At 43.5% G+C, this 139,069-nt stretch overlaps 12 protein-coding genes across 24 annotated transcripts in view; 9 read left to right on the top strand and 3 right to left on the bottom strand.

Annotated features, from left to right (window-relative positions):
- myo3b (myosin IIIB) overlaps window positions 1–14,510 on the top strand; it is a 53,496-nt gene extending 38,986 nt beyond the window's left edge. The window contains exons 34-37 of the mRNA XM_062564871.1: window positions 7,659–7,759; window positions 8,137–8,183; window positions 8,509–8,666; window positions 14,148–14,510. Of these exons, the coding sequence (XP_062420855.1) occupies window positions 7,659–7,759; window positions 8,137–8,183; window positions 8,509–8,620 (260 nt within the window). The 3' untranslated portion in view covers window positions 8,621–8,666; window positions 14,148–14,510. The remainder of the gene's footprint in view (window positions 1–7,658; window positions 7,760–8,136; window positions 8,184–8,508; window positions 8,667–14,147) is intronic.
- A 2,891-nt stretch (window positions 14,511–17,401) lies between these two features.
- On the top strand, window positions 17,402–19,482 carry sp5a (Sp5 transcription factor a). The gene is made up of 2 exons (XM_037489126.2): window positions 17,402–17,570; window positions 17,919–19,482. Exons 1-2 carry the CDS (start codon window positions 17,520–17,522, stop codon window positions 18,993–18,995), a joined length of 1,128 nt encoding a protein of 375 aa, XP_037345023.1. The 5' UTR covers window positions 17,402–17,519; the 3' UTR covers window positions 18,996–19,482.
- An 8,608-nt stretch (window positions 19,483–28,090) lies between these two features.
- LOC119228694 (glutamate decarboxylase 1) lies at window positions 28,091–39,638 on the top strand. 3 transcript variants are annotated; one of them, XM_037488555.2, is made up of 17 exons: window positions 28,091–28,577; window positions 29,289–29,481; window positions 30,952–31,014; window positions 31,912–32,067; window positions 32,437–32,679; window positions 32,861–32,951; window positions 34,685–34,797; window positions 35,103–35,218; window positions 35,478–35,557; window positions 35,640–35,694; window positions 35,947–36,063; window positions 36,149–36,213; window positions 36,388–36,466; window positions 36,556–36,705; window positions 36,810–36,917; window positions 37,260–37,349; window positions 37,549–39,638. In XM_037488555.2, exons 2-17 carry the CDS (start codon window positions 29,406–29,408, stop codon window positions 37,720–37,722), a joined length of 1,776 nt encoding a protein of 591 aa, XP_037344452.1. In that variant the 5' UTR covers window positions 28,091–28,577; window positions 29,289–29,405; the 3' UTR covers window positions 37,723–39,638. The 3 variants fall into 3 exon arrangements, with proteins under 3 accessions (XP_037344452.1, XP_037344451.1, XP_037344453.1); XM_037488554.2 differs by having other exon boundaries at window positions 29,285–29,481; XM_037488556.2 differs by lacking the exon at window positions 29,289–29,481.
- Window positions 39,639–43,875: 4,237 nt separating this feature from the next.
- Window positions 43,876–48,871, top strand: LOC119228659 (Golgi reassembly-stacking protein 2-like). Of its 2 annotated transcripts, XM_037488487.2 has the most exons (10): window positions 43,877–44,143; window positions 45,069–45,149; window positions 45,261–45,464; window positions 45,589–45,675; window positions 45,761–45,891; window positions 46,518–46,650; window positions 46,725–46,857; window positions 47,021–47,104; window positions 47,182–47,301; window positions 48,181–48,871. In XM_037488487.2, exons 1-10 carry the CDS (start codon window positions 44,081–44,083, stop codon window positions 48,390–48,392), a joined length of 1,248 nt encoding a protein of 415 aa, XP_037344384.2. In that variant the 5' UTR covers window positions 43,877–44,080; the 3' UTR covers window positions 48,393–48,871. The 2 variants fall into 2 exon arrangements, with proteins under 2 accessions (XP_037344385.2, XP_037344384.2); XM_037488488.2 differs by lacking the exon at window positions 45,589–45,675 and having other exon boundaries at window positions 43,876–44,143.
- Window positions 48,872–49,035: 164 nt separating this feature from the next.
- tlk1a (tousled-like kinase 1a) lies at window positions 49,036–59,334 on the bottom strand. Of its 4 annotated transcripts, none has more exons than XM_037488477.2 (22): window positions 59,201–59,334; window positions 56,460–56,581; window positions 56,297–56,368; window positions 55,443–55,481; window positions 55,045–55,120; window positions 54,912–54,955; window positions 54,031–54,126; window positions 53,829–53,915; window positions 53,623–53,715; window positions 53,391–53,501; window positions 53,163–53,299; window positions 52,743–52,931; window positions 52,560–52,626; window positions 52,316–52,413; window positions 52,016–52,097; window positions 51,823–51,914; window positions 51,558–51,647; window positions 51,293–51,462; window positions 51,031–51,166; window positions 50,386–50,497; window positions 50,192–50,299; window positions 49,036–50,083 (listed from the first exon to the last, which is right to left on the bottom strand). In XM_037488477.2, the coding sequence occupies exons 2-22, from the start codon at window positions 56,574–56,576 to the stop codon at window positions 49,913–49,915; spliced, it is 2,187 nt and encodes a 728-aa protein (XP_037344374.1). In that variant the 5' UTR covers window positions 56,577–56,581; window positions 59,201–59,334; the 3' UTR covers window positions 49,036–49,912. The 4 variants fall into 4 exon arrangements, with proteins under 4 accessions (XP_037344374.1, XP_037344373.1, XP_037344372.1 ...); XM_037488476.2 differs by lacking the exon at window positions 59,201–59,334 and adding an exon at window positions 58,916–59,194; XM_037488475.2 differs by lacking the exon at window positions 59,201–59,334 and adding an exon at window positions 58,268–58,531 and having other exon boundaries at window positions 54,031–54,120.
- Window positions 59,335–59,610: 276 nt separating this feature from the next.
- mettl8 (methyltransferase 8, methylcytidine) lies at window positions 59,611–64,098 on the bottom strand. Its single transcript, XM_037488492.2, has 10 exons — window positions 63,960–64,098; window positions 63,153–63,309; window positions 62,787–62,878; window positions 62,345–62,694; window positions 62,092–62,141; window positions 61,441–61,501; window positions 60,756–60,895; window positions 60,413–60,519; window positions 60,191–60,256; window positions 59,611–59,873 (listed from the first exon to the last, which is right to left on the bottom strand). Exons 2-10 carry the CDS (start codon window positions 63,302–63,304, stop codon window positions 59,737–59,739), a joined length of 1,155 nt encoding a protein of 384 aa, XP_037344389.1. The 5' UTR covers window positions 63,305–63,309; window positions 63,960–64,098; the 3' UTR covers window positions 59,611–59,736.
- A 60-nt stretch (window positions 64,099–64,158) lies between these two features.
- On the top strand, window positions 64,159–68,665 carry dcaf17 (ddb1 and cul4 associated factor 17). Its single transcript, XM_062565101.1, has 14 exons — window positions 64,159–64,291; window positions 64,374–64,477; window positions 64,644–64,734; window positions 64,832–64,968; window positions 65,090–65,172; window positions 65,483–65,568; window positions 65,685–65,792; window positions 65,914–66,016; window positions 66,136–66,278; window positions 67,228–67,337; window positions 67,523–67,610; window positions 67,728–67,811; window positions 67,965–68,120; window positions 68,203–68,665. The coding sequence occupies exons 1-14, from the start codon at window positions 64,163–64,165 to the stop codon at window positions 68,308–68,310; spliced, it is 1,530 nt and encodes a 509-aa protein (XP_062421085.1). The 5' UTR covers window positions 64,159–64,162; the 3' UTR covers window positions 68,311–68,665.
- Window positions 68,666–68,930: 265 nt separating this feature from the next.
- Window positions 68,931–71,211, top strand: LOC119228663 (plasma membrane ascorbate-dependent reductase CYBRD1-like). Its single transcript, XM_037488495.2, has 4 exons — window positions 68,931–69,224; window positions 69,683–69,891; window positions 70,185–70,339; window positions 70,447–71,211. Exons 1-4 carry the CDS (start codon window positions 69,038–69,040, stop codon window positions 70,724–70,726), a joined length of 831 nt encoding a protein of 276 aa, XP_037344392.2. The 5' UTR covers window positions 68,931–69,037; the 3' UTR covers window positions 70,727–71,211.
- A 4,940-nt stretch (window positions 71,212–76,151) lies between these two features.
- Window positions 76,152–79,160, top strand: LOC119228664 (plasma membrane ascorbate-dependent reductase CYBRD1-like). Its single transcript, XM_037488496.2, has 4 exons — window positions 76,152–76,880; window positions 77,334–77,542; window positions 78,356–78,510; window positions 78,610–79,160. The coding sequence occupies exons 1-4, from the start codon at window positions 76,694–76,696 to the stop codon at window positions 78,872–78,874; spliced, it is 816 nt and encodes a 271-aa protein (XP_037344393.2). The 5' UTR covers window positions 76,152–76,693; the 3' UTR covers window positions 78,875–79,160.
- A 1,741-nt stretch (window positions 79,161–80,901) lies between these two features.
- dync1i2a (dynein, cytoplasmic 1, intermediate chain 2a) lies at window positions 80,902–96,245 on the top strand. Of its 4 annotated transcripts, none has more exons than XM_037488482.2 (17): window positions 80,902–81,047; window positions 82,010–82,129; window positions 82,917–83,031; window positions 83,490–83,577; window positions 84,726–84,785; window positions 85,141–85,256; window positions 89,519–89,605; window positions 89,736–89,898; window positions 90,009–90,108; window positions 90,966–91,091; window positions 92,132–92,278; window positions 92,360–92,473; window positions 93,006–93,139; window positions 94,172–94,316; window positions 94,933–95,073; window positions 95,192–95,317; window positions 95,437–96,245. In XM_037488482.2, the coding sequence occupies exons 2-17, from the start codon at window positions 82,022–82,024 to the stop codon at window positions 95,548–95,550; spliced, it is 1,884 nt and encodes a 627-aa protein (XP_037344379.2). In that variant the 5' UTR covers window positions 80,902–81,047; window positions 82,010–82,021; the 3' UTR covers window positions 95,551–96,245. The 4 variants fall into 4 exon arrangements, with proteins under 4 accessions (XP_037344379.2, XP_037344378.2, XP_037344381.2 ...); XM_037488481.2 differs by having other exon boundaries at window positions 89,516–89,605; XM_037488484.2 differs by lacking the exon at window positions 84,726–84,785.
- On the bottom strand, window positions 96,194–113,767 carry LOC119228656 (electrogenic aspartate/glutamate antiporter SLC25A12, mitochondrial-like). Of its 2 annotated transcripts, none has more exons than XM_037488480.2 (19): window positions 113,749–113,767; window positions 112,013–112,093; window positions 111,539–111,592; window positions 109,678–109,820; window positions 109,205–109,320; window positions 108,376–108,515; window positions 106,815–106,961; window positions 106,210–106,348; window positions 105,214–105,307; window positions 104,563–104,647; window positions 103,210–103,291; window positions 101,959–102,117; window positions 100,842–100,894; window positions 100,544–100,624; window positions 98,739–98,879; window positions 97,473–97,611; window positions 97,076–97,234; window positions 96,833–96,923; window positions 96,194–96,753 (listed from the first exon to the last, which is right to left on the bottom strand). In XM_037488480.2, exons 2-19 carry the CDS (start codon window positions 112,022–112,024, stop codon window positions 96,546–96,548), a joined length of 2,043 nt encoding a protein of 680 aa, XP_037344377.2. In that variant the 5' UTR covers window positions 112,025–112,093; window positions 113,749–113,767; the 3' UTR covers window positions 96,194–96,545. The 2 variants fall into 2 exon arrangements, with proteins under 2 accessions (XP_037344377.2, XP_037344375.2); XM_037488478.2 differs by lacking the exon at window positions 113,749–113,767 and adding an exon at window positions 113,496–113,514.
- Window positions 113,768–113,901: 134 nt separating this feature from the next.
- hat1 (histone acetyltransferase 1) lies at window positions 113,902–124,706 on the top strand. 3 transcript variants are annotated; one of them, XM_037488489.2, is made up of 11 exons: window positions 113,902–114,015; window positions 114,695–114,766; window positions 114,866–114,941; window positions 115,982–116,102; window positions 119,649–119,825; window positions 119,974–120,095; window positions 120,745–120,849; window positions 121,218–121,324; window positions 121,761–121,912; window positions 122,475–122,591; window positions 124,072–124,706. In XM_037488489.2, the coding sequence occupies exons 1-11, from the start codon at window positions 114,009–114,011 to the stop codon at window positions 124,240–124,242; spliced, it is 1,227 nt and encodes a 408-aa protein (XP_037344386.2). In that variant the 5' UTR covers window positions 113,902–114,008; the 3' UTR covers window positions 124,243–124,706. The 3 variants fall into 3 exon arrangements, with proteins under 3 accessions (XP_037344386.2, XP_037344388.2, XP_037344387.2); XM_037488491.2 differs by lacking the exon at window positions 113,902–114,015 and adding an exon at window positions 114,023–114,040; XM_037488490.2 differs by lacking the exon at window positions 113,902–114,015 and adding an exon at window positions 114,043–114,142.
- Window positions 124,707–139,069: the final 14,363 nt, after the last annotated feature.

Below are 139,069 nucleotides of genomic sequence, written 5' to 3'. Positions count from 1 at the left end.
GCACAGCAACGGTGACAAGAAAATACACAAACCCTGATTTGTTGAACATATGTTTGGTCTGCTTTTTGCCCCGGGCGGTGAATTACATTAATTCCTGCTGCCTGGAAGGCTGAGTGGGTGGCTGCTCGGGGGGGGGGGGGTGGGGGAGGGGCCTCCGATTACGGCCGTCACCCAGCCCACCACTCGGGGGGGGGGGGGGGGGGGTAGCCCGGGTAAGGAGAGCCCGGCCCTTCATTAATGTTATTAGAGGGGTGCGAGGCAAGAGACGGAGGTGAAGCGGCGTTTAGCGGCGCGGCTGAGAGATTACGGGGATTAGACATGATAATGTAACACAGACAGGGCTCTCCAGCAGGCCCGGGATTAGTGTCAGCTCGCCACAGCGGGTCTGGGTTAGATAGCGGCTAATTCGGTAATGCCGCACACAGGTGACCCCGGCTCTCAGGCATCACCGGTGCTGAAGGGAGGCAGTGTTTGATGAATTTATAATGTCAGAGTAATTATGAAGGGGAATGTTGCAGTAAATGCCAGAGTGAGAGCACTTTGCTCAAAGGTATGTTTTGTCCTCACTGCAGCTTACAGAGTTTAGAACTAACAGTCACTTTTATTTTTAGTTAGACATCCATCTGCCTAAGAAGAGGAGGATGTTTCATTGAGTGTGTAAAAGTCACATTCCTTTGCACTACATGCAGTGTTTAGATGATTCCTTTGCTGTATAAAAATTAAAGTTTTAGCTTTTGAAACCATGAAATGTAGTGACTTTTGAAGACAAAGTGCTTGCCGCCTCTCTTTACCTGCTGGTGACTCGAGGACATCTTCTGAGTTGCTCGCTTGTTTAATTGTGTTTTTGGATTAGCAGAAATATGAGAAAAAAAACACTGAGGAATTTTCATGAAAGCAACATTACGTATTTATTGAAGAAAAATGAATGATTATTGCTGTTTAAGAATTACAAATTTAACTGAAATATTGAATTAATTTACTTCACAAATTAATATACATTGGAGAAATCGACCCAAAAAGAATTTCAGTGGTAACACTAGGAATTTAAGGACTCAGTTGGTAAGAAGGTTGATGTCTGGGGGAACCACCTCCTTTCAGTGAGTCAAAAACTCAGTTGTCGTTTTTTCTTTTTATTAAGTTAATTAAAGGGTCTCCGACATGAGTAAATTACCCTACAGCATATGAATAGCATTTCTTATGTGACAGGTGAGCTATATTCTATTTAAACGCCCTGACAAAAAGATAAAATCCTCCTCCTCTTCTGCCATGGGCATATTTTAAGTGGAGAGCACTGAGATTTTGAGGTATTCATAGTCGCCCCCTTTTTCCTGCCTCGTTTATGTTGCGAGGTCTGCTCGTGGCTCCGACTTCTTTCAGGAAACCCCATTTGAATATGTTGAGGGAGGCCACGGTGGCTCAGGCACCCAGGGCACACTTTGATCCCTGCAGATCTGAGAGTCTTTTTTTTTTCTCCCCGAGGTTCAGGGAGTCATGCAAGCCGTGCCCTGCCAGATGTTTGGAGACCAGGTTCCTTCCTGTGTCTCCTCCAGCTGTCACCTCTGGTGATCGCATCGGTTCTTTCGGGGCTGGTGCTCGACCCGGAGTGTTTCAGGAAAAGAGTGAAGAAAAACAGAAAATTAACCATGGAAATTGAATTACACCTCCGGACACACACACACACACACACTCTGCGCCCATTGATGCCAAAAAAACACCGGGGCGTGACCTGGAAACCGCTCAGTGTGTTTGGCGGACGTTGGGTCTTTCCTGAGTGATTTAACAAAGTGAGCGAGATGGTTTGGATATGTGTCTCTTTCAGTGTATAGCGGACATCTAGGCAAAGCAACCATTTAAAGCAAGATGCCTGCAGTTATTGCATTTTATGGTGGAACGAGAGCATTAAACAGCTTTGTACTCCGGGCGCATTCAGATGTCTGCAGCACCAACCTTTGATTTGCTGTGTTTTCCCAGAGAAAAAGTTAAACATACACGGGGAAGTCATGTAAGCTGCACGCCCGAGACGATGTCACCTCTTGTCACCTGTCTCCCCCGAACCTGAATATTAACACAACATGTTTGGGAATGAGTCGCCGAGGCGCGTGCAAAGAGAAAGCCTTTGCTAGCAAACAGCAGATATGATCAGAGTGCTGCTTATGCTCCTCAGCGTGGTAAACAGGATGGTGCCGAGGATCAGTCAGAGCTGACTTTATGGTTTATGAAAGCTGAGCTACTTATGCTAACAGGCTTTTTGAAGATTATAGTTGTGGTAAACATACATGTCAAGAGAGAGCCAGTGATAAAGTGGAGCCACAACACGGAGACCAATTACCTCTGAGTCTTGGAAGATAGTTAACCTGTTCGTTTGAAGGGATTGGAAGAGAGAAAAAGTGCGCAGATCGGTTGAAGTTCATGTTGACTTATTGGCTATATTTATCTCCCCTCAGTGCATAACATGGTACATTCAATAAGGATTGATTTTGCTTGTAGCCCTGAGCTCTCTGTGGGCTTCATAGCTGCAGCTCGGAGAGAGCTCGTTGGAAATGTGGACGCTTTTATAGCCACACTGAGGTCAAACCCGCACTCACCAATGCGGCTCACTTTCCTGCATCCTCGCTGCCGCCCTCAGCCCCTTAAACGTCTTTTCCCACATTTCCTCCCACAGGGTTTGCAGCCACCAGGTGCATGCTCCTCAGAAGGAGCACCAGCATCACCATATCAACATGCATCTGCTAGACAAATGATCCACCCTCTGCATGTTCTCCAGACAAATACGCTCCCACCCTCTCGCTGTCTCTCAGTCCTTTCGATTGATCCGTCTGTCTCCACATATCACAGCGTCTCAACCCGGATGCCTTCCGTTTTAGGCAAATTACAGGCTCGACATAGCGGCAGCAGAGATTTGGGAGGGATAGGAAAGACTCAACTTAACGGAAGGAGTTGCCTCTGTCTGACGCTACCTACGTAATCCTCTTAATGTCAGTGGGAGTAGTTAACAGGATGTACTTCCAAACTACTCATCATCACAATTCCAACAGAATAATCTTCTCAGACGTAAAATCTAGGTGGAGAATGATACTTTAAAAAACATTTGCACAAGGATTGACTCATTTGATGTAGTTTAAGAACAAACTTTTTCCAAACACAAAACTATACCAGTTTGTTATTATAGAAAAAATACAGTGTGAAATGTGAAATCAAATTACAAAGGATCATGCCGGTGATTTGCATATTAAACTATTTTGGGCTTGAATTTTTACTGTCTACCTCCCTGTTACTCACTCTTTGCTCCTTCTGTTAGGTATCGGTTATGGATAACATGTTTTATGCCTGTGACAAATAAATGGCCTTTAAAAAGTTAAAAAGAGACATTTCTCCTCCACAAAGACATTTCTTTCGGAGTCAAAGTTCCAAATGTTCTGTCAAGGGAGATGATTGATTTTAGTGTGAAAAATGGGTTATAAGTAACAAAATCCTCTGTTCATCAGTAAAAACACATGCAGGAACTACTCTTTTCCAACATTATCTGTAGCACTCCTAACTCCTAATTTAAAGCACATGACTTGCTTGATGTTCAAAATGACGAGAGCGGCAATAAATTTGAGGATTGAATTTCAGTCCTGAAAAGTTCACGAAATAATTTCTTACCTTCAAATATTGATTTGGAGTCATATGCAACTGAGGAATGACGTCTGCTTGCAGTGTGCATGCGTGCTTTTTTGTGTTTGTTGTGGGTGGGGGGTGGGGGGGGACGCGGTTGTGGTCTGTGTTGCACATGCCTCATTAAGACATCAAAGGCCCTCCTGATGATTTTTCCTTATAATCCATGCCTTTTGGTGCCTCTGCTCCCTCCATCTGTATAAACAAAGGCCATGTTCTCTGTGGTCTGGGAGAAGTCAGGTGATTGCAGCACGTGATTCGGAAAGAAAATCGATACGTCTCTAATTTATTCCACTAAAATCCCTTTTAGCGCCTCTTTTATGTTGTTTTTGAGGAGCATTCAGACTTTTTCAAGGGATTTCAAAGTGGTGTTTAGAGATTTAAAACGAGTCATCTGCTGCTCTTTGAAAATGAAAGACATACTTTTAAAAAGATGCACCCTCCTTTTATCTCAAAAAGGAAACCTGTACAATATGTATAAGTTTCTCACTATAAAGAGCAAACTCTGTTTGGATTTCTTTTGATATGGAGAAATCAATATCGTATGAACCGACTCTGTATTCCCAGTTGACCGTTATTCCTCCCCACCCAAAACAGCAGACATCACCCACGATCATTTAGCAAACCCGCCCGTGTGAGCCACTGACCGACCCCCATCCCAGCGCTGCCTGCCCAGGTCCGAGCCACGCTCCGCTGCTGGAGGCCAGTTTGGCAGCCTCCTCGCCTGTAATGTATCTGCAGGAGCAGCATTCCTCTGGGGCTGGCCTGGATCAAATGGCAGCGATTTCCCAAACAGAGGCACAGAGATGGGAGTTCTGACCCATCCTCTGATCTGCTGCGCCGCTCCTAATCGCTGCAGGTCAGAGTAGATAAATGGTGATGCTCAAACCCCCGTGTGTCATGTTTCGCGCTGCCTAGCAGTCTAGCAGCTGAGACATGTGAGGAAAACATTGAATTTGGAATATCTCAACCTAACTTGTTTTGTAAACGAAATTACAGCAATTCAATGTAAAAACCTAGAACTAACCTCAATCACAAATGAGGATAAAAATGTAAACGAAGGGTGTGGAGTTGAAACACTTGGCATGCTAAGTAGTATGAGTACTGTTCAGCAAAATTAACGCCTGCTAATTCATGCTAGTCCCTGCAGTGCGGCCGTGTCTGGATTCAAGTCCTGGACCTGAGAAACTCTTGTAAGACCTGCTGCCAGATGACCTTAATGCCAACCGGAAACCTCTCAGATCTTGGGTTACAGGTACCGCTGGTTGTCTTCTTGCTTCCTCACAGCTCGATGACCTCAGAAGCCTTTGTGCATGCGGGACATCTGTGAAGGCTTGTGCCATGGCACCACACGCAAGTCAGTGAAGCTTGACATATTACAAAAAACGTGTGGTGACGTGTTAATGTAAACGCATGACAGGGGGCACATTTTTACTTGTATTGGAATATTGTCCGCTGCGCAGCAGATTAATGAGTGTTTGTGCATGAAACGCCAAATTGCCTTTTCCATTTTCCATTGTTTATATTGCATTTCAATTTCCAAATATGATTTAACATTTGAATATTGTTCACTATGCACAGGGCAGCGACTCTTATTTGATATTTATAAATCATATCTTTGTTAAAATACGGCAATGCAGACTATTTTACAATCCGATTGAATTTTAAAACTTTGTTCAAGGACATTAGGATTCATGATTTGTGATTGAGTGCTTTGATGCAATGTCAGGGGAATAGAACATTTGCTTATCAAATCCATTATGGCATCATTAGCTAAACAACGTCCTACATACAAATAGTATTATAATCACAATTAAAATGTAAGGCCCCAAAATTGTAATTGTGTCTATTTTTGTTTCATAATGCATGTTATTTGGACACAAAAGCTCCTTTAGTTCTCACAAAGCTAAGCAGCAGAGTTTAACTAAATATCTAAATTTATTTTTGTATAAATATATATTTAATTTTATTAAATATTTGACCATGAGTGCTTTGGGTCCAGCCAAATTCAACTTCTTGATTCAAAAAAATACACACAGCCTTTTTTTCCACGGCTATTTACTTCAGCACATGAGATTTATCCAAATATCCTCTTAGACTCAGGGGTGACAAGGATTCACACGGTGCACGGTTAACACCTCTGAGGCACCGATAGATAAGATTCACCGTAAAAGTTAGCTAATATCTCAGATTTGACAGGAACTTTCTGGGCATTTACAAAGTGTGACTTTAGTAAACCTGCATCGGTTTGAATAACATCAAGAAAGCTGAGGAAATATGGGGGGTGCAGGGGGGGAGCTTGCTCTTTGATGTATAGGATTGAGATGTGATGAGGTCTGTTCAAAGTGAGTACAAAGTAGTGTTAAGATGGAAAAAGCAAATGCAGTTTTAGTCAAGGTAGAGGAGCAGAGGTAGCAAGACATGATGAAGAAATGTCCCGTCTCACCCGAAACGTAGGCAAAGAAGATGAAACGTAATCTGACATTAAATATAGATGCTTACTTGAAAAGGTGTCTCGGCTTTAAAACACACTTTTGTAACCTGTAAATGTTGAGAACCCTGGATGTGCTCCAGTAAGAGAATGTAATAAGCCTTTGTAATTGTGTTATAAGGTTTCCACGTTGTCTTTAGTTCAATATCCTTTCTGTGGTGCAATGAATAATTCATTTTTCACTACACTGTTTTGAACCATCAGGGAAACAAAGCTGTGCTGGCAGAGATTTAGTCATCTGCTGGAATAAAAGCAACAAAGAGAAAAGAAGTCCTTCACCGACTGGGAATCAAACACAACGTTGGTTTCAGGATGAAGTCCAGACTGTTGTATATCAGCTGAGTCAGTGTAGGATGGTTTTTTTTATTTATTTAAGTTTAATCCAAATCACCACAACAAAATTGTTGTCCTCCTTCAACCTCAACATTTGAAACCCAAACTGCCTTTGATGCTGAACACCACGGGGCCCATATAAAATAACATCATTGTGAATCCGGTGAACTGATGAATTGTTGGTACATACTCATTGGCTTTTTCTATCTAAGAGTTAGATAATAATAATATTAATGTCACTTTTATTTGTGTACTTACAGTATCACAGCATCAAACATTCGAGCACTGGTTCTATCGTCAGTTACTAACTAACTTCTACTTTTGTTAATCTATTACGTAAAACGATCTTCAGCAGAAAGACTGCAACTTTTAAATGAACAGACAATCCAAACAACTCCCTAAAGATTGTCACACCTATTTATTAAAATGGTAAATTCTCTCTGATAAAGATACGCAGCACTGTTTACACATCTACGCAAAATCACTATAGCTGGTACATTTTCAACGAAAATAAATTGTTTATTCGCGCTTTTTAACGTAATCAGTTAATCAGTCTGTAGGCGCACAGTTAACTTTTAGCAAATCGGTAGATCAACTTTCAAGATGGTCACAGCTGTCATATTAACTATTATCACTAAGAAATCCCCTTCGTTTTTAGGTGTCGCCATATTGATTTTTAGTAACCAGAAGTGATGGAAGGTGAGGCAAAGTGCGACTTTAGAGGCCTGTAGTTTTCCTCCTGTTTTTTTGTGTAAAGTGATACTAAGATCTGATCTGAGCTGAGTGCAAACACATTAAAGAATTATGTTTATCTCTTTCTGTGGGTTTTAGTCACAGCAAAGGGAAAAATCATTGAATTCTACACACCGCAGCCTCTCCTCAGACTCTGAATCTACTGTGCACCTGTGAGAATGTTGTTTATATGTGTGAATGTTTGTAATATTAAACCCTTATTGAGTCAGCCCATCAATGCAATTACATAATCTTAATCCTAAACCAATGGAAATTTTAAACACGTTTCCGCTACTTTGTCACACGCGCGGGTTCTGATTAAAGACGCGGAGGGCAGGAACGGGTTTACTGTTGCTGACATCACCATCAGCATCATGTCGGCGCTTGTTGTTGTTTTGCAGTTGTTGGATCACTGCCCTCGTTTTTTTTTTCTCCTCTGTTGCAGGTCCAGTGATGAAGCCGCAGCAGAGAACTCCTCGCCGGCGGGGCCAGCAGCCCAAGCTGCTCAACAGCCCCGAAGATAGCCTGTACTACAACCAGCTAAATGTGAGTTCAAAGTGCCGATAAAGGCCTTTGTCTGACTTTGGTTCCACATGATAATACAATTAAACCTACCTGTGCCAGACCCTGGAGCCCCACCCCCACGCTTCTCTGCCTCTTGTCTTGAACATGTGCTTATGCTCTTTATCTGTTGCTTTCATGTCAGGATGTCTGCCTTCACGGTGAATAATTGATGTGGTTTATCAAAGCTGAGCAAGATGCATGCTTCATCAGACTCACTTGAGCCCTTTGATCAGAAAAAATTATGCTGTGACTTCTGATATTATCAGCATCTGCTCGCATTCAACACAAAATCACTTTGAATTAAAAATTAATGACTCTCTGCTCATCTTTTGACTGTGTGCTCTCGGCCCTTTCCTCAGAGAACTCTGGATTACCAGGGGAGCAAGAGGAAGCCGAGAAAACTTGGGTAAATAACTGCTTTCCTACTTATAGCAGCTCTAAACAGAGCAGGCCCTTTGTGGAATAGGATAATCCAGAAATGGAGTTGTTTTCTTATAATGTAAATGCAGAGCCAAAAATACCAGCTCTGGCTCTGCGTCATTAGAAAGGGGGTTACATATTAAGGCTTTGTCAGCACGCTCATTTTAATTGTTGAAGGTCTGACTTGTATTTGTACTATAAATTACCTCCTGGTTCATGTTAGTATACTTAAGATGACGCATGCGTCTCAAGCACTGTTTTGCATTATCGCTGCTTCCTCACCCCTTTTTTCGTCTTCCTTCCCATCACAGTCAGATCAAACTGCTGGATGGAGAAGATGAGTACTACAAATTACTGTCAACTGTGGAGTCAATCCCCGAGGAAGAGCACGCGACGGACCGCCCCCCCTCCCGCCCTTTCTAGCGAGCCTCTCGTCAGTCAGAGTTGAGCCTTACAGCCGTGTCAACCGGTAAGACAGACGCAACCAGACATGTAGACAGACACTCCAAAGAACACGGGGTAGCGTTAGATGTGCTGTGGTATGTGGAGCAAGTAGCAGCAGGGCAGAATGAGCGACCTGTACAGGCGATGCCCTCAGCTCTTCATCCAAAATGGTATCGGAAAGTATTCGCTCGAACGACTTGATCGTGAAGGGAAATTTATTACAACAGCATTATGCTATTTTCCGTTGAGTAGGCCAACGTATTCTTTTACAACCATAATGCCGGAATGTATTAAGCGATATTAATTTAAAATGAGTGGATGAAGTCCAACGTGCTTACCTTGCTGCTGATGTGCCTCTCAATTGGGCAAAAACTTGTAACTATATCATGGTGGTGTGTCTTCAAGAGACTTGTTCGGTTCCTCAAAAATCACGCGCTTAATAAGAAATGATCATTCAGCTTACAAACTGCTGTGAAACGGTGCAGATGTTGCATCAATAATTGAATGAATGACAATACGCGTGACTCAAAGAATACATCATCATGTGAGGAAAAAAGTAATTGCTTCCGGAAAATGCTGCTTGCAGCTTAGTTGGAGCACGTGTCTGTTTGGAAGCTCGCGGTTGTTGAGAACTGGCCAATGCTTGAAGTGTATCATGTGACCAAATTACGACACTGCGTTTTCATTGGGTCAACAGTTCATAAGATATGCAAAGGACCATGAAGCACGCAATTATACGTCCTTTGATTTATAGTTAGAATGACATAAACTAAAGAACATTTCATTTTTAATTATTGTGTTTCATCTCAATGAATGACAATAGCTTAGAAATATAAGAGTTATTAATTATTTTAGTCTACCATTGTTTCACATTGACTCGAAGGAGCACCTCATTTCTCTTTAGGCGTCTCTTTTAATTTCAGCAGAGTTAACCTGACTCTGTAATTTCTACCTATTTCTGAGCATTATGTCCATTGTCTAACACGGATCCAGAGACAAATCCTTCTGAAATCCCAAATTCTCCCTATGAGTTCTCCCTCAGCGAGTCGGCTGTAGTTGGAGGGGCTTTGTGCTGTCTGAGTGTTGGAATCACCACGTACAGCCTCACAGAGGCAGAGCTAGACCCTCACTTTGAATTTCACCCTAAATACGGGAATTTTCTCTTGAGATGTGAAGGGTCGGAAATCCTGGGCTGGCGAGTTGATTTGTGGAGCTTTTTTTCTTTTCAATTTGCATATCATTTACTGCATCTCCCTTTGTTGACACCCGAGGGCCTGAGAGGAGATTTTGATCTTAATAGGAAGAGTAGGGTGGTATGACTGAGGATCTCATCCTCCTTCCACTCAGTGGGGAAAACATTAGAGCTCTGCCTCGATAGCGAGACAGAGATAGCGGCTTCACTTAGGTTCAGGTTCAGGCGAATCCTGGTGGGTTTAAAGAGACCCAAAGTGTTCATCAAGTCCCACTGCTCAGCACCGTGAGGGTCTGACTTGGGTTGAGATACGTAGGATGGACTCTGCTTGTAGTGGAACTATGGTCAATCCAAAAAAGAAGCAATTCAACAATTTTGAATATTCCATTGCAAGTACAAGTCTTGCATTCTTGTTAAAATTATGTTATGTATCAGAATGCCAGCACTATGTTTTGCAGTCAATCAAAGTAGAGCTAATTTTACCCTTTATTCTTTTTGGTATAGTTTAATGCATTTTATTCTATAAACTTTATAGAACTTGTATAATTAAATTCATTTGCAAACAAAACTAGTAACTACAGTGGTTCAATACATACGTAAAGCTGACATGTGGTGGTATAAAATGGAAATACTCAAGAGGTTTTATATCATTATCATTATCATTATATTATCAATAAGTTGGTCTGTGGGAAACTGTGACAAAAGACGATTTTGCCTTTTTTGAGAGACAATCACATAATTAAGCTGCATCACTAAAGAAAAGTCCAAGTGTTTTCAAATCATTGTCATGTATAATGAAAAGCAAATCTAAGAGGAATAGCCCAGACCACTTGCAGTGATATAATGCGGCGTCACAGTTCTTTCAGAACAATTTCACCTCCGGTTGTAGCCAAGGATCCTGCAATAATTAAAATGTTCGTTGTGCCTTACTCCCTTGCTGGGATAGTTGGTTCCTCTGAAGAGCAGTCTGAAATAGGTCACCCCAGCACCCTGTAGTGCATCTTAAAAGTACACTGAATCAATTAAGTGTGATCATGCTCCCTTGATTATTTTGGCCCTGTTTTACCACAGAGAGGAATTTCAAATAGGCTCACTAGTTTCAATAACAAGGTTGGACTGTGGTGACAAATGGTTCCAGAGTGGGTGTTTCTTCCCCTGTTTTTCTCTGCCAAATTAACTCCCTGGCTGATTGCCTGCTTTAGCATATGAGAGGAGGTGAGCGGAGGTGTGCATGTAATTACCCTTGGTTAGCTGATTATGTGTTGCAAAAGACATATGTCATGAAATACTGTCGTCAGCCTTGTGAAAGATGTTCTGGCCGCGTAAACCGAGGCTCCTGTGTTCCCTTGGACTCCGGGTCGTCTTGTTGTTGTGCAGGCGGGACGCTGAGGGACAGACGCAGTGTCAAGTCAGTGTTGGGAGGCCTGACACCTGTGTTTTCTTTAATATGTCTGCGTAAATCCAGCTCCCTCTTGTTTTTCCTCATTAAATCTTAGAACATCTGGTGTGCGAGAGAGGACTCCTTTAATGTGGCTAACGTTACTGCTGGTGTTATTCTTGCCATTTTAGCTCTTTGCTTCGTGCGCCGCACTTTCATTAAAGCAACAGCCATGGTAGCCTCAAACACTGTTATCCAAAGTTTTAAACCACCTTTATGAAAATCGCTCAAGCCGCAGCCTTAACAAATGATGAAAAGCTTTTATTTTCTAAAGAGGCATACTTACCTCTTCACCTAATAGTGATGTCTCACTTCAAAGAGAGAGCACGATTAGGCCAACAATGTCCTGTTTCTATATCCTTTCAGTTCAAAGGGAGAGTTTGAATACCAGTATTTCATGTGCAGCCTTTTCAAATACTGTTTTAATGCAGTTTACGTGCTTTTGATATCCAGATGTGTCTGATTTCCCCCCCAGTATAATACAACACACTATATTGTGATTGCATACCACAGTTTTTGAAGTAAAGATTGAATGCCAGGTCTTGTATTGTTGCAGTTTGGGTTCCCACCAACTGCACCGACAGGGAACAAATCTAGAATAGCTACAAAACTAGCATTGTGAAGCCCTTTATGACGGCTAATGATCGGTGCCAAAGAAAGCGACATGAGCGTCAACCAGATGTCAGATGTCTGTCGAGGGCTCTGAGCAAAAGAACATTCCCTAAAGACAGCATTAATAAAGAAACTGGTTGAGCCGGAGAGAGAGAGAGAGAGAGAGAGAGAGAGAGAGGGGCATAGAGGAAGAAGGAGATAAAAGAGTCTGTTGAGTAGGCTGCATACATCAAAGGTCTCTTAATGACAAGGGATGCCATTAGGGTTACAGTGGCTTTTGTTTCAGCTTCCCCACACCTGCAGTTTGTTGAGGGCACTTTATGCACTGTTTTGTTGTTAACATTTGCATGAGTATAAACTGCATGCATGAGGAGATAAGAGTTGGTTGCTGGCTGCTATTCTTGGTGGTGACCAAATGTTCTGGTCGGGAAGAGCTTCCTTTACATTTGCATACAAGAAATGTAACCTTTCAGATGCTTCCTTGCGTAAAAGCAAATGTAAAACAGCGAAAGGTTCATATGGAACAATAAAAACAGAATGGAAAAGCCCTTATCATTTATGCCGTGGAAGATACTGACTTTAAAGTTTTCTGGGTGCCTCCGGTGCTGGAATGGGATTTGACAAATCAGAGCGTGAAATTGTGATTAGCCTCTCTCAGTTTGTAGACCGAGTGGGGCACTCGCAAACTTGGCATGGCCAAAGGTGTAACCTGTTTTGTTTCGCCCTGGTGCTGCTTTCCCAGATGGTGGGACCAGCTGCCATTGAGTACACGCTGGACGGGTAACAGTGTGAGAATTACCAGGGCCTTGTTTCAGTTTGGGATGCATTACAAAAAGCTGGTGTTCAACCAAACAGCCCTTGGGTTGAGGTCAGAATAAAGTAATGTCCGGTACAACAGTAAATACAATTTAAAATCTATTTCTATTATTTGTGTGGTTGTCAATTAAGAGCGTCATACTGTCATGGAATATACATTTCATTTCATGCCTCTTCGAATCATCTTTTCCATGCTCTCATTTAAAGCTTCGTTTTGTTACTATTTTTAGGCTAAATGAGTAGGTTGACATGAGCAGCATCGCACTTGAAGAGAAACAGTTTGGTTCTTCGCTGACGCTGTAATCAGTTGATCTCAAATGCGCTTACAGGCATATGTCATAAGATTTGTGTGTAAATATATAAACATGCATATAATATTTCACCTTTCACTTCTGATATTGCCACCAAAATATGCTATGTTAAATTAAAATGAACCTGAACAAATGCTACCTACTGCTAAAGTGAAAGAACATTTAATAACATATAAAAGAAAACTAATCACTTGTTCTTAAATGCTGACTCTGAATATCTGAGGATCATTTGGTTCAGGATCACAGCATATACAGTGATCTTATTGTTATAATAATGATTTGGTGAGCTGGCTGTAACCTTGAACATCATCATAGAGGGGGAGAGTTTTGCTCTTTAGGGCTGGATTAACACATCCAGGGTGGGCCAAGAGGAGGTAAAATGACCTGTCCCGCCTTTCGTGACCTCGGGCCATTCCTGCACATTGCCAAAGCTTTGCTCTTTGCTCTTGAATATGCAGAGATCCCCAGCTTCATAGGCTTGGAGGAGAGGGTCCGGGTGAGGGGGGGGGGGTTGTATCGCATTGCAGGGAAAATTAGTGAGACCAAAGTTGGAGTTTCCGTGTGTTGGGGGCTGTGAACAATGGCAGCTTTCTGTCAGACAGCAACTTCAAAGGTCTGCAGAGTGACTGCTCTGAGTTATACATTGTTGTAGATCACTGAGGAAATTCACAGATGTTTTCTCATACGAGACACCATTATAGCGGCTCAAGTACCCAGTAGCCTCCAGCATTTCTCTCTCTCTCTCTCTCTCCCACATATTCAAACTCAGACTCACTCTCACTCATGCGCCCTCACCACCACACCGACCACAGCCGCCCCCAATCCTCTCTGATATCTCAAGTATGAGACAGATATGGAACCTGTTTTCTCTCCAGCTGTCCAAAGAATATGGAAAGGTTTTTTTTTTTTTTTAAATGTTCGCATTGTGGCATTGCCCCCTGACAACTGTCAGTTCGGTCACAATGTCAAGATCAGCTAACCCTAACCACGATGCTTTTGGGTTGGATGCAATTATCTCAAGTAGCATATCACTCCAAAAAATGCTTTAATTGAAAACAGAATAGTAAACAAGTAAGTTGATTTGTACTACTTATTCAGAATTGCCAATGTAGTTTTTTGTTTTTCTCTCTTATGCAGATTGCCTTTGTCAACTTTGAACGGGATCCAAACAAAGCTCTGCACACTGTTGATATATATTGTAAATGCATATTTATTACTAGTAAACTGAAATTTTCTATGAGTCAAATAAATGGGTTCAAATCACTGACTGAGTATTTTGTTGTCTTCTTCTTCCCCTGTTCACCTTTTGGTAAATTTGGTAAGATTATGAGCCAAACTTCCAGAACACCAGAAACTGACATATGGCCTTCATGTATGTATTAAAATACCGTATTCACTTTGCTGCTTTAACAACGGTGTGAGCTTTGTTTCCTGTAATCTCTCTGCTGAATCCTACTTTTAGATATTCGGCTAATCCCTAAATGCAGCTTCATATAAACGTCTACGCCGATCAACAGTATTTCTGTGGATCGACTGTGTTTTATGCTTTAGAGATCTGTATGAAATACATGGATGGTACGGACCGATTCAATGTCCAAACCTTTGAGACAGAAGCTATTTCAGTGGGGTTTCCTCCAAGTTAATTTTCCCATCAAATACCTCAGGAAACTTTTCTGTTAGCCAAACCGTCGCTGAGGTGACCTTGTAAAACGTGCGGCATGGCTATAGGACGGTAACTGGTGGGAAAAAGTAAATTACCTCAGGGACGTCGTCGCTTTCTTACAACCTTTATTTTTAATTCCTGCAGAGCCAAATCCATCTCTCAGCTGGTCTCATTGAGATGCATTTAATGTAAGGACTTGCATTTAGAGCTCAACAGAGTATCTCAAAGGAAGATATCAATAATTTGGTCATTCTGATGGTTTACAAAATTCATGCAGTTTGTCACGTATGTCTGAAATGTGCCTTTGCAGAGCTTGACAGCTCACATGTAAAGCTGATTTAAGTTTAAATCCACCCTAAATCAGAATGTATATATATTATTATACTGTCCTCATATCAGTGCAGCTGTTCTTCATCATAGTAAATTGTACTTCTGTTTTAGGGTGGATTTCCCCTTTACTTTAACGGTGGTCTTGTTTGACATTCGAGAGCAGATTACAACGATTGACATTTATCTGACATTTAAACCTGGAAGTAAAACCAACCGACAGCACTTTTCTTAAAAAAAACAACAACTTGGTAACACAGTAACACCTGATTAACTGAGTACACAGCATTTGGTAATTTTATAACCCTCTTATCAGCTCCACTGTGTCAAAATCAAGTATTTATTACAAATTTGTCAGATAAACACCAGTCAAAGGGATTTTTCCAATTTGGCAACCTAAAACTAAGAGTTACGGATCTAAAAAACATTTGGCCAATTTACTGCTTTGGTCTTATTTGTGTCAAATCCTTCAACCCTTAAATGCACAAAGTCAACAGTTGCCATGTAGACACCAAGGGCTATAAATGGTTAATAAATAATTTACAAAAGCTTTATAATTCTCCTTGCCCTTACGTGTTTGGTTGCCAGGTAGTGAAAATCTCATTGTTTGGTCATTTCATTGGAACACATAAGTGCTCTCAGGTTTGTCATCTTTTATTTCTTACAGGAGGATGATGAACATCAGTCATTTTTTCCATCAACTTTGGCCAATTGAAAATTGTTCTTAGTTGCTGACAGCTGATTTATAATGCATTGGGTAGTGTTTAATTAAGCATTAGTAAAGAAATAAGTCACAAACTGCATTATAGAAAGGTGGGACAAATAGTTGTTGATCATGAAAAACTTCCATTCAACATTCAGAGTGACTTTTGTAAAATGATTTAGCAACTTGTAAAAATATACACACGCTCTTGTAAAAGGCTGATTGAACACAACATTTCTAAGAATGCACATTAGTGACCCTCAGGTTTCCTGCATATGTTCTGCACAATAAACCACATCAACCACTGCTGCCATAAGTTAATGTAAACAAGGTCAATCTCCACTACTTCTTATTTTTAATCAGGCGACGGTGTGAGTACACCTTCCCTGTAGCCAGTTTTGTAGTTTAACATGGCTCCAGTGAAGCCCAGCAGGACTCCCCCTTTCCCTCATGACTGTGTGTAAAGCCGTGGGAGAGGACTGGGAACATTAATCCCTTCAAAGGAACAGATCTAATTCAAAATCTGCCGCTCCAAACTAGTTGAGAGGACAGTGATTGTTTCTTCGGGGAAACAAAGATCAGAGAGTTGATAAAGAAAACTACAACTTCCATTTAGACTGCTCTGATACAAACGTTTGAATATTAGCTGCATACGTTTAATGTTCCGCAACAAAAGCAGGACAAAATATGTTATTGCATTCCAGTTTAGACTTTGTGGTAAAGTTCCCTTACGTTATAAATACCTCCGTTTGGTTTGGATGCTTCAGTGCACAAGATCATTGTGCTCGACTTCCTCCCCAGACCCAACGAAATGTAAACTTTGTAAGGAGACATAATTGAGACATCCCCATTTCAAGTGTTGCTTTTGTCACCTGATTTAAAACAGGTTTCCCCTTTTGTGTCATGTTAAGTAACATATTATAATATGAATTAGCTGATGTGAATTCACCCTGAGGCAATAAGCTTACAACAGAGACAAAAAACTAAATTAGGAGTACGGTTTTGATAGAACAAATGATTGAAACGAGTGAAGGAGAATTAGGTTTTTAAATAATTCAGAGAGGGTATAATTATGCGTTTAATGCTGTGTTGTAGTTCAAAGGGACAACAAAGACAATTTAATTCAAATTAGAAATGTAAAAGAGACGCAGATTGTTGAGAGATGAGAACTTTGTGTTGAGTCACTTGATTTGGTCTCTTTCCTCCATCAAACAGTCAGGCAACGCTCTTAGAGATCTCCAGAGATAACAATGTCACATTGTCACATAGGGTTCTGCTACAAATCCTTAATTACAAAAAGAGGATCAGATGACTACAGCATCCAATACCGGGGTCTCCAGGCGGCGTGGGGGTCTTTGATCAAGAAAATCCAATTATTTGTGTATATACATTTCCCACATAGTGATTACTTCATTAATTGTCCCGCCTTTATCTCCTCCCTTCCCATCCCCCCCAATAATCAGCTCCTTTATCCAGACCAACAAACACACCATAGGAGCTTTGTGGATTCAAAGGATTTGCTTTCCCCTCTCAAAGAGCCGCTATTCTTTGATGATTGGGCAGCGGCAAACTTCAAAGTAATAAATCTTATTTCTGACTGGCTGGCGGCCCACCAAAGTCCTTATCAAATTCTAAGAAGTGATCCCTCGCTCTTCAGATACACCGAGGAGATCTCGGAGAGAGGAAGCACCGCGCAGTGGAGACCTGCTCGACGCGATATTTCACAGCGAATGCGCGTATTTATCTAAATTAGTGCTTTTATATATATTTTTTTGTATTTGTATTTCGACCCGAGAGGGAGGAGGACGTTTATACCATGGCAGCGGTGGCTGTACTGCGGAATGAGACACTCCAGGCTTTTCTCCAGGTTTGTGCGAGAGTTTCTGTTTACTTTAGACGACTTTAGAAGGACTCGTGAACTCACTCTCCTGAGTGGTTTTACGCACGGGGGACGAGTCTTATAAATGGTCTAACGTCTTGTCATTTTAATTGCGAACGCTTATTTAATTGCGTCCGATTGACTTCAGCTGCAACATAAAGTCAACTTTTAATGTCACATCACCACGACGCAGCCGACAGGGATCGATGGAGGGAAGAAGCCATTTAGAACTTAACGTTAGTTGGGGAAATCATTTCATCTCTCGGTCATTTTTGTTTGTTTTTCATAATACTCGAATATTGATTGTAATGTAGAAACATGTCTCGGTTTTTCCAGGATCGCACCCCGAACTCTTCTCCAGAGAACTGCAAGCACTCTCCGCTGGCTCTCCTGGCTGCCACTTGTAACCGGATCGGCCATCACCACGGGTCGAACCCCGCCGATTTCCTCCAGGTCCCTTACGACCCGACGCTGGGCTCCCCTTCGCGTTTATTTCACCCGTGGACTAACGAGGGGACGCCTCAGGGCAGCCTAGCCGGAAACTCCACTTTCGGACTATCGTCCAAGCCCCAGCTTTCCGCGCACATCCAGAGCTCCTTCAGCTCGCACCACGAACTGCCCCTCACCCCCCCGGCGGACCCCTCGTACCCCTATGACTTCTCCCCCGTGAAGATGTTGCCCTGCTCCATGCAGTCTCTGCAGTCCTCCTGTCCTCCCACGTACGTCCCCGCCGTCAGCTACGCGGCCCCAGCTCCCATCCCGTCCGCGATGCCAAGTTTCGTCACGGGACCCTCCGGCCTCGTGCACCAGCAGCAGAGACAGTTGTCCCCGAACCCCGCAGAGGACATCCCGTGGTGGAGCCTCCAGCAGGGGAACCACGTCACCCACTCGTCCTCCCTCGGTCCACACCGCTTCCAGCTGCAGAGGGGCTTGGTCCTCGGGCACACGGACTTCGCGCAGTACCAGACGCAGATCGCGGCGCTGCTGCACACCAAGTCCCCGCTCGCGACCGCGCGCCGGTGCCGGAGGTGCCGGTGCCCCAACTGCCAGTCGTCCACGTCCAGCGACGAGCCCGGCAAGAAGAAACAGCACATTTGTCACATACCGGGCTGCGGGAAAGTTTACGGGAAGACGTCTCACCTGAAGGCGCACCTGCGGTGGCACTCCGGGGAGCGTCCGTTCGTGTGCAACTGGCTCTTCTGTGGCAAGAGTTTCACCAGGTCGGACGAGCTGCAGAGACACCTGAGGACTCACACGGGGGAGAAGCGCTTTGTTTGCCCGGACTGCTGCAAGAGGTTCATGAGGAGTGACCACTTGGCGAAACACGTCAAAACTCACCAGAACAAAAAAACCAAGTGCCACGACAAGACACTGGACCACGTCAAGAGGGAGGACACGAGGAATATGTTGTAACACGCTCTGTAGTCACGTTAAAACAGTAGAAATCACGGGTGCAATACAGTCGGTCCCACGTTAGTTTAAGTACTCAGTGAGCTGCATTCTTAGAGGATACTTTTTAGTTTCGTCGGTATTCCTACATCTTGAGGATAGTCCCTAACATTGCTGGTCTGTGTAGCACATTTTTGTATATATATACATATATATATATATATAAAGTTCCATAAGTTAATTTGGGACCATGGAGAAGTTAAAGATCCCAAGTTTGAATTCACTGTCTATATCATGTCAAGGAAGACAAGTTTTCAACTTGTTTTTTTGGCCATTGTCTTCGGTGGAAGATCTCACTCCGCTGTAAAGTTTATTTAATAGCTTTTGTTGAATGAAAGTGTCAGTTTTTTGCTCCATAAGGGGTGTTTTTAAGCATGCTCTTGAAAAGATCTGCTATTGTTGATATGACCCAAATACTGTGTAAGAATAAAGATTATAACATTTTCCTGAACTCTAAACTTGAATAAGTCATTTTGATATCAAGTCATTTTATAACCCTTGAATGGACAATGAGGCGGTTAAGTGTAAGGAAACGGATTCAGCAGCACCTGGATTGGTGCCTTGTGTAGAACCCAGCCGTTCACCTACAGCTGTTTTGTTTTGTGCAATTTAAGTGATTTGAGGATAAGTGTGAAAATATTTACTTTACAGTTGTTGGCAATTGCTTAAAGAAAGGACGAATTTCATCTAAAATAAGATTATACTTATTGTTACGATTATACCCTGAAATAACAAACTCGACCTTCTGCTGCTCAATTGTTGTCGTTTTAACACAAGAAACACGATACAGTGACAGAAGTTGAGTTGGTCTTGATTGTATTTGAAAATCGTTACAGAAATCATTACAAATTCACGTTGAAAAACTGTACAGTGCAATGTTGAACCATGAATTATAATCTTGCAATTCGCCCGCCAACTCAGAAAAAACTGACATAAAGCATGAAAGAGATCCATCAACCGTAAACTTGAGCGCTTTAAGACGCGTACAGATGCTAATATCTTGAAACATAGTTCATTAAAGACCAATAACTACTTTATCACTAACTTCTGTGAATTATGAGGTGAGCATTGTCTCAAAATACGTACTTTCCAGAAATAAAAAGGCAAACAACCCTCATAATAAATCCAATTCTTGTTCTTTGGAGAATATCACACGTTTTCTTCACAGTTGCTGTTAATTGTCCTACCATTAAACTCGACTGCGGGACAGCTCTAATTTGTTGATGCACTCTTAATGGATGTGGCCTATTTGTTCTGCGCCTTTGTTTTTGTATTTTACGTTCACCTCTGAGAACTTAGCAGTGACACCGAAGGCTGAATGAGACCCATTAGCAGAGAAACACTTTAAGCTGGGAAATCACTGGATTCACGTGGCATCGTGCAGCATGTTTAATGTCTCCCCTGAGTCACTCGGCCTTAATGGACAGTTAAAGACAGTCCAGTTTTTTGACCAGACTAATTGTCAAGGAACACAACCTCTTTTAGTGGAGAAATAAGTGCACCTAACACCTACATTAACTTTCATAACGTTGACTTAAAGTGCCGTAAACTAACTACGACTTGAATATCTTATTGTGTATTCCTCCGCTGAGGTGTTGCCATGGCAACAAGGGATTCAAAGTAACTTGCAGGGGACAAACCGACTTAATTTTCTAACCTTGAAGCAACTACTTCCACATAACTAATCAACGCAGAAAAGTAGGGGAACTTTTCAGCTGCTAATGAATCAAAAACGATTAAATTATGTAGCTCAGTTCTTGGAGAGTAGCATCAGCAATGAACGATGGTTTCACGCTTCTGTCTTATGAGGAATCAGTGAAAATGTCACAAAGAAGAGAACTTTGATAATCATCGATATTTTGAGCTCTAAGTTGTCTGCCTCAACAGCGCCCCCTTTTGTACGAGGCCGCAGTGACTCATCGGTGCAGAGAAATATCGTGATGAACATGATCGACTCCAGTAGGTTCAGTTGTATTCAGAAAAATACAACTAAAATGTAACTAATTAATACATAGTAAACGAGTAACACCAGACAACAATTAAATGCAAGTTAGGTTTTCAGGTGTTGATAATGTTTGTTTAAATCATCTATTCCTTTTAATGACCGTTAAATAACAAAGACAATACACAGTTTGCATCCCTTTATGTCAATTATGTTTAATATACTGAATCCACTTGTAATTTGTGTTTTAAAGAATTACTAATTGGAGATTTAAAACAAACAAAACTTTGTCTGCTGCAGTTATAAACTATTTTTTGGACCAGCTTTTTTTAAAATATCAGATAACTACAGCTGCTATAATATATGTGACATTGAGATTTAAAGCCAGTTTAACTAAATCCTAAGAATGGAAAATATTAACATTTATTCATCACAAAACGAGGAGGAAAACCAGTAATACAGTAATATAATAAGATGTGACCATTTGAACTGTTGAGTCTTTATCTGCAAATATTATGATCCTATTATGAAAGGATGTGGATGGACACGTTGAATGCAGCAGACTGGCTCCACACAAAAGCTTTGTTCGTCTCTGATTTGGCTTCATTGTCCAAGAGGCAGTCGCTGTACTTAAACATCACCAGGAGGATATGACGCTTAATTAGGAATATAAAGCAGATCGTATGTTGTGGCTTATGGGTTTATGAAGGAAAAAAAAAAAACATTAGATGATTTTCCAACCATTTGAAGTAATCCCATTACAAATGGCTGGCCATGTCTGATTTGAAATTATTTTGTGTCTACTGTCAAACGGAAAGAAAAGCATCATTAATATTATTTAATTGTTAAATGATCATTCCTAATAATCTCATTCGGTTGAGCATTTCTTTTAGTTACACTCTTTAAAAGCTTTGGGTTGTATAAATAATCCATTTTAAAACCAATTGCTTTGTAGTTTTAAGAAGATACATACACAAGGATCAATTTAACGTGTTTTTACACACTAAACGTTTTCTTTCAAAACATCATAGACAAACAAATACACAGCATTTAACTCCGACAGCCATCCCTGCCCCAAGTGGACGAGCAAATAAAAAGACCACACATACAAACATACAAAAACAATAACATGACAACTATTGTGAAATGGGAAATTTGGTGGAGTGGTGAACTGTCATGTCTTCTCTAGCTCGTTTTAAACGTATAAAATCATTATTTGTGAGCGTTCACTATACACAGATCCCATTTTCAAATCTCCCATGCATGTCATTTAGAATGATTCATTTATAATAGATTTAGGGTAAAACTTGGGCTTTCTGTTGTGTTCACATGTCCAGTTTGGTGTCAAGTAATGAAACCTGTGCAATATTGACCCAAAGAGGGTCAAAGAGGGAAAATATCGTACAACAGCCTTAGACAATACAATAAATGTCTGCATATTTATTATTCATAATATTTTTCCTTTAATTGATTACTCATAATATCTATTGATTAAGTGTACTTTTCTCTCACCACTTCACAAACCCTGCGATGAAGACCATGGGATCCAACTTAAAGCACCTGGTATCAAATGAGTGAACCATGTACAAAGCACATCGCTGAAAGAGGAGTGCGGTTCGTAGTGTGTGTTAACTGCCGTCTTTTAGGAATCACAGCGACGACTTAGACCCTGAGATGTAAAATTGAACCATTCGTTGCAGTCGGCTGAGCTTTGGGGATCAGGTTCAGTCAGCGGAGGGACAAACTCTTTCATCAGACCTGATCCTTCCTCACTGTGTCATTGTCACTGCAGAGGCTGCTCAAATAAAATGACCGACAAGCACTGGCATGAATCAAATCCCTGATGTCAACAGCTGTGCAAGATGGCTGTGCAGGGCTGATGTTACTTTAGGTTAAAAAAAAAGCTTTGTCTGGACGTTTAGATATATCATCAACACATCTGTGAGGGAAGCTGGACTAAGATGGGGTTTTTTATCCCTGTAACTCTGTCAGTTTAAAGCCACTGGTGCATTTCAGTAATACATCTAGAGTATTTGAATGTATCACAGTTCATTTTAAAGTTCAGAAAGGTACAAAATAAACCAACCGTGTGTATGTTTGTTGGGATGTTAACGGTGCAACATCTCTGATTGGTGCACTGAAATAGTAATAATATAATAATGCCCTTTTTTTTAAAACAAACTTTTCACAAACCATCTGAGCCAAAATGTGGACTGTTGAGGTGTCATATAAGGGACCCTGCTGAAGTAGGAGTAAAAAAAAGCTATTCCTCAAGTTAACATATGTTCATTGTTCATATATTACATAATAAAGATAAAACCTTGACGCAAATATTTACACTTTTTTTCCCGTGATGGACGTGGTGAAGAACACAATGTCATGTGATATACAGTGCAGTCAAGGAGTTAATATAATACCAAGCTAATGTGGCTTCTAATCCAAGCCAATGGTTGATTGATGGTATATTATTACCTCTCACAAACCAGATACACTTTCTTAAACCTTTCTCCTGGGAGAACTTTGCTGTCTTCCTTTTAACCACCACACAAAGCACTTGCTCCTTTAGACGTCTCCAGGGCAACAATTTGCAATGATGACTCACAGAGACTAACTAGGTGACAACAGCACAAGCTGGTAATGATGTGATGTCATCGATTGACATTATTTCTGCAGAAAGTGCCCGACGGGTTGGGAGGATGGAGGGATTTTAACCAGCTTCACTTTCGTTTCCATGTCGATGAAGGTTACTTATTTTAACCATCACAACCCAGATGTGGCTGAATCCAACCAAACCCTTAACTATATCATAGTCACCTTGTTAAACGGATTCATTTTCAACAGTGGTTTGTAACAACGTCGGCAGTCAGTAAGGATGAATCTGAGTGATCACATTAGCTTTCTTCATAGACAACCTATACTCTTTAAAGGAGACTTTGTGTAAGAGATGCGAGCTCTGGCCTTTTTGTGAGTCCCCACGGGGGCTTTGAGAGTCTCTGCCTGTGAGGAGGTGATGCCACGTTTTCATGTCTGGCAGGAGACCCGTTGAATCTGCACCTAGTGGTTTGGACAACACAACGCACCCTCAGTCAAAGACAATATACCTTGTTTTGTAGCAAGACAACCTCATAGTGAATCCCATGTGCAAAGAACAGAACCAGTAGAAAACCCAGTAGCTCCTTAGTTCACAGAATGTATGCTACACGTGTTACTTTACTTTAGAGATGTCATTGCTTCAGAATTTTACAGAGACACAAAGATCTTTTTCCATTAAGTCATTCCTCTGATTGTAAGAAGCAATTTTGAGTCATTTACATTTTTATGAGAAAATTAAAGGATTGTACTTTTGCATATTTTAATTGGCCATTTAAACCATGAAAAATTGTTAAATTAGATTCTAACTTTGACTTGTTATACATCATTGTTGTGATAGAGGGCACATTTCATGCCACTTCAAATATCAAAGGGTGCAGTGATTGAAATGTAATTAAAACGATATTCTTTCTACAGAAATGTATCTATATATATATTGATATATTTACATCTCTTTATTGAATAGGTTAATATTTTTAGAGGCAGATACACATTTACATTGCCCAACAATAAACCCACTCAGTACAAGAAGCTCTCTCCAGACGAGTGTTTTTATCCCTGCAATCAGGACCCCCAGCTTGTTTACTGTCTGACCTTAAACCTCTTTGAGCTTAAACCTTTGTTAAATGAAGAGGTAACATCCCTGTTAAACCCAAAGGAAAGACGTGTAATGCTTTACAATAAACTATATATCCATGTCTAACTTTCTATCCCCAGTGGCTGTGGCTGAGGAGAGAAAGCCCTCTTAGGAGCACATCCAGAGATATATTTTGAGTCTTTAAAAGACTATATGTGCCTTATAAATATTGTCCGGTCAACGGCTGAACATTTTAAGTACAATTGTAATTGTAATTCTGTATTACACCACTATCACATTCTGTCACATTGTGTCACATTCACGTCACTTGTTATTTCAGTGGCCCCTAAAAATGGTGAATAAAACATCCCTCTACGAAACTTTCTTTTAAATCAGTCAAGTCGCAGTTTTTGTCATGTGACTTTTACAGGAAGCAAGTGTTCAGACTAAAAACTGCTTTTCAGCCACAACAATCGATCCGTTCCAGCTTGTATCCTCATTTCTGAGGTCACATGATCTGTATGTATTAGTTCATATTCATCATACCTATTTTACACAAGTTTTTTTTTGGTAAACTTAATCTCCATTGAAATTAGCTAATGTTTTTAATGTTTTTCTATCTCCTTTTGTGTTAGTGTTTGCAGTTTAAACCCTTTCCAAATTATTTTAAAAAAAAACACCCGTATGTAAAGTTCGTGAAAGATGGTCAAAGCAGATGTTTGTGTAGAGGACAGTATTCCTTGATTCATTTGAAGTAGTGAGTGTTTACCATCCAAGTGAAAAAGGGACTCCAATATTAAATTAAATGGGATTAACAATTAGTATACTGAAGGAGTGTTAAATAGAACACGTATTGTTGACCTCATAATACTTAAGGTGTTTCTAAAGCAACACAGCTCTACTCTGAGTAGCTTTAGTGCACTTGACTGGATTAAATTTGGACTACTTTCAGTATATCAGATACACTGCAAAACATCCTGCTGCATTATGTAACAGACTTGCAGTCCAATTAAAATCCACTTACATATTTTCATTATTGCACTTTGAGCATACTGGAACCGAATAGGAAAAGACAACTCATTTATTAATGTTAAATTAATAGCAAACTCGCACCAAAAATGAGTCATCGTTTCTGAGCATTTAGGGGACGATTCTGAACAAGCCAGTAAATTGCACTTTGTTAAAACCAGACCTCCACACAGAGTAACATTAGTGCTTCTGCTACTTCATCGCTGAAAATGTTCTAGAAACAAACAAAAAAAGGATCTCTGATAAACCCCTGTGTCACTTTTTTGTAAAAGAGTTAAAGAACAACAACAACAAATAACCAACGGGCTGTATTTTAGCAGATTATTATATGTGCACGAAGTGTAACCGTCAATTACGTGTAAAGTATTGAGTTTTATCAAATGTAAATACTCCTTTAAGTACTTGAGTAAATGTAACTTTTTTTTGGACCCAGTGGTTGAAACTGTCCCACATGATGACAGCCGATGTTATCACAGTTTCACCTGCCTTTAACGAGATCAACACACAGTGCAGCGTTTCCCATGTTTTCCTAGCAGTACTGAAATCATAGACTTACAGACAGAGCCTTGTCAGAAAGATCATTTTAGTGTTTTAGTGATCAATTTATTCTGACTATTTCTTCAAGGCAAACCCAATCGGTCAATGCGTGGGTGCTTCTTGAATAGAAGATGGAACTAAAACGATGTTCAGTTTACAAGATGCGAGGCCCAACAGTGAGACACCATGTGACAGGGAGGGGAAATACACCCGACGGCTCAGAAAGAAACAACAAGACGGGCGAATGTTAATCTTTTCAAAGAGGTTTCTTGTATCTTTTCTCTGCCTTATGATCAGCCACAACTCAGACACCTCTACTTCTTTAAGTCAGATTCTGCTCTCATCGGCAGTGAAATGAAGAACAAACACAAATAAAGAAGTACTCTGTTCTCCCTGGCACTCCTCCTCCCCACCTTCTCTTTCTCACACTCTACATTTTGATTATGCCCCATCTTGTGGGCAATTTCATACAGCCACGATAGGAAAAACAGCCCCACCCCTTTGGTTTTGACATCATTTATTGTTGGTTTTTTTTTACATCACTCCCTCAGTCGTTATCACTGCAGGGTGGCCTCTCTTCAAAGACCTTGTGAAAGATATTAGCGAGGGACAAGTGTGTAACACTATGTGACAAGGAAAAAGATAATTTGTTGCAAAAGAGCATCGATTGTACATCAAGCTGGAAAATGAAACAACAATTTATCTCAGACCTTTAGGCCCAAAAAAACAGGTCCTAAAGCCTAAAACGTTTGGTACCTTTTTTCAACTCTAATACAGACACTGACATGCATTATATTTATTTCTCCTGTTTCGGGTAAAAAGACAAAATCCAGGATCTTTATTATGTGCAGTCTTACGAGTTCAGTTGAGGCTGAATGAGTCCTCAGCAGTCGGTCTTAGATGCTGTGAAATGACAGTAATTTCATAATGAGATTCCCTCCTTGTTTCTCCACAGACAATGTTTATTTGCTGAGCTGCAGTATGGGGATAGAAGGGAACAGAAGATTTTGGAAAAGGACAATTTGTAGCAGATGGTACCTGTTTCAAAGCACACATTATGATAGAACCTATTAAGGCAGATCCTGCACTGGATCCAGCCTCTTCTCAAAATCTAGTCTTCGTTATGTTCTTATTCATTGAACATTTGTCGTCTCCAGGTCTGCCCCGTTGCTTTAGACAAGTCAGTGCTGGACAGCGGCCTTCAGAAGCAGGAGAACGACTGGAAAGCTGCCCACTGCTGGAAACACGCGTCACGGTCCGCAAACCGTGTCTCTTTGACAAACTGACCTCTGATCAGGTTCATGACACAAGAGATAACACATCTCACCACAGACGGATGGTGGCTTGTCATCGGCTCGTCTCTTGTGTGTCCACTCGTGTCCCCGCGTGCACGTACATGATGGTGGCGCGTTCCAGATTAATGGGTCGATTTATAATTAGCTGCATGAAGTGTATATCTGGAGTGGCCCATTTCTGCTCCTGCACGAGTCATTCTTGGTTTCTCACTGCCACCTCGTGGCTTCCATCCAATGTGTCACGTCGTGGGTTACATCTTCACCATAATTTTTTTTTTTTAAAAACCCTGAGTGTCCAAAAAGTGGGGAATCAAGATGTTTGTGGCAGATGCATATTATGGAGGTAATGACCACTCGCGGTGACATCATCTTCCGACGTTATTAAAAAAAAAATCTCAGTTCATAATGTCGCGACAGAGAGGCAGAGCAAAACATTTTCTGGTGCGGTTAATAAATAATAAAAGCCGTTAAATGCGTATTGAGGCACGTGATTGTGTCATTACGGTTGTCCTCTTGTTTTTTTCCACAAAGAACAAAACCCGCGACCCCCCCCCCCCTTCTCTCCCGTCTCCCACTCACACCCCCTCCTCTCCTCTCCGATCCCTCCTCACGTAATGTGTTGCTCATATCATCAAACTTCGAGTCCGCGTCCGTGACCAGGATTCCAGACCAGAACTAAACAGATCCGAAGGCAATCAACACTTCCACAAAAAAAAGAAAAAGACAGAAAAAAGAAGTCCCACTTAAGGGGCCGAAAGCGGCGCCATTCAGTGTGAAACCCTGCAGACTCGCCTGCAGACGCATCCGCTCCGCCAATGAGCGGCACCTTTGGAGGTCCATTCGTGCGCAACGGACGATGAACAGACGGGGCTCGGTCTAAATGTCACGCGAATCAAACCTACACGCACAGAACAAGAGCAAGGTCACCTTGTGTGGAACCCAACAGGGAGCTGAGGCTTTTTTTGTCTTCTTCTTCTTCTTCTCGGAGTGGTTCAAAGAGTCTCTCCTTCCGGACAGAGGAGTCACTTTTTAATAGTGAGGCACAGCACTTGTTCACCTGGACCCACATTATCACGGTAGGTGGCTTTATTTCACTCTTCTGCTCTAACAAGTCCAAAGCAGACCATCTTCTTAATTGTCATTGGAGATGCTCTAACAGGTGCTCAATGAGGTCTACACAGTCAGTCGGTGTATTTTTTGAATTATTGCATTATGTTGCACATGTTTAATTGTTTCAATTCTTTCAGCCTTAAAATAACCGGTACATGTCGTTCAGCAATACAATATTCACCTTGAGCTGATATTTGTGTGGCTCGGACCAAAGCTGACCACATAGGCCATATTATGAATTTGAATATTGCAGGAAATATTGTGCTCTTTTGTGGGATTCTATTTGTTTGGTTTTTGCATGCAGTCATTATATTATATAATAGCATGAGCTATGTAACAATTGATGCTGTGCTATTAATTATGTGGCGGACAAAGATGAAGCGGTGAGGCAGCTGTTAAGCATCAGCCACTTTGAGCAGGATCAAGATGTGGTGCTGATACAACAGGCTCCTGTTATTGGCTCAAGTGAGGATTTCTTCTGTCTTCTGTGAACTGAGGATTTATGATCATCCTCTTTGTTCGGTCATTTTTACCGACTGTTTAAACTTGTCAGGCAGACTGAGTACTTGTTGTCTACAGGTCTGTGTCCCCAACTTTAGCATCTCTTCATTGTGGAAAAAAAAGAGTGAATGAGGCAGCTATTTAAAATGTTCCCTCTTTTCCCCCCTGCAAGGCAGCTGGGGCTACTTGTCATGGTTGATTGGCTATAAAGATACATTTTTGGGGGAATTAAAAAAAAAAAAAAAACTAAAAACCGACCAGGCTTTCTGAAGTGAGGACATCGGGACAGGGTGATGGCGGCGGCTGCGCCCTCCTCCTCTGGCGGCGAGCCGGATCCCAACTCGACCAATTTACGACCACCGGGCTCAAGTAGGTCCATCACAGATCAAATGCTATTCCACGTGTGCTATTTACTTTGTGGGCATTGCCATTCATCACGTCGTTGTGGGAGAGAATAGGGGTGGGGGGGTGTTGGTCGCTGTCATTTGAAAAGGCTTTCTTTGTCACAAATCATCGCTGCATGTGGTGATGCTGGCGGCCGGAGCCCGGTCTCCTCCGCTGTGGTCCCACTGAAGGCAATGAGCCTGAGAGACAAGCCCCAGGCTGCACCACCACCACCGAAATGTAACAAAAAGTACTAATGATTATTATATGGTCTAATTATTTTTGGCCTAGGGTGGTGAATTAATTCATTCGTGTTCTTTGGCTAAATGTGTTCTGGCTGAATAAAGTGCCCGCATGGAAAAATTTAAATTGCCCCTAAATTGGCTAATAATCAGCCATATTCAATGGTACACTTAAGCATTGTATTCGTCGAGAAGGGGCACTGTAGAAACCTTCCTCCACCAGTCCTGTTTTTGTCAGCTGATTGAAAAAAAGAAGAGAAAAAAGGAGCCTGATCCTTTCAATGAATAGAGATCTAAAGCCATGTTGCAGGATGTGCCCCAGACACAGTCAATAGGGCTTTTTACAATATTGAATATAAAATATTACATTACATTTCTGTGCAGTGCAAACATAGAGCTATTTATTCCTACCAGTTTTTGAATTATTTGTTTTACAGCTGCAGATAAACAGCATCATGTTAGGCCCATGCATGTTGCCTTCATCCAGCAGCACCTCTGCGAAAAAGAATTGCCTGGTCTGAATGTTGTTTGTCGGTACATCTGGTTCTTGTTTATTTTCTTATCTTTTTGTTCTTTATACTTGTCCCTTTTGTTGTCCATCCCTTTCCCTCTGCAAAAAAATAAATAAAAAATAAATCATTGTGCGGTCTGAATTGAAGTGCCTCCGACAAGCTGAGCACGGCAATGATGTATCTAATGATCCAGAGCAAGGGGTTGAATTAGGATGTGGGAATGGGACTGCCCCCCCCCCCCTCCCCCCTCCCCCTTCCCCTCCTATCCTCCTCTAAATTGCTGCTTTTAAAGACTTGGTCGCTTCCCCTCTGAGGTGCCCCATCCCCTCTCTGGCTGGAGGCCCTTGATAACGCAGTAATTCTCTATCTGTCACCGACCAGCCGGCTCGTGTCCACCGACGCTCGCATTTTAGCCAGCGTGAATTAAAATGTTTAGCCTGGCAAGGTTCCAAACGGGTACCTAATTCATTTGAAGTCCTCGCTATAGGCTGAGAATGGTGACATGATAGGCTGGATCCAGATCCAGGGGGGGGGGCGGTGAGTGCTGGTTCAGTGCGGAAATGGTCGCATGACGCCCATGCTGGCTGTTTATGTTTCATCATGGGACATCACTCGACTTAATTTGTGTCTCTATATGCTTTTAACATTCACTTCTTCAAGAATGACTTTGAGGGCCTCTAATTTAAAAGTAATGCTTTCAGGCTACGACGCCTGGTGTGGAGTTGCCCATGGATGTACAAGGAAATTGGGCATGAAGATATGTGGTAAGTTAGAATTTATTTTTATACGCAAAGGGTGTGAATTGTCAGGAAGAGATAAGAAAAATGTTTGTTTTGTGTCCAAACGTGTTCATGGCCTCGCAACTTGTTACGATTTACCAATATTTTGGGAATGATTAAATGTGATATGTGAAGAGTGATATTTAATTGAAAATAAAATGCAATTTGTGCAACTGCAAAAAAAAAATCAATTAAGTTGAAGCTAATGAAAATGGATTTTCCAGCTTCTCTCCTACCAAACCAAGCAAGGGCGGGCCGACACCTACCCTCGTGGTGAATGTCACGCACTAGTGCGCAGTGCCACTTTCTGGTATTTCTGACCGACACGTTCCGCTGGTTTCATTAAGGACACGTAATTACCCAAGACCGTATAACGCTTCAAAATACAATGCGGGGGAGAAGCTGCCGTCTGCTAGGATACACATCAGGGGAAACTGGGTGAACGTCTTAAACGTGTGAGTGTTGCACGCTCTCCACGCGTGTGGACTCTCGTTCTCCTCACCAGGCTGTAGAGATGAACCTTATCGGACCGCGTAGACACTACATGATCATTTGTTTTGTCTTGATTGGAGTTAGATGTTGATGTCACACGCTCACCTATACGGCCACTCTCCCACAGAGCCCCCCCCCCCCCCCCCCCCCACCCTCACCACCCGCCCACTGGGATCCCCGAGCAGGATGAGACCCTTTTCTAATGGAGAGAGAGAGAGAGAGAGAGAGAGAGAGAGAGAGAGAGAGAGAGAGAGAGAGAGAGAGAGAGAGAGAGAGAGGATAATTATTAGCAGGCCCTTTAGTCACAACGCGTCTGTCCTCAGCATGCATGGGGTGGGGCGGTGGGGCGCAGTCACCCTGCGGACACCTCACCTTCTTGTGATCCTTTAGGGTTTCTGCAGAAGAACAACAATCTGGAGGAAAGGAGCCGGATTGTGAGTTCCTTCAAAGAGCGCGCAGCCAGGAACCTGATGTCCTGCGATAACGCGGGAGAAGATGCGCATTTCAGGCGCACGGAGAACGACTTCTCCAACATGTTCGCAAGCGGTAGGCCGACAGGAAGGATGCAGTGTGTTTTATTATTATGGAATGGCAAGGTTACACACTTACAACTTTGAAAAAGCCAACATTGTGTGGATGTATTTCTGCAAATATTTGAGAAGGTGCTAAATAATCTGCTGGTGAAACAGATGACTAATGCCAAAATGATCATCCAGTAATTAATTATGGAACTGTATTTACTGTACTAATTACTTAATCCTGCTTTTAACCCAGCTTTTGAACATATTTCACATAAAAAATAAAATTGATTGGAAAGTTATTTGCAACTGACAAAACTCAATCAAGGAAAGTGAAAGTGATTGAAACAGATGAAGGGGGTGGATTTGAGATAACCAGACTCTGGTCATATTGTAGACCTGTTGCCTGCCAAAAACGGAGAGGAGCCGACCATGCAGTTTTTGCTGGAGGTTGTGGAAATCCTCACCAACTACGTGCGGAAGACCTTTGACAGATCCACCAAGATTCTGGACTTCCACCACCCGCACCAGCTGCTGGAGGGCATGGAGGGCTTCAACCTGGAGCTCTCTGACCAGCCCGAGTCTCTGGAGCAGATCCTGGTGGACTGCAGGGACACCTTGAAGTATGGAGTGAGAACAGGTGAGAACAAAGAGGCCTAAAGGCGTGCAGCGAGGCCCGCAGCCATCAATAACTCCCATTAGCTTACGCGGCCAGTCTAATGATTACGGAGGAGCCATTTTCTCTCCCTCCTGTATTCTCCAATGATTACTTGTTCTCAGGGGCGTTATGTTGCTTCTATGTTCTCCTTTTTCAATCTCAGGTCACCCCCGGTTCTTTAACCAGCTGTCCACTGGATTAGATATCGTTGGGTTGGCAGGGGAGTGGCTTACCTCTACAGCCAACACCAACATGTGAGTATAGTGTGATAGTGTTATTTAACAGGATCAGGATTCCTCTCCATTGAAACTGGCATGCTATTTGAGATTCAAGCAATAACAATTAGATCCAGTTTGGAACTCATTAGATTCATTTTATTTCCGAGGCCTTTTGTCATTGTATTTAAACAGCCGAGGCAGAATAGGGTCCCTCAGTACGAGGAATCCGCGTAGTGACATACAGTAATTACTGTCGCACAGCACCGTGTTTGCTCTAATAGACTGTCCATCAAGCGGGGAAAACAAAAAAGACATTTGCGCAGCTACTGTAATTGTGAATGTTGGCCTGTGGGACCGTGGAGACATAATTCAGCCCTCGGGGGAAATTGCATTGCGTATTGATTTGCGTTCCCAGTTTACACGGGTCTTTGTTTTGACTTGTTCTTGCGACATGACGATGCCAGCAGGGCGGAGAGAGCCTCTCCCCATCGGACGCTGGGCCTCAGTGAAGAGCTTGGGACACTAAACGGTCTGGATTTTTCACGACTCTTGTGTCCGAGGCGTTTTTGATGCACGGTGGGGGAACTTAAATAGTGTTTCAATATCAGTTAGACGACTCAAAGTCTGTGCTCTCTCTCTCCCACGGGCACGTTGTGTTCTGGGTCAACTGATAATCAAGTTGTTTGGGCGTCAGTGTTTATATCGTCTACATCCAAGGTCGATTACCTCCCTTCCCCCGTTGGTCTATATTTATCTTCCAACTATACATTCCTGCTCCGAAGAAGAAAACCTTTGAGTAGCCTCCTGTCTCCTGCTTGCAAGTATTATTTGATAAATGTCCTGTTTAATGATTTCACACCGGTGTCGAGTAGGAATGTTTCTAACATCTCATGTGACGACACTGGCAGCATCGAGGGTGGAGGCTGCTTTGATACTTGCAATTTACCTTCATTAATTACTGCATCAACCTTAATTACCCCTGGCAGATATTGATTGACACTAATAGACTGACAATCACATCCAGGTCTCACATAATCACATAATAATACATGTGGTGAAATGAATGTGTGACATCTGCTAAGTGGCATCTGACTTGCTTATTTTCTTTTCCTCTTCATACTGAAGATGCTTTGGGCACAATTCAACATTCTGCATTGTTCTGCTGATTAATGTACTTTCTTTGCATGAATAGACAGTTACTTATGTAATTGTAAGAATATTGGTCGGGAGAAGATGGATGATCCTTCCCGCGCTGTAATTCCAAATGTACTGCGCTCTCCTCTGAGGCAGAGGGGTTTCCATTTAGTTTCAGAAAACCGGGACAAATTAAATACACGGGCGGCTAAAACATACAAAGACTTTCTCGGAAAGTCGAATTCAAAGACATCTGAAAAGTGTTGCTCTTGCGGTTGTAACTGCAGACCTTATTAGAGACCTGATGTGACTTCACTGTGGGCATTTGCTGTATTTCCAAGACAACAAGATGCTGATGTCTTTGTGTGAGCTGCATGCTCAGTAACCGTGCTGTGTACAAATGCATGTTGTTAAATATCAGTGTATTTCATATAGATCCCATCGGTCTCCACTACAGACTGGAGTTCATATAGAAACTTAATTGATTTGAACAGCTGAGAGAAAACTATAGTATTCATATTCTACCGTTTCATGAACACACAGCAAAACACGCTTTTAAAAATAATATTAAACTCTTTGTTCATTTATGCTTCCATTGCATATTAAAGTCTTCATTTATTTTGGGTTTGTTCAAGGTTTACCTATGAGATCGCCCCTGTCTTTGTGCTCATGGAGCAGCTGACTCTGAAAAAGATGAGGGAGATGGTGGGCTGGCCTGATGGAGAGGGCGATGGGATATTTTCTCCAGGTCAGAGTCAAACCAGTACCTCAATAACTCTGAGGCCTCACATTTTACATCGAGTGTCAATACCACACTGTAAATTGCCTCAATATTGTCATTAAAATTGAATTAAGTACTCATTAAGCAAAACATGCATTTAAAATCTCAATATTGTGGAGTTATAAAAGTTATAAAATAAATGTATAAAAAGTGGAGTAAAACTTATATTTTATCTTACAAATATTTGAAAAACAAAACATTTTTCTCAGGTGAAATAACTAAAATGTGCATTAGATAACGTACTGACTTTGTCCCACTTTTGGTCTCAACAGGAGGAGCAATCTCCAACATGTACAGTGTGATGATTGCCAGATACAAGTTCTTCCCTGAAGTTAAGACCAAAGGCATGGCAGCTGCACCCAGACTGGTCCTCTTCACCTCAGAGCACGTTAGTCCGCTCCGCCTTTGTGTTACTTCGCCATCATCACGTGACTGTGAACATTGTGTGCATACAGATGTTACAATCCTGACCTCACAAACCCATCACCATCCAAAACTCATGTAACAAAGCCCCCATCCATCCAGCAGAGTTATTCCATCAACAGTCAACTTAAAGACATTCGAGAGCTTCGTTGTCACGTTTACGTCTCGCAGGAGCATGAATGTGATTAATTCCCACCAAATTGATCCAACTTCTGTTCCTGCAGAGCCACTACTCCATCAAGAAAGCCAGCGCGGCTCTGGGCTTTGGGACTGAGAACCTGATCCTTTTGAACACAGATAAGAGGTTTGTTTCACATGCTGAACCCACATACTGATCAAAAAGGTAAAAATATATTGATATTCTATGTGTTTTTCATTTTTTCCAGGGGGAGGGTCATTCCTGCTGATTTGGAGGCAAAAGTAATACAGGCCAAGCAAAAGGTGAATTAACTCATCCGATGCCTGAGACTCGGTACGATCATTCCGCAGAGCAGGGTAGTTTACTTGTGTGCTTGTATCAGAGCAGCGTTTCTATTTCAGTGGGGTTATTGCTTCTCTCCAGAATGAATACAAAAAAATGTATATTTTAGTTCGTCTCTTTGTTCCCAGCAATCACAGGGCAGGATGAACATAACAACTTGAACACCGCTCAGAGTTTCAACAAATGTCTTTCTGGTGTTTTTGGTTCGCAAGGGGTACGTTCCAATGTTTGTGAACGCCACCGCTGGGACCACCGTCTATGGAGCCTTTGACCCCATCAATGAGATTGCAGACATCTGTGAAAAGTACAACATGTGGCTTCACGTGGACGTAAGGCGACCTTCACTGCAGAACAACTCAGCCATCGCAGACATTGTTGTCCTTACTGTTTGTGCATGTGTTGCGCCCTGTGCAGGGTGCCTGGGGAGGAGGCTTGCTGATGTCCAGGAAGCACAAACACAAGCTGAATGGAATAGAGAGGTAAAAAGGGCGCCGGACATGAGCTTTGTTCCTAAGGGTTAGAAACGCTGCATGGGGGACGGGGGGGAGGAATGTGCTTTTTAAACCGGGGGGGGCTGTCCACCAGTTTGGACGCACAAGCATTACAAACCCGCGCACACAAAACTATGTTTTACCGCTTCGTCGTCCGCGCAGGGCCAACTCGGTCACCTGGAACCCGCATAAAATGATGGGAGTGCCGCTGCAGTGCTCTGCCGTTCTGGTCAGAGAGTGGGTGAGACTGTGTTTTTCACTTCTGCGCCCGCGGGACAATGATAACTGCTCGGTGCCCCGTGGTCGATAACCACACTGTCTCCATCGCAGGGATTGCTACAGGGATGCAACTCCATGTGCGCCGGTTACCTCTTCCAGCCAGACAAACAGTACGACATCACGTACGATACGGGCGACAAGGCCATTCAGTGTGGGCGGCACGTCGACATCTTCAAGTTCTGGCTCATGTGGAAGGCGAAGGTGGGAATTTCATCACTGAGCCGCTGCCGATCCCGCGTTATCTTGGATGTGACGGTAACAGTTTCTTTTGCTTTCTGTTTGGTTCTTTTTCGTCGACCTAAAAGGGAACAATAGGATTTGAACAGCACATCGACAACTGCCTGGATCTGTCAGCGCACCTCTACAATAAAGTGAAAAACCGAGAGGGCTTCGAGATGGTGTTCGATGGAGAGGTGAGTGCATCGCGTCATCGTCCACAAAAAAATGTCTCAGTCAAACACTAAGTGCTAATTTGTCAGATTAATCAGAATCTTAATTCGTTGGATACTGATCAGCTGCGGCAACAAAGATACATTGTCTATATTACACTCATTATCTGAGCTGTTCTGCTTTACAGGACACCATCTTTCTTTCGTGATAAACAACTGCAGTGTATTTCATATCTTAACGTGCTTCTGGGATTGATTGGACCGCTTTGCATTGCTGACAAGTTGACAAGAGACGCCGAAATTACAGAAGGTGTTTTTCTTTTATCGCCGCTGCGCACAAACGTTGTTCCTATTTTCTCTTATCAGCCGCAGCACACTAATGTGTGTTTCTGGTACATCCCACCGAGTCTGCGCGGCTTACCCGATGGCGACGAGAGGCGGGAGGGTTTGCACAAGGTGACGACTCATCAATCTGTCTTTGTATGAAGATACACGTCCACTTCCCCTGCCCCTCTCAGACGGAGCCACACATCGTCTACTCAGATTTTCGGAAATCACACGGTGAAATTCCAGATCCCATCTGCTGGTGCTCGGTGGAATTTGGATGTTTGACGCGGTGCGTTTTTTTTTCTTCGTTTTCTCTTCCCCGCAACAGGTGGCCCCGAAGATCAAGGCAATGATGATGGAGTCCGGGAGCACGATGGTGGGTTACCAGCCGCAGGGAGACAAGGTCAACTTCTTCCGCATGGTCATCTCAAACCCCGCTGCCACCAGGTCAGACGTAGACTTCGTGATCGAAGAGATCGAGCGACTGGGCGGCGACTTGTAAGAGCCGCGCCCCAAAGCCGCTTTACCCCCAAAGGACGTTTCGCGACTCCGTAAAGCACCGAGCTCGGCGTCATTTTTTCCCCCTTTGGCCTCACGAGGACGTTGAATGTTACTCCCGGATCGTCTCTGGCGACGTGTCAAGAAATAACATGCAGTGTGTGTCTCTTCTCTGTCTCTTCTGTCTTCATCAGCGATGACGTATAGTCAAAACATCTGCACACAAGGTCATCTGAGTAATAAGGACGCATCTGTGAGAGAATCACAACAGCACACGGGTAGTCTTGCTAAACCCTGTTAACTGGAAATGAACCTGTATAAAATAATGGTAATTACATGAGATTTACACAGGTTACTTTCTTATGTAAACTTAGCAACAATATCCGAGCTTTTGAATGATTCTTTTTCTAGAGGAGCTATTCAAAATATACTTACTTTTACAATGGGATGGTCGGTAAAAACAGAATGAGATCAAAATATTTTTTACAAGTATCAGAGCACAATGTAGGGAACGTTATAGCATAATGTATGTACTGACTGTCGGTGCTTTATGTCGTCTGTGTCATTATCAAGCCAGACGGACCGCCACATTGTTCCCTATCTGTTATTTCCTTTTGATATTACACATATATATAAAACACAGTCATTGTACTTGGTCGCTGTGTTTCTAGAGATTTTTTTGTAGATTGTGTATAGTATTGTTAAATTGCCTTTGTGCCAAATGTGTCCTAGTTTTACGGTGAGAAAAATCCTATATCTGAATTGACCTTAGAGTATAGTATGTAATAGATGAATCACTTTGTTTATATTCAGAGGTCCTCATTGTGAATAGGTTACCTGCTGTTCGGTTCCAGTTGTAATGTATGCTTCGTTATGGGAAACCCTGCTGTACAATATCACAATGTTTGGAACAGCATTGAATCATTTTAGTGTACTTGTGAACCAAAGAAGGGTTGAGGTTCATTCAGGAACACGCCCCTTATTCTTCCTGACGGATGGATTCAGATGTTTGTGTGTTTGGGGGAAAAGCTGATCTTATTGCACACTGTGAGTTCTCCTTTTACCCGTAACTGAGGTGGGTGACAGGGGGCCTCGGAGTGTGCATTCCCACACACCTGTGAAGTGCTCCAGTTATTATGTGCAGGAGTGTCCTTCTGAGTGGACGACAGGGACCTCTCTGATGTTGTACTGAAGCTTCTCTTCTCACCAAGAAGCCGGGTCAGACCTCCCTGCTCCTCTAAGGGAGAGGGAACACTGCGCGCAGTCTGAACTCACGGCTCGTGTTTGATGATTTGTGTATTCTTTATGATTTGTGTTTAAGTTTGTAAGAACCCACTTAATCACGAAACGAGCTTGAGATACTTTCGATTTCTTACGTGGACAGAATTTCCACCACCGCTTAACTTACCGCCCTTAACTTTAGTGCAATCTGTGTAACTGTGCAATGTCGTTGTGATTCACTGACGGAATACCGTCCAGACACTTGGCCTCCTGTGGGGGGAAGCATGACTGGATTGGCGGCTGCTTCTGCCGGTGCCTTGTTCAGGATAGAAAGCACAACGCTGAGACCGCCATGACGGGGCAGCTTTTGTTTCTCTAGACCGAATGATTGTCTGTATCATAATGTGTTAAAGTGGAGTAAAAATACAATAAGCCACATTTTGTTTGTCGTAAAATGCTCAAATGATAGTAACATTGTAGTGTTGAGAATAACTATGTGATAAATTTAAGTTATTTATTACAAAGAATTTAGCTTAAACCATGAAATGCACAATGTTTGCTGCTGTAATACGTTTTGTTGAAATTTTGGCATTCCTTAATTAGCGGGATGTAACACCCCTTGTTAAATTCAATGTGGGCACTTTAACTTCATGCCATCATTTGCAGAGTAGTATTAATAAAGCACTAATAAAGACATGAGCTGTATGATTTCTGGGTTTTTTTTGTTGCAGTTTTTAAAAGGACAAATACATGTGTAGGCTGAACATTTTTACTCGTGAAGTCAATAAAATGTTATTACATAAATTCATGTTCTGTTATTCTCCTGGACTTTTAAAATACGCATCTATACAATTATTTAGCTGAAACCTCCACTTTGCCACAAAAAGGTCTTATTAGAAATGAGCATGAAGCATTGTTATTACTGTTTTATTACCCGTTTTACACATAATATGCACGAGCAAATAAATATTCCGTCGGATTGTTAAAATATCTGTCACAAAGAAAAGAAATCTACAATATCCTACATGTTGTTATTTTGTTCAATCCTTTCTGAACAAACTAAAATTCGGATCCATTATCTGCTATTCTTGGGGATCCCCCTTTGTTTGGGGAACCTGCCGACACTAAACAGTCACAGAAGATAAAAAACGTCACGTCACTTTTCCAAAATCATGATTAAAGGCCCTTGTCGTGAAAGAGAAGTCACGAAGTGTTATTGTGATAAAACAACGCTAAAGATGTTTGTTTTGTTTGACTTCATGAGGTGGTAAAAAAGGCCTTTGGTCTCCAGGACAACAATGACAACATTGGAGTTAAAATCCTAACCCTAACCCTGTGAGTTTAGGTAAATATGCACATATCCCTCTTTTTTCTCTCGTACATCTTCCAAACCAACCACTGGTCCGATTAATCACCCTGGAGGGATTTATTTTTATTTTTATTGGCTGATCATCTCACAGCTCAGATCTCTCCTCTCATCACTCACACCTTTAAGATGTTTATCACAAAACACATTAGACTGTGCTCTCCTAACATTTCTTTCGGCGGGGGGCCCATTTCCGAGGCTCCGCCTGGCTGCGTTTTATTTCGCCACAGCCGTAGAGGGACCGGCTGCTCCACCCGCTCTCCCCCCCCCCCCATCCTCCACCACGGACGCTGCTTCTTTGTTTCATGCTCGGGTGCAGCGATCGTTACAGCAGCCGGTGTCGCCGGCTGCTGTAACGATCTGTGTGAGGTTACAGGGAGTAGAGGATTAAAGGCCTGAGGTAATGGGGAAATAGAAATAATAACCCATGACTTCCTCCCGCATCCGAAGGGAGAGAATTTGTTGTTTTGTCATTGACAGTTAGACCTGCCGAAGGGTAATGTCTCGGCCAATTTGGAAGCAGGTGTTGGAGAATTTGATAATAGTTGAATGAAAATGGAACTTGGCATTCGACTCTGATTATTTGTCAAAATTTAGGTAATTGCTATAAATGCCTGATGTTAAAGGTTTCAGAAAATGTGCTACATCTGATCAAAATGATTGCATGTCTAGTTTAAAAAGAAGATGTTTGACTGACTATGAAATTGGTATATGGTAGTATTTTAAGAGGTACTTTAATCATCACACAGTATCTCCATCAATTGTAATTTCAAGCATAATTAAACTTTGATCAGGAGATCAAGCCGGTGAATTAATGAAGAGCTGGAGCCGCTGTGTTTTGCAGCAGCTTCTGTCTCTGAATGATGAGTGGACAAAGGCTCTGAACACCAGACTGTGAAACACTTAATGTCTGTCTCCGCACAGGCCAGTTCACCCTCCATTTCCCACTTGGCACCGGCGCAAATTAAACAAAGAGCATCACATCCGTCCGGCTTGTTGCGTTGCCTTTTTCTCCTGTATTTCCATTGCGGACATTAGTTTTGAGTATTTTTAGGTGGAGGCAAAGGTCACTCTCACACACTCAATGGGTCGTTCAGCCATCTTTCCTCTCTCAGTTGTGCTTCTCCTCTCTCATTAGTTCATGAATCTCGTCAGTGGTTTCCAGAAGTGCCAAATATATCAACCTCCCCACGGGAATCACTGGCACATTAGCTCCCTGACAGATACCGACGTCCCCATTGTGTAAGGCAAGTCTAATGAAATGATGATGATGATGATGATGATGATATTGACTGGGGGCTGCTCCCCAGCCCCTCCCCCTTCTCATCTCCACACACCATTCAAATACACAATTCAGCCTGAATGCAATCTTAAAAAACAATCCACAAGGGAACATGGGCAGAATTTTGGATGTTAAAGTTGCATTTAATGCTGAATGGTGTGAATTGTGTGAAAGGTGTGCCACTACAATGCTCATTTTATTCTTAAACTCAAACAGGAAGAGCAGCATGACATTAAAAAAACGAATCAATTGTAGCACATTAAGGCCTCTGGCTTCTAAAGTAATTATAATGGGTTACACTTATCTAAATAGCCTTGTCTTATTGACTGCGTGTCCGCGGCTTGATTCATCTTGGCAGAAAGTACATTTTAAGCAGGAGATTAATAGTCCAGACACTGTAACTCACCTGTCTCTTTGGCTTGCGGAGCGTCAACCTAATGTGGCGCTTGTTAAAGTTGAAAGGCTGCTACTAAATGTCTCTGTTGGACATTTTTCTAAAGGAATAAGCAGGAGCCCAGGAGCAATTACACCGGCCCTAACCATGTGTCTGTGTGCTGATTGCTATCGTGCATACTAAATGAACCAAACAACCTCTAAGCACATCACAGTCATTTAGTGCTATAAAGCTTTCCAGTGTGTCCTGCGGCCATTCTTTCTTTTCTGAATGGCACTACGGGGAAGAGCGGGACAGGAAAACACTTGTCTGATGCGGCTGAAATTGAGATGATGAACAACAACAATAATGAGGCGATAACTACTTGAACCGGTGTGTGATTCTGCTGCTTCGTCGTCTCAACGCAGGCTTTTCTAATTCGCTTAGCGTTTTATCTCTGCTCCCCAGCACAGACGGGTACATTATGTCAGCACGGTGGGGGCCTCTCACGCTGCAGAAAAGGACCTCGTGCAGACATTAAGCAAATGACCCCGGACAACAACGGCTTTGGATGCTTGCAGCTGCCTCGCTTCCTCTGTAGAAAAGTCGGTGAGTCGGTCCACTGCAAGCAGGAGGGGGGGGGGGGGGGGGGGTGGGGGGGACACACACTTAGACATTCATCTAATTGTAGACACTTTCATTTCTGGCCACTGCTTTGTTAATGTATTCTTTGCTCGAACGAAGGTGCATCACTTTTCAGCTTTGGTTGTGTTTTACTGAACGGACTGGAGTGTAAATCTGATCCAGAACAGCGATCACACAGTTCTAATGCGTCAGCAAGCTTCTGCTGAATTGCAGTTTATTTCTCATTGGTAGTAGATAAAATATGTGAAGATCGGTTTGGGAACAACAAAATATTTTATTCATGTTGGAAATTTGTATGGTATTATTTTCTGTCATTTTCAGAAGTCAAATATATTTGGTGATTTTCTCATTTTCAAGAGAATACAAAATGCGTTTATTTATCATTGTGGGTTCTTGCACATCTTTGTGCAATTAGTGTCAAATGATCATTATTCGAAAGGGAATATTGGTTCAGACCACAATATAATCTTCTCGTCAGAATATATATTGATCTCCTCGCTTTAATGAGGATGCACTCTAAGCTTAAAGTATCAGCCTGCAGAGAGAAGGTGAGCTCCAGCGGATTCATAGACTGACAGGATAACTGAAGATTGATGAGGAGAATCACAATGCTGTGCAAGTTTATTTCAAATTATTTGATAAGAGCTGCTGCACTACAGAGATATTCAACTAGTTGTCTCCTTGTTCTTTTTAGCACTGATGATATCCTTCATTATCAGACAATTTGATTCTCTCACATCTACCCGGGCTCCGCTTTTTGCTTTGACGTGATTGATCAATCAAATCAACAGCAGGTGGCATCTCAATAAATAAATACTTTTAAAAGTAAAGCTGACACTTGGCTTAATGGTTATCGGTGGTGGCAAGAAGTTACTGAACGAGAGGGCTCATTATTCATCTTGCAGATAATTTAAGGTCGGGGCTCTTTATTACTTCTCTAGTCCACAAATAATGCCAGTAACTAATACAGATCTTCATTCTATTGTTAGTAAGTAAGTAAGTAAGAGTAATATGTCATGAGCTTTTTCTATTCAATGCACACTATTTTATATCCACCATGTGATCACAATGCACAATGAGTTTTTCACAAACCCACAGCACAACTATTCTTGAATAAATATGTGTTCATGCGGATTCCATTGCAAATTTTGCAAATGCAGTTGCATCAAAAGAATGCAGCGAACCTGTTGGCCCCTGACGATGAGGGTCCCCTATGGCGGATCAATCCACAGGTCGCTGGTTACTAGCCGGATTTCTACAGCCTCGCAGTAGACGCGTCTGCCGTCATCACACGGCTTGGATTGGTTTGCGCCAAAGGCGGAAGTGCTGGAAACCAGGAAGGAAGCGCAGCAAACAACGCCGCGCCGTTACCACGGACCCGGTGGAGAGCCGTCTGCTGCACGGCGACACACACCCACACCCACGCACACAAACACACACACACCCACCCACACACACACACACACACACACAACATGGGGGGGACACAAAGCGGGGAGATACCCGGCGGAGGGAGCGAGGGGTACCACGTCCTCAGGGTAAGAGCGGGCTTATTTATTAATAAAGGGCAGGGGGGAGGGAGCGTGCGTGCGTGCGTGCGTGTGTGTGTGTGTGCCAACGTTAGTTCTACAAATATGAACATGTGTGTATGGATTCAGTGGCTGTTCTGTTGAGGGCTTTCACTATCAGCTCCTCACCTTTGCCAGTCAGCAAAGATACAACATGAATTATGTTGTATCTTTGTAAGTCGTGTTTTACTCGTTCCGGTGTATTTACTCACTCGTTGTATATAGTTTTCGCGACGTGGTAAATTCGTATTTGGACATGCGCAGTAAACAACATCACGTGGTTTCCTCGTCGTGACGCCACATGTTGCCAGAGAAACCGGTGTGGCTGCTGTATAATGAAACCGGGTAGAAAGGTTGGTGCCTTCATTCGGTAAAAAAAAAAAAAAATTGCCATCACAAAAAATATTTAAGGGATCAAATATTGTCAATGTTATTATTAAATTCAGTGTTTGCACCAGGAGTTCTATCCATTTTGTTAAAGCAGAACACGGAGGTTTAATTGCCACAACATATCCCTCATGATATGTTACATTAAATGAGTATGCATATCCTAAATGTAAAGTAGAGAGAGCAACAGTGATGTTTTTTAATAGTTTGATCTATTAACATAAAAAAACACAACATCAATATCTATAGGTATAAAATAGCGATGGTTCCCCACCAATAGAGTTTTGATAAGTCCCACCCAGTCAGTAGGCAAAAGAAGCAGGTCAATTCAAATGTTAAATTTGCTTTATTTTTAGAACACGGTTATTGTGAATTGGGTCACATTGATGTTGCAATTTTCTATGTCCCTATAATTCAAGTTTGGGAAACTGCTCCAGCTAAATCTCAGGGGGGACAATTTACACAGTTTGAAATGTTTCATTGGCTTAAAATGATGCTTTCTTCAAAGGTGCAAGAGAACTCCCCCGGTCACCGTGCAGGACTGGAGCCATTCTTTGATTTCATAATTTCCATTTGTGACAATAGAATGGTAAGTTTACAATAATTGCAATGAAAAAAAAAAAAAAAACGTACTGCAGCGAAATTGGACCCGCTTTAACACGTGCGGCTACAGACGACTGCATGTTTTGATCTTTGAAAGAACAAGGACAACGACACCCTGAAAGAGCTGCTGAAGGCGAACGTGGAGCGGCCCATCCAGATGCTGCTGTACAGCAGCAAGACGCGTGGCGTGAGGGGGACGACGGTCACACCCAGCAGCACGTGGGGCGGCCACGGCCTCCTGGGGGTCAGCATTCGCTTCTGCAGCTTTGAGGGAGCCAATGAAAACGTTTGGCACGTTTTGGTGAGTCTCAACTGGATGAGGTCATGGCAGACGTGTTTTTACATATCGTGCGTGATAAACATGAATGAGCTTATTTCTGAAGTCACCTTAACATGTTCATACCAGATGGTTTATGTGAGTTCAGGAAGTGGAGCCAAACTCCCCCGCGGCCCTGGCTGGTTTGAGGGCCCACGCTGACTACATCATAGGGACCGACGCCGTCATGAGCGAGGTACTCGCTTGGCAGGTCGGCACTAACGTCGACCTCGCGTTGGCAACCAGTCTGCCTGCCGCCAATCTCTCTTCTCTGTCGACAGAGCGAGGACCTGTTCTCCGTGGTTGAAAGCCACGAGGGGAAGGAGCTGAAGCTCTACGTCTACAGCACGGACACGGACAACTGCCGCGAGGTGGTCGTCACGCCAAACGGGGATTGGGGCGGAGACGGCAGGCACGTCAGATTGTTTTCTCTTTTTTTTTTTTTTTTTTTTGTCGCTATGTGGTTTCTTGTTTTCTTCCATCTAAGAAAATGAATGTGTAAATGTGAAACCCTTTAAGAATGCACTGTGCAGTCATGCAAAAACAGTACATTTGGATTATTTGGAACAATGTTGCAGGTACAACCTTTGCTTCTGGACATACACACAATACATCTTTAGTTTTCGCTGGTTCCCAGCTAGAATTCGAAGCATTGTTTTATTTTTATCGTTGGTATGCAATTATTTTTTTCTTCAGATTTAGGCCAGAATTTGTCTTCGGTTTGGTGATTTTGTAAACATTATTTTCAGTTTTGGTTTCTGGAATTTTATAAGCTAATAGTGGCAGGATATCACGGCTCTTATACTAGACGTGTTGATTGTTTTTTTTTTCAAAATCACATTTTGCATCTCCCAGACAGGACTTAAGGATTAACCCAAACACTTGAAAAGACACTTTTGCACTTGTTTTGTTGTTTTTGTCTTTTTGAACCTTTGGTTTCATAATGATATCTTATGTAGAGGTACAAAGAAAAAGTATGTTTTACATCTTGTACTACCATGTCATTTTGCCAATATAAAGTCTGTTCTGTCTCTCCAGTCTAGGGTGTGGGATTGGCTATGGCTACCTGCACAGGATACCTACGCTGCCATTCTCAGAGGGCACGAAGATCCGTCTCCCTGCACGGACTCCCTTGGGACCAGCTGCTTTACCCAAAGACGGCTTCGCGGAGGTAGCTCGGCGTCTCGCGCGAGCAAATAAATTCCCTCTTGACAACATCCACTGAGGTATCATTTTGGTTACCAGGTCCATCTCTCTGCCGTCGTTCCAACCGTCCCTGTGGCTGTGTCTTCTCCTGCTTTGACTGGATTAGAGCAGTCTCTCGCCAGCGTGTCGGTCAGCTCTCACCCGGCCGCCTCCGTTGGCGATCTGCAGACCGGTACACGATCACATTCTGCTCAAAATATCCTTTGTTTTTGGTGTGCGGTTGACCTGTTGCAGATTAGGTCAGGCGTATGAGTGGGCATCAATCAAGAATAACCCCCAAAAAAGGACAAACTGTGTAAGCACACGGGCAATAACGCTGTTAAACTCTGTTGCAGGAGCTGCTGCCGTCCCAGCGCTCAGACACGCCGCCGCCTCACGAAGCGCCCCTTTGTCTCCCGACCCTGCTGCCTCAATACCAGGTCTGTTCTAAGTACTTTTTAGGTCACAGCTCCACAGGCTCGTTGCGGATGCCAAATTTAAATGATTTTTGTCACAGGTTTACTTCCCTGGAGGCCTGGAGGTCTTCCACCATTTCCTGATTTACCAAATCTAAGTATCACGTTGCCAGATGTGGGCCCCGTGTTGCTGCCTGGAAATGGTGGATTTCAACATGCAGGTATTATTATGATCCACTAGATGTGCCGGGGTTGATCGTAAATACTCTTAAAGGATACTACTGGTGTTATTCCAACCGTCCACTTTATTAGGTACACCTTGCTTGTAAAAGGTTGGACCCCCTTTTGCACTCAAAAATGCCTTAATTCTGAGGAAACATTGCTCAGAGGTGTTGGTCTATTGACATCATGCAGTCGCGTTCAGAGATGATATTATGTATTCTTTGGTTGTAACGACTGGTTATTTGCGTTACTGTTGCTTTTGTATCATCTCAAACCAGTCTGCCCAGTCTCCTCTGGCCTCAACAAGACCTTTTAGTCCACTCGACTGCCGCTCACTTGAAATTTTCTATTTTTGGGATCATTCTCTGTAAATCCTTCAGATGGTTGTGCGTGAAAATCCCAGCAGCTCAGCAGTTTTTGACGCACTTGGACCAGCCCGTCTGGCACCAACAGCTCTGCCGCGTTCAGTCACTTAAATCCCCTTTCTTCTGCATTCTAATGCTCAGTTTGAACCCCAGCATGTTGTCATGACAACGTCTACATGCCTAAATGCATTGAGTCGTGGCCATGTAATTGGCTGATTAGCAATTTGTGTTAACAAGCAGCGGGTGTACCTGATAAAGTGCCTGGTGAGTGTGTGTCTTCGCCCCTTGCAAAAGGCATAACATGCAGATTATTTTTATTTTGCTGAGACGTATTCTAAGATGTGATTTCGACAGAGACCTGTTGGAAAAATAGCAAATCATAGTTAAAATAACCTACAGGGCGGTAGCCCCCTCTTCCCAGTCAAACACAATAACAAAAATAAATACTTGAACGTGCACATTTGGGACGATGTCAGTCTCTTCTAGGTAATGACTTTGTGTCGCGCTCCACAGGTCTTCCAGGTGTTCTCCCTGCTGGAACTCTGCCTGACTTTGTTCTTCCACCAATCGCTGCTAATGCATCTCCTGCTGGTACACGGCACAGCAGTGCCGCGTATCCCTCCTCCACCATACCAATGAACCGTTCCCTGACCAGAACCCCCGTCCCATCCTCAGGGGCCCCCTCCGAATCGATCAATATCACAATGACTGCAGACTCTTCTTAGCAGGAGCACAGACACAATGGTGTCGACACTCTTGGTTTTAAAAAGTGTCATTAATCTGGGTTAACATTTTACTATTAATGTGCAGGTTACTTTCCTTTTCTGTGGTCAAATAACAGCACTTAAAGGGTCACCATTTCATTTCCTGAACTACTTATGTGACCCCTCATCTAATTCACAGGAAATGTGTTGGTCCAGTCCATTTCTTAGTCATGATCAAAACCACAGATGTGCGTCTCAGTCAGTGGGTAAACTCCAATTACCAGCTACAATGATGGTATTGTGCCTGAGCCACACAAACAGCTGACTGATTCTAGATTGGGATTTCTTTAGAAAAGCAGGTTTGCTTGCTGTAGCCATTAAACAAAAGGACTTTGGATTTGTAAAATAACAAAAAAATGTTTTTAAATTGATAGTTAACTCTATTAAATGGATGATGTTTTTCAATCTGGTCTATTCCTTTAATTCTTCAGGATCACGTTGAGCGTCCTTGGTAGCCCCCGTAACTGCAGAACTAAACTCAGCCACAGAGTGTCAGTGTAATATCACACAATGGGGAAGAATTCTGCATCGCAATATTCATCATCATCATCATCATCATCAGGATGTTAATTTAGGACCAGACTGATTCCAGAGCAGCATTCACTGGGAGGGATTTACATTTCCTGGCATTTATTATTCACTATTAGCAGAACTGTACAATTTGTACTCAAAGTGGAAGATACGGCCCTTGAAAAAGTAAGAGCAATAAAGCAGCAAAATGAAATACTAGTTTGCTCGGGCAAATTGCAATTTTTTTGTACACAATTCTGTTACGGCTCAAAATTCTGAATTCACCTGTAGAGCATATACAGTTTCCAATTTATTCATTAATATTCCTGCATAGGATTTTATACATCGTCATTTTCTACATTTGGTTACTTTGTGCATTAAACGTAAGTACGCTGTCCCAACCTACGTGACACTAGATGCCACTTGTATGCTACACATTACATTGTCATGGCGAAGTAACTTAAATCAAAGCCCAAGATCTGTGGATAAATGAAACATTTAGCCAAATTATTCAGAGAAATCTTTGTAGTTCTACATAACGACGACTGTCCCCTCCTTCCCAGTACAATAACTTCTAGCAGCTGAATCATTTGCACTGTAGCAGGACCATGTTATTTAATCTAAAACGATGGCCAGTGTCCCTTCGGCCATTTCCATCGGCAGCATCTGAACAGAACAGCCAGTCACATTTTCTTCATGGTACGTCGCCAGTATCAGTGCTTTAGTCGGACCCTCAAAAAGATCCTTTCACCCATGTCCTTTTAAAACCGTCCCCTCACTGTCCCTCCACCGATCGAGCCCTGGTAAACAAGTAGAAGCCTGGCGCAGGTCCCAGGAGGCCGGGTGAAATCTCCCCACCAGTGTCCTGCTCCTTTTGTCGCCGGCTGTTCCTTCTCCCGCATGCCGGAGCCTCGGAGAAGCTCTGCGGGAGCTGAACTTAGTTGCCTTTTCGCCGCCACAGTACGACACGGTCAGTATGAAACGATGCTGGAGGAGGCCGGCCCCGAGCCCGCAGCGTTTATCTGCAGGTTTCCAGAGGAGCTTGACCTCCGCATATGAGGGAGCAGATACGGGTCGCTTCCCATCTGGTGAACGTCGATCCGGTCCTCCTTCCTGTATGCCAGACACCGCCTTATGAAGGCCTGGAGCGGGCAGGGGGTCAAAAATGTGCCGGTCAGTCGGATGTTTAAAATAAATATGTCGTTGACAGCACTCATTTTAAAGGGGCAGTGTCCTTTTTGTTCCCCTACCTTTGCTTCATTACTGGAAACAGGCTTGACAGGGAACTGAACATCCGTGGCTTTCAGTATGGTGTTCTCCTGCAGGATGTCCTGTTGGGACTGATTGTGGCCGAAAGGCTGAAGGAAAAGATGGGACAGCTGTTAAAGATCACGCAAGAATTCAAAAAACCCTCCGAGGGTCGAATGTGCATTGTTCTCCTTACCTTTCTTCCGTACAGACACTGAAAAAAGATGACACCCACGGACCACACGTCCACTTTATTGGAGATCTTTGGAGGTTCTTTGCCAACGACAAAACATTCAGGAGGCAGGTACCTGGACATAAGGATAAAAAAGGTTTAGTGGCAATTAAAGATATTGACTTTAATTAAGTAAAATTTGGGAGATAACTATTCTTGAGTATTCATGCATCTTTGGACATAGATTGTACTCCATTACATCTACTTTACAAATGTCAACATTTCACGAATAAAACATGACTGTTGATAAAGTTCATCCTTCAGTCAAACACGGCCCAACTAGAACTGTTTGAGCCCTAACTTAGTTTCATTTTCTCTTCCAGGGGAAAAACAAGGTGAATTTACCAAAGGGAGTTGTGACCGTGGACTGTTAGTGTAAAAGTGCACTGAGGTAACAGCCTGGTGATAAGAAACAGCTGCATGGACTGGAGGCTAACCGCTCCTTGTGTGGCGCCCTCTGACTCAGAATCATCGATACAAGCAAGACCGAACAAAGCTGACTTAGTGTTTAGTGACTGTATAAAACAGATTAAATGGATAAACAGATGGAAAAGGATAGGCAGCACTGGACAGGGATTTGTATGCGATATGTGGGAGGTTTGGTCTTACCAATAGGTCCCGGCGCCCTGCGAAGTCAGGTCCATCCCATCCACGCCGTAGTTGTCATCATCCATGATTTTTGACAGACCAAAGTCAGTGATTTTGATTTCCCCACAGGCGGTGCCATCCACTAACAAAATATTTCCTTGAAATCAAAGTAAAAGCAGTGAGCACAAAAGACGCCATCTGCTCAAACCAGCTCGACCAGCACAGTGGGATCGATGTAGTTACATCGACGTGATGCGTCAGTAGTCCAGAAGCATGCGTTTACCTGGCTTAAGGTCGTAATGGATGATGGGAGGTTTGATTTCATTCAGGTATCTTAATGCATTAACAATCTGCATGACGATAGACCGCGCCTCCTTCTCAGACATTAGCTTGTGCTGTTTCAAGTAGAAATCCAAGTCGTTGCCTTCGCAGTACTCCATGACAGTGCAAAACCTGGTGAACGCGGGGAAAGAAGGATTAACACGGTCCAAATACAACACAAACCTCCCAAAAGAAAGTGTCAAAAACAATGATTCGAGTGCACTAACGTGTCGGTGTCCAATGAGAAGTAGTCATAAAGTTTCACTATTCTGGGGTGGTCCAGCTCCTTGTGTATTCTGTACTCTCGGCACGCATGTCTGTGGAGAGGAAGACGGTTATGCTTCAATTAGCAACCAGAGTGAGGCGTCAGAGCTTATAAACAGGCATAACTAAGCTATGCAGGCAAATCACATAAGAAACGCTCGTTTGTCACATTTAAAACACTTCTAAACTGCAGGTGGGGGTCACACATTTCCACATTGGCCTACATACTTGTGATAGTTCTCCTTTTTCTCCTCCCTCCAGTTCTTGTTAAGTTGATGGATTTTCACAGCAGCATATCGTTGCTCAATCAAGTCAAAAGCCTGCAAAGCATAAAAAAAACAAAAACGTTGGGTTTATGCATGAAAAGCAGCACCTGCTAAGTATTATTTCAGTTTGACACCTGTAACAGTTAATGACTCACCTTGTAAACTTCACTAAAGCCCCCTCTTCCCAGAAGGTGTAGGAGCAGATATCGTTCATTTAATGTTGGATGATCTTTAAATCTTTGGATGGATAAAAGGAAAATCAAAGTTTAAGATGGATGGCTCAATGGCATTTTTTAACAAGTATAAGCTTGGCCAATTCATGACGTGAGGAAAACAGACTAGGAAGCTTCATCCATGTAGCAATAGGACCACTATGGATGAGGACACGGCCATTGTGTGAACATCATGTTCCAATGTCACTGCAGTAAGTGGGAGAGAGATTGACCCAGACTCACTGTGAACTGTCCTCATTATTTATTCTCTTCAGCTCCCGAATGTGAAGGTTGCGCACTCTCTCCAGACGCTCCAGCTCCGCCTGGATCTCAGCCTCTTCCTAGAAATGATTCAAGCACAAAGAAGGAAGTTTAGAACTCTTACTACGGGGGGCGCTTCTCAAAACCCTCTTGTACACAGCAGACTAGTAGTATTAAATATAAAGTAGTGTTTTAGTAGCGACATTTAAAAGCATTGTGGGCAAACCTTCTTAAGATGTCCTAGTCGCAGTTTGAAGATCTCTTCCTGTTCATGGTATTCTGCTAGTGTCAGCCTTTCCAACAAAGAGATAAAAAACTTTAGAAGTTACTTTGCAATACCCGAATATAACATAAAATCAAGTCAAAGTTACAACGAATTTGCCTGAAGATTGGCAGGTGATTTACTTACAGCTGAGGTAGGCTAGGTTTTAGAAAGGGGTCGCTCTCTGCTCCATTCACTGCCTTTGTTTTGCGTTGCTTTGGCTCCGAGTTTGTGGTTGGTGCTTGGGAGCTGGTAGAGGATGGAGGTTTCCTCTTGGCTAGGAGTTTCCTCTGCCTCTCAATGTCCTCTCTCTGTTGGTTTGTACACTCCTGCTGTCTGCAGATGTCAAGTTATTTTTGTGTAAGTACACTAGAAACATTTCAATACCCAGTCTCACGGTCCTCTCTAGAGATCAATTAATTTGATAGCATGATACAATAAAATCTGCAAATTCATTTTTGCTGCTATAACATTTTTTCCAAATTGAATCCAATACCCAGGTTTGGGCAAAAAAGTAAGTACAACAGCAGCAAGAAGATGATCAATAAGAGTAGAAAAGGGCCTTACTTGACAAGGTTCTGGAAGGCATATCCATCAGTCCACTGCTCTGTAAACGACGCTCCATGTCTCACTGTAGTGAAATGGCCTAAACGAAGTCTGTCTTGCATGCTTTTCTCCCGGCAGGCCTGCTTCTCCTGGGTGCTCTGAACAACACAAAATAAAAAGGTTTGCATAACAATCTGCAGAAATACGTATATTGGGTGTTAATAAAGGGTTAAGAAAAAAAATGTTTACCTTTTCTATGAGCAACTTCTTGCTCATAGTAATGCATTTATTCAAGCGTTCCTTGTACTTTTCAAGTAATTTTTGTTGTTCATCTATCTGTCTCCTGAGATCACAGTTTGCCTATAATGCAAAAAAAAAGGTGAATCATTAGCATGGACTGCTAAGTTTTGCATTTAAGTGGCACATGAACTCAGTCAAACCTTTCCGCAAAGCAGTTAACAGAGTAAAGCTTCCTCCTTACCCGAAGCAAGTCATCTATTCTCCCCTCCTTCTTTTCGAGGTCAAGGTTCTTCGTGCTTTCAAGGGCAGCCAGCTTCAACACTGTGAGGTCAGTCTGGAGCGGAATACAATGAAAGGAGTTTATTAAAAATCTGGCCAAAAGAGAAAAAAAACGAAGTGACTACAAAAGAGCTGCTGAAGTTCTGAATGGTCACAATCCCTCCTCACCTGAACAAATTTGACTGCTAGTTGCTTTGGCTGAGTCAGGTGGTCCCCAAAAGACAGACTAGTAGGAGATGAGCTATTTTGTCCAACCTGCAGCAGAGAGTGACCAATAGTCTTTCATTACAAAAGGGGGAGGGGGGGGGGGGGGGCAACACCAAAAATGAGAAGCAAAGACATTTCAAGTAAACGCTTCGGCGTTACTCACAGTGATACCCTGAGCTGAGAGGGAATGGGAGTTCTGGGGCGATCGAATCACTGGTGGGAGACCTCGCACAGGACTGGACCCATTTCCTGCCTGAAACTTGAAAGAGGTTTAAGATTTTTTTTAAAGGTGACATCACTGCCGAACATCTGATAGCAACAAACCCACTTTTATTTATATTTTAAAATCACAGTACTATCATTTTAGAGACGGGATCTAGAGTACACCACAGTGCTTGAAAGACTATTATAACACGGGTAGATGAAATCCAGCGCTCTGATTGGTTGAGAGTGAGTCACGAGGGGTACATTATTGTACGATAATGTACAGTTGCTGTTCACATTGACCTGAGCGTTCCATATCACTGCGCACTCAAAGTAACAAGTTAGCTTTTGTGGGCCGTTAGTTGACATTTTAGCCTTTAGCTTGGTGGCGCTCCCCCGGAAATCCTGCAAACCATCGATTTGAGCCAATGCGAGCTTTCGCAACCGGACCATTAACGTGGGCGTCATGAGCGATGTGAATGAATGAGATGGTGCTTGACCCAATGCTGTTTACATGCACGTACGGAGACTATTTTTACTCTACACTGATGAAATGTGATACAAAACCTTTGATGGCTACAATGATTTAGTGCTGAAAGGCAGCTATATACTTACCATTTATACATTTCGCTGGTAACCGTGTTATAAAAGCAGTAAGGTACTTGAGGCAGTACTTTATCTTCAATAATGTAACTGGTCGAGGTTCGAGGGTGTAGTGTAGTCAGTCTGACTACCACCCTCGAACTGTTACATTATTGAAGTACTGCCTCAAGTACCTTATTGCTTTAATACAGCACATATATCTTGCACAACACCTCCATAACATGTAGGAAAACTTACATCAAAATAATCACTTATTTTGGGTCCTCGTGCAATTGATTTTCCTGTAAAAAGAAAGGAAGGAATTTAATATTTTGAAGATTAAATACAAGAATGAGCTGAAATGTAACCAGTTTAACATAAAGACCATCACCTTGGCTGCTCTCTGATTGGATCTCAGGTTTCCTTTTTCTGCCTCTCTGTGTTTCTGACTGTTTCTTCTCAGGAGTCTGAAAGATTAATCATATGCTTCATGTTCAATGTTATTTTAATATTACAGAAAAGGGCTGTTATCATCTTTAAACTGCATATCTTAGTTTGGCAATAAGCTGAGCCTGCATCAAGCCTTTATTTTCATATATTTAATCAAATTACTCAATGTAAATCTAAAGTATTGCTTAAAATTCCCATGACAGATTTGAGCCATAACAATAGTAAGCTCTCATTGCAGATACATTTCTATATGGTTCAGTCTTTGTATTGAACACAGTTGATTGAAAATAACACCCGTAACAGAATAAACCTTTGTTCAAGATGTAATTTTATGCCTACCGAATAAGCAGGAGAACTGCCTCTTTTCACTTCGGACCCCTATCAAAATGAGAAAAGACTAGATTTTTAGACGATCATCAAAAAGAGTACCAAAACTGGATTCAACAAGATTATACCTCAGTGCTTATTCTCCAATAGACTGAAAATAAAAGCTCTAGTATTCTTAAAAATATGAAATATATAACAAACACATTTGGCACAAGCCTATATTTTCTTCATAGCCTTTTTTTTCCACATGGACTACCATTTCATAAACTTTCATAGACCTAGCACCAAGTCCAACCAGTGGGTACTGGTTAGATCGGTTTGTTCCTAATCAGACATGAGGAACAATGTCACAAAGGATTGCTGAGCAACAGCACTTTCTCAGTTTTTGTATGAATAGCAGTTTGTAAAAGGTCAATTCAGCTGGTCAAAATATGGACTAAAAAGGTACGTAAGAAAGGGATTTTTATCTTTTCAAATTCTGATTAGAATCACAACTGGCAAGGGTTTATTTTTGAAAAACATTTTACAAAAGAACATTTAGCTATTGACAATGGATACGTTAAAACTATCAATGGCCTTGGCGTCCTCCGCCTGTCTCATGAGATGCATTTATCAGCAGTTTTTGATTCATACTTTTTTTTGCTATCACTTTTGTTTATGTCGTGAATGACCTCTTGAAAGAATGGTTCCATATGCTGACCACAACATCTCCGAACGTTGTCCGGGGGATCGGCCCTCAACACATCTTGGGTGCATTTACACCTCTGCTTGCATGTTAATGCCAGATCTGAACACCGTGTTCTCACTAATTCATTTTAAAATACATTTTTTATAAAAAAACGTTGTGTGCGAATGGTTCGGTTTACCTCTGACTCCTTGTCGCTTGAGGATCCAAGGCTTCCAAAACTTTGATTTGAACATTCATTATTGGTCAATCCCTGAAAATAGAATTTGGGATAAGACGCAGACAATTAAAAATACTACTTTTGATTAACTATGGAGCACAAAAGAGCAGAAATATTCACTCACTTTGGTTCCTGCACTTGTGCTGCCAGTGCTGCCTCCTGTGCTGCCGCCGACCCCGCCCATAAAGCGTGCCTCCAGCAGCTCCTGTCTCCGGGGGTCCAGGCTGTTCAGCTCCTCCATGGTGCCTGGGAGGATTAGCAAACATTCACAGTAAGTCTCAGTTTTTCAAAGGCTTAATGAAACCTCAGAACGCACCCACTCAAGAGCAGATGACACAGTCGCAAGGACAGTGGGGGCAGAGTTAAAATAAAGGTGACTTTTTTAGTCACACATGCAGCCTCAAACCCTCACAGGTGATGGTGTACTAGTCTAAACCAGACTATTGGCTAGACCAACTGGCCATTCCATAAGGTATTACAAAGACCAGTATTAGCTAAATGCTTTAAAAAGTATTGGGACACATTCATTTCTTACGATCTTAAAATGAGTGGAAGCCCAGAGGGAAAGACACCTCTTCCCCACAAACACCGTTATCCTGAGCGTCCAGGAGAAATGTTTCAAATGCTCGGCACTGATGAGCAACGTGCTCCTGTGGGACCGTTACGTGAGCTCCTTGGGCTCCAGTGTTGCTGCTGACACAGAGAGGTCTGCCCACCAAAGCTGTGCTTTAATGAGACAACCATTTTGAATCTACAAAAAACCATCAATGAAGGTGAACCCAATACACGGAATAACAAATCTAAATAACTTAAATCACAACAGCTGGGAATAGAGCAAACTTCTGGTCAAACAAAGGCTAAGTAATACATGTTAACCACATGACGAAAACATGCCAACCGTAAAGCCACCATGAACCATAAGAGCAGAATATGGACCTACATCTACACCATACATGACCAGATGCACCGCATGTGGCTTCAAATTAAATTTAGTCCATTTTGCTCATCACCGACACACAAGTTTTCTCACTATTCAAATGAATAGCACATTTTTCCACTCTCTCAATACAGTTTGGCTAGTGAGTTTAACTGATGTGTTACGATAGCGTCGCAATTCGCAGGAAGCAATTTTGAGTCAAACAATTCTATGAATTTTTACGACTGTGCCTATAAAAACAACAATCTTTAGGAGGTGTAGTTCCTGGTTTTAAAAGGGACAGTCTGGTTCTAGCTGGCGTGAGATGGCTCCATAAAATGATCTCACAAATTGTTCATGCCCCATCTTAACTACATATCAGCTGTGTGGTTTTCCACAAGGATTTCCCTTTGTCTCAAAAAACCAAGGCCTCATGCATAACTATTATCTATATTCCAGCCCCTGCAGGAACATGTGGTTGAACCCTTACAACTCCTACTGTGGATGTCATTTTGACTCGGTGCTGCGGAGTCGGCTGACCACCTGTTAAAAGCACTTGGAAAGTCAAAAAAAGAAAATTCTCTGGCACACGTTGAGTTCGACTACTTACTCGGGTCCATTCGTTAAAGCATGTAAATCCATGCATAGAACGTCAATGTGGACACAAGTAGAAGCCAGCTCTACTGGCCAGAGCCATGTAAAGGTCTTCAAGCTTTACAGTATGCGGTGGAAGCTACTGAGGGAACAAGTAGGTGTGATGAACACAAGTGACAACCACACTGGGTACCCAAAAAGACCATATAAAGCTTTAGCTAATTCGATTGTGTCGAGGTGAGCAAACTGCACAGCCGAAAGCAGTTTGCATCCCATGGGGGCATCTCGCGTAAAGAGGATGGTCTGTACTCCATCGTTCAGCTAGCACCACTAACAAACAAAAAAAGGTCAAACAAGGCAAAGGCTAGCTACCATCCAACACGCTAGCGTTAGCATTACTACACTCAATGATTGTTACGTACCGCCTTCGATCATCGACCGAGCGGAGACCCTTCTCGCCGGTTAGGGTGACGATTAACGTTCACGTTAGTTAAGTTAACGTCACGTTCATTGTGGCCACTGTCTGTGGATGAACACTCCGGTCTGACGTTACACACAAAACACACACACACACACACAAAGGATAGCTAACAGCGCGATGCACACCCAACTTCTCCGGTTAACCGTCAACCCCCCTCAAAAAAAACGTTGCTTTTCTTTAGGTGCACTTAACCTTACTAATCCATCTGTAAGTCAAGTAGCGAGTTGGGGTCTGCTCTGAGAAAAGGTGCTGAAAGAAAGATGCGCTGCTTACAGCGGTTAACCTCACCGCATCCCCTTTTTAAAAGACGCTTATCGCCGGTATGCACACATTTGTCAGCAGGTTAGCGCATTAGCATTAGGTCGTCCTGTGTCCCCGGTGCTAAGTTACTAGCCAGTTACTAGCTAGCCGAAGCGGTCTCAACTGACTCCGGAGCGGACGCGTTGGGGGAGCGTTAGCTTTAGCGAGCTGGTTTCGCCACCGAGATTTGCCCGGTGGTTTTAAAGCAATGCCCCGTTAACTTTGCGCAAAATAACTGATGGGAGCGGGTAGAAAATACGTGTAACAAATGAGTACGTTTAAGCGGTACCTTCTGCGGGCCTTCACCACCGCCGTGGTATGTTACGGAAAACAACAGTCCGTGTTGGGGACGTGGAGAGCTGGGACCAAAGATGGCGTCCCCTCTAAACTTCCACTACTTTGGACACTCATCAAGCTACTTTTCGTGTGTTGGCACCGCAGCGCACACGGTTAATCCTCCGCAAAAGGCGGTGCGATTGGCCGTCGGTCATAGCACGGTCCTTTCCTTTCCTTTACCACGAACACGGTGACTGCCGCGGGATGAAAGTGTCTTAATTTTTATCTGCACACAAACCTCTTCACGGCGCAGCAGAGCGTCCTGGCTCCGGGGGCCACCTCTACGTCTTCAAGTGGTTGCCTGTGAAACGTCATAAATCGTGTGCAAATGTATCATCGCCGACGAGCAGGTGAAGCCGTAATGCACACCTGAAGCCGGCATACATACATTTTAGGTTTCAAGTTGGTAACCGGGAGGGACTGAAGTATTTTCCCACTTTTATCACCTAGTTTTCCCTCTCATTAACATTTAGCCTAACTCAAGGATGCTAATAAAAAATAAACAATTTTATGGTAAATAAAAATTTCCCATTTTTACATTCTAATGCATACTCACTGTATTTGCCGCTTGCACCTCACTAAATGATCTCAACATGTGTCAATACACTGATCTCTAGATATTAATACTGTGATCTACAACACACAAAACCAGACAGCTTCATTTGACACATTTATTGCGTACACTTTTGTTGTGGTCCACATACTCATTTGGTAATGAAAGTTTTTCAAGACAACAGGCCAGTGCATAGTGGGATGTGAAGATGGTGGAGGTGGTTATAATTTCCTGTACTTGCTCTGCATCCAAACTCGATGCATTGCAACTTTCTTTCCTCTGTTCACTTGGAGTCGTCTGTCTACCAGGTTCTGAATTTCTTCAAGTCCAGCACTGGAAAATAAATCATGAACTTCCCCTGTAAAAGGATATAAATTATTATTGCTTCTGCATAGTTCTCAAAGCTGGCGACTGGTAACTAAGCGTGCTAATGGCCCTAAAAGTGCAAACCTAACTGTATAAGCGCTGACAGAGGCAACCGCTCACACTGAGATGTAAAAAAAAAAGCCCAGAGAAGTTGTCATCACTATGCACATATAGGCAGCTGCTATAAAACGTAACTACTGGATTTAAGATTGTGAACGTTTAATATACCATATCAACATAATCCAAAATCCCCAAATACCTGCTATTAGCTATTACCGATGAGATGAAGATCTCATGGTTTAGAATTACCTTTTGTGAAAAAGTAAACACAGGTTCCGTCTCCTCGTGTATAGAAGTTTTCTGATAAGCATCGTCCTGATTGTAAGAGAAAAAAACTGTTAAATGGGTAAAGATGAAATATATTAAATTGTCCAAAAACACTCCCCACAGAAGTGTATAATGAATATCAACAAACTTGGCTAAGTTGATAAAATGGCTAATTCAGATGTGTGTTACTATTGGGATGCTCACCTTTCTTAAACCGGAGTTGTGAGAAGTCATATCTCCCATAATCCCGGAAGAGAAATATCCCTCCATGTTTCAGGTATGTAGACAGACGCTTCACAATCCCTTGCGTTCTGTCATGGAAATGTCAATTAACAAAGACCCTGCCATCCCTCAAATGTCACCACTATGTACTGTACAGTTAATACGTTGTGCTCAGTGACATTATGGATTTACATTTAGGTTATGTGAGGGCCGTAAGGGTTCAGACAAAGCGAAATGTAATGGTGGGTGCAGTGGTGTTATACGAAGAGCACAGGAGCCTGACAAGAAAGAAGTTTCTCTCCCCTGTTTTTTAATTTTCTCCTACCTCTCTGGATGAATTGAGGAGAGCACAAAGACTGCCAAAATAACGTCCAGGCTCTCAGGAGGGAATGGAAAGGAGGCCATCTCATCACAAATGTCATGGACGAAGGCGTGACACATTGAGTCACTGTAGTCTGGATGGTCCTGTATGAGAAAAATACTGTAGGTAGACATGCAAATGGTAGCTCATAAAGATTTTGACAACTGTCCAGGGTTTGTAATGCAACCCTTTTTAGAACAATAATAATAATATTAACAGACCACATTATTGTTTAGTTGGTGCTAATTCCCCTTAATTCTTTGCCACTAAATATTGCACGTAAAATGGAGTTACATATTATATTAAAACTTTGATCTCCTTCTGTAAGCAGCTGCATGTAAGACATATTATAATTATAACAGTATCATTTTGCACTTGTACTAACACATCAGGTTAAAAATATCAATAGTATCACAAGGAATGCTGCTATAAATAATCCATTAGATGCATCACTTTGGATTCTTTGTAGATCTTCCTCTTAACATATTAAGTTTATTTTTTAACACATATTAATTAATTCAGATGTAGCTACTCTGAGTTATTCCACATGAAGTGTAGCCAATGTGTGACACAATAATACAAATCGTATATATATAAATATAGTATTAATCTGCTTAAATAAATTTCCCTTAAAATGAGCAAAGCTTACCTTGACCAGCTGAATGGCACATGGGGAGAAGTCACAACAGTACAAATATGCGTCACTTTCTCTGTGAAGCAGAACAGCCCATTTAAAAATCCATCACTGATAACAAATACTGTGAGAATGCACCCTCCCTTTCTCGGAAGCCATGACTTCACCCGTACATTTACAAAAGCATTTGTGGTGTTAATGTGTTGTTAAATGACATGTTAAATTAAAAATGATCAAATCATAAACTGGCATAGAAACGCTCATGTCTTACTCTTCTCAACGCTGATGTTTGAAATAAATTTGTATGGCCAATACCAAAACAATGGTTCTTTTCCTTTCACAGTTAAAAGCATTTTGTAATAATACACGGATTAGTGACCCAAGAGGTTTTGATCTTTGTAGCTTGTATTGGGCATGTGCATCATACTGACTGCATCTTGGTATGCATCCTATTGTCTTGTGCATAGTTCGGTAATAATATGATACAGCATTCATGATGAGCCACAGGTTTATTTTACAGGTTTAGCTGGATATTGTGGCACATGCACTAACAATAAAATAGTAATAACTATGTTGCAGTTTAGTTCATTTTAATATTTTGCTCTAAAAAGTGACATGATCCACATTGACGATGTTGAAAAAGGAAATAAAATAATATTCACTTACTTTATGGAACTAAGTATGGGAAATACGCTGTTACCAACCCCACATCCGACCTGAGAAGAAAATAAATATTTGATTATATTTATGTTTAAGTACTGTTATGGAATGCTTGTAGTAAAGCAACTTAGAGCCAATTTTTGCCACGACTGTGTAATGGTCAACATGCAGCAATATATATATATATATATATATATATATATATATATATATATATCTCAAAACAAGCAGAATTCAAATCAATGTCAATTTTTAAAACCTCCAAGATCCTGAAAGATGATTGCTGGCCAGGGAAAGTATGAGTTTGTATGGGAGCTTCATTTCTTTCTGGTGCTGCCCCCTGATGATTGGGGGGGTCAGTATTTCTGTGATGGTGAGTGGATCCGTTGGGTTGCTGGTGTCTGGTCTTTGTGTCTGTGGTGGATCCAGTGGGTCGTGGGTGTGACGCCTGCTGAGCACCTAGACGCCCGTTTGTGTTTTGACCTTTTGTACCACAAGGAAGCAGCTCTGGGAACTCTAAAAATAGCCACTTGCGATCTTTAAAGAACTTCTCCTGGTGCATCTTGTAAAACTTGTCCCAGTATTCGCAAGCCTCTGTGTCAAATTTACCTGTGTGGGGAAGATATTTAATTTTTTTTACATGAGTTAAATAAAAGACAAATACAAGTTGAAAACATACTTTTGCAGAAATACATTCTTGCCTTGTTCCTTTAAAGGAATTTGTGTGGAGGAATTTTCTTTTGCCTTCTGCCTCGCGTTTTCTTCTTCCTCTTCAGTCCATTGCACGTGATCCCTAATAAATAAAACATTGCAAATGCTGTTATTGTTACATTTGCTCAACAATAGAAACTCACAAATAGCATCAAACAGAACAGAAGAATATAACACGGTAATATATACAAACGCACTGTTACCTTTTGCAGGTTCATTAGAAAGCTCTAAGCTGTAACCCTAAACCTCTGGTGGTGTTAACAGTAAGCACACTTATTCTGTAACCGCACTACGCTCATTAAAAGGCACTAACAGATAGGGGACAGATTTAAGAATGACTGCAGTACATCACTGACCACATGTTGTACTTAAAGATGTCATCATTTTTGGTCAGAATCCTTGAACCAAGTGGAGCTGAAGGTCTTCCTCTTGTACTGTGAAGTCTTGACGATAATCTGCCGAGAACTTTAGCCGACTTGGCCACAGAGAAACTCAGCAGTTTATGCATTTATTCTGTAAAACAAAAGAAGAGTAACATATTTTACAATGCTTTCAGAGTGCAACCAAAGCTAATAAGACTCATACATATGAAGTCTCTATAAATATAAAAATCTATACATTTAATTTAAAATGGGAAGCAAAGTTTTACTCAAATCGTTGTAAATCAGCGTACTATAGAACTGAAATATACCGCAAAAATAATGCAGTTATTAAATTAAATTTTGAAATGATATCATTTTGACTGTTAAAGCTACTTAAGGTAAATTAAAACTAAGTATTGATGGGCGGGAAATCAAAGTCTATTGTGGTAATAGAAAGGGGATCCATGGTCAAAATAACCAATGAAAACTCCACAGAAGAAGAAGAAGAAGAAGGTAACCACTGTCGCGAGGAGGGCGCTAATGAACCAGGGGTAGATTACGCCTGCCGTAATTCCTGAACCTGAAGAAGTCTTTGAGAAAGACTACAAACATGGAGGAGGGGAGGCGAAGGACGGTTTATCCAACTTTTAAATGCTGACATAAATTATTTAGTTCATCCCCGAGCACCTCCACTGTTCAACTAACGCAAAGTCATTTATCACAAAGCAAGTACGACTTTTGAACGAAGTTAACAAGTGCTCGAGCTCAACAGTGCTAACTTCAGTTAGCGTTAGCCGTTACCTTTTCCGTGTTAGCTCGCTAGCTAACAGCAAAGCCACGGGAGGAGGCTCCACGGTGGGGAAGTTTAAACGGTGCCGCCGTCTCAGACCGTTTCGCCCTCCCCTCGCTGTGCTGTTTTTTTAGGGGGGGGGGAGTCAGCTCGGGCTGTCGCCTCCTGTCATGGTACCGCACAGCCCTCCTGTGGACGCAAGTGCCTCCCGCTGATGGCGCCGTACCGCGGTGACAGAGCCGTGAACGCCGCGGAGCTGTTGATCCGGAGGAGTAGAGGGATCGGGGATGCCGGGTCTCTGATCAGACACAACGTGAAGGTCCTTCGAGGCATCCTACTACAGGTAGTGAGAAAAGAATGCTTCAAACTGTGAACTGTAGCTATCTGGTTTCAAATGATGCTTTAATATTATGTCATCTTTGTAGGACAACAGGGATTTCGTTAAAGTATGGAACAAGAGCTCAAAATCCACAATGATGTATGAGAATGGTAAAATCTACTTTGAAAATTATCAGAACTGCTACAGCTGGTGAGTGTGGATATTTAACTTGAGTTGTGTTGTTAGAGCATTGGAGAAATGACTGAATATTGTCATGATGTTTATGTTCATTGTGTTCTAGTGTAATATTTTATCGGACAACGAAATAATGTTTGTACTCTGACACACAATGACAGATTCATTCTTCTGGTTTCAGTGTTCATGCAGAGCCTCAAGTTCTATACAAACTGCCCAGGAGATCTAAATTGGAGAAATTTGAAGATGCGTTGCTGTGTCAGAGCCCACTTGTAACTATAACTGAAGCATTTTGTTTTTTTTCGTGACCAGATTTTAACATTCCTGGTTCAGATTGATATTTTGATATTTAATTTGTCTTGTCAACAGGACAGGACATTAGCATCCCCCTCTGATCAAAAACCCAGCCTCTTGGCTTTGACCGCCGACAACTGGCTGTATCGCCTATCAGCTGAAACAGGAGAGGAGCTGCAGAGAGTTTACTTGTCCTCAAAACATAAGTTCAGGTATTGTCAAGGCCCTGAGTTCTTCATTTCTATAGTGAAGTTACATGAATGTAGCCTTTTTCAGGTGTAGTTCCCGTTTAAAAACAAATCTTTAAATTTGTAATACTTTGTGTTTTGGTAGGTATCTTGGCTGGGATGTCTCTCAGGAGATGTTTTATGTTAAATCTGTTCAAAACAAAGCAACCTCTTTAGCTCGACAGGCAAGTTATTGTGTGTTCTACTCCAGGTTTTGTTCTTTATTCTTTATAGAAGAGTGTGAGGGTCTCACTGAGGCTCATAAATCTGAGGATCTTAATGGAAATTGATTTTTGGCACATTGCATGGATCTAAGAAAATATTCTTGTGTGTATATACATCTTCTAATGATCAGTGACCAAAACCCCGAAATAATGATATTATATTCAAGAAATGCTTAACGTTTTGCTTTTACTTGCATGATACATCTAGGGAGAGATCTCTAATGTAGGAAAGATGGAAATGTATCTTTCTAAGACTTCTTTTGATTCTCAGGCAGGTGTCACTCAGGAGACTGTGATGCACTTGGCCATCTTCAATGTCTTTCCCTTACAAATTGTTGGCATTTTGGAGATCAACAAAAAGGTAGGCAGATTTGTGGTTTGTTGTTTTTATACCAGAGGGAGTGATGTACTATTGTACATTTGCAAGTTCTGTAAAATGACAATAAACGCTAAAAAAAGTAAATCTTATTCTTTCAGGTATTTGGAAATGGCGTTACTGATGTTGTTCTGTCCCAAGGTGTCCTCGTGGTGTCTTACACCAACAAGTCAGTGAAGCTGTACAGCTTTGAGCACATTGTTCAAAGGGTGGGTATTTTAAAGGGTTTCCTGCACATTGTTGAGCTTTCAGAATGTTTTATTTAATCAGATTTTTAAATATTACATTAGTAATATATTTGGGAAAATGAAATACACGTGAATCTTTCAGTACTTAAAGGAGACGCTGACACTTGGAAAGCAGAGCTCACTTCTTGGTGGCAAAACTGTGGGAGATGTTCCGTTTGGTATCCCAGTAAACATACAGATCACCGGTGAGTCCATTTTGAAGTCGGGACCGGTTGTGTTTTTGTGTTGAAGATTTTGTTGGATCTGTTTGGCCACCGTAAACCGAAATACAGTCTTTTTCTAATTGTTATGTCTCAATGCGCAGATTGGCCTCCAGTGCTTTTTGAGGTATCATGTGCTAATAACAGTGTCCAGATGGGAGGCTACCCGTGGCACTACATCTACACACCACCACATAAAAATCACAAGGGCACTCACCACATCTGTTCCCTCAAGGACAGCACTGTAGTAAGTTTAAAAAAGATCATCTTCAACCATCCACTTTGACATGCTGTTTCAAATATTTTTGTCATGTGAGTACATGTAGCATACGCTTGTGATGGATACATTTTCCAATTCTTGTTGTGCAATAGACCACCAAAAGGGCTAGAGCAATTGAAACTGCCAGGGTAAGAAGGGCCACAGATGCTTGTGACAGTCTTTGTACTCTGATGCTGAACAGCACAGGAACGACCCAGAAACCCATTGTGATCCGTTCTGCATGTGCTTTACAGGCACCTCCTCTCAGTGTGACCTTGACGCTGTTTACATTTATATTCCTTACTAGAGGCAAAAGCCACTAGGGCTGAATGATTGGCTGTGTGGCAAAAACATCCAGTCACATTTAAGCAGCCACAGTTTACAAAACACAACGAACCATAGGTTTTATTGCCTTAAGCAACGTGGTCTGCCTCAAATACTAGAATGAAATATTGCAGCTTTTGGTGTGCAACAGAAATACATTGGTGGCATTTAAAAAAATAATACCATGCATACATACTTTCCAGAAACCTTTTTCTTTTCAACTGATAATGTTGTGGACATTTGTCCATGTCTCAAATGGCGCTAGTATGCTTCTCAAAGCTCTATAAGGTATAACACTTATCACAAGCACCTTCTTAAGCTGTTCTTAAACAACAGAGTTTGAGTGCAGCAGCTCTGAGATGATAAGTCGAGGGTTTTACACTGTGCTGTTTACACAGGTGGTTGATGTGCAGACTGAAGTAAACGAATACAGTAACACAGAAAAACTTGTTTTGTAGATTCAAATAAAGGGAAATAAAGATTTTAGATTTTCTTTTTTTTCTGGAACTGTACGAGGAAACCCAGTAATAGTCGTATGATTATGGTGCTTTGTGCAGTTTGCCGTTCATTTAATCCGTTCCCTAGACATTGTGATTTTTCTGCGTGTTATTAGGCATCAAATGGAATACAGAACATGAACTGCTGCTCTCTGGAGAGCGATGGGATATTCTTCCACCCTGATGACTCAGGAAGAATCCTTCATGTTGGACCTGCAACAATAAAGTGAGTGCTAGTCAACATCTACTTGACAAAAGGAAGATGGTGGTGAAATGTGTTTTGGTAGTTTTGCCTCTGCAACTATAAGCAAAAATAACCCTCCCTGTACAAGCTTACACTGTATGATGCATGTTTTCTCATATTGTAAACTTGACATGTTCTAAATTTTGTGTTTTTTTTGTTCCCCCAAGTGTCCTGAAAATCATTAGTGAACTGAACAATGGCTCATCTTCAGAGGTGGTTCAGGATTTCTCTATGAAAATCCATCGACACAACAACGTGAGTAGGGAACTCTGAGCTGTCGTTGTGTCATACTTGGTTTACCGCAACCGTAAAATGTATCACATGTGCACCATTTGGCTGTGCTCATAAAATTGAATGTTTCGGCTACTGCAGCCAACTTCACAAGTCACAGTCACCTCATCGGGCCGAACGGTGAAGAAAAGATTTCATCAGCTGGACGATGACCCAGATCAAGAGGTGAGCCTGGTCCAAGTGAATTATATTGTTAAGCATTACGGTTGTGGAACACACAAATGCTCTCATCGACCGCCTCTTAATACAATCCAGTCTCATACGTTTATTAAGGTGTTTTTTCTAATCGTCAACAAACGGGACAATTCCTTTTTTCAGACTTTCCGCATAGTGGAGTATGAGGACGAGCTGGACCTCTTGGCAGTGGTGGTTACTAACGGTGAGGAGGGAGAAGGAAGAGCCCAGATCCGACTGCACGACAACCAGAGTGGGGAGTTACTGCGGACTGTGGATCTGGTAGAACCGTGGGACGAGGTGAGCGACCCGACACAAGTGTACCAACCCTCAGCCGAGGAGTCTGTGTATATGTATTCATTGTTTTTTAAATTTGTTTCAGACTTTTCGACATGAGTTGTTTTTTGACAAAGACACAATTGTTCACATTGAACAGAAGAACACCAGCTTCTGCTGCCATGTCTACAAGCTCAAGGTCGCCGGAAAATAATGCTTTTATTGTTCAAAATAATGTCATTATTGTCATTAATGTCATTATTGACATTATTACTGTTGTGCGAATTACATCAGATAATTATTTTAGTACCCGTCGTTCTCTTTAAATGAAAATTGTTGTCTTTTGTGTTTCCACTCTATTCATCCAGATATTAACATACTGCAAAGTGGCTTTTTAATGGGATTTCTGCACTAATGTGTTGGTGTGGTGCAAGCTTCGCCACTTTTTACAGATTTGAAATTGATATTCTTGCAAACTCTGGTATGTTTACATATAGTGTTTTTCTGTTCATTAACATACTGTCAAATAAATACGTTTGAAATCACAGGTGTCATTTCAGGCCACCTGTCTGAAGTCCCTGGCAAAGTTTTTTTTTTTATTGCCCACTAATAAGTGATACTACAGGGAAAAACAACGTGAACGTATTTACAACTATAATTTTCATGTCATATTTTTCACGTCACAGAAAGAAAACTAAAACCAACAAACATAAATTAACATCAAAGACCCGACTTCTTGTAGATAAGTGACCAGAAACACAGTTGTACCAACAAAAGCAACAGCCGGGCATTACTTAAACGCGTCACCTCTGAGACCGTTTCGCAACGCGTCGAAGCCGCAGCCCCCCGGTCACGTGACCGAGCTTCCTCCTCCACTGCCCAAGTAGTCGGAAGTTTTTGAGCGCAGCTGCTACTCCGCGTTGCACTCGAGTCCTGCCGCGATGGAGGACTTCAGACGTTTCGCCGTGGCTCTGTCCGCCGCCGCCTTCTTCGGGGTCGCGTCCATAGTGTTCGTGGGCGTGTGGGTGAGTCACTACAGAGAAGGGGTCGCCTGGGATGGAGGACCGGGGGAGTTCAACTGGCATCCGGTCTTGGTGGTCAGCGGCTTTATTTTCCTCCAGGGATTGGGTGAGCGGAGTCTCTTATTTCCCCTGTTATTTTGGTGAGATGTAACGTTGAAACACGAGAGGTAGTGAAAGGTGCTCACGGTTGGCCGAGGTGAAAAGTTGCTGCTGATTACGAGCGTCTTATTTAGGAAAGCGAAGTCCACCGACTTGAGTCGTAAAGTGTAGAAACCATAAATTAGGAGGTTTGTGTATTATCTGGCTTTCGTAAAAAAAAAAAACTTCCAGCTAACATGCACTTAAAAAGTAAATGACATGCTGACAGCAGCAGCTTCTTAGTGTTTACCACCAACTGCTCTTTTCATAACTAATGGGTTCCTGTCTTCCAATGACCACTCTCTCAAACAATGTAATGGAAGATGCCCACTTTTTAAGTAAAAATGTGTTTATTGTTATGCAAATAAATCAGAGGGAAAAGTCATAGTGGCATTAAGATTTGTCTGACTGCCTCTTCTCTTGCAGCCATCGTTGTCTACAGAATCCCGTGGACTTGGAGGTTCAACAAACTCACGATGAAGTTCGTTCACGCAGGCTTGCACTTACTCGCCTTCATCTTTGCTGTCATAGCTATGGCGGCCGTTTTTGATTTCCACAATGCTGCCGGAATCCCCAACATGTACAGCTTGCACAGCTGGTTGGGCCTGGTAGCTTTGACACTGTTCTGCCTACAGGTAAATACACTCTATTTTAAATAATGTGATGGCAATCAAACTGGTTAGAAAAAGTATGGTTCCACCACTGGTTTCAAACTAGTTTACTTTTAGCCCTTTTAATAACATTTTATTTTCAATGCTTTGACAATTTCAACAAACTGCGTTGCTTTCAACCAACTTCTTGGGTCCATGTCAGGTTCTTGTTGGCTAATGTCCTTCACCTATCTTTAAAATGCCAAGTCACAGTGCACAACAGTCTGGTTTAGTACAATACCTGATGAGTGGATTTTTTTCCCTCCTTCAATGGGCAGCTTGTTCTTGGAGTTGGCATCTACTTGATACCAGTTACACCTGCATTCTGGCGAGCAGCGTTCATGCCCCTCCATGTCTACTCTGGCCTTTTACTCTTTGGCAGTGTGATAGCTGTAGCGCTCATGGGCATCACAGAGAAACTCATTTTTGGCCTGTAAGTAATTTAAAAATAATTCTAATAGCTGGTAACTGTCAATGTGGTACTTCAGAGCATGTGTAACTCTTAACTTTTTTTTTCTTCTTTTCGTCGTCATCACCAAGGGGTAATCCGAAGTACAAGGACTCTCCCCCAGAGGCCACTTTTGTGAATGTTCTGGGAGTCCTCTTAGTGGTTTTTGGAGCTCTCATCGTCTGGATTGCCACTCGGCCGGCTTGGAAACGCCCCAGTGACCAGGTCCAGCATACTCTGCACACCGAAGGGGGAGGGGTCGAGGAGAGCAAAGTTGGTCCAGTCTTGTCTGAGCTTTCTGATGGAGCGGATGCAGAGCCGTGGGGGGATGTCAGGAGGAGGAGTGGCAAATTGGACGATCAGGATAACTGATTACAACGGGACAGGCTCAGAGCTGAGACTGTATGTACACACAATCTACTGTAGTCAGAGGTAAACATTAGGTAAATTATTTATGCTGATCGTTCTTTATACAACTTTATCATGTGCTGCTTGAGGTATGTTTTTGATTTTATTTTGTATTATTTTTCTGTGAAAGGTATTGTAAGCACATGCCAATGCTGCTGAAATACTTCATCGTAATATTCATGTTCAATTCTCTATATTGACATACACTGCAAATATTTAGAATGTTTGGATATTCCTAATACCTTTGTATTGTGATATCTGGATTTTTGCACAGCACCTATATTTTACAATAAATATTTGCTAAATCTAAATAAACAGGTGGCCAAAATGACTTGGCCCGGATCCAGCTTAAGCTCGGCACGTACCGCCGCTTTTCATAATAAAATACTTTTCACAAACGTTTAAAATCATAAAAGAACAATAAAAAGAGCACACAATCACACAATAAACGTGTTCTGAAGAGGTAGGTTTTGTCTTGAGATTTGAATATACAACCAAAATTTTCCTTTGGTAAATGTCTGTTTTTTGCCTATTAAACGAAAATACAAAGCGTTGCTGCTTAACCGGAAGTATGTAACTTTTCACAGTAAAAGTCAATGGAAGCAGAACAAAATTAAACGTGTTCACATCTCTACCAGTAGGTGACAGAATTGGTTTATTTAAACCATAGATTTAATGATATTTACCTGTGTCTTTATTAATTTCCTCAGTTACTGAGACAGAAGCATATAATGTAATATGTTTATTTCATTTGATATTTAGGGTTAATTTTCAACCATTGTTGCATACTTGTTATATTTATTTTCTTTAAAAACCAAATATACCTCCAAGGAAGAGGTATTATTTGTTTATCATAACGTAATACATAATGACACTTTTAAAAATAGAGATTTTTGGTTTATTTCTATTAAACATTAAGATCTAGAGTTGGTCAAATGCTGTGTTATATAGAAAATTAATTTAGTTTAATTCATTTTAGTTCTAACTCGAAGCCAGATTTTAGGGCAGCTTCTTGATTCATACATTTCTTCCTAGAGAAAACCATTGTTAAACATTCAATTCTTATTTTAAGGAAGAGTATACCCGCTACACAGCGCTTGGCATTGAGGCCAAAAAGATCCATTTTGGTGTCATCTGACCAGAGTTCCTTGTTTCTGTTTGCCGTGTCTCACACATGGCTTGTGACAAACTTGTGACAAACTCCAAACGGGATTTCTAATGGTTCAACAGCGGGTTTCTTGCCACTCTTCCATTAAAGCCAGATTTGTGTGAGTACATGGCTAATAGTTGTTCTGTGGACCTGTGGACCATTTACAACTATCAAGTAAAAGGTGTCTCTCTGTCACTGAAGACAACCTGTCCAAACATTCATTTCTTCTACTAAATTACATTCCAGTGTCACTAAACTGAAATCTCATCTACATTTTGAGGGGCATGTTTATTCCCTCAGATCAAGGTCACAGTTTTAAACCACCCTCCTCCAAAAACAGGCTTCAGCAGAACAGTGTTATTTGGCGGGAAATACATTTTCTGTTACAGTGTCATGATGGTGTGTCCTACATGCTAAAGAGCAGGTAGTCTGTTGCCATGGTTCCCAATCCAATTCCAGCCTGAGGATGTGCACCTGTCCACAGCTCCAATAATCACTCCGAGGGTCAAATGAAAGGTAACATTGTAGCAATGAAGAAAGGAGAATTTATTTATTTATTGTTAAAAAATGGAAAATGTTCCAGATGTAAAATATTCTAGAATTGTTTTTATTAAATTAAAAATACATTTGACAAATAGTCAAAATTTGTGTATTTTTGTTAGCTGGGCTGGGGCCAGGCCCAAAAGAGGCGGGTCCAAGAAGCAGTTTACCCAATTACTGATTAAAGATGAATGAGTGACATCATTTTATGTTACCATGTTACCTTTTCTGGTAACATTATAGCATTCAAAAGATCAGAAACAAGGTGATTAGCTACAGGTCTTTCAGAGGAGGTGAGGCAACCTTGGTATCGCCAAAGGGAACCGAAGTGATAGACCACTCCAAACACATAACAAGTAGATGTTTGCTGTTCATCCCTTGGTGTGTTTGCATGCCTTGGTGAGTGCTACTTGCTCTGCAGCTTGTGCTGAAAAATGAGATGGTAATTTGCCTGAGGCTACAACAGCATGTGGAGTGACACCAGTAAAACCAGTTTGATTGCTTCTCACCTTATCGCTTGATGTAGAACCATCTACAAAACCACTTGGAGGTCAGCGTTTGTGAGCGGTGTATCTGTAAGATCAATCCTTGGCGAGCACTCCTCCTCCAAAATCTGCACAGTCATAAAAACGTCTTTGTTTACTGTGACGTTGGGGATTTCCAACAATGTGGCGTGATATCTCAACTGTTGCGCCAACAAGTGAGATGTTTCGTGTGTGTGCAGAATGTGAGCTGTGCCATGTGGTACCATGAGTGTGAGGTCAGAATAGCCAGAGTGAGGCAGGCCTGCGGCTACTGGATCCAGTTGGGTAGAATAATAAGCAACAGTCCTGAGTTCAGTTTGTTTTTGGCAGAAGACAAAAGTAGTGCATCCACCCTTTTGATCAACAAATTGTACAAATGGCTTGTTTGGATTTGGTAAACCAAGTGTAGGAGTATTTATGAGTGCACTCTTCAAATATACAAAAAGGCCTTTTGTGCTTCTGAAGTCGATGGGATTTTGCCATGAGCCATCAATTGTTTGCCATGGACAGTAGCTAAGAGGGGTGCCTCTCTTTCTGAATTGTTAGGTATTCACTGTCATCTTGTCCAGATGTAGCTACGCCCCTAAAAAAGTGAAGGCCAAACAATATTAACTTTCAGGATGGACGGGCACAGATCAAAATGGATTGTTCAAATCAACAAATGAAAAATGAGTTGCGTATGAAAGGATGAAGGACCTCAGGTACTCAGGTGCTCGTCTAAAGTTCCTGTACAAAATGCAACTCTCTTGGTTGACCCGAATCTCTGTTTTCTTTAACAGGAAGTACGGACTGGTGAATTGAGACAATTATTCCTGCTTTTAGCAATGATTTAGACAGGTGTGATGCCATCTTTGGCTTCTTGTTTCAGACAAGGTCTGTAGTCTGATTTCGAGTGAATCACCAAAGGTGCCGCGCCTTTTATAAGCTCGACATCGTACTTGTGTTTTTACTTTATTCTGTTTTAGGATCCACTGTTCTGCTGACATCCAAAAAACCGCTCTTGCCTTGGATCCACAAACCCAGATTCTGCGATTTCCATGATGTTGGTTTTGCCAGCGAGAGCGTCATGTCATGTCATTTTCTGCCTATGTGCAAAACAAATAACATAGTGAAGGAAAAAGGACATGTTCAATTTACAAATTTAGATCTACTGATATAAAATATCAGAACATAATCTTGGGAGATATTAAATATAAATAAGTTAAATAAAAAAAACTGCATAGGCAGATAACCATACTCAATACTGTATTGTCTGTGAAGTGTTATGTCCCAATCTTTGAACTGTCTTTTAAACATATCTAAATAAGGTAAGACTTTGCTCTCTATGTAGTTTTTCATGAAATATTATTGTAGATTTCTTGAGAAAATTGAAGGCAAAGTAAGTAATGATTACATGATTATCCTAATCTCTCAATCTTTGAATTGTCTATAAACCACATCCAAAATTGTTAACACTCTACTGTCACTTGATCCTACTTTATGTTGACCTCCTCTTGCTTATATACATTTCCATGAAATATTACTGGTCTTTAGTGAAAATTTAAGCCAAAGTCAGTAAAAATGACATGATGTCTTTTCTCAATCTTTGAACTTAAAACCATATTCTAAAATGGTAACACACTTTTTTTCACTTAATCAGACTAGAGGGCTTGTTTGAATGATGATATGGTGGGAGCCTGGCGGATTTGGATGGGGAGGGTGTTCCTGAGGGGAGGTGCAGCAGGTGAGAAGTACCCTGTTGTCCAATGGTCTTCAGGGTGTTAGCATTGGCTGACCTGAGGCAACATGTCTGGGCGCAGAGGGGGAGGAGGTCTGAGAGATAAGTAGGGAGCAAGTTGTTTAGGGCTTTGTGGGTGATGAGTAATATTTTGAAGTCTATCCTGTATTTTACCGAGAGCCAGTGGAGGTTGCATAGGACCGGGGTGATGTGTTCAGTGGGTGGATGTGAGCAGTGAGCGGAAGAGTTCTGAACACCTCGGCCCAACCCCACCCTGCTAGCTGTGGACGGTATAATAGTCCGGCCTCTGGTAGTATAAACCATGAGAGCGAATGACAGAGAGTTGGTGTAGATAGAGAAGAGGAGGGGACCCATGACGGAGCCTGGAGGAAATCCAGTAGTTAGAGAAGAAGGTTTCCGACATGGATCCTCTCCAAATTACCCGGTAGGTCCGGCAATCAAGGTAGGAGAGAAGGGAGAGAGCAGAGGCTGGACACCAAGTTCCGGAAGGGAGGAGATGAGGATCTGGTGGTTACCCTTTTTCGATCTGTTTTGAAAACAGTTTGAAATGTGTGTGTGAGAAGTGAGAAATGACACTTCAAAGACAATATGTGCCTTTTGGGCTGTACAAGTCCATTTACCGTAAAACCTTAAATAAAGGTTCGCATGCATTTTGATTCTTGTCCTGGAGGGACGGGATCCCTGGTCGGGCCTCGCTGCAGTAACAGCGTTTGACTTCCAAACCGAACGCAACAGTTTTCAAATGTCACGGTTTGGGTTTGTTTTCTGTTTTATTTTGTAGTTTCCTGCCTCTTGTGTCCCTGGGTTAACTTCACTTCCTGCCTTGTTCTGTCTTTGGCTGTGATTGTCTGCAGTGTCCATGATTGTTTCCACCTGTGTCCAATCACCCGCACCTCCCCTGTGTGTCTTGTGTCCCTGGTTGCGTCATTGTTTGAATGTCGTGGTGAATGCATGTTGCTTCTGCCTGCATCCGACGTGGCAACAAGAAAGCTGCTCTGGAATCAGTACGGAGGACATCCTAGCCTAAAGTTTTATATGGATAAAGACAATAAAATCAATACAGACATGTACAGAGAGACAATTAATTAATACTGGTACAAAGAGGGGGTTGTCAGTCTGTGGGACTTTCCAAGATTAATATGAGGGATTTATATGTAATATGCACAGTCTCAGTTTAGCTGAGAAAGATGGAACTTGATACTGTTTGCTGTTGTAGTTTGTATTGACTGTATTAAATGATTTCTTATGACTTAAGATTGCAATATATCAATTTAGCTGAAAGTACATGCTTAACTGGCGTGGGGCGACTGGGTGAGTGAGAAGAACAGTTGTCCTCCAACCAGAGGATTGGCGGTTCGATCAAAGGCCTGGACCCGCATGTCGATGTCTCCTTTACCACAACTCCTATGACTACAGATTGTGAGTGTTAGTTACTGATGGGTGTATGATGGCTCCTGTCAACAGTGTTTTAATGGGGGTGAATGATGACATGTGTTACCGCGCTTTAAGGGGTCGGAAGAGCGCTATACAAGTATACAGACCATTTAACTGATTTATAAAGGGCAAAAGGTTATTCTGTCTGATATACATCATGGTGGAACATATCTTCCTGAGTTAACTGAAATAAGAAGATTATCTTTTCTATCAGTACATCACGGTTTTCGGGTTTTAAGGCGTTTACCGCATGCATGCACAGCAGGTTGCTAGGCAGTGTGAAGGTGAAGCTGATGACGTAAGCGATCCCCCAGCAGGCCAGATCGTCCCATTTCAGGGGGCCGCTGGGTTCAGCCAATGCGGTTGACGATAGACTCAGCCCAGGTATACCGCGAAAGCCGGATCCTAGAAAGGTGCAACCAAACCGGTTTCCCGCGAACAATTGCGCCGCTCCCACGGTCACAGACTGAGGTCCCTCCTCGACTGCCTGCTCCGGAGGTTTTTTGAGCGCCAGGCGCTCAGTGTTGAAGTCGAGTCCTGCCGCGATGGAGAACTTCATACATTTCGTCTTGTCTCTGTCCGCCGCCGTCTTCTTCGGGATCGCGTCCATAGTGTTCGTGGTCGTGTGGGTGAGTCACTTTGGAGAAGGGGTCGCCTGGGATGCAGGAATGGCGGAGTTCAACTGGCATCCCGTCTTGGTCGTCACCGGATATATTTTCCTCCAGGGATTGGGTGAGGAGTCTGTTCTCTTTTTTTTGTGGGTGAAAACGATCTGGGGCGTTGTTTTGGAGAGATGTAACAGGTGCCCACGGGCGTGCTGGCCGAGGTGAGAGGTTGCTGCTGACTAACGTCACGAAAGTCCACCGACTTGAGTCGTAAACTGTAGAAACCATAAATAAGGAGATTTGTGTAAAATTATAAGTTTCATCTGAAAACAATGCTTAGTATCAAGTCTTCATTAAAAAAAAAAACTTCCGTATTCACTTTACATGCTGACAGCAGCAGCTCCTTAGTGTTCACCACCAACATGATCATTTCATAATGTAAACTAATGGGTTCCTGTCTTACATGAACAAATGTAATGGAAGATGCCTACTTTTTAAGTAAAATGCGTTTAGAAGTTGTAAATAAATAATAGTGAAACATCATAGTGGCATTAAGATTTGTCTGTCTCTTCTCTTGCAGCCATCGTTGTCTACAGAATCCCGTGGACTTGGAGGTTCAACAAACTCACGATGAAGTTCGTTCACGCAGGCTTGCACTTACTCGCCTTCATCTTTGCTGTCATAGCTATGGCGGCCGTTTTTGATTTCCACAATGCTAGCGCAATCCCCAACATGTACAGCTTGCACAGCTGGTTGGGCCTGGTAGCTTTGACACTGTTCTGTCTACAGGTAAATACACTCTATTTTAAATAATGTGATGGCAATCAAAGGGCCCTGGTTGTGTTTTGCAGAACTGGTTATAAAAAGTACATTTAAACCATTTACTTTTAGCCAGTGGTGGCACTTGGTCTATGCTTGGTAGGGCCAGCCAATCAGTTTCAGTACACTTCCCAGTATGATTCAATGCAAAAAAGGTATCCAACTTGCATTATTACTTTGCAGTTATATACAGCATATGTATTCCAACAGTTTAACATAAGAACATCTTAATTCAGTATATTAATTATAAATAAATATATATCAGTATGTGATAACTAACCTAGGTATACAATATGAATATCATACAAGAATAAATATAATATAAATATCATATAAGAATAAATGTATCGGACATGGGTCGATCTGAAGACATTCAGACAGGCGGAAAGGACGTGTAGAAAAAGCATATATTTTGAACAGATATCTTAATTTACAAATATTACTGGGTGTATATATTTCATGTTTCAAAAATACAAATATTTACTATTTGTAAAATATATTTTTGATATAATAAAATTATAATCTTTTTTTTGTGGCCACGCCCCATGGCCCTCTGTGGACCAGCCGCCACTCCTTTCAGCTCACCATGTTTAATATTTTATGGGACAATGGACTGGCTCAAAACAATGCTTTGACAACTTCAACAAACTGTGTTGCTTGACAACCGCTTGGGTCCGTGTTAACTTCTTGTTGGCTAATGTCATTCACTTACTCCTCTTTAAAATGCCAAGTCACAGGGCACAATATCTGATGAGTGGATTTGCTTTCTCCTTTAATGGGCAGTTTGTTCTTGGAGTTGGCATCTACTTGATACCAGTTACACCTGCATCCTGGCGAGCAGCGTTCATGCCCCTCCATGTCTACTCTGGTCTTTTACTCTTTGGCAGTGTGATAGCTGTAGCGCTCATGGGCTTCACAGAGGAACTCCTTTTGGGCCTGTAAGTATTTTAAAAGTATTACAATAGTTTGTAAATAATGTTAATCAAGTACTTCAGAGCATGTGTAAATGATTACTTTTTTTTATCCTCATCACCAAGGGATAATCCGCAGTACAAGGACTCTCCCCCAGAGGCCATTTTTGTGAATGTTCTGGGATTCCTCTTGGTTGTTTTTGGAGCTCTCATCGTCTGGATTGCCACTCGCCCGGCTTGGAAACGCCCCAGTGACCAGGTCCTGCCCAATCTGCGCAGCGACGGGCTAAGGGTCGAAAACAGCAATGTCGGTTCAGCCATGGCCGAGCTATCAAATGGAGCTGATGGGGAGACGTGGGGGGATGTCAGGAAGAGGAGTGGCAATCACTGATTACAACAGGACAGGCTCTGAGTCGAGAGTGTCTCTAGTCTCAAATGTATTTACTCACAATTTACAATAGTCAGAGGAGGTAAAATTGGTCAATTATTCATGCTGATTATTCTTTACAGGACTATCATGTGTGGCTTGAAGTAGGTGTTGGATTTTGTTTGTATTCGTTTTCTTTGAAATGTATGTCAGCAAATGCTAATACTGCTGAATTCATAATAAGATTAATGTGATGTGGCAACTATCTACAATGCAAATATTTAGAAAGTTTGCATACTGCTAAATTCTTTTCTATTGTCATATCTGGGTTTTAGATTTTTTCAGAGCACATATTTTATAATCAATATTTGCTACTTCTACATATGATCTTATAGTCAATGAAAGAAATATCACACAGTAAATAAATAGTATCAGCACCAGTTTGTCACTGTTCTTATGAACACATTAATCATCACTGCTCTAAGTTCTGTTTACTTCCTAAAACCAGTGACATGAGGTCACTGGAGGCAGGGGGCAGTGCCTCTCCTATGTCATGAAATATAAAAAAAGATTAGAAAAATATAATGATTAAAAATCTACATATATTTTTCCACTGATCTGTGAAAGAAGTGTAATTTTTAGATTCCAATCAATCCAATGATTATTATGGGCAACATCGCTGAATTTGTGTATTTTCCTGTCCAAATGGGGGAGGCGGCCGTGACGAGCGGTGCCTCAACTCGGATTGCGCAATCGCGCATAAACCCGGTTGAGCGGCTCATGTTTTTGGTCAATTTGAGCATGTGTAATTATTGTCTCTATATGTCTCCAATGTCATGTTTGTACAGTTTTATCACATGTCCTCACACCCCATAGCCTGGGTGCTGTGTTAATCTGACATAACGCAGCGGTGAATACGCGGTAAGGGAGTGCGCCTCCCTTCCTCTTTTTCACTGCTGGAGGCTGAGTCAGTACCTTTGTCTCCCTGAAGGGGGGTTTTAGGCTAAAACCCTTTGGAGACTAGCAGATCCCAATTGGGGCCCAAACCGGCCAGAACCAGGTCAGAACCAGTACAATAATATTGGTATTTTTTTTCAACAGTAACATATAAACTGATTGTTGTAGCACTTACCTGGATTCCCCTTTACCCCCATAAAAATAAATTGTACAAATAGACAAAGTAGTTACAGAGTTACTACACTTTTTATCATGTGCCATTTTCTCAGCAGAGAAAGAAGAAAAAAGAGGCTAGTCTGCAAACGGTTAATTCTTGTCAGAAGTAATATTGTACGTACAGTCACAAAATGAGCCATTAACATTCTTATACACAGATGTTGGCAGTATATATTTTTATTTACTTTTATTTGTATTTGAAATACGTATTTCTATTATTTCAGAGTATTTTGTAATTTGTATTTGAAAGGGCCGATAAAAAATCTAACTTAATTTGTAACAAAATACTTTTAAAAGGTTCTCCAACAGTCAAAAAACAGTACACAAGTTTTCGGATCTTCAAGTTCAACGGATTGCCTGTCAAGGTAAATATTTTATCTGATGTCAACTAGGTTGATGTATAATTCATGTCTGTACATAGCCTATTGTATGTGCATGGTGATGGTTAATTTCAAGCTAACATGGTAATTGCACAATATGATGTCTAGGCTAGTACTAGGCTCGTGTTTAGCAATTTAATTCATCATTCGAGTAGTTAGTTAAAAGAAGAGAGAATTTTTTTTTTTTAAGTTAAAATTAATTCGTATAATAAGTGTTAAAATGGCAACACTCAAGTGTTACATTGACACTGTGGAGTGTGAACCCCATGGGACACTTTAAAAGTGTTATTAACTCCAATAGTGTTCATTTGAGTTTGTTCCTTTTCTTCTGTGTACAACTGGTTTTATTTATATATTTTGCTTTTGTATTGTATTTCGTTACATGTTCTGGCACTAGTATTTTGGAATATTTTTTTATTCATTTATTTGAGAGGTATTTTTGATGAAAATACATTTTGATGTATTTTGCCCATCTAAACATCAAGCACACGACTCTCAATGATGTTATTCTCCGTGTTTCACCTCATATGAGAGCGCAGCCACGTCGAGGCGAAGCGCTCCCTTTTGGCTCCTCTCGGCACCTGTATTTGTATCGGCAGCTCGTTTGTTTTGGCTGTTTGTAGTCATTTGGTGTCTGCGTCAAGGTTTGTAATCTAGACATCAATGTCTAACTGCTTGTAGTGTCACATAGTAGGGTTATATTCGTCGCTGTATTTGCTTACCAACTTGTTTCTTCACCGGACAGTCGGCAGAGTTTAAAGTGTATGACAGCACAGCACTGCGGGGTTGACGTTAACTGGTGCAAACGTTTAGCTAGCCGCTAACAATAAAGCGAGCACCCCACGTCTAAAGTTAACAACAAAGTGTGGTTTAGACCGAAGCAAATACATTTTCACTGATCCGAAACAAAAATATGAAACTGCGCATGGTTCAATACGTAAGTAGGTTACATGTACAAGGAGCATCGCTGTGCTAGCTCGGTAGCCTGTGTTGTTATAAGGAAGGCTTATAGCGGCAGAGGCCGGATGGATGCGGACGTTGGATGCTTCCTATGAAACTGGTGCGATTAGTAAAATGAAACCCTACATCAAAGTAAAACACGCTTGTTGTTTGAACGAGTAGAATTCAAGCGAATAATCGCTGTATGCACGTGAATTACGAGACTGACAGAATAACCCGATGCTAAGCTAACTGAGTGCTAACAGTTGTACCAACGGTAGGGTGGGGCTCTCCGTGGTCGAGCTGACAATGACTCGTCACCCGGGCTGTTGTTTTAATTCAGTTTCATTCCGCTGGAAGTATTTGTGTGCAAAGAGTTTAGCAGTTTAACTTACTCCGCTGCAGACAGGACGGAAAACCCCGGTGGACGCTGCTTTTGACAGCTAGCATTAGCATTAGCCCAGGTCGGTCAGCTAATTAACTTTGCTGTGCAAGGTGGTGCTGAAGCTGAGAGCATCGTCAGTTGACGGTGCTTAAATGAGGCTTCTCCACCACCAGGACGCCCTTGATGCTTGGTTTTTGTTTTATATTCTTGACCAAAAATGCGATATTTTCCCATGTATTCTAAATGGAACACCAAGGCAAAGAAAATATGTTGTTTGAACAGAGCTGAGGCATCATGTCGGACAAAAGTGAGCTGAAAGCAGAGCTTGAAAGAAAGAAACAACGCCTGGCGCAAATCAGAGAGGAGAAGAAAAGGAAGGAGGAGGAACGGAAGAAACAAGCGGTATGTGTAACGTCTTGTTAATGCTTTGTTATATTTTATATTGCATGGGAAATGGATGTAGATACACCATCAAAGCCATGACTCAGTGAGCATTGGCAAATTCTAGCTGAATTAGCTGAAATTCTACAACTTCATTTTGTTTTGGGGTTCCGGTTGTCCAGATGGTGCAATCGATCATAGATGACAACTATTTAGTTGCATCTGAATCAAGCGCAGTTTAGCGCTTTAGACAGAAATACGTAACAGATACCAAATACTCAAAGTCTCCTTCTGAGAAAGTTGGCATTTAGATATTTCACTAAATAGCATTGTTTATTTTGTAGTGTGGTTCAGATTTGTGAACTGACTTGTCAACAAAAGTTAAGTAAGTTAATATTTGATTACAGAACTGGCTGAGATTAAACATTTTTAAAAAGGTCTCTAACAAACTCGTATGCAAATTGAGAAGCAAAGTTTGTTTACTTAATGCTCTCTTTTTCATGATCGTGTCAAGGGTTTTAGATTCATGCTGTACATGCTTGTCTGTGATTTGGGTTTCAAATATGTTTTCCATTGATGATCTAAGATGTCAAAATAAAGTCTAAAAATCTTAATAAAAACATAATTTTCTTGTGTTCTGGTCTGTAAATCTCCCCCTTTTTTTGGGAGAAAACCCAGACATTTATTCATTCTCAAGCATCATTTCTTTTAAGTTTAAGTTGTGTACACTTTGTTGTCTGAGATCAGAGCAATTTATTGTGGATATTTATAAATTTAATGAATGAACAATGTGTCACCCTGTTTTCAGGCAGACCAATTGAAAGAAGCTGCACATCACCAAGATGATTCTGACCTGGAGAAAAAGCGACGCGAGGCTGAGGCTATTCTACAGAGCATGGGCATAACCTCAGATACCCCTGTTGGTAAGTTTTACATTAACACTAGTGTGGTATCTGTTTTTAAGTTATGTTACCATTGTCAAAAATGACAAAGCAAATTTGTAGCACTGGTTTTAGAGTTCAGTGGGACTTTAAGGGCACTTGCGCTTTATCGTCAGCAGGTGGCAGAAGAGATCCACAAGAAAATCTACATTCTCACAGGAGGCTGACAAACTATTAAACACAAATGAAAAAAAAAACATTGAAGACAAAGTCAGTGTAATTGTGGTAGTGAAACTAATTGTGGTAGTGAAACGTCTTTACAAATATGTGCAGATCATAATTTAACTTGTTTTGCTACGAATATAAAGGCTTTACACCCAACATGCAACCTCAGAAAATCTACCGTGGGATTGATATCACTCAGCATGGGTTCTTTTTGTGGTTTCTTGTGACTGTCTTCCCACTGTAACAGATGAAATATTGTCTGTCTCGCTATGTAGTCCCTCCTCCCATCTCTCCAACGACCAAATCAGCGGGGACACCAAGTGAGGCAGGGAGCCAAGACTCTGATGGTGCCGTGGGACCCAGGTACGCACACACACACACACACACACACACACAATCCTCAGCAACAGATTGAATCACAACATTGTTTCTCAGCTAGCACACTACAAGTGTGGTACAATGTCAATTTACCTATTTAAGACTATCTATCCACTTGGAGCCAAATATTGAAATGCCTTGTTGAGCTTTGTATGTCTTCCCAGAAAGGTAACGATGTGCTCATTCGTTCTGAATGACAGAAATGTGGGTGTGTCTTTTGCTATGCATCACTTTCAACCCCGGTAAAAAGGCGAGGAATATGTTTAAAGCATTGCACAAAGCACATCTAAAATCCTTTTGGAAAGTCCCGTACCATTGCTGTGAATAATGTCAAGTTTATGCTAACGGAGACCATGTTTATGTAATCTGTGTGCCATTGAATTAGGAACGATCCTAAATGAACAATAAAACAGCAGGCTGTTGTGATGCCTGGGGGACTTTTTAACCCCTAATTATACCCCCTTCCCTGGGCTGAAATTCAAGCTCCCCTAGTGTCCCATCAGGCCCAGGGAGCTGTTCCCCCTATGTGTTGACTCATTTCCCTCACCAGCATTGCCATTTCCTACACACATGGAGGTCATGTTTTTTCCCTGAGGGTTCTTTCCCTCTCGCTCTCTCTCTCTCTCTCTCTCTCTCTCTCTCTCTCTCTCTCTCTCTCTCTCTCTCTCTCTCTCTCTCTCTGTCGCTCTCTCTCTGCGTCTCTGTGAGCGCAACACTCTAAGCTTTTGGTGTGACACGGTTCAGGCTGTATAAGCCCTGCAGGCAGCACATTACACCCTCTGGCATCTCCCTCTGAGAAGCGGTGTGTACATGCATCCTAAGCAGATACACGCTTCCATCTCTCAGTGGTGTGCAGGCAGATCCAAGCAAACAAAGGTCTGGTTTTAAGTTTAAGACGGAAATGTAAGCGATTTGTGACCTAGGATCCGATCAGCATGTTGTGTGCCATAATGCTAATATTATTTCCTCTCCTCATTTGTGCCCGCATCTCTCTCTCTCTCTCTCTCTCTCTCTCTCTCTCTCTCTCTCTCTCTCTCTCTCTCTCTCTCTCTCTCTCTCTCTCTCTCTCTCTCTCTCTCTCTCTCTCTCTCTCTCTCTCACTAATGCTGCCTTGTTGCTGTGACACTAACCAGGACTCTGCACTGGGACTCTGACCCGTCCACCCTTCAACTTCACTCTGATTCTGAGCTGGGGTACTGGACACTCTCTTCTCTCCTTTTCTGGTCATTTCCCCTTCTCTCAATCTATGGCATGACTACTTTTGTCTTGCAAAGTCATTATTTGGTCAATGCAGTCCAGAAAAACCTTCAAGTCACTCAAGGATGGTCTGACAAAACCTTTTAATTAATTTGATTGAAAGTCTTTGCCATCCCTCAAAGCACTCATTTACTTTCCTACTTTCACTTGTAAGGAGTGAATTCTTACACAACCAGATGAGGATGATAGCAGAATGTCTGTTTTATATGGGGGTTTTTTTTACTGGGTAAAATCATTACTTTTCCTGGTGATGCTGACCCGCGCAAAGTTTGAGTTGTTCTGTGCTTTTAGGCGTGGGACTCCAAAGCTTGGAATGGCCAAAGTCACACAAGTGGACTTCCCTCCCCGTGAGACTGTGTCCTACACAAAAGAAACCCAGACACCTGTCGCAACTCAGCAAAAAGAAGGTGACTCTCAGATATTATTACATGAGAAATGGATGAAACATGAATTGAATATGTGGATGTTGTGCTCAATTGATCTGCGTTGCGTCTTTGCTCACAAAAGGTTTTCTCTGCTGCAAGCACTGTGCAGCACAATTATTGATTATTGGGCTTGCAGGCTGTATGAGGGAACAAGTGGGTGCCGGAAGTGAATAACAAGGGGAAGGGGATTTTATTTGAGATGAATGATTAAATCCAGTCTTGCTAACCTCGTCAACCTCACAGTCCACTGCACTTTGGTATAACTAATGAGCCGGATGAGACCACCAGTGACCGGAAGGAGAAACTGCGATTCAGGGGAACGATATGAAGCGCTGCACGTATTACTGCCTCTGAAGCATGTAGATGTGCATGTAATTGCAGCGCTGAAGCTCTCGCGCGGCCTGCAAAGAATATTTGTGCTGCTACCAACACCACATGTTGAACACATGCTCCATAATATATGCAAGACTTGTGGGCATGCTGCGGGTCCTTGGTTGATTTATGTAACGACAGATGGCGAATAATTTGAACAACTGAAATCCTAATTAGATTTTCTTGATGTTTTTTTTTACATTCAAACCAGTCTACAAAACAACTCCGGGCCCGTGGCTGTCTTTTTTAGCCATTTGTTCAATCGATTCGCATCAGCTCACACGTCTTTTTAAGCATCTCTGAAACCCGGTTGAGATTTTAACCCACGTACAGGCGGTTGATTGTCGTCACCTCGGGGGATGTGCAGAATATCGGGAGGTGGCGAGCGGGATGGAATTGTGTGATTTCGTGGAAAACTCTGAGCAGAGCTATTGAAGGATGAAGGAGCATCCCTCTCTTCCTCATTGCTCTTTACTCTGAACTCTACTGAGCATTGTAAGACTGTGTTAAACAACGATGGTTTCTGCCAGCTGTTCAACACGAGCCCCCCCTTTCCCCTCTCTGCCACCATGTAATCATTTCATCAACTCCCTCGCTTCCCTGTCTTCTCCCTTCACCGAACAGGCACATAACAAAACACACTCAGTGACATTGTGCATTTTCACACCATCACTTCTGGCACTCTATGAGACGGCATCCCCTTCACAGCCTGCTCCCCATGGTGCATTTCTGATGTGTGGGGTGGCGTCAGGCCTGTTCTCTGATTGAGCAATTTATCGTGTTGTCAAAAGGAGGCAATGGCGGCGCACTCTCAAGGTCAGCAGGCGGTGGCATTAGAGGGTCTGCTGCGGGCCGAGGGTCCCCCCACAGGGTGTGCGAGGCATCTCGGAGAAAAGGAGGAAAAGATTTCCGATTTAATGTCACCTGCCCTGTTGACACAAAGGGAGGGGGGAAAAAATAATCTCTGAGCAGTCAAGGAGAACACATCAGCGGTTTGTTTGTTATTAATGTGGAAATCTCCTCGCACATCTCTGTGACTGTTATTAATTCATTTCTATCTGACAAGTTTGCGACTATGGAAAAGCACAGAAACATTTTTTTTTTTTATTTTTTTTTTTAGCTTTGCATTTGTCTATTCCATTCGTAGGTAGTTTCAGGAAATGCGTTGATTCAATCAGTTTGGTGTGTGTGTGCCGGCGGGCTGTGGAACCCTCAGAACGCACTAGTAGGTGACGCGCAGCATCAGCCAGCCTTCTTCAACAATAGGATATAATTATGGAATAAGATATTGTTTGAGGTTGGGAGGGTCAGGATTAGGAGAATGCAGAGCAGTCTAGTACATCTAATACTTAATTGAATGTGATTGTTTTAATCACTCTAAATTAAGAGGCAGGTCAAAACTTTATCACAAAAGCACTTGATGGCCTTTTTGTTTGAAGTGTCACTTGTAAATGTGGTCAGCTCTTATCCACTTCAAGATCAAAACTGTTAAATATCTATTGTTTCCCTCTGCCATGCGGTAGCTGATCATTTAAATGGGAAATGTAGTGTTTTCTCCTTTTTTATCCGAGTGCATAGTTTGAGTATTCTCACCTTTTTACAACCTGCTTTTTGCATGATATTATGAGTTCGTATTTCATCTGTGGTCCACACTTTTCCCCAGGAGCAGGGCGCTGGTTTTCTCGTCAGAGATGTGTGTTGCAGAAGTTGAAAACAATACTCTCCTGTTTCACAGATGACTAAGTCGTGAATGGTGTTATCAGATTGACAGCCACAAAGGTTGATGGTTTTCCCCCTTAGAAGACGGTTGATCTCTGAAATGCATTTTGTTCTTCCTGGCAACAAGACGTGATAGTGCACATATTTGTTTGGGTTATGTGCGTGTGTAGTTTAGTTTAGTTTTCTGTGGGTTTTGGCCTTTTGTACACGCAGGCAGACAAACGGCCTGCACGTGCGGAAGTCCGAGCCTTATTGTGTCGGGACGTATAGAAAGTGGAAAACACCTGCAGCGGGACCAGTATACTTGGGTGCATACCGTGTTTGCATCAATATGTTGTCCATTGACTAGGACGCCCCCCCCCCCTCCCCCTATCCCCCTGTCTATCTGTCCGCACGGCTCCTCATCCCCCCTCCCCCTCCAGAAAAAAGCTTTTATTTCTTAAGTGGTACAAAAGCCATAATTGAGCCTGCTTTGAGAGAAGGTGTCAGTGTATGGAACATCGGTGATCTGGGTGAATTCTGTTAAATGCAACACCCCCCCCCCCCCCCCCGCCCGCCCTCCCATCCCTCAGCCTTCCTCCACAACCCATCAGCCCTACTAGCCCCCTGCACCCCCCCCCACCCCCACCCCACTAGCGGGGTCACCAGGATCACTAGCTTTTCTCCAAATGGCCATTTTGTCTGGCAGGTGCATTATACCCTTTATTTTCAGATTGTCTATCCGCTCCTAATGCCGGGCAGGTTGATTGCTCTGGCTGCCTTCGCCAGGGAAAGGGCTGACGAGCGCGGCCGGGACTAAGCTGAAAGGCGGTGATTACTGTTTTCCTCTAAGCCTGATTGAGGCCCTCGAAAGGAGCGATTTTAACCTTCTCCTGTTGGTTTGCCGGCTCTGGCCCACACGCGGAAATGGCTCGTGTCATCAACCCGGTTCGGTAAACTCATCAGTACACCCGATAGCCTTCTTCCCCAAACCTCCGTCTGAGGAAAAAGGGGACGAATCACTTCATAGACAAAGTGACAGATGACATTATCATTTAGATTATCTCCGTAGGAAGGACATTCTGGCACGAGGCGCTGTCGTCTTAGATTAACCATCATGCTCACACCCAGATAAATGCTGGTAGGAACCAGGCGGGTGTTTCCTGTCTCCTCATGAATCTGTTTTGTCCTGCCTTTGCTATTCCTTTTTTTTTTTTTCTCACATTGAATGCATAGGCTCTGTACCGTCTCCAGGAGATGTGTTCTTGAAAAAGTGCGTTCATCTTCTTTGAGGTAGACCCGGTGTGCAGTTCGCCAGCTGCTCCGCCCCGTGTTTTGCTGTGCATTCTCTGAGGTTGAATGGGAGTCGCAGGACCTCCTGCCAGGATGGTAATTGCACAGGCTTGCTGTTCCGGGAGAAGCTTGTCTCGGGGCAGCCAGGCGGAAAACCTCTGTGCCATCCCCATGCCACCTCTGAAGAGCACGAGACAATCCCCGGCATCACCATCTGCTTTTTCGCACCATGCCGTCATCTGGTCGGACCAATGTGACGGGGGGGGGGGCCCGGCCAGCTGCACCGCACCCTCTGCCCCGCTGCCCCGTGGCCTAGAAGGGGGCAACCTGCCACTGGGACACAGAGGAAACGGCTACACTGACAGCTAGGCTTGCCATTGAATGGCCGGAGTCTCATTAACAGTTGGAAAAGACGGGTCCCTATGACAACAAGACACCCGCTGCGCTGTGTCCCTTCAGCACAAATGACAAACTTCCCTGCTTTTAGAGGAGCAGGTCCCTTTTTTTGAAAGGAGACATTGTGCTGACAAACCAAACAAATGTAAGGCAGAGATACAAAATCAGTCCCTTGCTGCCCCCATAATCACTGGGTGGAGCTTTTATTGAAAAAAGGAAATAATGGAGGTGAAAGACGTGGTGACCAAAAGGCGCAAAACGTTTTTACAGACGTTTTATTGCTCCTCTTATAAAAGGGGCTGCTTGGATTTAAATTCTATTCCCAATTCACATTTGAGGTTTAGGCAAACTGAATTTACCACAAAAAAAAAGAAATAATTTGATTTTGAATTTCCTGCGTAGGAACACGTTATTTCAGCGACATGGCGGATGCAACCAAACTGTATTCCCCATCGTTTAACATTTAACTTTCTGATCCACAGAAGAAGAAGAAGAGGAGGAAGAAAGTGCTCCACCTCAACCGGTATTGGAGACTCGGACTGAGAAACCAGACCAAAAAGTGGAGGAGGAAGGTACCTTGCTACCACTGATGATTCGTACTTGCGATGCTCTTGGAGCCGCTTCCCTTCTTCCGTTTTTTTTTTTATAGCAGTTGCAGCAGCATTGAGCCGCAGGGGATCAGTTTGCGTTTGTCCTTTGCAGCGCCCCCCCACGAGCTGACCGAGGAGGAGAAACTCCAGATCCTGCACTCCGAAGAGTTTGTGAACTTCTTCGACCACAGCACTCGCATCGTTGAGCGGGCGCTGTCGGAGCACGTGGACCTCTTCTTCGACTACAGCGGCCGCGACCTGGAGGAGAAGGAGGGGTAGCAATAAAACGGCCCGTCTGTTTTTGAGAGAAAAGAACACGTGTAATTGGTATCGAAGGAGTGTTTGAATTGATTTTGTGGCGCTTTGTCTCCCCCCCCCCCCCCAGGGAAATCCAGGCCGGAACAAAGCTCTCTCTCAACAGGCAGTTCTTGGATGAGCGCTGGTCCAAGCATCGCGTTGTCACCTGCCTGGACTGGTCCCTCCAGGTCCTCTTTTTTTTTTTTTTTTTCTTCTTCTACTAATTGAACCCACAATTGAATAGACTTCTCCGAGCTGCAATTGAAAGTTGTTTGCAACCATCAAAGTGTCAATCCCTAAAATTGAATTTGTCACGTTAAAGTAAAAGTCATTATGTGGATGCGTGCTGCTAATTGGCTGTTGAAACAACTTAACTTTGCGCAGCCATAATGCTTTATGATTACATAGCTCAAGTTTGACAGCAGTTACTTTTCGCCACAAGACCCTGGGGAAAAGTAAGTTATGTCCCACATATTGTCACTCAGTCAGAGGCCGTAATGATTTGTTTCCTTTGGTGTCTGAGGTCATTTAATGCATGATTGTGCAATGGCTTTTGACAGTGATTGAACACCAGCTCTTTGTTCACAGTATTTACCATCTCCGAGCAATATGCAGACCGTTGTCATTTGATGCACAGACTGTAAACCCTGAGATCAGCACTGGTTAATGGTCCGTCTACTTATGGGTAGTGTTTTATTCTCCGATATTCTCTGCTTGATATAAGCTGCTTTGGTGGGTTTTAGCTTCTCAATAAGCTGCTTTGTTTTAGTTGGAGCACAGTTCTTCTGAACGCCTTCTAAAACCCTTAGATTTTGGTTAAATTAATGAAAGGAACTAAAAATGCAATTTATTCAGGGGAAAAGAGGGGTAATTAAAGGAGCCATTAATCTTGAGCAAAGATTACTCATTCTTTAAGGCCTTCACAAGTACCACACAGGGCAGGCGTGTCTTTTCCACACAGAGCCAAGCCTGGGGGGCACGTCTGCCTTCCCCCTTGTCCCAGACATTCATTTGGGCTCTTTTCCTTTTTTCTTTCTGTCGCCAGTACCCTGAACTCCTACTCGCCTCGTACAACAACAACGAGGAGGCTCCTCACGAGCCGGACGGCGTGGCCTTGGTGTGGAACATGAAGTACAAGAAGGCCACACCGGAGTATGTCTTCCACTGTCAGGTACCCAAAGCCAAAGTCTCTCTGCTTCTCTCCCGCCCCCCACCCGCCTCCTGCCCAACCAGCCCCTTTCTGCTCCCCCCACCGTACTGGCATCCACCTCCACCACATCCATTCGTAAACACATGTGCGTGAGGCACAGGAGAAGACCTGCGGTGTGGGATTTTGATAGAATCCGAGCGCTGCAGCAGGATTAAGTGTGTGTGTGTGTGTGTGAGAGGGGGGGGGAGGGCTGGTTATCATGTGCATCCAAACAAGGGCCCTGTGTTCAGACGAGCTTGCAGGGCCTTATTATAACGCCGGCCCCCGAGGCTCCTTCACCAAGACAAGTTGAGTAGAACCACATGTTGCTGCAGTCAGAGCGGATGTCGATGTAGGGGAACTGCTCAGATGGATGAGAACTGAACAGAAGTGTGAATGAGGCCTTCTCCACGCTCCATAGTCGAACCGTTAGGAGCGTTTCTTAAACAACACGTCACAATTTTTGTCAACAATAAGTCCCCAATAGACAGAAAATGTTGAGGTAAGAGCGGTGTGTGCGTGTGCGCGTTTGTGTGTGTGTGTGGACCACCTTAAAAACCAACTCCAGTAATATGATACATGATAAAGTCATCATCCGAAAATGTATAATCATCTTGATGACCAGCCTTAAGGTTTGTTTTGTATGGAACAGTTTTATAACTTTGGAAGGAAAACTTTCTTTAATGTTTTCACTCTAGAATGAATTAATGTTTCCATTCCATTGCTAAATCATTAGAAATTCTTCTGTTATTTAGTGTTTGTACTGAACTGAGTAAGTACGTTGTTTACATCTGCATTGTTAAGCTCAGCTACCGGTCTATTAGGTTAGGGTTAGACAGGTGAGACCAGCACCACAAACAACGTCCTCCATAATGATGGTAAAGTTGAATCGCCGCCTCTCTTCTGGGCCCCGATGCCTTCTCTCTCTCCGACAAGTCGGTGTCTCTCGACACCTTTTACTCCTCACCGGAGAAGCCGAACGTTGCCCATCCCTCTTCTCTGTCCCTGCCCCTCTCCCGCAGTCCGCCGTCATGTCGGCTTCGTTCGCCAAGTTTCACCCCAACGTGGTGGTGGGGGGCACGTACTCGGGGCAGATTGTGCTGTGGGACAACCGGAGCAACAAGAGGACCCCGGTGCAGAGGACTCCCCTGTCAGCGGCAGCACACACGGTACGCCCAACAACAGCGGGCCTCCCCGCTTTCTGCCGACACGGCAGACGAGTAAAGCGTCTCCCCTCGTTGTCTTCGCAGCACCCGGTGTACTGCGTCAATGTGGTCGGCACCCAGAACGCCCACAACCTCATTAGCATCTCCACGGACGGCAAGATTTGCTCCTGGAGTCTGGACATGCTCTCCCAGCCACAGGTAATGTATACTGTGTGTGTGTGTGGGTTGGGGGGGGGCGGTTCTTCTTCTAGGGGTGGTCTGAGAAATGTTTCTGAATACAAAAATAAATAACTCTGGGTTAAAGATTTAACCATAAAATGTAATTGAGATGTTAACATCACATTCTAAAGCTTTGAGGTTTTGCCTAATGTGTATTTCTGTCTCTTCAGTCACACATCTCACCCCTTTTCAGGCTAAATGTCAAACATTTTAGGCCAAACACCTTAGTTTTCACATTCCATTCTAGTATTGCTCGTGGCTCATTTTTCACTTGCAAGAAAATTAACTTTGCTAGCTGTGTCATTTTCCTCTGTGCTGCCAAGACCTCAATGTCAAACTTTTTTTTTAAATATAAAGTGCTAGTTGAATTTAGATTATGCATTAACAAACTGTCCCAGGATTTTTATAGGTTGTGCTTGGCAGTGTGTGTGTGTGTGTTAACACAGCAGGGAGCTTGTTAAAGAAGTTCCCCCCCCCCCCACCCCCCCCCCCCGTTGCCTCTCCTCCACAGGACAGCATGGAGCTGGTGTTCAAGCAGTCCAAAGCTGTAGCTGTCACCTCCATGTCCTTCCCTCTCGGAGATGTCAACAATTTCGTGGTGGGCAGCGAGGACGGCTCGGTCTACATGTCGTGTCGTCATGGAAGGTGTGTCCGTAAGCAAACCGCCGCCCTCCGCCGCCGGGAAACTGAGGCGGCTTGTCGGGCCCAAGCCTCGGACCGAGTGTCAAATAAATAAAGCCCACTCACTTCCCGGTGCCACGCAAAGCCAACACTTGATCTCCTGCTGTTCGAGGCTTCACTCCCGGCCAGTTATCCTGTTTTTCTTTTCCGCTTGTCAGTTGTGTTTGTAAAGGTCGCTCAACATAAACAGGGCACACATGCAGGGGAAACACATTGGGGTTTTTTTTTCTTTCTTTATTTCTCCTCTCCTCTGTATGTTTCTCTGGGTGAGAGAGTTTGTTTACACTCGCCCTTCCCGGGGAGAATTAAAATTGCAGTTCATCCCACAATGTTCTCATTTAAGACACCGGGGCTTCTCTCGCCGCGGTTGGTCCCTGGTAAAGGAGCAGAGAAACGTGGCTTAGATCATCACAGCTGCCACCGAGAAGCGCGTGAGCCCCCACAGCAAATGTCCTGCAGTATGCCCAGAGGACCACAGAGAGGGGGTAGCTGCAAGGTTTTGCAGAGCAACATCACCTCTGTAATTGGGGGAATCATTTTCCACCTCATTTGCGTTGGTATGATACTCTCATTGCAGTTAATAATGCATAAGCATCACTCATGCTGAGTATTTACCTCTCTGCGTTAATTATCAGATCCTCCGTTGGAAAACAGCTCTGCAACATGTGGTTGAGGGACTGCAGGCACGTCTGCCGTCCTGCTGGTGATCACATGATAGAAGTAAATGATTATTGTAAATACGTCCATCAGATGTTCGTCTGCGCCTGTTGTTGTGTCCAATAGAACGGCCAAATGATTTAAGAATGCCAGTGTTGGTTGTTTAGATTTTATTTGTTGGTTCCCTTCATGCAAAGTACAGAGATGTATCATTAAAAATGAACGTCGCGACACAACATCTGCTGCTTTCGGGAGATTCAATTCTTCCTGCTCTCTTGAATTGCTTAGTACGTTTGCACTTGCTCTTAACTTCTTCTTCTTCTTCTGTGTTCTCCGCAGCAAAGCAGGCATCAGTGAGATGTTTGAGGGCCACCAAGGGCCCATCACAGGGATCAACTGCCACACAGCTGCAGGGCCTCTGGACTTCTCCCACCTGTTTGTCACCTCCTCCTTCGACTGGACTGTGAAGCTGTGGAGCACCAAGGTTGAGAGCACATCTACAAACCCTCGTTTGACACGGCGAATGCTTACGTTTACCACCTTAGTTACCAATGCAAATTGCATTCGACACAAACCACAGCGGATACAAAAGATTTGACCTCATGGTGGCACTAGATTAAAGGTTAAATGCATCCAGTGTGGAACACAAAAGTCCAAAGTGTCACATTCTCACAAATACAAATATCATGGTTTAATAATGCAATAATAATAATTAGTTACAATGGTCCCCAAGGGAATGAAAATACAATTATAGGGTCAGAATTGGGATTAGCCTGTAACAGTAGCATGCTGTATAACCGAAGCATGTTAACCAAAGCATGTTAGTTAACACGTTTGCACCAATGTAGCATGTTCTACTGAATGAAAAACGACATCAGCTTTGATCTGAACTCATCCCTTATTATTATTATTATTATTAACAATGAATATATAGTGTAGCTGTGTAACAAGAAAACATAACATTTAGATTAGATTCCATAGTATATTTGATCATATCTGTATATCTCATGGGGATAAAGTTCTATACAGTGAATCATAGACCGACTCCCATCCATCAAAAATCTAAACCTCTAAAATCTAGTTTGTTTTTATGTTTCCAGAACAACAAGCCTCTCTACTCATTTGAAGATAACTCTGATTACGTGTACGACGTCATGTGGTCTCCGACTCACCCCGCTCTGTTTGCGTGCGTGGACGGAGTGGGTCACCTGGACCTGTGGAACCTCAACAACGACACCGAGGTATTCCAACACCAACACACAGGCACAGGCGGTCACCTACATCTCAGACTGAGAAGGGGGCCGCGCTCCATGTTTCCACCCTTCTCATCGGAGTTTTACAATGTTGTTGTTGTTTTAGGTCCCCACCGCCAGCGTCACCGTGGACGGTAACCCGGCTCTCAACAGGGTCAGATGGGCTCATTCCGGCAGGGAAATCGCCGTGGGAGACTCTGATGGGCGGGTTCTCGTCTATGATGTTGGAGAGGTGAGCGGTTTCTCTCGAGTCCCTTTTATTCACACAATCCTCTGTGCACGTCGTGGCGGACGTGATTCAGCCTGATCTCTATTGTGCATCCCCCCCCCCACCCCCTCCCCCCTTCATAGCAAACTGCGGTTCCCCGAAACGACGAGTGGACCCGTTTTGTTCGCACGCTGGCAGAGATCAACGAGAGCAGAGACGATGCAGAGGAGCTGGCAGCTCAGCGCCTGGCTGCCTGATCCACTCGCCACGGACGCGAGGTTTTGAGGGACCAGTGGCGCGCTGGTGGATATCGGCCCTGTTTCTGGGGGAAGGAAAAGATGACTGCGGCGGGGCGATTACTGTTTGATTGTAAAGAATTATGGACCTTTTTTTGATTTATTAGAGAAATCTTTCTTTTCAGTTAGCTGGACCGTCAGAAGTCTTCCTTGGATTAACTCGAGCGACGGAGCCATCGACCACTGACACTAACACAACACGGCCTTTTTTTGCAACTGATGCCTTAACCTTTTAATTTTGATTGCAAAATGTTCATTTTAGGGCATGTTAGCATGGGCTTTAATTTTCAGTTCCTGAATCCAAATAATTAAAAGAGTACTTAATACTTATGACTTTAGAATCATGTTGTCATCTCCCTTTCTTACCCGATAACCCGAATATTCACTTGTCTGTAAAAAGTCCAAAAAGAGGATGTCTTTCTACTTTCTATATCAATCTACACTGTACCAGTTTTCACCTAATCAGTGCGGCTGGTTAGACTGGAGGGGAAATTTCCTCAATGCCTAAGATGATCATGTATGCTGTAACTGCTCAGTCATGTATGTTAACACGATCTGAACAGAGATTGTTCGGAGATTCCTGAAGAATCTCGATTTAGAAACACACAGTTTGAATGATTTATTTCAATAAAATACAATAAATACATTTAAATTATTTTCTGAGTTTCTGGTCATGATTTCAAAATAAACACTTTTGAAAACATATGTACATTCTTGTGTCTCTTACTTTAACTCGACACATGCACAGCAAAGCTATTTCACACCAGGAAGTGCAGTTACAATCCTTCGCCATGCCATAATGTCCCTCTGTAGAGGAGTACAATATGTACAATAAAGTTGTGCAAGCTACGCAATAAATCCACACTCATGCTGCATTCAAAGTAAGACAACTCCCTTAAATTGAGTGTATCAAAATAAAACCATCTTGGAGACATGAAGACAGCAGGAGCATTACTCTATGGAGCCTGTGCCTCCATTTTGGTCTCCACCGGCTTGGTTGTCGCCTCTCCAGAAGGTTTGAACTTGGGCAGGTGCAGACCAAACTTTCTCTCCACGCCAGCAAAGGTTGCGGCGGCCAGATGGTAGCCGCCCACATGGTCAGGAGTCACAGAGGGACGGTCCTCGACCCTCGGTTTGGAAGCGGGCTCCGAGCCGGCGGGACGACTGAGGAGAGAAGCTGGGTTACCCCGAGGCACAGATCGTAACTGGTCTTGGGTAAGTACTTCTGCAAGAAAGTACTTACTGTCCTCCGAAGTCCACGTACAACCATCGCTGCAACAGTTCGTAGGTCACCAGGGTCACACCGAACTGCGGTGAAGATCTGAGGACGCGAGCTAATGAAAGATGCAATTGAAAATTACAATGTGGGATTCAATATCCTCGCGGTGGCTTTTAGACAATCCGCCACAGCGAGCCTCATTTCCAAGCCATGGAACCACTTATAGGACTGTGGATCGTGTGTGTGTGTGTGTGTGTACGCATTCACCTCCTGCTCCCTTCCAAAATGCCCGGAAACCTTCCTCCTTGAGGATCTTCCCGAAGCAGTCGATGACTCCGCTGTATGTCGTCTGGCCTGCCCGGGCCGCCACCTGCAGCCTGGTCTTGATGACATCCGCGGGGGTCACCAGCGAAGCCGCCGGCACGCCTTGGGAGGTGTTTCACAACGGACATGGGTGTCACATCCTGGCATGCCTGCTGCAGCATTATGCAGCGTACTTTATATAGTGCTAAAACCAAGGCATGTATACATGCAGTAGGTCGTCGAATGGGAGGAAAACGAACTGCACGTCTTGGGAGCAGAAAATGTTGCACAAAATATGAGTTAATCCCCAATGTCCAAAGACTCTGAGCTTTGCAGATGTTTTCGCTTTTTTTTTTTATACCTGCAATAGCTCCAGCAGTGAGCAGCTGAAACGCCCCGAGCCTTCCGTCCTCATCTGCCAATTTTTCCTTAGTGTGGGCATAAACAGGAAAGTAGATGGCGGAGAAGGGGATGTCACGCAGGAAGCACGCTTTGGCTCCCTAACAGGAAGAAAAAGATACATCTTGAGGATTAAGTGGTCTGAGGGGGCCGTCTTATTCTACCTACGCGGGGGGGGGGGGCTTTGGTGAGATGATGGAGCCAAAGAGCCCCCCAGGTAGAGCTGCAGCACAAGGCCTCCAGAGAGAGATCCATCACACAGACACACACACACACACACACACACAGACCCTTGCTATGGACTTGGTGTGCTCGGTCATCCTGCCAAGAGGAAGTCTGTTTTTCTTTTTTTTCCCTCAGAAGCCACTGTCTGCTACTCATTAAAATATGGAGTATGAGCACATGACTGGTAAAGCCACAAGGATCTGGAGAAGCAGCAGTAGCAGAGCATAATCCCTCACTAATTTGCTGTTGGTTGTTGGCCACAGTTTGTATGTTCAAACGCTGTTTTAGAAAAGTGCAAACAGTGAGCAAAAGGGACGTTTGATCTTCAAATGTGTGATCCTGACCTCCATTATGTCTGCATACACACACGGATGTTTGTTTAAATACAGTAGTATTTCATCTGTGTATCATTACAGGAAAAATCATTACACGTAGTGTAGAATGTAAAGTAAAGTAGTGAATTTTACATGTTTATCTTTCTATGTTATTGAGTAGTGCTACAGTGTTATTTACTTAACTTTATTTACTGGATTTGACAGCTACTGTAATGATTTGTTATTTCACGGATTAGGATTCTTCATGCAAAAAACGTTATTTTCTTAAAAACTTAAATACATTCTTAAAAATAAGAGCATTCACTAATATAGCTAAAAGTAGCTTGTCTTGCAACAACATTCTTTTTATATGCATCATTAATAATAGCCCAATAAAAATAATTTCGAATAACATACCAGTAACTTCACTTTTGACAACAAAACAAAAAGGTGGAAAATGTCCCCTTTGTTTTAACTAAAACTTGTGCATTTTCCACCTTTAATTATCGGTAGAATTATGTCTGAAAATGTCTTCCATTGGGTCTATAAACACTAAAGTGAACAACAACTGAGCCCCCTGTGTCTTCGGCATTGTCTCTCAGGAACATAAGACCTTTCACTGCCCTTGTACGACACGTAAAGGAGGTTGATGCTGCAGACGATGCGGTGCTGCAGAGGTGCTGACCTACCTTGTAGAGGCCAAAAAAGCCCAGCTCTCTCACAACACTCAGGGCTTTGACCCTGGGGCCTGTGGTGATCTCTCCGGCCACCTGCAGACGGATCTTAACTATCTCCAGAGGATTGGTGAAGATCACCTGGGAAGCTCCAGCCTGTAGGACGCAACAGGGAAAAAGAAACAGTAGTTTATATTCAAACGTGCTGGGCTTTTTAGGATCGAATCGGCTTGCGCATCCGAGGGGTGAACTTTGGGTGAAATGAAATGATGCGTAAGCACTTCTTCCTAGCGGGAGTTTTTTGAATTATCTCAGCAAAACTTCGGCACAAAAGGCACTTTTTGCCCCGATCGGATTTCATATCGTAAGAGAGTGGCCTTGACAGGGGGAGGAAAGAGCAGGCATTGATAGAGGAACAACCGGGGTCAGAGCAGAGCAGGCACAGGGTGAGGAGAAGGCCCGCTCGTGGTCGGGAGGCTCTGACCCTGGCACAGGCCCTCTGCCCCCTCTCCTCCCCCTGAGGCACCTCCTTTGGCGGGGTGAGCGGCCCAGCCTGGCCTCGCCCCGCACACTTCCCCAATTCAGACGTATTCCCAGGGGGGGGAGAGGGAGCACTGAATCACCCAGGCGGCTCGGAGTCCGGGCAAGCAGTGCCCTGAAGGCGTGACACCCTCTGACTCGGGCACATTTATCACACTCCCCAAATCTAATCAGGCCCCAGGATGGCTGCCGGTGACATTCAGGGCAGGGGTCTTATCTGTAAACATCCGAGCTAAGCTCTAAAAAAAGCTCTGGCACATTCAGTCATTTTCAAAGAGGAGGGGGGGGGGGGGGGGGGGGATATCCGCTGCTCTGAAGATTGATGCATTGCTGCCATCTCTTTTATCTTCTTCCCTTCTCTTCTCTGATTGAAGCAATGATCTAAGAAGGCCTCAGAGTAACTAGAACTTAACTTTTTTAAATAAAACAGGAATGTTGTCCCATGTACAGAAATGGACCGCATGCCCATTATTTATATATATATATATATATGTTATAATTGACATACATCTATTCCACAGACGTATCCTGAGCAGACATTGTGTATTCTTGTTGTCCAGCACTGTGACCACACCTCAGGTATGCACTGCGCTGTCAAACTCAATCACACTGAGCTAAAGCCAGCTTCATCCAGGAACCTCCAGGGCCTCTTCCTACAATTACACCCTGACAGGGGTCGCGACCCCGCGGACCCCGCTCCTCTGCGAGCAACCTGCGGGCTCTGCTGCGAGGCCGGCCTGTTCCACTCACTGAAGGAATTACATCTTTAATCTAGTGATCCACGTAAAATGATATTACATTTCAATGTGGCCCAGATTTTAAAAGAAAAAAAGCCCAAATTCAGATCATTCAGGGATAATGGTTAACTTCTGTATTCATGTAGGATGTTAAACTGAATATCTGACACATGTCATTGTCACACAAACTGGATGAAGAAGCGATAACTAGTGGAACTTTTAGACATTTTTTTTATAAATTCCATTAACTAATCTGGTTAAATGTGCCCTTGTCTACAATGCAAGCCTGGTATGTTTTTATAAAGATCCATCATCGATACGAAAATTCCACTTCAATCTCTTATAGTCAGCAAATTGGATATACACTATCCAAGATGTAAGAATTACTTTTTTAGTTTTAGCATTGAAATAAACAATACTTAGGAACATTAACTATTTAAAATGATGCATATTTAGTTCGCCTTCTAGGTGTTCCTTAACCTTTGAGTTGATCTGCAGAATCAAATTAAAAAAATTAAAAAACGTCACTAATGTAAAGCTTACACATCCTCCAGCGAGAATCTCTGCAGGCAGAGCGATGGTATTATCTTCTGTGGTGAACTTGTCCCTGATAAAATCATTCATCTGAGGAAAAAAAAAAGGAGAGAAGAAGACATCCGCAATGAAAAGGCCGATGAAACACAATCCCGGTCCTGATGGCGCGGCGTTAACGTTAACTCGTGGGTTGCAGTCACATCTTGGTTGCACAGAGTGTGCTTCACTCTAAGCATGTTTTTCATTCCCAGTGAGTCGTTTGAAGCAACTTCTTGAACACTGAGCCACGCGGGGGGGGATGACTTGCCGTGAGTTTGATGGCTTTCTCCGGGGCAACGCCGATGAGCTGCGGGAGCAGACCTGCAAAATATTATTCATAGACACCATTAGAATACCTGGCTGAGAGACAGACAAAGCCTCGCTCCAAATGAATGCAGGTTTTATTTAGATTTTTTTTTTTTGGTTTCTTTTTTTCTTCCTCGAATGGATACGTCTACTGACAGCTAGAACAAATGTGAGCTGCGGGGGGGTTCCCTAAAACAAACCCATAAATATTTACAGATGTGGCCCGATACATCTGATGCGCACACAACACAAAGGTCCCATTGACGCTGAACAAAAAGACCCCAAAAATATGACACTGCTGGTGCGCATGGGATCAGCACTGTTGAGGCCTGATCCCGAAATGACGGCCGGGAACAGAGAGAGCTGTGTGGTCACGGACAAGATCGGGGGAGACGGGGAACGGGGAACGGGGACGGGGGGGGGGGGGCGCTACGGTGGCGATAGCCGCCATACTGTTTCGCCGTCTGTCCTTCATCAGGCCAGATGAACTTCTGAAGGAGCTGCTGAGTGACTGCTGCTGGTATGCAGCCAGCAAACAGCCCGAGCGTGTCTGTCTCTGACTCAGTGCGCCCTTCTCATCATGCGCGGGAGGGGAGAAGGGGCGGAAGGCAGGGGGGGAGCGGATCAGAGCGACAAAGAGCCGCAGCGGTGGAGGTAGCAGTAGATGGCCGTCTTGACTTCCCTCATATGAGCGCCCCCCCCCCCGCACCCGGGGTAGAAGTGTTGTATATCACGAGCCATCAGCACTATTATCGCACACCCGGGGGGCCGGGGGCAGATCGGACACGGCTACTACATGCTATCCTGCTGGCCGCTCTCCTCTGGGAGCTCTCCCAGGTATCGAGATAATGAAAACGCGACCCCTGGGTGTTGCTTTATTCACTGCTGAACGGGGAGGGCAAAGGTTTCTGGTGTCAATTAGCGAAGCATGCTGCTGATATTAGCGCGCCGACAAACCCCCCCCCCCGACGCTTTCCCATCAGATGGTCCGTTTTGCACGGGAGCCACATGTCGGGCCTGCGCACAGATTTCCCCCTCTCTTTTTTTTTTACGCACGACAGAAATCTGCAAAGGGTTACCTCTGTAAAAGCCGAAGAAGCCCTCGTAGCGGAACACTTTCTTGGCACAGTCGAAGCTGTTCTTGTACATGAGTTCTCCTACGAAGGAGCCCGTGGAGCGTTGGTTCTGCATGCGCGTCTTCACCAGGTCGATGGGGTACACGGCGGTGGCTCCGGTCGCTATGGAGAACACACAGCGGCCTCTGGTTAAAGATCCATCTCACAAACCTGGTACAGATTATGCCACTAGAAATGCATCACCTCGTACGGCTTTCCTCAGCCGTACAACTGTAAATATTAGCGCCACAACTAAAAATCGTTTTCTTTCAGAAAAGAGTTTAGCAATGCTCGTTATGTTTTCCCAGGTGGCTTCTTTAAACTCCTCGCTTCGTACGGACCAAGATGAGCAATTTACTTCATACGCGACGCGAAGAAAAGCAACCGATTCCTACAGTTTGGCATTTGGCCTTCCTGCTGGAATCAAGTGAACTCATCAATTAATAAATGCCTTTTCAGTTGATCAATGAATATATATTATTTCTTACACAAAAGGGTTGTACAATAATAATTCTACAGATGTATTCGGGGAGGAGGAGGCGTTTACTGGTGACGGAGAAATAAATAGAAGTGTGTTTGTGTATAAACCGTAAACACACTGCTCAGAGTGGGAAGTCTGGTAAACTATTTGCGGTGGCAGCGAGAGGCCCCAAACTCTGCTGCTCTCAGCTTTACTCGCCGTGTCTTGTCTGACATCAAAGGCTGCAGTAATGACTCTTCTTAAAAAACACGCAAACAGCTCAGTCAGCACAAAGGCACGGCGAGAAACAGCTCATTACCGGCAGCCTCGTGACATACGTCTCTGTGTGACCCTGCCTGAATTGATCACTGGTGAATGAGGGACAGCGTGTTTGGGCAAAGCGCGCACACACACACACACACACACACACACACACACACACACACACACACACACACAAAAACGGGGTCAGAGAGTGTGTCCCTATCTGAGGTGCGGTTATGTCAGACTTCCTTGTATCAGTGCCTTCCAGTGTAATTAGATGGAGAATTCCAGGGAGTGCAGTTACGGAAGATTTGTCTCATTCCAAAAGCTGCGGCCCCCCCCAACGACAGCCTGGAGCCGCTGGAGGCACATCGCGAACCCCTTCTCCCATGCAGCACAATGAGCGGCCCCGGGGGCCAGTCTGTGCGACTTAGGTTACCCCTCGGGCGGGCCGGGGGGGGGGCGGTCTCCGCCGCAGACATGTCACTCACCTCCAGCGATTGAGCCCAGGGCGAACCGGTAGGCCGACTCCGCCGCCTGGAGCCAGGCTGGCCGAGACGTTTCGTGAGGTCGCTGTGTGGGAGAAAAAGACACCGGTGGTCAAATGAATCTGGAGAAAGACGGGTCGGGGACCGGGGCACTGACCATGAATCGGCTCGCTATTAAACCGCAGCGAACCGGATACATTTGTGGAGAGAAATTGCAATGGAGCACTCAACAACGGAGGAAGGCGATGGAATGCGGACATTTCCTATACGGCCTAATTCTTCATCCGCTAGTATTAAATGTCACAGAAAGACCAGCTCTGATACAGTAAATGACTGTTTGAACCTCCACACATGGCACATGTGGGAGGCGGAAAGCTAGAGGTTTTCTTTTATTTTTACAACAAAGTACAATTCCTCTCTTATCTACTTGATCTCTGATTGGTTTTTGATGTTGAAAGCGGAGCCCCTTTTGTTTTCTCTGTAGTGCAGGGGAACAGATTAGCCCTACAAGCCTTTTCCATGTACAGATAAGTATCTACATGAATATTACACAGTTTGAGTGAGACCATGTTTGTGTGTGTGTGTGTGTGTGTGTGTGTGTGTGTGTGTGTGTGTGGGTGTGCACAGCAGTGCAGGTTGAGCCGGTGAGTAACTTCTCCCAGACCAGATGTGAAAGGAGTAGAGCAGATCAGGCTTTTCCTCGGCCCAGATGCTTCCACCAAGGGTTGCATGCTAACAAGATCGAGGTCTTGATCAAAGGGTTTAAACAATTAGCCTACTTCCACTGAAGGGAAGGCCTGAGAATTGCAGCTTCCCCCCCAAAGGAATCAAATTCCAGACCTCTGAGTGTGGGTCCCAGGAGCGTGAGTGGCCTGAAAGCTCTGACCACAGCCTGATACAGAGCTGCGTTATCCGGTGCAGGCAGGAACTACTTTGTCCTCCCAAATCCACCTTGACTCCCACTCCTCTCCTGCCATTAGCAGACTCTTCTAAAGGCTGCTAAAGCTCCTCAAGCTCCACGCTGATAATAGCCTCTTATTAGCTTCTCAGATGTGTGATTGCAGCTCATGTGTATGTGCGGCTATACAGAATAAAAGGTGGGAAGAGCCTTTCATGGGGAGGTGCGACGCGACAATCCATTCCTCTTCTATAACTATAATTGGTGTACTTTTATCTGGGAGTTAAAGTAATGCACTTCACAAGGGAAGAAAAAACATGGGCACTCTGCTAATTCAGCGAGCGAGCGTTCTCCCTTCTTAGCTCCTTTCTAAGAAGGAAGCAGAGTAAGAAGGGGAAAAAGGCTTTGATAAAAGCCAGGAGGATGTGAGGGGGAATTAGAGGAGTCAATCAGGCTACCTGTCTCTGGGTCTCTGCTAGGTGGTACGGCACGGCTTCTTCCTCCAGCGGGGCTATCCTCTCAATGTCTGCATGGCTCAGCCGCCTTCACACGTGTCAGCAGGGGAGGGATGGAGTTAGGCATGGAAAAAGCAGCGAGCTGCCAGTGATGCAAGACTTTCCACAGACCTTTTACTGGCATATAACTGGTTACAGCGACTTTTAATTTAAGCTGATTAAAACAACAGGCAAACAAAGCTGGATGGGAGCCCATGGCTGAATGTGTGACTAAATGTTCGAGACGCAAACATTCCCGTAAATCAGCCACTGAATGAGCAATAACTTTATCTTTACGACCAATAAAACATACCTGCAACATATTTGTTCCAATCAAGGTGGTGGAATACAATACGAAAACAAGGTTTTGTATAAATATTTTGAATATAAGGAAGAGCAAAGAGAAAAAAAGTGGAAAAGATCATCATAAATTCAAGTTGTGTGTCGATTTTGCTATGTCGTTAATTTAAAGACTTGAAAACTGTCCCCATCACGAATATATGAAAAATGTCCAAAAAGATTCACAAATATTTAGTGACAATCCCTCGAACACAAAAGGTCTCGTTCTTAAAAACACCTTGTCGCTATTGATATACACAAATATGGCAGCCTTACCCCGAGTGCGAGTGAAGACCAACAAGCTGGTAGAGGATGTCTATCTCCATGGGAGTGATTTGACCAAACTTGTTTGCAGCATGAACAAACTCCTCTACGACAAAACAAAGGCAGGAAGAAATGAATGGATGCAAACAGAAGGATGGCGAGTTACATTGCGTTACATTACATGTTATTCATCTGACGCTTTTATCCAAAGCGACTTACAAAGAGTTAAATAATAAAATAATACAGCCGCCTACAAAATAGTATTTAAAAATACTGTTCCTTATTTGAGGGTTATTCGGAAACCCCTAAATGGCAGAATAGGTGGCTTCCCAAACAATGAGATATGACTGCTGGAGAGCCCCAGCAACAGGAGCACGCTGCGTGCAACAATCAGACGACCTACACGGACGGGGGTTTTGGGGGGGGTTGCTTGCTGCTAAACACGACAATGAAGTATGTTACCGAGAAATATTCCGAACCACGATCTCACTTCTTTGTGTGAGCCTGGGGTTCAGTGACTGAGCACACGTTCTCTCAGCAGCACCTTCGGGTCACTCTTTTCTAAGTGCTACATGTTCAGTTCTTCACTGTTGCCCCCGCTGGGAAGCTCCATTATCATCAGGTGGTCTTGCTAATGGTAGCAGTTAAAGGAGGGAAACGAGTTAGTTATTCACTTCCCTACTTTTCCTAACCGCTGGTTACAAGACGGCTTCTCTGATCTCCAGGAGTCAAATGATGCACTTTCTCCGTGGCCGACGGATGTCACGTGAAAAGTGCGTTACATTCAATCGGAGGAAAATCAAGGGCAGAAGGCAGAAGAGCAATAGGCTACATCTACATTAAAAATGTTCATTTACCTTTGTGATTTAGTGCTACAGTAAATGATCCCTGTGTGCTCTTTCACACCGTTCTGTCAAGAAAGTCGAGACATCATCGCACAGCGACACTTCATATCACACATGACACATGGCTCATTTCAGTGATGGAGGGGAAGTGTGCAAGCTGTACCTTTGGTAACGAGCGTGTCTTTGTGAGTGCCGGCGAGGGTGCTGTATATCTTGCGGATCAACTCCATGTTGTTGAGGAGGGCGTTGAAGGCGTTGAAGTAGGAGAAGCTCACCATGTGGGAGGTGCTGCCTCCCGCAGCCTGGAGAAAGATGCCGTCTGCTATTGCTTCTCAATGGGCAATCTTATAATATTATATAGTTTGTATTTTGCAAACAGTTATTCATTCACACATCACACCGTTATAGAGCGACATTGTCGTTTCATTCATTTGGAGTTGTGTTTCTGGACACCTGATGACTGAAGGCCTTATATATAGACTACTTTAAGGTCTGAGTTTGATCTCCACCAACTCCCCTGTAGCTGTTAACCGCTATGTTCTCAGGGGAGTGTCTGTCTGTCTGCTGCTGAGCAGGTACGGCCATGGCGGCTTTAATTTAGTGGATCCAGCTGCCTTCACATGTCCAAAAAACAATGTTGTGAGAGCAATTAAAACCAAAATGTACAGAAAACAGTAAATGCAAACAATGCACTTTCTATAAAGTTCTCAACAATAAAAGTTTTGGTTCCGGCTACTTTTAATGTATTCCAACTGTAGTTAAACTTACAGAAACTAGGTTCTCTTCTACAAACGAAGTCAGCATGTGGTGTCTGATGGTGGCCATGATGTCGCTGAAGTCCAAGGCAGTGATGGTGCCACTTTTGCTGTTGTCCTTTTGTGCAAAGGCCTGGCGGGCATGTTCCAACTGCAGCTCCTGCAGCATACACAGACACACACAGACACACAAAGAGAGGGGGGGGGGGGGCAGGGGGTCAAGCTGTTAGCTGACAAAAGAGGCAAAGAACGTGCTCCTATGATGAGGAGCATCACATCACAAGAGAATGAAAGTGTAATAGTGTCAGAGCTGGACGGATGTGAGAGTCCTCAGATGTCACGTTGTCAGACAGTGGCTTTTGTAATCACCACCACCAGCGTCTCTCTGGAGACTAATGGAAACCATGTCCCGAGAAGTCTGATCCCGGCGTCGGGCCTCGTGGTTTGGGAGGCGGCCCGGCAGGTGTGTCCGCAGGAAGGTGATTCAATGTGACAACAAGGCAATCAGATGGGGTTTCAGGGGTTTCCACCAAGTCCACCGTCAGAGCTCATTTCAAACAACCACAGGATCACAGAGCAACGTCTGTGCAATAATCAATGCTACTTCATTTTACACCGTGGCTCTTATAGCTTAATCGGTGGATTGTTGCTGGAGCTTATACCTCACAATGTTTGCTAATCATATCGTGGAAAACTCCTGATGGTACTTTTAAATCTGCCAAAGTCTGCAACAACCACAAGGTGGAAGCCAAGACTCTATAAACCAAATAAAAACCTACACATCTTCTATATACACTGTTTATGATTTTCAGTAATAGATATAAAGTAAAACCAGAACTTAAATTTGCTTGGACGTGATAGAAAAACAAGACGATAATAATTACTGATGTAATTTAAATCCTGCGCACAGAGGAGTCTTTGGTGCAGCGGAGGGAAGCCTCAGTCAAGTTTGATAAACCACAAAGTGCTCTGAGGGATCCCACACTGCAGCGCAGCCTGCCTAGCGCTCCCGGACCACCCGGCTTCTGCCCGAGACCACAGGCTTGGTCTCCAAACCGGGTTCCCCTCTGACCCAACTGCTCCTGCTGCTGGTTCCACAGCACATGGGGTCCCAGGGAGATACAGGCAAACAACTAATGACGCAGAAATAACAACCGTAAGGGTCCTGTCTGCAGACTGGGCTACCGCAAACCACCAAAGCAGCAGAGGAGGAAAAAAGAAAAAAAAACTTGAGATGCAATTTCACGAGACAATTCTTTCATCTTGAGATATCATATACGAGATGCTCGTTATGTAATTTCCATTTGTACCACATCAAAATGTCACACCATTATTTATTTTTTTAGTTTCTTTCTGAAAAGAACTGAAAAAAACAGTAGGTGTTCATTCATGTTCTGTTCATTCAGCTCCTCTCGCGAGCTGCTGCTGAAGTCAATGAATTCACAACGTACTGACTGGCTTGATTTATAAGCAAATAAAGCGAAACCAAAAATGTCCTGCCAATCCTTACCTTCATCCAGTGGTTTGGCCACTATGGTTTATTTTATCTCTGTGTCCAAAATGCAAATATTTACCTGCAGAAACTGGGTGAACTCTGTGTAACTGAGATTCTTCCTTCTTTCATGGCCGAAGTGCAGCCTGATGAACTCACAGTCCCAGTTGAAGGGAATGTGGTGATGCACTGTGGTCTGGCTGAAGATGTCACGTACATTCTCTGAAAAAAAAGGGAGACGACGCTGAGCAATAACAGGAGACGGAGGGAAAAGCATCCATCTCACATCCTCATTACATTGGTAGAGAACCTCGTCCAAGCGGAGGAAAGACTCCATTTGGGCTGCTAAGCTGAATGGGCTGCTTGACAGGCTCGCTCCTTTTACATTTTGAGGGTTTTTGAGTCCATCCAGGAAATTGTCTGCATAAGCACTGCCCTCAATTTTCAGGCGCATCTATGGAAGCCCATTGCACAGACAGGGTATAGCAGCAGCTTCTTTGTGAGACTCGGTATCTGGTGGTTTATGACATGCTGAATTCATTTATGTGCTTGTTAGATGGAGTTGGTTATTATGTGATGTTCCCAAAAGCTCGCCTGCTATCTGGCACTGCATTGAGACTAGCTGCCATATGTAATACATGCTGTTGCTACATCTATTGGCAACAAAGTGCTTTAGTAAGAAAAGCACTTGCATGGCATTCAATAGTACAATTTGGGACTTTGCCGTCATCACTATTTTCTAATACTTATTAATTTAAACTACCACAAAAAACATGATTTTAACAGCTACAGTAATATTTTCATCATAATGGAGAAGAAATGAGACTGGGTGTATAACAACAAGTTGCTTAGTTCTCTGTAGTTAAGCGTGACAACCCCACACCAGTGTGTCCTATTTAGTAAGTACATACCAAATGAGATGTCTCCTGTGCCGGTCTTGTCAAACAACTGAAAGGCAACTATGAAGAGGGCATCCGGGGCACAGAGAACTGATTCAAAGGCCAGAAACTCCTGGAAAGAGATCAGTCTGTTTGGATAAGACACAAAGAGTGCTATCTGAACACAGTATCTTTTTACACAATTTCCCCCCAAAAATCACTGGAAAAAACCCCCCCAAAAAACATTTGCAGTGATTAAAATAAGGACTGACAAAGATGATGAAAAACATCTTGTTGTTTATGAATAAAATAAATACAACAGTCGCTGTACAAAGAGACTTCTTTAAACCAAAACAATTCATTAAAGCTGACACTGGGAGATGAAAGTGGGAGGAAACCTGCAGCCTGAAAATTCAAAATGCAGACATCATGTGTTCAAATATTTCTGCATCAACAGAGGGTTTCCACAGCAATGCAACTTCCCTTGCGTCTCTGCGGGCACTCACCCATCTTTAGTGGTGTCAGCCACCCCGGCGATGAGCTCCACCGTTTGGGGATTGTGCTCCGGCTGCGCATGCAGACCCAGGTAACTCTGTACAAAGTCTCTTGGGGTCATGTATTGCTCTCCATCCTCCACCGCACTGGCATACTGCAGACCAGACGGGGAAAGAGCCGTAAACAACGTGGATGTCTAATATTTGGCTTTAGATTAGAAATCCATCCACAGGGTAAGATTTCCATTTTGTGCAAATAGAAGGAAAACTGGAAGAAGTGTACTGAGAGCGACAAAAAACATCCATTATGTAATAAATCAACAAGGCGTTTTCTTATTTTTTAATGCAGGTCTCTTAAATGGTATCCCTTTTCTTTGTGACTTTGAAGGTGTTTGTGTACAGTTTTTTATAACACATGAGGGTCTCAGTTTACTGGCACTACACAGTATTCTAAATGCATACAATGCTCTAGTCTACCGCTTCCCACCATGACAAATGCATTGAAAACTATCCGTCGCTTTTCAGATCATTGTGATCATTTAACGTAATGAAGGGCAGAGATACGTCCCCCTGCACTCAATACGACCATCCATCCCATTGGCAGATGGAGATTCACACGAAAAATGGCACACGGCATTTAGATGGTGCGTGTTGTGCCATACACTGTCCTGTAATCGACGAGGTGATCACGTGATAGGGGAACATATGTAACTGGGCTTTAACCTTTATTTAGTCAGGAAAGTATCCTTTCCAGAACACACTTTAAAATCTTGGAGCTGCTGAGCAAAATTTGCTTTGCTGCAGAGGAGCATTTGAGGCATCAGAGTCTGGTTTGAGAGACTGTAGCTCCTGTCTTAAAGGGGACACCATCTAATAAACAGTCAAGTTGTCATAACAACCAAACAAAATTTGATCATCATCAATGAAAACATGCAGTGACAATAACTGAATCGATAACGATTGCCTCGCAAGCGTTGCGTTGCGACTCGGTTGGACAACATGCAACGCACATCACAGAGCTGAGCTTAACATGAGACCTCATTCAGGCTTTAAGACGTAAGGTCATTTATGGAGCCCGGTTTGGGTTTCGAGCCGGAACAGAGATAGCTCTGGAAACACAAGCGCCACATGAACTGGCAGCAGAAAGGCCACGCTCATGGGTCTGAGCCAAGCTCAGATAGAGAGAGCATGAGATAAACAGGGAAGGAGTGCGGGAGGAGTCCTTTAAGCCAAGTGTTTCCACGGTTACAATTCAATGCACTCCGCTGAATTAAGTGAAAATATTAATTCCAAGCAATTTATTGCCACATTACTCCATCACATGATTGTGTATCCATTTACCCTCACAGTAGGCCTCAAGTAGTTCTTAATCAAATTATACAGGCAGTCAGAATAAGCTTCCAGCAATTAACTCTTCCACCTGAATATGCATTACAAATCAAGCAGGCCTCTTGTTGTGGAGTCAAGAGGATCATAGGGCAACTTGTACCTCAAACAGAGTCCTTGTTACAAGAACAACTTTATACTCCAAACAAGACCTGTGGTAGCAAACAAGTCGAGACACTAATGGCAGGGACCTGCTTCTCTGAAATGTGGCAGAAAACGTGTGACGAGAACTGCAGCAACACGCCAACGATCAGACAACACGTGACGCAAAAGCAAGGGGGAGATTCTCTGTTGAAGCAGATCCAAAATTAGTCGAAGCATTTGTGTGACCTTTACTGAGCTATTTATCCCAATGGACACCACACAGACACAACTCAAGACCACAACACGTTAGTGCACTTGTAACACACTGTGAATATGTCTACATGTGTTGTTGCCATGTAGATTAGAGCTCAACGTGTTTCGGTTGTGTGAGTTACACTCTTACCTTCAGAAAAATAGTCTTCAAGCCATGGGGATCGGCTCTTTTTGTCGCTTGCACCTGCAGCCCACGAGTTGGAATTTTTCATAAAGAAAATGCAATCAGATTATCACACTGGTGGCTACAATTAATGATACTAAGCCAGTCTTCCACCTGTTAATTAAACTCAAATTCATGCGCTCAATGTTCAGCTTTGATTTTCTTAGCAATCAATCATAGACGAATGTAGAAGCAACTACACCGCCATGCATATGAAAATCCCGGTGAATAAAACCCCAAAAGGACTAATTGTCTCTCATATATAAATGCAACAGAGCAAATACGTCTCTGCGAGGCCGGCAGAGATGCGCACATGCGCTGCGGTAATACAAGGGCGGGGGGGGGGGGGGAGCAGGCTGCATTACAGAACATAGCTTTACACACGCTGCCCCGAACTGCGCATAAAATGTAACATCAGAGAAGAAATATTGACGGAGTCACCTTGACCGCCATGCTGCAGAGAACTATGGCGCAGCGGCGCTGTGCAGGAGGACGCAGCGGGCGGGACAGGACCACCGAGGGCTGGAAGAGAGAGAGAGAGACTGGTCAGAAGACGGGTGTTACAGCGTTTCCGGTCTGCTCGGGCCACGCGAGGACACGGTGAGCTGTACGTGCAGACAACGGAGAGAGCAGCAGTGATCGCTGCATAGGTCTTCAATAAATGCGGGAGGAGTGACGTGGCTTCAGAAAAAAACACATGGTGAAATAAGGCTGCAATTATTTTCAGTATAGACATATATATATAAAATCCATAAAATGTTATGGATATATAATACAATAACATCTTATAATATCCACAACACGTCCTACCTTAAAGTGGTACTTGGTTTTAATTTTGTATTGATTAAATCATTATGTTCCATCGTATTGAGTCAGGCCAGCAAAGTTTGAAACTCAAAAGTATTTCTAATAGCAGTTCAATTTAATATGTGTCAGACTTTGATTAATTCAAATCTTGTTTTTAATACTATTCGTGGTTTACATTTTTTTTTAGCAACAGTGTGACTATGTTTAGTAAGTTTCCTTATAGTGGTGATGATTGAAATTGCCAGCATTGTAATTTGATCTGACTGATAATCAGTCCCACAATTCATTGGCACTGACTTCTGTGGTATTGCCAAATTAACCAGGACTGAAATTAGATATTTACACTATCATAATGTCAAATAATAAATGTGCAACAGGTGTTGAGTGAATATAGTTTTACAAATGTTGGCTTTTACATTTCACGCCACAACATTGCATATGTCATCTCATTGTGTTTTGTCCTGTGGTTTTCTCAGACACTCCTTCCTAACAATACAACAATCAACAACAGCACCCAGATGACCACCTAACAGCTGCTGCCTACATGCATAACACATCCATGGCACAATGCGAGCCAATTCAGACAAACACTCTTGAGTTTTTGAAAATATCTGCTCTAGGGGTGACTGGGCCAAAACTGTCCAACACTACAACGTTAAATTCAAAGCCTATTGTGGGATCTTCTCATTTCTCGCCTTAGCAGAGAAAAGAAAAGTCCTAACTGCAGTATAACGCTCAGAGATCAAGCAGACATATTTTGTTGTGTTGCCATGATGCCGTCCAGAAAATGGATATTGCAGTGCTGTGGTAGAGGTAACGTTATATGTCATTCATTGGTGCACCTGGAGGACCGAGTAGCTGAGGCAGGGATGGTAGCGCAGCATCACGCCTCAGAGGGATGTTCATAATTCCACTTCTGCCCAGAGAGGGAATTTCAGTATTCTAACCTAACCACTTAAATAAACTCTTTATTACTGAATATATATAGTATAAAAAATATATATTAGGTGTGTCATAAAAATGTGCAAAACTATATATATATAGTTTTATACATTTGTATGACGCAACTAAAATATTTACCTGGAAATATTTACCAGGAAAACAATAAATAACTTACCAAAATAGATTTTTTTCTATTTCTCAGTCCAGTGTTTTATGTGGCTTAAGTGTAGCTTTCCAACTTGTATAGGTCACTTATTAACTAGAAATATCAGCAATACGTGCACATTTGGCTCTTCTTTTCTGGTCTAAACTACTAACTAGCTTAGCTTGTTGATTAAGCTAATGTTACTCGGAATAAAACACATTAGCTTTAAAGTTTAAAACTAATCGATAACGAAAATAATCTCTATTTCCAGACATTTACTGACCTTCCTGCGTATTCAGGAGTTTTTTGCAATTGCACAGAAACCGCAATATACATTCAAACTAACATGCCAGATAGATTTGTTCAAAATCACCCTTCCATTAACATTACGAATGTGGGCACGTCGCGTTATTTTATGAAACGCTACAGAAACCGTTAACGAAAAAACTACATCCTGTTTCCACGGAAACACGAGGACCCGGAAGTTGTCCTCATTCCGCGGGTCTTTCGGGACAAAACAACACAGAGCGTCAGTGTGCAAAAATGGCGGGTGAGTGTCCGAACGCTTTCATGCTGTAAATACTGCTTTGTTCCTTTTAACTCACTGAAACGGGGACGACGGGCCATCGCTAAGGCCACTTGAGTAGCACACTGCCCCTGGGTGTCTGCTGAGAGCTGTACGTGAGTTTAGCTTAGCCTGCGTCCCGGTGTAAAGCAGCAGCAGCAGGGGCCTGGCAGCTAGCAGCATGCTACCAGGCTGTCACAGCACACAGCGTGTTTGCCTGAATATGTAACGGATGGGTTGAATGTGTATTGATGGATTCGGTCGTCTTTAAGGTGCCCTCGGTGCATTCCCCCCCCCCCCCTCCCCCCCTCCTGACATATTGTGCCGTCCCCCAATGTCCGCTCGCGTTTATCTTAAGGAGTGGTTGGTCACGTTGGAGCAATCTTTCTAAAGCGGCTATAATCGCCACCTCACGGTTTATTTCTCGTCATTCGCGCCCTCGGCACGTTATAACGTTGCTGCATGGGGAACACCGATGAAGCTGATGTAGCTGATTACAAGTGGCCATTAAGGGGGGGGGTTGCTTGGTAACTCCTGCATGTTGCTGATGACAGAACTAGTGGTTTCTGATGTTACACATCGGCCGTTAGAGGTCCTGGGCCAGAGGTGGAAAATGTTCTTATAAAAAAAAAAAAACATAACGGTTTGAAACATGTGTTTTCAGCGGTGAATACCATGGAGAAGAAACTGGCTGAATACAAGTGTGACACCAATGAAGCTTTATGCTTAAAACTGGGTATGTTTTGGTTTTCTCTTCATTTCAATGTTTTGTAAGGGAGTCATTATAATATGTGTGAAATCGTTTGACATTTAATCCACTTGGTCTTTTCCTCAGTTCGCTTTCCGGAGGATGTCGAGGATGACAGCACCACTTTTCACCCCGAGTACAGCCACCAGATCTATGGGGACGAGTGAGTACTTTGTCCTCATCCTGACTCGGCCTTACTTATTATGAAACCATTTCCATTGATCAGCTGCCTGTTTTGCAGCTGATGGTCTCCTATTTTCACTTTTATTCTTGTTTGTTACCAGCCCCGTTTACACACGTATGCCTCGGGTTTTACATTACCACCCAGCAGCACTGAATGTGACGTTACATCCACACAGACGCAGTCAACCTGTCGTTGGGGTAGAATTACGTTGGGTTGTAAAATGGCTATAGATGCTCTCCAGATTTGCTACGGCAAAATATTTGTGTTTTATGTGTGTCAAACGTAGTACAATGAAACAGTGTAGTTTTTTCTTAAATAAAGATCACAAGTGGGGTAACAGTAAGGGCTCCATTTATTGGATTTAAAATTGTACTACTTATTTATTCAGATGTTGTGTTTTTTAAATGCCAAGTCCTTTTTTGTAGAGGATGCAGTTTAAGTTAATTCTCAGGCAGGCAGACAAAAAGGTTTACATGAACACAGGTTCGTCTTGCTTGTGGGATTGATCTCGCAGAAATGCTATTAAAGAGTCATATTACAACCCTGAAGTGATTGGTTACTACTACATTTTTGGCAGGGACACCTGTGTCGGCTTACAGTAGCCTGTCGTTATGCTCTAAATTGGATTTCCAAATTATTCAAAACTAGGATTGTTTTTTTTGCACTTGCTGCAATCAACTCAAAGGGAATTCAGTAATTGGGGCATTAATTATTTCAGCAAGCGTAATTGCTAGTGAAGCTCAATCACAGTTGCAAAACGCTGAAATCTATTTTGCCATAAACGGCCGGTGATGTAGTAGTGAGAGAAACAATGCAACTATGTAAGTGGCCAGACCAACAATAAGCATTAACGGTTCACTAATGAATGTCAATTAATAGGAATAGTCAGATTGTTATGACCCTAGATGGCACACCTCCATAAAAACGCTGCAACTTCATTCATTTTTCTGAATGGAAGACACTGTCCTCGTTGTGAAACTTTCTGAGAATTTTAATTATTCCAAACACTTTGTCCGCAGTGAGGTCGCTTTTGGATACAAAGGACTTCAGATACAGCTCTTCTACACCGCTGGAAACCTGAGCACCCTCTTCAAAGTGAAATATTCCTCAAAAGTCACAGAGGTGTTTGATTGTGTGGAGGTAGGACATGTTTTTGTATTAGCACCCTTAAATGTCATGTGCAGTGGAGGGATTACTGCTTACCAAACTCGTGTCAGCCATGCTCTCTAGTTATTGTGATGATTATTGGTAACCATGGAAGAGATGATGTCAGCTTGTGAGATCCTTGGGCCTCTCCCTAGAAGTCATGTTGCTCTGCCTCTGCTGGATGCAAACAGGCTCTTAACTGATGCTGCAGAGATGACACACGCCATTGTAAATAAATCTGGGAACAATCAAAGGAGATTTGCGATCTGACTCGACCATAATGGCTGTGTGGCTGGTGAGGGAGGCCGTGAGGTTTAAGGTTTCTACGTGAAATGCGTCCATGGGGAGACTTTTTTTGAGCTGTATACTGAAATCTGCCCCTTGGAGAGGTGTTGACTCAACTTCATTACCTGCTCAGTTTGGAGGCTTGTCATGTATTGCATTTATACACTTTGTATATACATTTATATCAATGGTAAAAGATCTAAAGAAGATATAATTTTACATAGTTTTGTTACTAAATCCCTAATTTGGGATTTCGGAAAACTATCAGTTGATTACAAGGGTGAAAATGAAAAAGGATTTTGTTTTTATTTGTCAAAATGTTTCTTAAACTCGTCAACAAATTAAAGTAAAAATAGACTTCTTTTAAACATGTGAAGTCTAGTAAGTCAAACTTTTTTTTTGAGCAGAGCAGCTTTACGGAGTTGTCGCCTCCATAATTGCATGAGGTAGGGATTGTGCACTCCATTGTTGTCTCCTGCGAGCCATCAGACCTCTGGTGCTCTTTTGTGAGCAGTTCTAACCGTAGCATTATGCTGCTCCGGGTACTGAAGCCAGTCACAGTCTCTCTGGGTGGTGGCATTATTCCTGAAAGAGATCTCTTGGGTTGTTGGACTAAATCTCGGCCCACCGCGGCGCGCTGTGCCAGAACACTAATCCCACTCCTCCCCGACGGAAGAGAAGGGTTTTTAGAAGGTTTTGTACGTGGGGTCTAATGTGAGGGATTGATTTTTTTTTCTTCTTCTTTTTTCTCTTTAGTTGAGGTTTATGTGATTGAATCAGCAGGAGGAGTAATGTGACACGGTTGGAAATCTTGTACATATATATTTCCTGAAGCAAATTGTTTGCTCGAGTCATCAGCAATCAAAACCACTGAGGCTGAGGAACTACTCTTCAGTACTTTTATTTAACGCAAGACAACCCTTTCTATGTAGTGATGAATAAATGTGTTAACTCCATTCCTCTGCTAATGATTTGGCCGTTAGTCGCACAGCTTTCTATGAAAACTTTCTGCCTTTTTCTTTTTAATTGCCAGACATCTTAATTTACATATTATCAATAGCTGGTTTTTTGGACAAAAAAAAAGGTCCGTAAAGCAAAATGCTTTAATGTACTGCTGTCTCCTTCTCTGAGACTTCACAAAAGGCAGCTTTGATTATTCCCCGACGCTGTCAATGCAGCAAACATGCAAAACGACTACAAGAATCAGCCGGGGCCCCTTTTTGAGGTCAGATGATTCAACTCCGGGACATCTGTCCTGTGTGGAAACCAGCGGGGGCTCCCTCACCGGACAATGTGGCCTTCAACCGGTGGCAGCGGGAGCAACTTGTAAACTCGCCGGGTTCTGTTGTTTCTGTGGATGCACCCTAATTATATGTGACCTCGTGTGACAGCGATAGACTTTTGTCTCTGGTGGCGAAGAAGTGTCCAAAAAGTGCGACTGTTTTTTGTTTTTGTTTTTTTTAAACCACGAAAAACAGCCACGTGACTTTTTTCTTTCTTTTTTTTTTTTTTGGACCGTAGTTTGGAGCTGATATTCCAAAGTGAAGTCTGGCCCACCGTGTGTGTGTGTGTGTCCGTGTGTGCGCGCGCGCCACTACTATGGCGTTCAGCGTTGACCCCTGAGTGTTCACCTTGTTAAGGGTTTGAGTGCAGCTGGTGTAGAGGTAGAGAGCGAGGGGAGCGCCAGAGTTCAGGCCGCGTCTGAAGAGTGTTTGTCTCTGAGTGCATGTGGACGGTCGGGGTGCGATGCAGCTGGCGAGAGAAGAGAGCGGGAGGCAGAGATGGAGTTTATGCAGCTGCCACGTCGATACAAGGCTCTCATCATCGCATCACCTTGTCCCCTTTTTAAATCAGCCAAAAACACGCAGCGCTGGACCTCTCACAGAAAGCGCCGGTTTACAGTGCCAGACCCTTTGTGCACACGGGCCAGAAAGGACCCCGTGCTCGTAGTAGTCGTGTCATTATTTACTTTGCAGTCATAATCAACGGGGACGTGTGAATATTTTTGGACAAAAAAATAAAATAAGCCGGTGCGTGATGCCAAAAAAACCAAAAAAAAGGAGTGCAGGTTTTGGAAGCAGTACGGTGTGTGGAGTAGATTAAAGAGAGGAAATAACACCAACACCACAAATGGGATAGTTTGTACTCTCTTTGTGGTTATTGTTAAAAATCAAAGACATTAACAAACTGTTCTAAAGGCACTTTGTTAAGTTATATTCATGGCAAACTAAGGCATCTATTCTGGAAGGCTGTGCAATTTAGTGTCTAGTATGTCGGAGAGTGCTCGGGACAAGGGGACTTGTTTGTCCATGGCCCTTTAAGTATTGTCCTTGTTCCTTAGAAATGTGACTGAACAATTACAATGGTTAAGAGGCATTCAGCTGCAGGTGCATTACTTCCAGTTAGATATTAGCTGATGTCTGAAAAGGGGGGCGGCAGGGGGGGGAATTAGTAGCATGTTGTATTAGCCTTTTGTAGTGCGTTTTGCTCAGACCTTCTTCATTTCCCAGTTCTCAATGCTGAGCAGCGAGGGCCTCTGTGCTGAAATAATGCCCATCACACATGGAAATGGTGTGAAAGGGCTGCTTAGCAAAGTGTTCTCATGTCAATCCTTGTGGAAATGGATACAATGCAAACATTACAGCTGAACTAACCACAGGTTGCACTGAGTAAAAAGTCCGAGGGCCGGGCCCCTTTGTCTCCGAGGCTCTTTGAAAAAAAACGCGGGGGCAAATTCATTTGATTGGGTTCACTTGGCAGGATTAGAGGAGAGGCCTCTATTATGGATGCCCCAAAGGTTTGTTAAGTTGAGATCAATTCATAAGATTTTATTTCCCAGTGAGAAGCAGAAATGTGTTTATTGTGGCAACTTCATCACATATTCATGGTTTAACCTAAGTAGTAAATGTACCTATTTAAGTGGCCTTTTCACCGGGTTGGGGCCCGCCGTGATCTCTGCTCAGCCGACAGTTTTAATTGCCTAATGGTTTCTTTTCATGGGCAACGAAACATGTATACTTCCAGTTATACGCTATATGATTAACTGCACTTTTCCACTAATTTAAGCACAGCGAGTTATATGAACATATTGTCTGTGTAGAAAACCAAGTATGTTTTTAAAATGGAATTTCATCAGAAAATCCCTCACTGGTTGCAATTATGGAAATAAGTCTTCCGCCAGGATGATTTCCCGTTTTTACATCATGAGTTGTTTTGGTTGACTGATTTAAATTCTCTGCCCAATGTGTCATTCAGCCAGACGACATCGAGGGAAAGATCCGGGAGATCGTTCCCGCCGGGTTCACGTGCAACTCGGACGACTTCAGCTCGCTGCTCGAGAAAGAGGCCAACTTCAAGCCCTTCGGCACGCTGCTCCACACGTACACCGTGCACAGCGAGGAGGCTGGAGAGCTCACGTACCAGATCCACAAGGTACAAACCTCCCCTGGGTGTCTGCTCCGGGGGGGGGGGCGTCTCTCGATTGCCGCGGGCTTGAGTTTTTATTTTTTTTAAAGGCGGGGGACGAGATTGAACTGTAAACCGCGTCGGACGTCTGCTTTTTTTGCCGCGTTCGCTCCAGGCCGAGGTCACCTGCCCCGGATTCCTGGAGTACCACGAGCGCCTGCAGACCTTCCTCATGTGGTTCATCGAGACGGCCAGTTTCATCGACGCAGACGACGATCATTGGGACTTCTTTCTTGTGTGAGTGCCCTCCTTAATTGACATCATCCCCCCCCCACCACCACCACACACACACTCCTCGGAACTACACACCCTCCTCCATGCCCACCCCAAAGCCTTTATTGTGTCATTGAAAAACAAAGCCCTCCTTTGTGGCGCTTGTGACCAATTACCAGGCCAGTTTGATTATATTTCCCTCTGTAGGAGAATTGTTGATCAGGCAAGAGCTCCCTTTGTGCCGAAGGCCCTTTTCAGATTTTTCAGGGCCAAGGGCTGTATTGAATACTGTTGTCTTTTGAAACACTGAACAATGTCTTAACAGTAAAAAGAGCCTCTGCCAGTGTTTTCTTTACCCTGGCAACTATTAATACGGACAATGGGCAAAATGGACTGAAGTGATTTGGAGGAGCTCAGTCCCTCCTCCAACCCCTTCTCTTCCTCTAAGTTGCAGTACTCCAATTAAGTGCATAATGTATTCAGGTTGTAGCAGGTGTACCAATCGGCGGGGCTGGGCCGCTCTAACATGTTGATGTGGGGGGACCGGGGGGGGGGGGGGGTGGTCTGCTGCTGATGGGTTGGGGGTGGGAACGAGAGCAGAGAGGCTAAAATGGACACTGCATGGGAGTGTGCCTGTAATTGACCTGTTTGCCTTTTGTGTTTTTATCTGCAGATTTGAAAAGTACAATAAAGATGGGGAGACTCTCTACGCGACTGTTGGCTACATGACAGTTTATAATTACTACGTGTATCCAGACAAAACCCGACCACGTGTAAGGTAATTGCCGGGGCAGCACGTGCCTTCCCATTCTTTTGTATGAAAAAGGAGTGGAAAATTATACATTTCTTTATCCTCTTCCCAAAGAGCCCAAATTATGGGCTTATATAGCCAACCATTCAGCCAGATTTCATTTCATTACCAATCCAGTGTGATTTGTATCCGAAAACAACTTTATATAGATCAGCTAACGACGTGATGTTTTGCATTGATGGATCAAGATAACAAACCATTAAATCCCGCTCTGAATTAAATCATTTCTCTTTCCGCTCAGTCGCCTTGTAAACCAGTTTTGTGACTTATTTGGAACAGAGCTGTTTTCTCACTGGCTCCATGTTTGCGTGTTCTTCTGCCCTTTAACCGAACAGCCAAATGTTGATCCTGCCTCCGTTCCAAGGAGAAGGTCATGGAGCTCAGCTTCTGGAGGCAGTGCACAGATTTTACTGCAGCCTTCCCAAAGTGCAAGACATCACAGGTGAGCGACGTGATTTTCAGCATTGACTGCACTGCAGAGGCGTAAACAAACATTTGCTCTGAGATGCTCGTGTCTCCCACAAACATTTTGAAAGATTGGTCGCTGCACTTTGGTGGATCCACAGTGGGCCGATGCTCCTATTGAAACCAGTTGGATCAAAGTAGTCCCCTTACATGGAGTCAGAGGATGAATACCACGATGCATCCTTTCAGACAGGAATGCTTTCTAAGGAAGAACCTCGCATTGAGCCACTCAATAGACCGAATGTTCCTGTTTTTTCCCTTCGTTTTAGGACAAAAAACATCTCTCCCCGCTTCTCCAACACAAACATTCATGTACGCTGACAACTACATTAACTCTGTGTGACGCTAATTTGCCAATAATTGGGAAACCACTTTTAACTCCTTTTGATTTTTGTGACGGTGTTTCTCATCAGCTGAAGACCCGTCCGACAGCTACGTGAAGCTGAGAGACTTCGTGCTGGTCAAGTTTTGTCAAGGCCTGCAGTCCTTCGCCGCGGACAAGCTGCACCTCGGCTTCTCGGCTGACATGGCCAAAGAGGCACAAGACAAGTTGAAGATAAACAAGGTCTGTTTCAGTGTTGAATACATTGTTTTGTCTGTTTAAAATTGGTAAGTTGCTTGAAACCCCAAGCTGATAGAAGAGTAATCTAATTTACCTGTGAAGCTAGAGGTCTGTAGCTGATGAAGGCCTCCAATGACGGGTACTCTCGCATGTTTCAGTGAAATAAACCCAGAATATAATATATCTCTACCAAACTGCTGCCTTTTGAGACTAGAGAAGTGTTGTCATAGCGACGTTTTTTTGCTAAAGATTTAACATAAAATCACAATCCAGGGAGGGTCGCCCCTTTACGCCACCGTTTCAATCTTTTCTCCCGTTCTCCAGACATGCCAAACTTCCGTTATCGCAGTTTGCCTCAAACACTGTGACTCTATTCTGTTGTTGTCACTGGTCGACATGGTGCATATGCGTCATGTGTGACGGTGATTGACTCCTGTGTGGCTCCTCTTGGAACTAAAAGGTTGCATTCACTATAACCGCTGAAAAGCTTATGACTTCCTGTAGCCATTATGCTGGAACGTTTCATAATAAGACACACTTGTGTTTTGTTTCCCCATCTCTACAGAAACACGCCAGGCGAGTGTATGAAATCCTGCGCCTGAGAGCGACCGACATGAGCGATGAAGACCAGGCCAGAGCGTACCGCCTGGAGGTGAAGAAGAGGCTATTTGGGCCGTACAGGGTGAGGTTTCCGTCATCGCCCCCCCCCCCCCCGTTTGGTCCACATTGTGGAGTCTAAATGTGCCTACGAAAGGATTTTCCGATAAAGTGACTTGCTGAATTATAATACAATACAATTCTACAACTGTCAACTCGGCTGCTTTCAAGCAAGAATCCAGTGTGCTGTCGCTTACCTTTTCTTAGCATGACATTACAGTCATTCAACGTAGGAAGCAAAGGGCCCCGTGTGTTGCATACAATACGGAGCTTGAAGCTCGTACCTGTTTATTATGTTACCTTTTAGAACAGCAGAGAAAAAATTGATCCACAGTCCAGTTCCGTGGAAAAAAAATTGACGGATTACTAGTGCTGTATTGTCGCAGCCACAATAGGGCGCACCAGGCCTCTGTGGTGCTGCTGCTGCCGGAGCGTTTCTCTATTCAGGCTCATGTCATTAGTTGGGATTTGCATTTCTTTGGGAGAAATAATTTTTTTTTCCACACAAATGTGTGTTTGAAGCTCTTTGTCAAAAAGCTGTCTCTATTCACAGTTCTGTAGCTTCCCTTTTGCAGAGCTTCTCAAACTTCACCAAGAAAATTGTGCAATTTAAAAAAAAAAAGAAAAAACTGCCTTTTGTGGTTTTTCTCATGTTCTCTTAGGCAGGTTTTAATCAAGTTTCAGATATTTAGAGTAATACGCTAAAGCCTAGTGAAGAGAATATCAAAAGCTTCTCCGATTCAGATTTCAGTGGGAAACACCCTGCATCCTGTTTGCTTGTGACAATTTATGTTTGAGCTGCTCGCTGAGACTTTGCATACCAGCCATTAGAGAATTCTCTGTCAGCAAAGTTACCACATGTCTAAAAAAAAACAGAAGAAGAAAAAAAAAGAGGCAGGACTTGACGTGGAATTGACCTATGTGGTAGGAATTCCTTGGGAGAATGGCACGGAAAGATCTGGTGGCCAGATGCAGAGCGTTTTTCCTTCCCTGAGGAGATCTAGCATGTAGTTAGTCGAATGGCAGAAGCCGTCGCTCCATGGATGTGAGGGATTATAGATGTCTGCTCGTATTCCTAATTCCCAAGTGACCACGTCTGCGGGCAGGACTTTTTTTTTTAATTTATTTTTGTAAGCAGCACATTGCACTCATTGAATCTACATTGTGCGTCAATATGTGAAACAAAACGTAGCCATTGGATTTCTCTGTGAACACTTTCCTCCGTCTGAATAGGGGAACTGAATAAGAACACCAGACAGAAACATGATGGTGAGATGACCGTTGTCAGACGTGCAATGATGTTTTTCAGTGTGTAACGCCTATTTTAACCAGCCACATTTAAAGTTAATATTAGGGATCATGCAGAAAATCCACTATTACTGATGAATCCATTTTCATATTCTTCCTGAGAAAGTTGTTATCAACCACTGAATAATCACTGAATTACTAGGCGCCATAATTTGCCTTTTGACTGAACGGATTTAACGCCTCGCCTGTCTGTGCAGAAGAATCAGAGGGAGCTGACGAAGATGAGGAAGTGCCTGCGGCCGGAGGAGCTGGTGTCCCACATGGATCAGATGGACACTCAGACGCAGCACGAGGAGCTGGAGAAGAGCTACCAGGTCGCCGTGGAAGACTACAGGCGAATCATCGAGAGGATCGCCACACAGGCCTGACGGGGCTCTAAAGCGGCGCCGGATCGGAGCTCGCCCCCCCCCACCCCCCCCCCCCCCTCAAGCGAGCGGGGTGATCCGCCCCGCCTGCACAAAGCCCACGTCACCGCAGGAGAAACTAAAGAGAGAGAGAGAGAGAGAGAGAGAGAGGATTCATTGTGGCGGAGTCGGGGGGGGGGAAGCCTGCAGGGGGAGGACTGCTCTTTCCCCAGCCGACGTTGATACCGTAGAGGAGAGTGAGCAGCTGGAGGGTTGTGACTTTCTGTGGGTCCCGTTAGCGTAGTCACTTTGTGTGGGATCGACTGATGCGTAATATTTCAAAGGTGATCGGAGGTCCTCCACCCTGCAGAGACATCCTGCTTCTTCTCCATCGTAGACAATTTTTTAAAGATCTTTTTCTCAAAACAATTCTAAATGTGTGTTTCGAAGCACTTCATACTGAAAATAAAAGAACGTTTTGTATATTGCTCAAATGGTGTGATTTATTGCAGGTTAGAAAATGGAAATACAACTTTGCTTTCTCATTGTTTACACTTTTATTTGGACATTTGACACAAAATGCTTTTAGTCTGACACAGAAACATTACAAAAAAACACTGAATGTCACCTAAAGGAGGCCCAGTGTGTCCGGACGGTTCAAGTAGTATTTTTGTGCATAATCTCCTGCTCCAACGCTTGCCTCACTATTTACCAGCATTTTCCATTATGTGTTTTATAAATTTAATCCGTTTTATGGGTGTAATTTCATGCAGGCAGCCCCTCGTGGTCTAATTCAACTTGTGATTGCTGCCGATGTTGAGTGTTACACTAATGAGTATTATCGTGTTCAATTGAAAACCTTTTGTGCCACCGTTAGCCCGCTCATGCAGATCACCGTGATGAATACCCATCATACTTTATGATACTTTAGCACATTGTCACTAAATGAAGGCTGCGGGGTCAATTTTCAATTTTTTTTTCTCCCTCTTCATGCGAAACAAGACAAAACCTTGGAACCCTTCACATCTCTAATTCAGATTGATTGAATCCACTCGTGGACACAAGGGGCCTCATCTCACTGTAGTTTTGTCATTTTTTTTTCTTTTTTTTCCCCTGCTGCGAGAGCACATTTCACATCGTACTGCACAAGCTCAGCTGACTGAGCTGCTAGTGGGGAATTACACATTTCGTTTAGTGGGCGCATGTGCTCGTGTCATTAATTCCACCAGTCATGAGTCATCGTTGGGTTGCAGGATGCAGTCGATGCGTCTCACGTATCAGGTGACTGGTGTGGAAGTGGGCTGCTTGGAGGGCCTGCAGGCCTCTGTGGAATCCCCTTTGGCTCTTTCAGACCGCGCAGTTAGCACGGAAGCTAATTATTTCCCTCAAACTTGAAACACTGAGTCTATTTCTGGTCCCTTGTTTTTCCAATGCCGCTGTCTGCTCCAAAGCATAAAGGACGTTCGTTTTATTTGAAGTCTTCACGAGGAGCTTTGAATTAAGAGAAGTCCGTCCACTTGCTTTGAAAAGTTTCTATTTTACATGTTTTAACCACACTGCTCAACATTTTCGGTCGATTTGTACAACCTTCAGAACAATTTGACCTTCCCAAATGTGAACTTTTGCTACTTTTTTTTGTCACTACGTCACAGTTAACTGGATATCTTTGGTTTTCAAGTGTTGGCCGGCCGTGTTGTCCAATCCGCAACGGTCATTTAAAAAAAAAAAAAGAAAATGTTCCTTCCAAATGAAGATCATGAAAACGCACATTTCATGAAACCTGTCTTCAGAAAAAAACTATTCTACAGTACATTCAGAGTGAGAAAAGTGCAATATTCAACAAGTCCGCCTGAGCTCATTCCCCCTCTGCTGTCAATCAGCCAAATCCCGGCGCGGTGGATTGAAATCTAAAGAAGTCGCTGCGCTCTCTTCTGCAGCTCGAGGCCATTACAGAGCATCCAGCGGTGGGCCCTCTGTCGCTGTGCCTTTGTAAGGGGGGGGGGGGGACAGCCTGTCTATTATGTTGTTAGGAGGGGGAGATGTGGGAGGTTGATTCATGTCTCAAACTGTCACGGGTTTCAATCTACCTACTCTCACTTTTAATATTTCAACCCAAGAAAAAGAAGAAAAAAACAGGGGGGGTGGGGGGGAGGAGCATCCACTAATGCTTCTATTGCGTCGCTGTCCCGTCTTATGTTTGAGCGACTTAAGTCACGCAGGTGGTTGCGTGTAGGCAGAACGGCTCCATGTTATTTCTTTTGGTGAAATGACGACAACAGTATCGAGCTTGTCCCGAATCTTTGGTTTCACCTGTTGCCGTCGGTGCTTCTGTTTCCTTTGTGGCGCCTCCACCACCCTTCAATGATGAGGGACTTTTGGAGCCCAGCCCAGCTGTACTGGGGGGGGGCGGGGGGGGGGAAACCTGTTGAATATGATACCTGTGTGGAGGAGCTCCAGCTTCTTAGCCCCCGGGTTCCCAGGGGGGCGAGTCGGGCAGAAAAAGTTTGACCCCCCACACACCCCTCCACCTCCAACCATCATTGCTTTTCTTACGGTGTTCACATTTCTTTTGTGCTCCCGAGGCTCCGGAGCCCCCCCCCCCCCCCCCCCCCCCCCCACCTCCTCGCCGCGGGTGAACCCGGCCCGGTCCCTTTTCTCCGATAAATGAGTCCTCTTTAAGATAATGTTTGATGCGCTGACAGCCAGAACCAAAACAGTGTAAAAGAAACCCAGTTTGACATCTTTTAATTGTGCGTTAGAAAGCAGAGATTGCGGTCTGCTGGACTGCTTTCAGATCGGGCCGCTGATACGCTAATTTGCTCGAGTGAAGGACGTGAGGAGAGTGGCGGTGTTGATAGTTTAGTTGCAGAAACCCTCGCCCTGTCTGCTGGTTTCTCTTTCCATGAACACGTCATCTGTCGGTGTGCATTTTAACACTATTTGTTTGGGAGAATCACCTGGAGTCTCAGCTAAATTAAATATAGAAAAAAATATTGGGCCTATGTTTTTACACAGTGGGCTTTTGCAATAAACAAACATGAATGTTCACAATGATTTGGAATGAATAGCAGATGTGAATGAAATGAATTAGTCATGGTAATTGATTTTCATCTGTGCACGGCCAGAGCTTTGGATTTTGATTGCATCTGGCGATAAAATGATTTGGGAGCATGGTGCTATTGAGCCAGATTTCTATTTAGCTGACATCCAAATAGATCAGTGAGTGCACATAAAGGAGGATTTTTGTTACGGTGATTGACAGTCAGCGAACAGCCGAGTGACAGGACTTGTTATTTTTGCTGCATGTTTGTAGAAATAATCCTTTACGTTCCCCTTTTTCTTCCTGTTGTGCTTTTTTTTTTAATTGGCTTAAACGAATACAAACGGCCTTTTGGGGATTTGAGTCACCGCACTAAATATAATCATCAATGACTGAACCTGCTGCGGCATTTGGGTTTTGTTTACTCCATGTGCATCGCTAAAATACGACTTATGACAAACACAACAACGTGTACCAGGAAGGCTTTTTGGAAATCCGCCCTGAGGAGTTTTCAGTAGAATAAAATGAGCTCATAGTTATTATTGGTTGAAAAGGACGGGAAAAACATTCACGGCTGAATGTGCTGCACAGCGGGGAGGATTGTGGAGTTATTTCTGTGAAGAATCAACAGAAAGTATTTAGCTTTTTGTTGAATGGCCCGCTTTGACTAGCTTTTATTTCTCCACGCTGACTCTTCCCGCACTGCATGACCTGCCCGCGTATTCCTCTGCTAAATGAGCCGTGCTGCCGAGTTGGATGAACATGTGCTTTTCCTAAATGTAGTTTTCTAATTAAAATTGTGCCATTAGGCTGTAATTGGTGCTATCTGAGGTTGGGACGGAGCCACATGGGAGGTGGGTGGGGGGGGGGGGGGGGGGCGTATAAAGTCAGACTGAGATGGTATCGGGACCGAGGAGACAGGAAGCCTCTGTGTAATCTTGTCAGGTTGGAGATGGAGGCTCCGATCAAAGCCGACTGAACTGAACTTCACTCGTCTGCAGCTTCGGAGCTTCGACTTTGCGTAAAAAAAGGGAGTGTGGTTGTGGTTTTCAATCAATTTACACAATGAGTGTCGGAAGGGATATGTGGTCAGTTTATGTTTCAGTGAGAAGACAGGTTGTCTCTCTTAATGGGACGTCCGGTCAGGTGGGTGCAATTTGAAACGTTCTGCTCTTAGTGTTATGTTAAAGTGATTTAAATTGTTATTTAGCTGCAGGGGATCATACTAAACGCCAGTAAAAGATATAAATATGCTGATGACAAAGTCGAATTGAGTAGTGGAGGCCACCACGCTGCGTTGCTGGGCGTGTATGTGACCTACAGTAGAATGAGAAAAGCTCAGGAAACTTCCACAAAGAATCAGGGGATGGTGAGAAAACTGCTTTTAAATCACACATATGTCACTCACGATGCGATAACAAACACTCCCGGCGTCCCGTACCGAAATGCTGCAGCGCTCTCACAGTGTTTCTTCCCAGCGAGCTTACTAAGTAAATAGGAATGCTTGCACACACACACACACACACACACACACTGACATTTACCAGATGCTCAACGCTAATTAGGGCCAAGCTTTCCCACTCGTGTGGAGTGTGTGAGAAACCACAAGTGCACCGCTGGCCCGACCTGTAGGACCCTGACCGGGGGGGGGGGGGGGGGCTCGGTGTTTGTATTCTCAATGCTCAAACACAACTAACTCTAACACTAGTGTGTTGTTTCAGTTTTTGAACAAGGTGAAGCACTTCCTTCTTAGCAACATTCGGTGCAACATTTAAACAGTGCACAGTCTTCTAGCGTAAGTCCAGCGAAGCCCAGTGACTCTGAGAAGCGCCTGTTGGATGCGTGAGCAGACGTGGCGTTGCGTTATCTAAGACACTTGTGTTGTTGTTGCTGTGCTGTGTGGGTTTGTCACTTTGCAGCAAGCAGGTGCAGAGAAGCAAAACGCTTTTCACCTGGGTGTTATTTTCAGCAGTTCACCGCCGGCGTTTTATCCCTCTCAGGTATGACATTCATCGTTTATCATCCTGCCTCCTCGTTTTCACATCCAAGCCACCGTACCGCCCTCGGGATCCCCCAAAGTCATCTGCCCCCATATATTTCCAAGGGCCGTCCCCCCCCCCCCCCCCTGCAGCACAAGGACCCACTCTGCAAACCCTCCTCCACTCCCAAAATGGTGGTTGTGGGGCAGAAAAGCAGGAAGGGAAAGGAGACCACCGCAGCCACCCACAGACGCACCCCCTCCCCCCACCTCGCCTCACCCCTCCTGACCCTGCCCCCCCCCCCCCCCCCCCCACCTCCCTCATGCTGCAGCGTGGCTCTGCGTCCTGGCTCCTGTCCAGAGTTCTGGTGCGGTGATGGGGAGGGTCACGCTTTGCGTCTGACCCCCGGGGCCTGCATGTTGGATGTTGTTATTATTAGTGCTCCGTGCCCCCCCCCCCCCCCCCCCCCACCGGGCGGTCGGTCCCCAGAGCAGGAGGAACTGTCGGGCTCTGGAGAGGCTCTCGACCTGGAGAACAGCTGCGTGGGTTAGAGGCTGGCGGGGGGAGGGGGGGGCGCCGCTGCACCGGCCCTCCAGGAGGTGCACTGTTTCTCATACGGACTCCCTCACTGTGCGGCAGCAGGACCGAGGCGGGTTAAACACTGTCCAATGTGCAGCGACCGTTAGCTCAGAGACGGCGTGCATTACAGACCCGTTGGGCTCTGAACGTTTCACGGTGGCCGCTTCAAATGGAGCAAAGTGTACAAGCCACTGATCCCAGGATATTCTCCTTTATTTGAAGGACTTTCGTAGACCTTTTTGTACCCTTCAGATATATTGTGAACAAAGAAGGCCTTTTTTAAAATTTGATTAATATGCCAAAAATTTCTTTTTTTTTAAATCCACTGACAATTCTTCCATATTTGGAATAATTGATTGTATCACTTTAGATATTGATCCAACCACAGAATTTTGAAATGTTCACAATGGATATCTCTAATCTTTGCTGCACAACTCACGTGTTGCAGGTATTTTGTTGGTATAAACCATCTGTTTCTATGTGTATGAATTGCAGCTATAGGTGTATTTAAAAGCTTACCGTACCCCTCCACCGCTTTTATTCAGCCTATTCTTGGCAGATCTGGAGGGGGGGGGGGGGGGGGGGGTCTTCTAACTGTGTAAATAGCTCTGAAAATTGCGTGTGGCCTTTGACTGTCTCTGTAATTGCGAGACTCTTGCAGTATTTTGCTTGGCAGTCTGAGAGGTTAACCCCGGAGGGCTGGAAGGCCTGGAGCTCTTCGTCTGACTGGCAGAGGGCTCCTCAAAGCCCCACTTGTTCACCTCCCAAACCCGGGCGGCTATAAAGCCGCCGCAGATCCCCCCTACCAGACGAGAGGGAGAGTGGGCAGGCTGTTGCATTCGGCCCTGGGTGAGGTTCTGCAGGGTGAAGTCTGAGTGGTACAGGGTCACACAGACACACCCGGTCTGGTCGTACCTGGGCAGTCGTCACCAGCCTCGTAATCCCATTAAAATGGACACTGCTGCAGTAGGTGTTTTATGAGTTACCGCACAAACCTTTTTCCCATATTCCCAGTAAAGTGTGTTTTTATTCCTGCAGTCAATGGTTCACATGGATGCACTTTGGTAATGTTAGATGGGTGTTTTATGCAATTGTCCACTAGTAATTCTTTCCTATGCATTCCTGTTAATTGACACAATGCACTTGACGGCACCTAAAATATGAGAATGTCAGATCAGAAAAATACATTTTGAGTGTAATTTTTCCTAAAGCAAACGTCGGACCGAATCGTTTGACTATAATTCTGAAGATTAATCGCATGTTTCGAAAGGGTTTCACATCCACATCACTACGGTGGCCGAGAAGGTTCAGACAAATACAAAAGCAACAACACAACCGCAAACGCCACAACACAACACGAACGCCACAACACAAAATACAAAAGCCACATCATAACCGCAAATGCCACAACACAACACGAACGCCGCAACACGAAAATACAAAAGCCACATCACAACCGCAAATGCCACAACACAACACGAACGCCGCAACGCAACACGAACGCCGCAACGCAACACGAACGCCGCAACGCAACACGAACGCCGCAACACAACACGAAAGCGAAAACGGAAGTAGCTGCCCACGGGAGCGAGCGTATTTTGGAGGAACGCCCACGGGAGCGAGCGTATTTTGGAGGAACGCCCACGGGAGCGAGCGTATTTTGGAGGAACGGAGCTGGAGGATGCCAGATCGTTTAAGAAGTAAGTGAAACATGATTCCTTGCCGTTCGTGTTGCCTTGGCGTTCGTGTTGTGTTGTGGCATTTGCGGTTGTGATGTGGCTTTTGTATTTTCGTGTTGCGGCGTTCGTGTTGTGTTGTGGCATTTGCGGTTGTGATGTGGCTTTTGTATTTTGTGTTTTGGCGTTCGTGTTGTGTTGTGGTCTTTGCGGTTGTGTTGTTGCTTTTGTATTTGTCTGAACCTTCTCGGCCACCGTACATCACTGTCGACTTTTAATTCCTTCACAAAAGAAGAATTTGGGGGGTCGAGTTGAGGACTGTCGGCAGTGATGGCTGATGTTCTCCGTATGAAATAGTCTGTAAAGATGGAGGAGTTTTGACAACATGCGCAGTTTCCTCCTTGGGTTCCCATATTGTTCTCTCTGTGGCTGCGCTCCCCCCTCGGCCTCGAGAGCGACTCTGCACACCCCAGACAAAAGTACGCACGCAGGCACACAAGAAATATCAAGGCACAAAAGCGTCTTTATGTAACGCTGTCAAGTTGCATTGATTTTCGTATATTTTGACAGACAACATAAAATCGTTGCTTCATGTCATGTCAAGCTGGGCCTCGGGGGATCGCGCCGGCTCCGCTAGTATCGATCAATTCTCTGGTCCAAGTGTGTCCTTTTGGACTAGACGCCGCGGAGAGACACTGACTGTGAGTAATCCTTTTGGGACAAAAGTCCCAAACGTTTCTGTTGCCTTTTACACGACGACACGAAAAAACTAACTTTCCTAAAGAAAAGTCAACCCGAGTCAGTGTTTGGTGACTAAGCTGTGAGTCCGAGGATGGATGGATTCGAAGGGCCGGGTGCTGGTTTGTCTCTGGAAGCTCAGCAGCTGTGCAATCAGACCTGTCTCTGACCCTATACCTGTCCGGACGCCCCCCCCCCCCCCCCCGCGCCCTCCATCACGCCCATGAGCCGGCCTGACCTGATTGGTCTGATTTAGTGAGGATATTCCATTACTGTAGGAGCTGCTACTACAGTACATTCTTATTTCCCGACGACATTAATCAGGGCTTTATTTAAACTCCCACTGATTTACTGTTGATCTGTGGCCCCTCGAGCTTCCTGAAAACACAATTCATTAGAATACTGAGGTACTTGGAGTTTGCGCGAGAATTTCTATTTTCATCCAGGAAATATTACACTCCTTGCTCCACTACTGTAGTTACTGTTCACTTTAATTGAGAGAGTCAGACCTCACATACCGCTGACCGAAACATATATATGTATGTATAATTCCTTGTTATTCCAATAAGATTGAATAAGGAACTGAGTGATGAAGATGTTAGTTTATTTACATCAATATTGCTCAATTACAACAACAACTATGGAAGTAATTTTAGCCAACGCTGCTAGCTTTGATAAAGAGTGTATATATTGAAATTCAACATACAGGTAGGGTAGCGGCCTTCAATGTTCCTACATCATCAAAGGAGGGCTCCACCGAAACATTTTGGGAACTTCACGACGAGTAATTACACAGAAACAATCCTTACTAATACGCCGTTGGTACAATTCTCAAAACGCAAAACTTTCCTCTTGATTTTGACAACGTGACGCTGCTACTTCATGGTGAAGGAGGAGCGTTTGTCTTCCCTCACCCCTGCTGCCTGATGAGGAAGCACATCGTCTGCTGACCGAGTCGAAATCGTGACCTGACGGAGGGAGCAGCCGGAGTCAGGCGTGTGGATGCTCCGCGGCCCCCCCGTTGAGAACACTAAGCTCTGTATTTGCGGTCCTCTTGTTGAGGATAACAGCCTCTCCAGCCCAGGGTTGGGGAGAGTGGGGCTCCCTGCAGCTGCTGTCTCTGAGGCTGATTAGTGCGGTGATGAGCGGACGAGGGCCGGGTGAGCGCCCCGCACACACACACGCGCACACACACACACACACACACTCTGAAAGGGTTAAGCAGCCGGTTAGGGAGGAGACCTGCTCTGTGTCCAGGATGTGGAGTGCTGCGGGAGCGGGGTGGTGTGCTGTTACACTGCACGAGGCCTCGGCTCCCACTTGGGTTCTGATTGGGTCTGTGAGATCACAGCCGCCTCCACCACCACCACCACCACACCCCCCCCCCCCCCCACCTCCCTGAGGGCTTCTCTCTCTCCACATCCTCCCTGCTGATTATCACCACTGCCAGAGCTGACTCTTGCACTCCAGCTGCTGTCCACACACTCTGGCTCTGGGGCTAATTTAACCAGGCTGCATGGAGGCAGAGGACTTTCTCACACAAGCCCCGAAGAAGCGGAGCCGCTGCAGTGAAGCTCCTCCCACGCGTTGCACGCTCGTTGCCCTCCATCCAAGCTGTTGGCGCTGTGTAAATAAAAGAGCTGCCCCGCTGACACATCGTGCCTCTCGCACGCCGGCTGGTGCGTTGGAACAATAAGCGATCGGAGCAGGGTCTCACGGCCCTCGTTGCTCAGGGGTATTTCATCGGTGCCAAAAAAATGGACAGTGGAGGTTTTCCCCGCAGACCGACATGTGTCGCTCTCTGCAGGTGTTTCCTCGAGAGCAAAGTCAGAGCAGAGGGCTCGCCTCGCTTCCTGAAAGGTGAATCTCGTCAGTCACCTTCAATTAGAAGCTAAGCCCATAAGCTCCTAATACAAAACACACACACACGCTATCTTTCTAGCTACTGTATATCAAAGGGCACTGCGCTTTTGTCTCAATCAAATATTTGTGTGCACGAGGGCTGAATTGTTATTTCTTTATTTTTTGTTTTCACGTGATAAGAGCAAAGGCGGAATAATTCACACAAATGTCATCAGAAGACACAGCTGCCAAAACGTGTGTTAAGTGAAGCTGCGAGGGAGAAACAAAGGGCTTTGGTAGCAGGACCGGAGTCTAAATTAAATGTGGCCTTGCTGAACAAAATACCCATAAAGCACCTGGGTTTGTGCCAGCAGCTTTGGAATAAAGCCTCGTATTACTTGCAAGTGTGGATGGTTGTTGATGTCGGCCTGTGGGGGCTCTGGTGTCTCTCTGTCGGGTCGTCCCGGGTCAAACAATTGGGCTGAGTGGGCAAGACGCTGCTCCAGTGCCCCCCCTCCCCCCCCCACACACACACACACACACACACACCCTCCCAACTCGCCATGTTAAATGGGGGGCATTGTGACTGCAGACCTGCCCTCATCTTCATGTAGATGTAGCACATAATGACCCCCGGACTACGTGACGACAGGCATTGTTTCCGACTGAGCCGGCCAATAGAAATTAAGGATGAGGATCTGATTGGGAAGCAGCTGCGGGTCTTTCTCTGCCCTGCACACTCAGTACATACTGTGTCCAACAATATTTTAAGTGTGAGGGTATACTTATTGTTTTAATCTGTTTTAATCAAGTTAAAATGTCAAATATCTGCCCCTTGTAAGAATTCTATTATTATCGATTCACACATAGGCTGTAAAATGCTGTTATGATATATTTTTAATATGAATCCCTATAATTTAACTTATTTATTTGATTTTGGAAGGTTTGGGGGATGTGCAGAGGTTTAAGATGTAAGCAATTTTCAATATCAGATGTGTTCAGGGTGCATGGCTTGAATATAGATGATCATCCACAAATACATCAGGAACAAGCACTTTTATTAAGATTGAAATAGTTTCAAATAAACGGTTCAAACACGTTTCAGCTCCTTCTCTGCCGTGACTTCCCTCCGTCAGACTGCACGGTGAACAATGCAGTCACACTATTCCTGGCAGGTATTTAATTTCTTGTGGCCATTTTATCTGGGAATTCCCCTGTCTTACAAATATGAAGTGCAATTTGGCGAAGGAGTTCTGTGAAGATCACTCTCCCCACAAGTGGAGCGCTTCAGAAACTCACACAGCGAAAACACAACGTTTGGAGGACGTTTTGATAAGAGATAATGTTTTTTTTAAAGAGGCGATTGTGTCATGACGACAAACAAGAAAAAGAGGCAGTTTTACATGGGGGTGAATCATACAGAAATAGTTTTGTATGAATTTGTTCTTTTTTTCTATATTGTTGAAATGTAGTCTTTTCATCTGTGGAAAGAGACTGTGGGCGTTTTACTTTTATTTCTATTTTGGAAAGTTATTTAAATGGCGATTAAAAAGCTAATTTATGAATGAATTTAACAACTTTACCCCTAAACATAAGCCAAAAACTGACCACATAGATAGCGTCTTTGGTCTCAAAAGGCATTTAAAAAGGAATTAACTCTAATTTTGTGTTGTCTGCGATTTGCCCTTGTTTATTTTGAGGGTTGGTTTCCGATGAATGCTTATTTTAGATTTTTTTTTTTTTGATCCAGTTTCCACTGGTCTGCAAATTGCTAGATGCTATCAAACAATGATGTCAGTGTGGCTATTTCTGCCTCACACTCACACACTCACACACTCACACACACACTGATCTGCATGTATAAATAATTCACATAAGATCAAGCTTTGATCCTCTGATACAGCCACTAGTGGCAGGAAAACCAGTAGATTGAAAATGAGGAATGCATCAAGGGGTGTGCTGTTTACGTGCAGCGCGGGCAGCTGGTTAGCCACCCACCCCTCTGCCGTTTACACCCCCCTCCCTCGCTTTTCAATTCCAGCCAGACCCCGGGCTCGGCCACTGAGCTGGGGGGGGGCTGGGACGCGGTGCACTGGGGGATCAATGCGGCCCTGAGTGAAATGTCAACCGCGACCCTGCGATGTGTCAGGCTGTGAGGCAGTCGTAATGGCTATCGATCCACTGTGCGCTTAATGCAGAGCCGCCCCCGCCACGGCGCGAGCCAGCTGCAGGAGAAACATCTATGTATGAGATGAGCTAAAAAACCCCGCAGAAAATAGAAAAGAAAGAGCCCACGGTTTTGACCCCCTCCTCACATCCCTCCCTCGCTGGCTGCAGATTGATCTTCCTCTTCCTGCTGGTTCTAACTGGGGTCTGTGATTATCTTACTCTGTCATTAGGGGCTCCATTGACAGCCTTGGCCTGTCTGTGTCACTCTATTGAGACAGCGACACTTTTCCCATGCAGGGTTCCCTACATTTTATTAAAGTCTCTGACAGCCTTGTCTTAGCTCTCTCCCTCGTAGACGGCTGAGCTTCGGGCTGGCGGCGTGATTGGAAGCTGAGGCTGCAGGTCAGAATAAAGTCAGGCCTCCTCAGTCCGAGGGTCAGAGACCGCCGAACAACAGCACTGACCCTTCATGTACGCCTCTATCTGTGAAGCATGTGTGCATGATCACGAGTTTTCCAGTTGCCTCTCTGAGGGAAAATGCTTTATTTTTCAACCGTGATGTAATATGGAAATGATGAGACATTTGTTTGTTTTTTTCTGATGGGTCGGTACTTTTAGGGGAAACAGGAAGGGACTCTTTGTTTTCATTTCTTACTCAAAGGTCATAATTATTCTAATTATTTTTGAATATTAAATATTTGTACCATAAGGATTTGTGTGCTCCATATAAAGGTCAATTTCTCCACCTGATGCCATGTCTCTGCATCAGGGGCCGTGTGGTCATTGAACTCAAACTAGAAGCCGACAGGATGAATACGTCAGACCCTGAACAGATGTGGATCTTTGTTATTGGTTATTGGACGACTCCAAACACTTTTTTTCTGCAGCTTAACAGAAAACAGACTTTTAGTTTTTTTAAAAATGCTGAAAACGTCATAGAATTTGAGAGAGTGACAAATAAATATATATATATATTGGAATTAAGTCCAAAGAAAATACGAGCGTTTTACTAACAATAGGGTTCAGTCTCCCAGACCACCACCTGATCATTTTGGTACAGTGTCTAAGTCAAACATCCTAAACCGATCCTTCTAGTATAATTTTATTGAGTTGTAGATATTTTTTGGTTCGACAGAAACTGAAGGTAAGCTAAATCTGTCAACCAAGCAAAATCAAAAGCTTTTGAATAAACCGCTATCATCTCGTTTGCTGAGTGTTTTTTTTTTTTTTTACCAAATTACGTTGAAGCTTGATCTTTAGGATAAGGAATAGAAGTAGAAGTACTCCCCGCTCCCCCATCATTATCTTACAGTCCCTCACTCAGCTAAACAAACCTGTTTGTAGAAAGACAGCTGCTGCAACTCAAATTATTTCATTTTAAAAGACAATTTGGTTTGGAGTCAACGTGACCAAATGGTGAAAATATAACAGCAGATTTAAACCTGAAAGATGAACAGTTTTATTCTCACATTCTTTACTTCTTTACATAACACAAAGATCATATGATTATTGTTTTTTTATTTGTGTTGTCTTCCACACCACTATTACTGTACTTGACGACTTGAAAACATCTCTGAAGGCTGTCAGGAAGTTCACAGCGGGGGGCACTGAATTGAGATTGGTGGTTTGTGTGTGTGTGTGTGTGTGTGTGTGTGTGTGTGTGTGTGTGCGCTCACTACAGTGATGCTTAGTATGGGCTGGTTTTGGGACCAAGCCGCTTCTCCGTGTCACAGGAGGCACCGTCAGGCAGGAACAGGCGGGGAGGGTGGGGGGGGGGGAGTCTATTTTGGATCTGGGCCCCCCTGTACACACGAGGCTGCCCAATGGGATGGAAGTTATTGGAGGGTTGGGGTGAAACAGTTGACACGGTGCGGGACAGAGACTCATCATTTGAGTGCGATACAAGTATTTGACCTGCGAGGCTGTAATGCGGCTTCGGCTCGTCTGGAAAGATTTATTCCAGATTGCAGGGGCCTGAGGGGGGTCAGCGGCAGTACATGTGGGAGGTGTCCAGGGAGAAAGAAAAGCACTTGTGGGGGACGAGGCCGTGGACATAATGAAACAACGTGCATGACAGAGGAGTCTATGTGTCTCACTATCCCGTCCAGTTCCCCCCAAACCACAGAAACAAAGCATGAAGACGCCTTACAGGGCAGGGCAGTGACTTCATTTAGCCTTTGCTTTCATGCAGACGTACACTTGCTAGAATACAATGAATTTCTTTCTCGTGCTGAACTCCAATTCATGGCCCCGCTCCTCTTTTACGGAGAGAAGCTTCTTCTCTTTTTTTCCAAGGAGAAAGAGGAAACGTTTAATCCAGTGCCCACTGGGAAAAGAAAAAAAAGTAATGCATATCTCACCAGTTCGACTGTCTCCCGGCGAGTTGCAATTGAAATTTTAATGCATTTGAGAGATTTTTTTATTTCTTTTTTACCCCGAATGGAGAAGCTGATGGACACGGCGCACAGAGAGATGTCATATTTACCGTATGAACACCCCGTGGTTTAACGCTCTCCACAATACTGCCGTCTCAAAGTTCTCCCCGAACAAAACATGCTCTTCAACATAAAGAAAAAAGGCAAAGAAGAAAATTATTCCTCGAGCTTTCCATCAAGCTTCTGCATTCATGGCAAAGTCTAAAGGGCATGTCAGTCCTCCTGCCTCTGAGAGAGGTAATTATCCTTTTCCTGTCAGAGAACAACAAATGATAGCCAACTATGGGGGTGCATTTTCAGGAGCGGAAATTTGTCAATTGGAAGGAGAAGGAGGTTTAATTTTCTGGCAGCTGCATATCTACTTTTATCCGGCTTTTTTCAACGGTCATTTGT

The sequence above is a fragment of the Pungitius pungitius genome, chromosome 10 (genome assembly GCF_949316345.1).
Source record: "Pungitius pungitius chromosome 10, fPunPun2.1, whole genome shotgun sequence".
NCBI lineage: Eukaryota > Metazoa > Chordata > Actinopteri > Perciformes > Gasterosteidae > Pungitius > Pungitius pungitius.
Note: the sequence above shows the minus strand (reverse complement) of the source record. Positions and strands in the feature narration are given on the sequence as shown.

Coding starts and splice junctions, on each gene's coding strand:
- sp5a (XM_037489126.2), top strand. CDS start 17,520: ATGGCAGCGGTGGCTGTACTGCGGAATGAGACACTCCAGGCTTTTCTC. Junction 17,571..17,918: donor CACTCCAGGCTTTTCTCCAG/GTTTGTGCGAGA, acceptor CGGTTTTTCCAG/GATCGCACCCCGAACTCTTC.
- LOC119228694 (XM_037488555.2), top strand. CDS start 29,406: ATGGCGGCGGCTGCGCCCTCCTCCTCTGGCGGCGAGCCGGATCCCAAC. Junction 29,482..30,951: donor TTTACGACCACCGGGCTCAA/GTAGGTCCATCA, acceptor TAATGCTTTCAG/GCTACGACGCCTGGTGTGGA. Junction 36,467..36,555: donor CCGTTCTGGTCAGAGAGTGG/GTGAGACTGTGT, acceptor TCTCCATCGCAG/GGATTGCTACAGGGATGCAA.
- LOC119228659 (XM_037488487.2), top strand. CDS start 44,081: ATGGGGGGGACACAAAGCGGGGAGATACCCGGCGGAGGGAGCGAGGGG. Junction 45,465..45,588: donor AAAACGTTTGGCACGTTTTG/GTGAGTCTCAAC, acceptor ATGTGAGTTCAG/GAAGTGGAGCCAAACTCCCC. Junction 45,676..45,760: donor CCGACGCCGTCATGAGCGAG/GTACTCGCTTGG, acceptor CTCTGTCGACAG/AGCGAGGACCTGTTCTCCGT.
- tlk1a (XM_037488474.2), bottom strand. Junction 55,121..55,442: donor GCAGTTCTCCTGCTTATTCG/GTAGGCATAAAA, acceptor TTAATCTTTCAG/ACTCCTGAGAAGAAACAGTC. Junction 51,463..51,557: donor TTCTCATTGGACACCGACAC/GTTAGTGCACTC, acceptor CGCGTTCACCAG/GTTTTGCACTGTCATGGAGT.
- mettl8 (XM_037488492.2), bottom strand. CDS start 63,304: ATGCATAAACTGCTGAGTTTCTCTGTGGCCAAGTCGGCTAAAGTTCTC. Junction 62,142..62,344: donor CATCTTTCAGGATCTTGGAG/GTTTTAAAAATT, acceptor TTTTCTTCTCAG/GTCGGATGTGGGGTTGGTAA. Junction 59,874..60,190: donor TGTTTACTTTTTCACAAAAG/GTAATTCTAAAC, acceptor ATCCTTTTACAG/GGGAAGTTCATGATTTATTT.
- dcaf17 (XM_062565101.1), top strand. CDS start 64,163: ATGGCGCCGTACCGCGGTGACAGAGCCGTGAACGCCGCGGAGCTGTTG. Junction 65,569..65,684: donor TTTTGGAGATCAACAAAAAG/GTAGGCAGATTT, acceptor TTATTCTTTCAG/GTATTTGGAAATGGCGTTAC. Junction 66,017..66,135: donor AGTAAACATACAGATCACCG/GTGAGTCCATTT, acceptor CTCAATGCGCAG/ATTGGCCTCCAGTGCTTTTT.
- LOC119228663 (XM_037488495.2), top strand. CDS start 69,038: ATGGAGGACTTCAGACGTTTCGCCGTGGCTCTGTCCGCCGCCGCCTTC. Junction 69,225..69,682: donor TATTTTCCTCCAGGGATTGG/GTGAGCGGAGTC, acceptor CTTCTCTTGCAG/CCATCGTTGTCTACAGAATC. Junction 70,340..70,446: donor GAGAAACTCATTTTTGGCCT/GTAAGTAATTTA, acceptor GTCATCACCAAG/GGGTAATCCGAAGTACAAGG.
- LOC119228664 (XM_037488496.2), top strand. CDS start 76,694: ATGGAGAACTTCATACATTTCGTCTTGTCTCTGTCCGCCGCCGTCTTC. Junction 76,881..77,333: donor TATTTTCCTCCAGGGATTGG/GTGAGGAGTCTG, acceptor CTTCTCTTGCAG/CCATCGTTGTCTACAGAATC. Junction 78,511..78,609: donor GAGGAACTCCTTTTGGGCCT/GTAAGTATTTTA, acceptor CTCATCACCAAG/GGATAATCCGCAGTACAAGG.
- dync1i2a (XM_037488481.2), top strand. CDS start 82,022: ATGTCGGACAAAAGTGAGCTGAAAGCAGAGCTTGAAAGAAAGAAACAA. Junction 92,474..93,005: donor ACATGCTCTCCCAGCCACAG/GTAATGTATACT, acceptor TCTCCTCCACAG/GACAGCATGGAGCTGGTGTT. Junction 95,074..95,191: donor ACCTCAACAACGACACCGAG/GTATTCCAACAC, acceptor TTGTTGTTTTAG/GTCCCCACCGCCAGCGTCAC.
- LOC119228656 (XM_037488480.2), bottom strand. Junction 104,648..105,213: donor GGTCTTCACTCGCACTCGGG/GTAAGGCTGCCA, acceptor ACACGTGTGAAG/GCGGCTGAGCCATGCAGACA. Junction 97,612..98,738: donor GCTTTTTTGGCCTCTACAAG/GTAGGTCAGCAC, acceptor TCTTCCTGTTAG/GGAGCCAAAGCGTGCTTCCT.
- hat1 (XM_037488489.2), top strand. Junction 114,942..115,981: donor CACCAGATCTATGGGGACGA/GTGAGTACTTTG, acceptor CTTTGTCCGCAG/TGAGGTCGCTTTTGGATACA. Junction 122,592..124,071: donor GGCTATTTGGGCCGTACAGG/GTGAGGTTTCCG, acceptor CTGTCTGTGCAG/AAGAATCAGAGGGAGCTGAC.